The 141,297-nt window shown below is 43.7% G+C and overlaps 6 protein-coding genes and 2 non-coding genes across 12 annotated transcripts; 4 read left to right on the forward strand and 4 right to left on the reverse strand.

Moving 5' to 3' along the window:
• Positions 1 to 963: 963 nt before the first annotated feature.
• Positions 964 to 4,281, reverse strand: LOC146441261 (C-C chemokine receptor type 4-like). The gene is made up of 2 exons (XM_085051310.1): positions 4,058 to 4,281; positions 964 to 2,818 (listed from the first exon to the last, which is right to left on the reverse strand). Exon 2 carries the CDS (start codon positions 2,800 to 2,802, stop codon positions 1,726 to 1,728), a length of 1,077 nt encoding a protein of 358 aa, XP_084907436.1. The 5' UTR covers positions 2,803 to 2,818; positions 4,058 to 4,281; the 3' UTR covers positions 964 to 1,725.
• A 10,732-nt stretch (positions 4,282 to 15,013) lies between these two features.
• On the reverse strand, positions 15,014 to 26,826 carry CX3CR1 (C-X3-C motif chemokine receptor 1). The gene is made up of 3 exons (XM_085051311.1): positions 26,680 to 26,826; positions 25,370 to 25,441; positions 15,014 to 16,658 (listed from the first exon to the last, which is right to left on the reverse strand). Exon 3 carries the CDS (start codon positions 16,642 to 16,644, stop codon positions 15,583 to 15,585), a length of 1,062 nt encoding a protein of 353 aa, XP_084907437.1. The 5' UTR covers positions 16,645 to 16,658; positions 25,370 to 25,441; positions 26,680 to 26,826; the 3' UTR covers positions 15,014 to 15,582.
• A 7,449-nt stretch (positions 26,827 to 34,275) lies between these two features.
• LOC146441263 (C-C chemokine receptor type 8-like) lies at positions 34,276 to 40,022 on the reverse strand. 2 transcript variants are annotated; one of them, XM_085051312.1, is made up of 4 exons: positions 38,497 to 40,022; positions 37,650 to 37,735; positions 37,495 to 37,563; positions 34,276 to 36,620 (listed from the first exon to the last, which is right to left on the reverse strand). In XM_085051312.1, the coding sequence occupies exons 3-4, from the start codon at positions 37,546 to 37,548 to the stop codon at positions 35,541 to 35,543; spliced, it is 1,134 nt and encodes a 377-aa protein (XP_084907438.1). In that variant the 5' UTR covers positions 37,549 to 37,563; positions 37,650 to 37,735; positions 38,497 to 40,022; the 3' UTR covers positions 34,276 to 35,540. The 2 variants fall into 2 exon arrangements, with proteins under 2 accessions (XP_084907438.1, XP_084907439.1); XM_085051313.1 differs by lacking the exon at positions 38,497 to 40,022 and having other exon boundaries at positions 37,650 to 37,921.
• A 44-nt stretch (positions 40,023 to 40,066) lies between these two features.
• Positions 40,067 to 49,357, forward strand: SLC25A38 (solute carrier family 25 member 38). Of its 3 annotated transcripts, none has more exons than XM_085051316.1 (7): positions 40,067 to 40,202; positions 42,008 to 42,129; positions 42,777 to 42,861; positions 43,403 to 43,582; positions 44,034 to 44,202; positions 44,813 to 44,979; positions 45,833 to 49,357. In XM_085051316.1, the coding sequence occupies exons 1-7, from the start codon at positions 40,128 to 40,130 to the stop codon at positions 45,953 to 45,955; spliced, it is 921 nt and encodes a 306-aa protein (XP_084907442.1). In that variant the 5' UTR covers positions 40,067 to 40,127; the 3' UTR covers positions 45,956 to 49,357. The 3 variants fall into 3 exon arrangements, with proteins under 3 accessions (XP_084907442.1, XP_084907441.1, XP_084907443.1); XM_085051315.1 differs by lacking the exon at positions 40,067 to 40,202 and adding an exon at positions 40,950 to 41,074; XM_085051317.1 differs by lacking the exon at positions 40,067 to 40,202 and having other exon boundaries at positions 42,056 to 42,129; positions 42,502 to 42,861.
• A 4,310-nt stretch (positions 49,358 to 53,667) lies between these two features.
• On the forward strand, positions 53,668 to 58,391 carry RPSA (ribosomal protein SA). Of its 2 annotated transcripts, XM_085051319.1 has the most exons (7): positions 53,668 to 53,749; positions 53,986 to 54,153; positions 55,190 to 55,308; positions 56,507 to 56,752; positions 57,630 to 57,758; positions 57,988 to 58,156; positions 58,250 to 58,391. In XM_085051319.1, exons 2-7 carry the CDS (start codon positions 54,021 to 54,023, stop codon positions 58,342 to 58,344), a joined length of 891 nt encoding a protein of 296 aa, XP_084907445.1. In that variant the 5' UTR covers positions 53,668 to 53,749; positions 53,986 to 54,020; the 3' UTR covers positions 58,345 to 58,391. The 2 variants fall into 2 exon arrangements, with proteins under 2 accessions (XP_084907445.1, XP_084907444.1); XM_085051318.1 differs by having other exon boundaries at positions 57,988 to 58,391.
• Positions 55,868 to 56,025, forward strand: LOC146441266 (small nucleolar RNA SNORA62/SNORA6 family). The gene has a single exon (XR_014850485.1). It is a non-coding gene; the product is annotated as a small nucleolar RNA SNORA62/SNORA6 family (small nucleolar RNA).
• On the forward strand, positions 56,917 to 57,075 carry LOC146441267 (small nucleolar RNA SNORA62/SNORA6 family). The gene has a single exon (XR_014850486.1). It is a non-coding gene; the product is annotated as a small nucleolar RNA SNORA62/SNORA6 family (small nucleolar RNA).
• A 12,505-nt stretch (positions 58,392 to 70,896) lies between the features above and the next one.
• TMC2 (transmembrane channel like 2) lies at positions 70,897 to 101,014 on the reverse strand. Its single transcript, XM_085051320.1, has 18 exons — positions 100,518 to 101,014; positions 99,628 to 99,780; positions 98,114 to 98,204; positions 97,152 to 97,233; positions 96,788 to 96,894; positions 94,905 to 95,003; positions 91,454 to 91,596; positions 89,841 to 89,988; positions 89,233 to 89,421; positions 87,568 to 87,747; positions 86,593 to 86,745; positions 85,083 to 85,211; positions 82,851 to 82,918; positions 82,153 to 82,392; positions 80,272 to 80,397; positions 74,909 to 74,987; positions 73,151 to 73,271; positions 70,897 to 72,034 (listed from the first exon to the last, which is right to left on the reverse strand). Exons 1-18 carry the CDS (start codon positions 100,619 to 100,621, stop codon positions 71,772 to 71,774), a joined length of 2,475 nt encoding a protein of 824 aa, XP_084907446.1. The 5' UTR covers positions 100,622 to 101,014; the 3' UTR covers positions 70,897 to 71,771.
• Positions 101,015 to 141,297: the final 40,283 nt, after the last annotated feature.

Genomic DNA, 141,297 nt, shown 5'->3' on the forward strand with positions numbered 1-141,297 from the left:
ATTTGTCTTCCTTTATCTTTTCAAAATATGTGAATATGGTTTAACCCACTCTTTGCATGAGTTTTTCCTAACTGATTTATGCAGTGGCTTCTAAGATTTTGAGTAGTAAGAATTTACAGCCTTTTTTTGGAAATAAAGGCTCTTCCTTACTGCAAGTAATGTCTTCCACAGCTATTCCTATTATTTGCATTGATGCAGATCCTTACTTGTCATCCTCAGCAACTCCTAATGGTAGTGCATTCCCAAAATTAATTATGATGGATACATGTGAGTGTGAGATTTAAGTGTACTGCATTTTATTTTCAGTCTTGTATCTGAGGGAAGTCACATGGAGATGAGTTTCCACTTCTGTCTCATATTTAGAGCAATGAGCACAATGGCACTACAATATTTTTACATTACTTCTTCAGCCCTTTCCTGATGCATTTTAATGCCTTATTTACTCTTTGCAGCCTTGGCTGAATGCTGAGCAGGCACTTTATTATTGACAGTGTAACAAAATTAATCATCTGGCTTATAATAAGTAATCTCAATTATTGTTTTCCTGCAAAAAGACACACCAGAAATGTCTTCTGATACATATTTTTCAACTCTTCACCACATTACTAACTTTTTGCCTCTTTTATAATTATTTCTGTGCCAAAGTCTAAACACTGTTGTGTTGTGTGAGTTTCCTTCCTGTTCCACATCTCTGTTTAGTTAATATCCTGTGAGTGGCTACTGGGGTGTTATACTGTTTGCGTTTTGGTGTTATCAAATGCAAGGATTCTTTTTGTGGTTTCTAAATCAGGACAGACCCTTTCTACACAATCTCTGGTTTTACTTTCTTTTGTTTTGCCCGATACATCTCCAATGAATGAAAATTAAATCTTGGGGTTAAGTAGTTTTGGAACAAAGAGCATTCACTTTAAAATATATTCTTTTAACCAGGATAATTCAAATTTATTAACACATGCTGTAAAATGAGGTTTCTTAGACACCTTTATTCAAAAATATTAAAAATATTTTCTGTTAATGTTAATTAAAATACAGAATTGCTATCCTGAATTACAGTGATAAAGTTATTAAAAATGCCTATACATATGCCTACATAGAGGCATATATGTCAACCTGAGAGAAAACGCTCCTACAATGCAAAGTAATGGATTTACTTTGTGTCTTTGTGCACACAGAGAATATATTTTCTCCTTTTTCTTATTGGCAGAGATAAGATTTTCTCCTTTTTCTTATTGGCATATTATCATGCCCCCTGAAATCAAACATTTAACAGTAGCAGGTACTGCTAATAGCTACCTAAGAGTCACAAGTCCTCCCCAGATCAACTGCAGAACAAAAAAACATGGTAATAACCATGCTTCTTGAATAAATGAATATGTTTTCCAAGTGCATGTGCTGATGACAAGCTGCTGTCTCACCTCTGCCCCTCCATGCAGGCCAATGTCTTGATTCTGGGGAAAAAGAAGCCACACAGTGCAGTGCTTTGCACAGAGCTGAGCAGTGATTTGTAATCACAGCAGAGAAACCTTGCATGTCCATCTCCCATGCTTCACTTTTGGGACACCTTCTGTCATAATACTCAGAAAATCTAGAGGCACAAATAAAGCTGAAGTGAGTAATTATCCGGCGCTAGCTTATTGTTAAATGTATCTGCATTTGCTTAGCTTTTCAAAGTTCCTGCTTTGTCAGTTTCCTTGCTGCTGAGTTCAGTGGCTGCTCTGAAATGCATTACAGAGCATCTTGATCACCTGTAGACTGTGTGTGGAATGAGCTGGTAGATTCAGTGTGGTAAGTGATGTGAGCTCCACACCACTTGCAAAAATATCCAGGTAACTGCCAGTTCTTAAAGAGCATCTTCAGGTACTTCTTAAATTTCTCCCCCATGAAAAAATAGATGATTGGATTGAGGCAACAGTGAAAAAGGCCGAGGATTTCTGTTACCTGAAAAGCATAGTCCAGACTCCTGCTCACTTGACAGTCTCCAATGACTCCCACAGATTCCAGCAGTTGTAAGAAAATAACAATGTTGTAGGGGGTCCAAAAAATGAAAAACACAATCATGACAGCAAAAATCATCTTCACAGCCTTATTCTTTTTGTCATTTCTACAGTGAACTAATGTTTTAATGATCATGGAGTAGCAAAATGTCATAATTATAAAAGGAATTAGGAGCCCTAAAATGTTGATTTCCAAAGTGGAAAAAATTTTCCATGCTGTGTCATTACCTGGATATATTGGCTTGCAGGTGGTATAATTACGTTCATTAAAAGACTCTCTAAATACAAGCTCGGGAACTGAGGCTGAAAGGGCTACTAGCCACACAACAAGACTAGTAATCACACCATGGAAGGCAGTCCTTGCTTTCAAGGAAAACACTGCACGAACAATTGCCAGGTATCTGTCTATGCTCATAAGCATGATAAAAAATATCCCGCTGTAAAACCCAACCAGGTAGATCCATGAAATGATTTTACACCAGGGAGTTCCAAAAACCCATTGGTCTATCGTGAAATAAGACCAGAACGGCAAGGATAAAACGAAGAGCAAATCTGAGATGGCGAGGTTTAGCAGGTACACATCAGTCATGCTCTTCAGCCTCTTGTATTTGAAGAGGACCACGATGACCAGAATGTTTCCAGCGAGCCCGACCAGGAATACCAGGGAATACAGAGCAGGTAGGAAGGAGGCTGCAAACCTCCTGACGGTTTCCTTACTGCATAGTTTTGGAGCATCATTATAAGAATCATAATACTCGTAAAAGGTTGAGAGTTCGACTTCAAGGGACTCCGTACTTGAAGGACTCATGTTTTTTCCCCCGGTTCTGAGAAAGGAATAATAAAAATATCAGTGACTTTCAATGCGTCAAGACCGTGTGGTTACTCCACAAACCTGAATCACTGACTCGCAGCTCAGCACTTGTCTCACTGCAGGTTCTCGGGCGTTATGTAAGCATTACGGGACAGATGCATGTGCACACTTGAACAAGGTGCTGTCCTTAGCATGTAGGTGCTTAGTCCTTGCACCACTGTGCAACTTGCATGTCAAGCACAAATGGATGTTCAAATGGATGAGAGGAAAGCAAATGGGAATGAAAGATGTGGGCCACAGATGTCAAATCAGGGAGGGTTAAGTCCCGTGTAGAGCAAAGTAAAAACCAAAGCCATTGTTCATAGCAGTTCAGAATTTCACTCACCCACCTTTCCCATAAGACAAATGTCACCATAAGATAGTGATAAACATGCATCAGACTTTTCCAATGAAATTACACTTACTGAAAGCTGACATGAGCTTTCAATAAGTGCTATTTTCAGTGACTAATTGAATAACAGGAATTTTTCATCTTCTTCATATGTATGTTCTTTTCTAATAGGCAGATACAGAGTTTTAAGTGATGTACCTTGGGCACAGGGCAAATATATTGCTGACTTATTAGTCTGTATGTTATTCACATCACAGCATCATTCTTTCAGCCTGACATACCAGAAAGTCAAGTCTGAGTTCTGTTCTTACCATGTGTGTTACTCACAAGTGGCATTTTTTTAGCCTAAAATACCAGAACTCTGAGCCTGAGCTACGTTCTTCCCCTTTGTCTTTCTTTATTCTATGAATGGAAAGCAGAAGAGAAGTGAGCTTCATTGCTTTACTTGTCTTTGCCCTGTGTGCTGCTGCTACATAAGAGCAAACATTGACTGTCATTAACCTGAGCCCTACTGTGTGTAGTCCCAAGCACAACACCTTTCCAGCCTATGGTTCTGTTCCATTACACACAGCGAAGTATTTAATCTGACTTACAAGTCACAAGTATAAAACCGTTTGACACCAATGGTCTAGAAATGACAGCTTTGCAGCAGCTGCATCCAGACATACCTGAATCTAATCTAGGTTCAGCATAATATATTTGAATACTTAAAACTTGAACATATTCTCACAGAATACACCCACTTACTTAAAAAATTACCTGAATAGCTATAAAAGGTAAATGAAAAAGCATTACATTCACACAAATAATGAGTGTACATGATACACAAATGTTTAGGCAATTGCATTTTATGAATTTTACCTTTTCTTCTCCTTTCTTCTCAGATGATGTGAAGAAGCTTCTTTGCTCTAAGGGTGCAGAAACACTTGCTTCTCATCAGGTAGCTCTGCCGGGGAGGTGCTACCCACACGGGACAAATATCTACCAGCTGCAAAAAGCAGATGTCACTAGGTAGCTGTGTCTCTTAGCGGAAGCTTCCACTTCCTTAGATTGTAATCACAAGTACTTCTCTCCTCAGTGTTCATAAGGGTCAGTCCCTTTAAGTCAGAAATAGAATTAAACACGTCTTATGATGTTTAAAAAAAAACACCTTAGTTTCCACTGGGGGACTAATTACTTAGTTTAAGCACCTTCATTTTATCCAACAATCATCAAAACAGATGTCACTAAGCATTGACATCACTCAGGTCTCATTACACTGCAACCTCATTCTTCTTAATCTCAGAAAAGAATAATCGAAGAATTATTTGTAGTGAGCAGAGAGGAGGCAGGCACTTGATGGGTGTGGGGGAAGTGTGTTTCTAGTCCTTCTCTGACAGAGAACTAATTTTGCAGGTTGTACTATGTAATTGTAGAAGTAAAAAAGCTGTATCGATTCAGTGTAAGGAAGGCTTCTTTTAATCACTGTTGTTTGACCTTTCTAGCTCCTACCTACCGTACTTAAAAAAAAAGAAATTAAGGCATGTTAATTCTTGCTACCTCTTTGCTTGATGTTTTCCGTCACAGGTTTGTATACAGCAAATCTGCTTCCTACTACTGACCAGCACAAAATGTAACAGCAGTCAAAATATTGAATAAGTAGGAGTGCGCACGCGCCTGTGGTCTAAGGGCAGAATGTGCGAGGTGCTGAGGTTTACCATGGCTCTCTGTCACGGCAGGAAGATCAGCAGCTTCTGTGAATTTCTCTTGAGAGTGAGGTGGGCCTTATTTGTCTTTTGGGGGATCCTGAGAAGGGAGAAGAGAGCACAGAGGACATGTGCTAGTCAAGTGAGATGGTTGTGAGTCCTGCCAGCGGAACAGCTGTGCTGGCAGCTGGCAGGTGCTGGTGTCCTCTGTTTCCCAGAAAAGGCCAGCCAAGCAGAAGTAAAAGCCATTTCTAAACAGGGAAGCTTGCTTTCTTGCAATCAGGAGAAACTGAAGAGACACAATGAGAAGCAGAAAAAAAAAGCTACAGAAGGTGGTTGTGAGGACAGGAAGAATCAGACATCTGTCCACAAGAGAATGTATGTTTTCTTGTTCGCTTTCTGGTGTTATTTCAGACACAGGTATAGCTTTCGTGCAGCCATGTTATTTGCTGCTATCTCACATGTCTCTCATGCTGTTACACTGCCCAATAACTTACATTTGGCTGAAGGGTTTCTTCCAGAAAGGCTTGATGTGAAGATAGCACGACATGTGGAATCTACCGGTTTCAGGTTTTGCCAGAATGAAACAATTGTATGGGAAGGACCTTATCAGTCATCTTTCACAAGCTGCATCTCTGGAGATTTTTAAATTGGTCTCTGGGAGAAGTTTCTCCAGTGCAGGTTATTGCTCTGCAGATCATGTACATTTTCTTTTCATTTTACTAGCAGGCCTTAAAGGATGTGTACATCAGATAAGCAGACAACACTATTGCACCAGCTTCATCAGCCCTGCTCGAAGAAACTAGAAACAGTTCCTCTTACTATTCTTTTGTCTGTGTAAGTGCCTCATTAATCTCTTCTTTGATATGTTATTGCACTTGGGCCACAAATTCAGCTCTTCAGCCACAATACAGAAACATAGAATCTTTAAGTACCTGCTTTTGAGGAAAAAAACACCTCTTGCTCTTGACAATGCTCTCTTAGGCACTGATGTTTCTTGGTTCTTGAAACCAAGAAACTTTTTCCCTTCAATAAACCACCATGTATCTACATGCTTGTCTTGTCCCACTCATTACTTTCAAGAAATAATCCAACTAGGTATTTTCTTTGATTTTTATCAGTGGTGATTTTTCTTGATTTCCAGATGAAGAGGTGAATAGATCTGAATCCACATATTATATCTCTTTGACCCTGTAAGAACCCTGTTTGGTTAAGGAATGATTTCCCATCAGCAGCAACCTTTTGAGATGTGTCAACCATCATCAACAACCTCCCGAGACCTGTCCTTAGCACACAGGCCATAATTCAGATATGCTTCTGATCTTTCAGTCATCCTGTTGGCAGGGAACAAGTCTGCAGCCGTATGAATTCCAGTTCAGTATGACCCATTTGGCACTGGCCTGAAGAAAGCTCCTACCTGGCACAGTGCCTTTTCCCTGGTCCTTCTCCAGAAGGCTTTTCAAGTAGCAAATGGACCTGCCATGATGCCAATGCACTTCATGCTAAATCACCAAATGGGGAGGTCTGTCATTGTAAGGAGACTGAACAAAAGTGTTTCCACAGAAAGAGGAATGCTTAGCCACAAAAAGAGAAGAATGGTTGCGGCTACAGATACTGAAAACTTGTGAAGTGTAAACTCCAGAAAAGGAAGATTTAAAAAATTTATCTGCCAGGTCATGAAAATCAAGAAGATAAGAATGAATCCTGAAATACCCTCTGATGGCTTACCTATGAAGAGAGTCCCTGGGAGAGCCTGCAAGGACAGCTGCAGAGAAAACAGGAAAGCAAAAAGAAATTTCTGAGCACATGAGACAATGCAGAAAACAGAGGAAAGGTGTTGTGAGTGGATGTCCTGCAATAGCTTGGAGAGAAAGAAGTGTGGAAGAGACTGAGTATAACTGCAGTCTCCAGTAGGGGAGCTCTGAGGTCCCCTTCTAATGTGGCAGCATCTCCTTTCTTGGAGAACCTGGCAGAGACTAACTAAAGGAAAATGGCAAGAGTTGGCAAGATAAGGGGAAAGGCGAAAGGGTTCTCAGTGATGTTGCTGTCAAACTAACAGTTTTGCAGGGGCAGAGAAGAGGAAGAAAAGTCATTTTACCTCTTTACAAATAGTATCAGATATGTGGCACTGACCAAATAAATCATGAGTGCACAGAGGTGGACCAAATCTTATTAGCCAGATCTTTTATATGGGATGGTGGTGGTGGGGGCACATTAAATGCAACAGGAAGGAACTTGATAAAAGCAAAATGTAGAACAACCCATACCATAAAAATGTTGCTTCTCACCAAAAGATTATCTCAGCCACTCCCATATTTTATGGGAAGTCAATCATTAATTTGCCATTTTACAGGAGGCATGGGAGTCTTGCCCATGGAAGGATGGAGATAGACATTTGCCTACCCCACTAGCTAGGCTGTGAGATACTCACCAGTGGTACACCATCCATTCACCTGATCTTAGTGCTGGGCAGGGAGAGGCAATTGAGACATGCCCTCATTCGGAAGAGGCTGGCCCAGGAGAAAAGCAGATGGCAGTAAAAAACCAAGCACAACTATTTCAAGAATCAGTATTTTGATTGATTGTGTCGATTGGCGCAGGATCCAGGCTGCCAAAGTCACAGATGGACAGATGACTACCTTTCTTACCAAACCATCCTCTCCATCAGGGGCCAACTCCTTAGTGCGTGGTCAGGCCTTGTGTGGTTCTTCTTTTGCAATTCAGGTGAATTTGAGTCTCAGTTTGCACATCTGTAGCTTTCATCCTTGCTTGTTAGCAAAGTGTTTGTGCTACTTGTTCATTGCACAGTTCATTTCCCTGTAGTTTTCAATGTATTCCAAGTTTCCTGTGCATGACTAAAACTGCAGCATTCTGAGAGAAAACTTAAAAAATGAAGTGAATAATTTCCTGGTTTTAGAGACAAGCACTGTGTACACTGTTTCTCAGGTGATTCACTCATAATTTACTTACATCCTTTTGAATGCAGGGATTCCCTTTGGCTAAGATATCAGTATGTGCTGACAAGCAAACGACTTCAACCAAAATCATCTTTTCTTTGCTCAACACTTAGCTGCAATTCCCCTCATCTTTTTTTCTTTCAGTGGGTCAGTCATATGCATTCTGCCGTCTGTATCCACTGGCAAATGGTGTCAGTGATCCTTTTCCTCAGCCTAATTTGCTTTCTTTTCACATGCTGTGCTTGCAAAACTGCTGTAGACAGAGCTCCTCATTAAAAAGAACTGAAACTTCTCACCTCAAGGATGGCAGAAATAGTAATTTTTTATGCTGAATTTTACTTAAGATAAATCTCACTAATGAAAAAAACATGGGTTTTATTCTTCTTAAATGTGAAATGGCACAGCAGGGAGCTTTCTTTGTCGTGTTCAGTGATCTGTTAAATGTTACCAAGCTATTTCTACAGGTAAGTAAGAAATTTGGGCTGTTTCCACTATGAGGAGAAACTGATATGTGAGATGTAATTTTTTTTTCTAAATGTCCCAGCCATCACCTTATCATCACTATGAGGTCCTCTTAAAACCTGGTCCTTCAGAAGAAAAAAAAAAAAAGACAAGACAGTGGTGAATAGCAGGAGTGCTCTCAGGCCACTTTGTTTGATGTTTATTGTGATGAGTTTAGATACAGAGGAATGATGACAATGTGGTGTAAAGCTTTGGATTCTGTGTGCTTTGTGTTAGTGCCCCCAAGTCTCAAACATTGCAGTTTGCTGGTAGGCTTTAAAAGCTTATTAAATGACTGGCCTTGTCCTAAACCCAGCAAACATCTTCTCACTCTCCTGCCATATTCCTCCCACAGCAGTTGTAATATAAAGGAAGCTAGTCAGAAAATGAAAGTGTTTGCAGAGGAACAAGAGTGAGAAAGAGCTAATACTTGATATTACTGATTCCTAATCTTTTCATTTTTGCTAAGACCCAAACAGTCTGCTATCACATGCAAAAGTTGTTTTACTGCAAGTCTTCTTCAAGACAATCTGTACAGACAACTTATATAATATTCAGTTCACTTTTAATAGCAGGGGAAACCATTCAGGACACCAAAATAAAACTGACAGGCACAGTAGAAGGTTTTCATTGGAACACCTCTTTCGTCTTTGTGATTCACAGGATATGCTGATGTGTTTTGTGCTGGTGAAACTGCCTGTACTTAATTTTACATCCACAGAGTTTCATTTGCTCACAAGCAAATAAAACGAACCTCTGAGAAATTGTTTTTTTTTTTAAAGCCGCAAAATGTAGTGACTAATTTTTTCTTACTTTTCATAAATACATTTTTTACACTCTGTACTTGCTCATCAATGACTCCACTTGCTTGACTGGAGTGTCCTCCTTTAACCATGAATGACTTTCAAGTCCAATGGGGTTTAATAATGCCACCTTCTGGTGGAAATGCAAAGAAAGCCTTGATACTGAGGATGGGCAGAAGGAATGATGGTGCATGCTTAGGACAGAGGGTCCTGCATGAGCAGGGATGATTGCAGGGCTGGTGAGAGGATGTGGTGACTCTGGAAATACTTTGCTCCAGGTGCTGTTAACCTTGTGTAAAAAGATGTATGCCACTGTCTACAGCTGCCCTTTCTGAATCTGACTGGATCTGTTAACCCCGGCCTGTGCATTCTGTGTTGTTTTCATGGTAACTTGTATTTTGTCCATCCCTTCACTGTAGCCTTCTGAAACCTGAAGTACCAGGAGGATCTGGAGAGCTTGGCTCAGCAATGGGACCAAGAAAAAGCAACTGAACAAGAGGCCAAGTGAGGGTGAGCTTTAATGGTTCAAACGAGGGCTCCCTTGGAGGGGAAAAAAAAGCTCTGATCTCTGTATGAGGACACCTATTTCCTAAGAGAGGACCCAGAGGGGAGAGGGACTACAATACAGTAAAGGCTCACTGCAGAAGGGCTCTGAAACCACTTGGAAGTTATGACCTGGTACATCTTATTCACCTCTAATACTGCCATTCACAAAACAGGCCAACCAAGCTTTGAGCCTCCTCAGACATCATTCTTAGAGGGTGAAGAAGATGAGCTGGGGAAGGTCCTTCATCTGTACCAGAAGGCCTAGCAGGATGTCCCTAGGAAGTGCTGGAAAAGCAATTCCTGTGAACACTTAACCCGTTCCCCATCCCTGGCTGGTTGTAGGCCATTAGCACTATTGGTTGAGGTCCATCCAGTGGGAAATGCTCCCCTTTGCCTTGTGCTCCAGCTATGGCCAAACTGGGATCTGTGTTGCTCAGCAATTGCCTGGGGCAAAGGGGGTGGCAAAGGGCTGTGGCCAAAGGTGTTGCAACAACCTGCTCCAGGTGCCTTTCAGACATACCATTTCCTCTGGTTTGCTGCTGTCTGGTTGGAGACTGGAAAAATAATTGAAGCTGCAGCTCAGGGTTTTAAGCAGCTCTTACCTGTAAGGAACCGTCCTGGTCTGGGGCCCAGGAGATTGCACATGGGAACAGTAGCTCCTGAGTGACACCAGGGGGAACTCTCTTGTCGGCCGGGCTGTGCAGCCATCGCCACTCTGCTCACACAGCTTTGTCGGTGTCCTCCAGCGTGCCCTGCAAGCGTGGGCCACTGCAATCTCTGCTGCCATTTCTTTGTCTCTCCGTGCCGCTGACTTTAATTTTAATGTAGCAGATTTATGGGCTAAAGGCAAACTCTTCGTGGGAGAAATGCAGCTTCTCTGTTGCCTGCATTATCCTGGCATATGGACCTTTATGCTGTGGGGCTGTTGCAGTGCAGCTGGATATGGAGCAGCGACAAATGTATGTAATTTATCAGAGACTTAAAATCTGAGTGGGGTGGGAAACAGACTGTTCCAGTGACAGCTGCAGCTGGAAAGTGGATAATATCCCCTCTATGTTGAAACAGCAGTGCAAGAGTCCTTGCTTGGATTCTCTATCCTGTTCACTAACCTCTACCTTCAGTGATATAAAGTCCCTGTGCTCCTTCGTGATGGAAGTATCATGGTTGGAAATTTGGAAAATGTAAACTGTTCTTCACAAGCAAACCATTTTCCCCATGTCCAGTGGGTGTTATTTTATGTATTTTCTTAGGGAGAGGAATGAAAAATATGATATATTAGTATTTTTGTGTTGAATATTAGTGTAACAAACAAAATCAGACAGGAACAGTGGGTGGATTTTTTTGGTATTGAGAACCCTGTGTTAACACTGGCCTTGTAAAATGCAGGTTGTGAAGTTTGGGTGTGTATGGTGTGAACCAATTCACTGAAAAACAGTGGCTACCAAGTAAATTAGGAAGTTCTGCTTAACAGTGGCAGCAGAATTATTGCCAGCTTCAGCAGAAAATGTTTCTGTGGCAAGTGTCAGAAACCAAACTCTAATAGTTAGAAATTGTTCTCAATTTTTGCTTTGATTACTGAATTTGAATTTCAAAATAATCACTCTGGATGACACAAGATTTCAGTAGAGTTTCAGTAGAGTCCTACAGAGTTAAGAAACTGAAGTGCAAACAGTAAAACTTTGAGCAGGACTAGGCAAGTCAATGCAGAAAATATTTCATTCAGTGCTGTTTGAGAAATGGTGTGTCAATGGCCTTTGGCAAAGCATTGCATCATGCTTGGGCAATAACTACAGAGGAAAGGCATTACCAGCTAGGACCTGCAAAAGCAGCTGTGGGTGGAGATAGTGCGACTTCAGGTTTTCTTTGAATAATTCTCATTTGTCTTTTAGTGACAGCAGGACTTGGGACTTGCATGGATTGGACTTGTTCTCTCATTGTCCTTCTAGGACAAGGGTTTTGGATCACCCACAATATTTCACTGAGGGACCTCACAAAGGTTATAGAGACAAAATGGAAATGGCAGAACTTAACCCATGATCCATTAATTAATTAATAATTTCTCTGTGAAGAACATCATTAAAACTTCAGACTACCCTGAGCCAGGACTTCAAATCCACTCCCAGCAAATGTTGAATCCAAAGGAAATGTGTAGGTAGTGACTGCCTCCTTCTGATGCCAGTGTTGAAAATGACATCTTGCAATGCTGAGCAATGTCCTAGGCAAATGTGAGGCTCTGTCTGGCTGCACTTCTAAGATTTTTGTCAAAAAACCCAAGAATTCAGGGTGGCCAAAAAAAAAAAAAAAAAAAAGTAAATCCTATTATTTTGGAACAGTGGTGTAATATTTGAATGAGATGGATTCACAGTGGTACCTAAAAAATACTGATGTCCATGTGTTTCATTGCAAGCAGTTTGGCTGAATATGTGTCTTGTTCATTCTATTTTCAAGTAGAACATGAAATATAGTTGTGAACCTGCCGAGGAAATTTGGATTCAGGTTTTATTAGTTCCTCAAACTGCAACCCGGCTGGGAAAAGATTTATGGTAAGTGTCAGTGTGATTCTCAAACAGGAAGAAGTTGATCATGATGAAAGACTAAGACGCAAAGATAGCTCATCACCCTTCAAAACCCCAAAGCTCAACACCCACCCCCCAAACCCAGAGATTTCCTGACCTCCTTTTTGCACAACCAAATGCTATTCAATGGATAGATACAAGTGTGTGTGCATTTCCATGCGTAAATTGTGACTTGCTAAGTAAACAAAAGTCTGTCCTTAATTTATGGCATATGAAAAGGTTTTATCCGATACTGAGAGACTGATTTACCTTCTCATGAGTAATGGATAGGAATTGGATGTTGCAGGTCCTCACAGATGTGTTGACCCAGTCTAAGAATACGTGTCTCAGTGCTGTGCATAGAAAAGCTTTTCAGGTTGTAAACTAACTAGGCAGTTAGAAAACAGCAGCTTCCTGCTTCAGGGGTTTTGAAACAGAAGTTGTATCTTTAAATAATGGATAAAATTAACTGAAAGTCCAGTTCTTAAAGAGACACCAACAAGCTTTCACTCAGGCTTGAACGGTGCAGTGCAGCAAAGGGCAGCAATGCCTGTCTCAGCTGCAGCTGAACCCAGACCTGGTGAAGTTTGCTTCTTGCTGCTCTCAGAGCACTGGTATGTCTCATGGAGGCCAGCATTTTTAAAGGAACAATTACAAGAATAATCTTCCTGCTAATACAAACAAAATGAAAATGGTGATTTTGGTTTTCACTTGGGTTTTCAAAGCCTTACCACTTCTCCTATGAGGAGGAACCTGCATAAACTAGCAGTTTGTTGCAGAGCCCAATGCCTAGAAACCCCCCTGAAGTTTTTAATTTCCTTGCCTTAATATTGAGCAAGGAAACCATTCAAATAAGTGGAAAATTCTATATAATAACTTGCAAATTCATGTCATAAAACTTGACAGTGTTATGCTGGCAATCCTTGGAAGTATTCCATTGCACAGTGTGGTGAAGACAGGAGTGCAGGTTGTCAGGAGGGGCCCTTGACTTTGAAGTGAAGGATTTCTGCAGCTTGCAGAGGAGCCAGGGCTGTCGAGGCAGTGTGACTCACAGTAGCAAGTCTGCCCTGCCAGAGAAAGATGCATCTGGAAGGAGTGGGATGCACTGTGCCAGTGATGGGTAAGATTGCTGGGGAACCACTGGGGCAAAGCAGCAAAAGGCTCTTCTTTCCCAGAGAGCTTGCATAAAGATCTGGGTTTCCACCTTTCATTGTGGAGACAGTCCATGGATTGTATTTAAAGGTGCCTTTTACAATTCCTGCTCAGTAACTCACCATTGTCTGAAAGATCAAAGGGAAGTTAAATAAACCAAGCACGATTGCATTGCTCAGCTTGGCAATCCAATGTCTTCAGGCTGATTTCATGCCGATAACTTCTTGTTTAGTCTCAGAGCCTTCCTCTTTCTTTCTGCACATCTTGACATTCGTTAAAAAAAAATTGTAAAAATACCATTTCTTAAAATACCACTTTCTTGGGGGTAGGGAAAAACCAAGTTGCCTTGTATCACTTAATTAAGCAGACTAAATTTTGAAAAATAATTTAATTTCAAGTAACACTCATGCTACACTTAATCTTAGAAAGCAAGTCTGGAGTCTGGAAGTCCACTTCTAGCTGAAAATTGTAAAATGGAGCATAGAGAATGTATTTCCACCAAATACTATGAGTTTTATGAAAAGGCAGTTTGTTGGGGGTTTTTTTGTTAGGTTTTTTTTTTTTTTTTAAATGTAGAGTGTGATTAGTTCAGTAGCAAAAAAAATGGAATATTTGTGAAATTATTGCCATTGGAAAATTGCTCAATAGAGACACTCTCCTCCAAGTTTTCTTCAAAACAAGGTGGTACTAAGGTCCATGAAAAAAGGCCCTACTCCTCCGCCTGATACTCTGAAACAACTCTTTTATGTTAGTTCAAAAGTGAGAGTGTTTCTTCAGACTTGATGTATTACCAGTTGCATCAGTGTACAGAATTAGGGTCGCACTGCCATGGACTTGTTTTGTAAGATTGGTCCTTGATTTTTACTTGTAAGGTGAACTCAGTTTCATTATTGGCAACAGTCCTTTTTCCATTCACCTAACTCTAGTCCACAGTGCCAACAAATTCTCCTTTGCTTTTGCAGCAGATGATGGCAGGAGTTTCCCTGGGAGGCCTCTGGTAAAGGACTCTGATTGACATTTTCCACCCCCAGTGCATTGTTACTGCACAAGTGGCAAGGATATTTGGAGGCTGTGGAATGCACGTGGGCAATGTGTCCTCTGGGATGTGTTGTATCTGGGTACAGCTGCAGTTTTCCCTGAGGAAATCAGCTGTGGTGGGGGAGGCCCCAAAGCTTCAGGAAAGCTGGGGTAAGCAGCATGGGCAAGTGGTTATTTTGTCCCCAAAGCCATTGTCTATGACAGTGTAGACACAGTTGGTGTTTCCAACATGCAGCAAGCAGGGCATGGGTGTGAGGCATGGACTTACCATGCTCAGCTTGGTTGTGCTATATTTGGACCAAGCACAGTGATACCCAAACCCACACTCCTAGTTCCCCTTGTTCCAGAAGGTGCTGATGTCCACTGATGAAGCTGGCAGCCACTCATTCAGCAGAGCCCTTGGGAAGTGCAGAGTGAAGGGTTCCACTGAGCTTTGGCATTTGGCTGAGGCCAAGCCCATGGAAATTGGGAGATACGCCTGCTGGCATAACTCTAATCCTTAAGGATGGTCCTTGCTCTGATTGCTAAAAACACAGAGTGTGCACTGTTGACACTAAACACATGTTCAGAAATAACTACATTTATTTTTTTTTAACAGTGTGACTTTATTACACATGAAAGCACAATCAAAACATTTGTTGCAATCAGTAACCACCAAATATCTTCCTTATGGACATATAGCATCAAAAAGACACCCCTTTACAATCAAAAATACTCCCCTTTCCTAATAGCCAGTCACCATTCATTAAAGAGATTTCTCCTCCTTAAAAAATGAGTTTACATCTGTGTACATCAGTACTTCATGCACATACACTGACACATGCACAAGTTGCTTTGGTGGAACTATTCAAAATTTCCCTATTCTTAAATTCTTCTCCTCTTCCTTTTCTAGGCACAGAGCCCTCCCTCCTTTTGTTTCTACTTTGCCATCTTCCTAACTCTTGATTCTATTCCATGTTCAATACTGACATATTGTACTGCTTTTGTTTTTAAAATCTCTACTGGTTTAGAATATTTAATGCTTAACAAAAGGCACGTCAGTAATTCAGTGCAGGCATTAAGGCTTTTCATATGGATAATGGCAACCTCTCAGTGGTTGCTATCCATGCAGGAGACATATAGAGATATATTTCTCCATCCCAGAGCCTTTTAGGCAAAAATAGAGCCATCCTGGTCGCTGGTGTTCAGGGTTATGTTGCTGATCACCATGCTTTCTCCATAACTAATTGAATGGGTGACCTGGTAGCGACTGCAGGGTCCACAGAAACACAGGAATGGACAGTACTTCAAGCAGACATGGTAAAGGTATTTCCTGAATTTTTCCCCAGCAAAGGCATAGATAAGAGGATTGAGACAACAGTGACTGAATGCAATGGTTTCGGTCAGGTGCATTGCATAGTCAATTGATTTAATTTGGTTGCAATTCGTGAATAACTCATAGTGATTTAAAGTATCCAGAAAAATCAGTACGTTGTAGGGAGACCAAAATAGAAAAAACACCACCACCACAATCAAGATCAGTTTTATGGCTCGTGCTTTTTTCTGATTTTTGCAGGACAGGAGGGTTTTGATGATCCCACAGTAGCAATAAAATGTGATACAGACTGGGATTAAAAAACCGATGGTATTCAGCTCCACATTGCAGAACACCGGCCAAATGTTCTCCAGCTTCTGTGGGAAGACAGCAGTGCAGTCATTTTCCACCAGCTGGGAGAACACAAAATGTGGCACTGACACTAGAACTGCTATTGCCCACACTCCACAGGTTACAAAAAAGCCATGTCGTATTGTTCTGGATTTCAGAGAATAAGTTGCCCGGACAATGGCCAAGTACCTGTCGACACTGATAACAGTGATAAAGAACATGCCCCCAAAGAAACCGATGAAATACAGCGAGGAAACAGCTGTACATGCAACAGTCCCAAGGGTCCATCCACGGACTGTGTTGGAAGCCCAGAACGGGAGGGAGATCACAAAGAGAAGGTCAGAGACAGCCAGGTTCAGGAGATAGATGTCAGTGATGCTTTTTTTATTGCCTTTCACAATGGCAAAAACCACCATTAGATTCCCTGTGAGGCCAAGAGCAAACACCGCAACGTAAAATATTGGCAGAAATATTTTCCCAAATTCTTGGATGTCGGTTTTATTGCAGGAGAAAATGTGTTCATCATAAGAGTATTCAGGTGTTGTTTCTGCATATGGCTCCGTCATGCTGAATTTGCTGGCTACAGGCAAAATGAAAAGAGTAAAGAGAATAACATTAGAGTGATCTTGTATCTGCTGTGGTAAAATACTGAGGGACTGCACCAAGCAGCCTTGGGAATTTATCACTATTTGGTTTATAAGCGGGGGTTGTATTACTGTGGAGCTGACCGTAGTTACATTATAACAAAAGCCCAGACTCTGCCATGACTTGCACTCCTCTGAAAATTAACTGTTTAGGATAAGAAGAATATTGATGAGAATTTCAAGGGCTGTAACTTAAGCCCTTGAAGATGGCAGCACTTAAGATGGCAGCACCAGGAGCAATGCAGTGCTGTGCCAGCCTGTGGGGCAGCGCTCGGCAGGAAACGGTATTTTCACAAGTTGTTGTTTATCAGATTCAGTGCCTGTCAACACCCCAACAGCCCCATCTCCCCCACATGTCGACCCTGGGCTGGAAGGGTGGCAAGACACCCAGTCTGGCCAGGCCTGAGCTGATGCTTGCTGACATGGGAGGAGCAAAGTCTGCACTGGGACATCACCTGGGAGCAAGGGTACCTTTGATGAGGCTTTCCTAAAAATCATCCCATGATCAAAAGAAGAGAAATTATATTGACCCTCTTCCTCAAGCAACAAAGCATTTTGTGACTGCTCCTGCTTTGGATGCAAGGTTGGAGCCAGGAATTCACCTTGGCTGAATCCAAAGAGAGTATGAGGTGCAGGCATGTGACCTCTGGGCTCACTGGTCTGCACACCCGAAAACTCAGAGCACCTGTCAACTCCTCTGCACTCCCTTGGGATGCAGTGTTCAAGTCTCCACAAACACTTCTGTTTGCAAGCAGTCAAAAATCCTATAGGAGCGCAGATGTTGCTGTATTCTGTCTGCTCCCTGGCTGAGTAAAGAGCTTGTAAATATCCATTACTTGCTCTCAGTGTAGGAGATAGAAGAAATTGAGTGTGTTACACTGTGCAGAAGCCCAGGAAGATGGCATGATGGAGTTTTGGCATGACCAAACCAGCCTGTTAAAGCCGAGAATGAAAGAAAAGGACAGTAATAACAAACCTGCTACCAATAACTGCCCCGTGGTCACAGTGTCACCATTTTCTTGCAGGAATCTCCCTCTGCCTGTACAGAAGGGACTCAGTTCAGCAACCATAAGCTGTCTCTCTAATAGAGACGTTTGCGTCTCCCATTAGTGGGAGATGTAGTCAGTAAAGCCAACAAAAAAGAGCAGTGCATCTCATTCAATGCAGGTCATGCCAAATCTGCTTAAATACAAGACAGACTGCTTTCCAGACTGTGGACCACACTGATGAAATTTCTTTTCCCAAATACCAGGGGAGCATGATCACATTGCTCTGACTCCTGATGCTTATAGCCAAGTGATTGGAATCCTAGCCTGCATGTCCACATTTCAACGATAGCAGTAGTTTTTATTTCTGTTTAGAAATAAGCCTTGCATGATTAAACATGAAATAAAGATATCATCACGTGTGAGACAGTTTTCTATGACATGTTTTAACTACAGAAATCTTCCCCATGAGTTGCTACTGTGACCATGTAGACATTTTTTCCTAATGCCTCATTGCCAGAGCATTGTAGTGTTGGTTGTGAAGTTCTGGCCTCTCATCTTATAGCTACATCTCAAAGAGGGGTGGGTTTTTTGTGCTAGCTGGAAATGCAGGCTCACCATTTCAAAGTTTCTCTTATTCTGAAAGGTCAAACCCTAATAAGAAGTGCCCGTAGACTCTAGTAAACATCTCTGTGGTTTGCACAGGAAAAGTGGGCTAGAAAGGGCTGTCTCAGCATTGGTAGCTCTGGGGCATGGGCACGGTGTGGGGAAAGCTATTTGTAGCAGGCAGGAACACCCATGGGCAGAGCAGCTCATGCAGCATCTTTCTGCTTGAACTGAGAGCTGAGTCTGCCTTCAGAGTCTAATCAGCCCCTGCTTGCAGCCTAGCTCAATTCTCCAGCCTGTGGAGACTCTGTATCTGACACCAGCGGAATTAAAGGGATACAAACAGGAAAAGCTTAGGTGCTGAGGCAGAAGCTGACGGCAATTGCAAAAAGGATACTTATTGTCTACTGGTGAGATTGCTAAAGTTTTGCCTACAGAGATATTGTCCTCTCTTTATCTGCCCTGTTGGGGGATACAGATATGAGCAGGAGACATCATACATAATCTCAGTAACCCATCATTTTCTGCCTTCCCAACCTGATTTCTTTCTTCTTTTCTGAGACTAACTGCATGCAGCAGAAGCCCCAGGGTACACCAAATGTCCTGTGCTGAATATGTGTCACTCTGTCAGCACACCCAGCTCCTTTGCCACCAGAGCCTCCGCCTTTTTCTGTGGGCTCATGTGCTCCACAGCTGGTTCTTCACTGATGCAGCAGTAGCTGAGGGCTACAAAAGTGACTGACTGGGGCAGGAGCACCTGCTCTGTGAGAAGATGCTGGGTTTGGTCAGCCTCAACAAGAGATGTCTCAAGAGGGATCTAGAGAGAAGGTGTAAAGGTCAAGCAGACAACTTTCCTCAGAGGAATAAATAGCAATAGCCATAGGAAATCACTACTTAATGTATGAAAAATATTTTGCCCTGGCAGTGGTCAAACACCAGGACAGGGCTCCAGGAAGGCTGCAGGATCTAATCCCTGGAGGTACTTGAAACTTAGCCAGCCCTGCTCTGTGCATGGGTTTGGACAAGAGACCTCCAGAATTCCTGTCCTTTCCCTGTGACTCTGTGACAAAGCCAGGCAGAGGTCATGCTGTTTCTGCAGTGTGTCCCAGCTTCTTCTCTGCCATGTAAGCTCCTGTTTCAGACATGTCTTTCCTGGTCTGACAGCCAGAAGTCTCATCAGACAAAGAGGAAAAAAAATATTGAAACCTGCTTGTATCCCTGTAACAACTTTGCTAATTGTGCAGTCATCTAGAGTGGGCTGTTCAGTGGTACTTGCCTTGACTGTCTGTGCTGTGTGAAATCCCTGATCTGGAGAGGGGGAATGTGCATTGCTTTACTCTCCTCTCTAAAAACCTCTGGCTGTGCTGGTTTTTAACATACTTTCTCCCTTAATTCATGTCTAGAAAGTCAGTTTGTCCATCTGGAGAGTTTCCACATGTGTCTGTAGAAGCCGTGGTGCTCTGTTGGACACAGAGGATATCACACATGTAAGGAAATGCAGCTCCCACTGCAGGTTAGCCCTCAGGTCTGGCAGACTTCTGCACTGGCACTGCCTGTAGAGAAAGCTGGGTGTGGGAATGGCCACCTTCTTCACTGGAAAACATTTACACCAATATGCAGGAGGAACTCCTGGCCTTAGTGGAGTAAAGAGAAGCATCGCTTGTGGTGGGATTTTTCCTGAAATACCTCTTCATTGAGTAATCTCCTCTAGCTCACTGATGAGGATCATTTATTTCTAGAGTAGCAAGTTATTTCCTTTACCCTTGGATGGGTGCTTGTGGAGTCTATGGTACCTACAACAACGGGAAGGGCAAGGTTCTGTTTAGCATGTCCAGGGGCAAGCGAGGGTTGCACTTATTAAAATGACATTGGTCTTTGAATCTGCTGGCAGTCTGTGGCTTGTTCACTCTCTAGCTCCAGCAGCCACATACTCATGTCCTTCCACCACAACTCATCCTGCACAGGCAATGCTGCCAGTACTGTTTGAGTATTTAGTTCCTCTGATATCACTTTGCCCAGTTTAAACTGATGATATTCAGTAGGTGGACTGCAAAGTGAAAAGGGCTCCCAAAACACAGCCCATGCCAGATAGACATAATGTGTTGAAATGATATCGCACCTAAAGAGAGAAACTTAGATCTGCCCTTCCTCCATCCTTCCCTGACAGGTGTTCTCTGTCAGCCCCTCAAAGTCCTCCACAGCACATGCTATGGTCTTCTCACCATCAGCTTTAAACTAATTTTCTCTTTTATACTTGCAATAAATGTTCACCTAAAGGATGGAGAGAACTGAACAGTGTAGAGGACACAGACGCAGGACTGCAGACTTTGAGATTTCTCCACCAGACATTTTCCCTTGCTGACTGCATGAAATAGTAGATTCACTTCTGCTTCTTATGGAGCTGCTCAACCACTTTTCTCTCTCTCCAGATTTCCCCAGTGGTTTTACACCCTACTCTTCACAAACACTTCTGCTCTTAATCATGTTTATAGCTATCTCAAAGACCACAGTCTGCAAGACCAAGACCCCTGTTTCTCAACCCAGCTATTCCCAAGCACCATCTGCACCCCATGTAATACATAGGGAAGTGAAATTGTGAGAGGTCTGCAAACTCCTCTAAGGACCAGAAGTTGCATTTCAATCTTAAAACAACACTGGCATCAGGCTGGGTGACACAAGATTTGACAAGAGTCAAATCCTGTTTATGCATTTAGTCTTTCCAGGTGTCATCCCTGGCACTTCAGCCAAGCACCACATTACAGACTTTACTGCCAAAAAGAGGGGGATCTACAAGCAGTTTGCCTCGCTGTGATTTCTCTCCTGCCAGCAAATTAAAAGAAGTGAAAAAACCAACCAAATCCAGATGTCTGCCAGAGGGTCACGCTTCAGATTTGCACAATATGTTAATAAAAGTATTTAAACCTCAGAAAGATTTTCACAGCTTAGTCAGCATTTCTGAGTCATGCTGACTTACATGCTTTTCTCATGTTGGCAAAGCATGTCTTCAGAGCATACTGAACAGGCTGAGAATTCAGCTGGCCCTGGGAAGCTGTAGGCTTTGTGAGAATGCCTGTGAAACCCTACAGGTATATATCCCTTTTTCACCCTTAGATCTGAGCTGCCATCATCCTACCCAAACATAAATGCTTTTTTGCTCTTGCAAATACACCTGCCTGCTTCTTCTCAGCAAGAACACAGGGATGACCTTAGCCACCTTCAAATTAAATATTGTGGCTATGGTGGCACTTCTAACATCCTAAAGAAAGAGACTAAAGGAAAATAACCAGAACTGGGTAGGAACTAGGAGAAGATATATGCCTTAATAGCACTTTGGGTAAAACTTAACCAGTCTGGCACTAAGCAGCTACGACACAATCATCAAACTGCCACGGACACCTGTAACCACAGCTTAGATGATACACAACCCAAAATGTAGACTTATGGGTAACACATTAACCAGAGACTCAGTTGTTACTCAGGGGCTCAGTTGTTACTCAGGGGCTCAGTTGTTAGTCCTACACCCTAAGTTTCCTGTAACTCACTTAACATATCTTTCAGAGCAGGGTGGTTCCATTCATAGGGGATGGCCTCTGGAGTTGCTTGGGATCATGTTAGATAGCCAGAGTCAAAAGCAAGCCCATCCCAGCAGATGCAATTACTTTAAATCTTAAATTTCAGTCTTTTATTCAGTCCCAAATGGGGAGATGTTCTCCCTCTTCCACCTCTGCATGCTGACCTTCGAAAGTGGGCAGCAAGGTGAAATGGCCAATGTAGCCTAACCTTTAACCCAGGCAAAATGAAATATAAACTGTTAAGGGGCAGAGTCCAGCTAAGGCAAGTATGTTTGGTTTTATAGAAGAGGAGCATCAGTTTGGACATCTAATGGGATCACAAGGTCGATAAGGCAGCTGTGTGGGAGAGTTGGAGCTCTGATTTTCACTACCTGCTTATTTGGTTAACACATCTCCAGCCCAAAGCAAACCAAACAAAGCATTGCAATGGGATTTGGACAGGTTAGCCATCAGAGCTCAAAAGACAGACATCTGTGGAGGAAGTCTTGCCGAACTAGGAATATTGCTTATAAAATGTTCGTGGAAATGACAAGTTGAAAGCCAAAAACTCTGGTATTTTCATCATTGCTTTGAAAGCACATTGGCAATGAGAGCTGGCAGGGGCACGTGATAAAAGGGTTACAGAATTGGAGAGTGATTCAGACAATCTGAGTAATCTGAGGCTTCTTGGATGATTCACATTGGCTCTAGTGTAGCCAAATGTAACCAAAGTGACACACTTGGGAGTTAAACAACACGGGCCATGTCTCAAGAGTGGGGGCATATCCGAAAGGAAACTTGACTGCAAGAAAAGCTGATGCAACCCTCAGGTGTTAAAAGAGCTGCCAGATGGGAAGGAACAAAAGAGGGATGATTCTACCATAGCAGATCTTGATACAGGGGCTGTAGGCGTAATTTGTTAACACTTGATTTTGCTTTTGCTTGTGTTAATAATCTTGCTAATTATTTGAGTGGGATTAGACATATCTTACAGTGATTCATGGAAACTCAAACCAGAAAAATGCAAGAAAGAAATAAAATTAGCATTTTTAACAGTGAAAGGTTAATGGCTGGAACAGACTTCAGGTAGAAAAAGGACATTTTTGCATGTCTGAGAGTCTCCACATTGAGAGAAGGTATCAGTCTGGGAGATGGGGTTGGGCCAGACACAGTGAAGAGCCTCAGCAGGAGGGTACTGGGTTAAACCCTACAGACCGTGTTGGGGCAGGCTTCTCTTAACAACCATGACTCTCCTCTGGTAATAAATGACTGAAAAAGCTAAACTGTCCTCTCCCCAGCACTAGCTAGCCCAAATCCTTGGAGGTGACCCCTGGAAGGAAGAAGGCTCCTGTGAAAAGCACGGCCAGCTGCTAGTGTTGGGTTAGCAGTGAGGCTATAATGATGGCAGTGGAAAGAAAGCAGCACAGTTTGGGGATGCTGTTATCAGTCACTGTGTTGAATCCTGTGTGGTTTTCCACCTAACCAGCTCTTTTTTCATTCCTCCCTAACTTCTGAGTGAGTGTGGTGTAATGCCACATGTTCCCTGCCCCTCCAGTTCTTTCTTGATGACTTTAACCTGAAGAAATTCCTTTCTTTGGTGTTTCTTCTTTCTTCTGTCATTTATTCTCAGATCAACTGGACTGTTTCAGTGGCCCATCAGAGTTCTGCAAACCTAATGACTGGTTTTTTGATTTGGGTGATTTAATTAATGGAGACTCCCCCCAGTAATCTGAGGACAGGTTTTTTTAAAAGCAAGTAGTTCTCAGGGATGCTTTGTTATTGAATTTTCCAATTCAAGGTGAAGTTGAAGTTGCAGAAACACAATGCTGAGGCTTTCACAGAATTAGGCTACTTAAGGCATCTTAAGTAAATGACTCAGAAACGGAAGCTGACAAAACCACTGCTGATAGGATAAATATAAGGCTGAATATTGCAGAGGCCTTTGATCCCTTTACAATGGTATTTAGGTCAAAGATATTTAAAAAAAACCAAAAAAACCTCACTTCCCCAATCCAATTATACAGTTTTTACACCAATATCACAAACTAAATTTGGAGCAACCACCACCAGCTGAAGATGAGACGCATGTAAATCTACAAACTTTAACCAATAGTTTTTGGTGAAAGTATATGTTTGAAAAGATCAGACTTTGATCATGGAAGACAGGAGGAGATAATGTATAGTCCAAAATCCATATGGGTCTTTCTCATCTTTGCCTAGGGCATTACAGTTTTGGAAAGTGCTTTCTCAAAGGTGCTCCATGCTCACCTGGAGATAACTGCAGCACATCAAGTAACCAGGGCACAAGTTTTATATTAGCCCATCACATCAAAATTAGGTGTATTCATGATTTATAAAGAAAACACAAAAACATGAACTTACTCCTGTCTCTGCCAGTGGCAAGGGCTTAATCACCTGCATTTCAGAGCAACAACAGAGGTATTATTTTGAACAAGATCTCGCCCTTGCTCCATCAGTGCTCTGGCCAGGCTGGTGGCAATAACTCTGGCCATTTGTGCACAGCAAAGCAGGCACAGGGGACAAAACCGTGATGTCCTGGGCACATCCTGCCCCCAGCAACATCCCTCCACTTTCTGGTTTTGTTGCCCCACCAGGAAGAGTTGCTGTGAGCCAGTTGGGAGAGACAGCTCTACCACAGAAGTGTGTGGTTTGCTGGGACCAGGGCAAGTCCTGCCAAACCTCTGGCAGCTCATCCCTGTGGTTGCTGGTGTATTTATAGCAAAAGCTGAAGTTTTCAGTGGTTTTAGCTCCTTCCCTTGGCATTAGGGGGACAAAGCCCCTCTGAGGCTGACAGGGTGGATATGCAGGAGCCTTGGTGCCTGCACACTTAAAGGAGAAGGGAATAGGTTCAGGTTTCAGGGCATGCCCAAGTGTCTTGAACAAGTGAACCTGTTTCAGAAATGACTAAATGCATTGAAGAAAGATGACCTGACAGTGTAACTCAGACTCAGCATCTCCCCTGCATCTTAAAACTGAGGTTCAAAAATCATTGAAATTATTCTGAAATTTGCATCCCTGTCTCTCATGGTGGTCTTGATCCTATGACCAGGAGCAAGGGTCCTCTGCAGAGCCTCTGCAGCCTGAGATGGTTTCCAGGCAGTGTCCTGCTCCCAGGGACCAGCATGCGGGTGGAAAATTAGGTAAATGGTAAGTATTGTTGCAGAACAATATTTATTTTGGTCATCACAGAGGCTGGGGAGCATTTCAACTCAGCTGCTGGGGAAGAAATAGCAGAGCTGAGGGAGCAGCTGCCCTCCCAAGAGCTGTCTATGGGGAACTGAGTGTTTGGGATTGTCATCTAACGACGGTGACTGGGTAGTGACTGCCATGATCAGGTTTGTCTTGGAAAATTTATTTCATGGGTGTGTCATCTAGCCTGTTAGTTCCCCTAATTGCCCTTTCTGTTTGCACAGTAGCTCAGGAACTCTCTATATATATTTTTTTTCATATGTAGCACTGAGCATTTTGCCGGTGTTCTCTTACCTGCTTTTCCTCAGTATTTCTTTTTCCCAGGTCTTCCCTTCTTAAGCGGCATTCAAATTTCTTTTTTATTTTCTGTTGAAGGAACAGTAAAAACAGATGATTGCTTGTAGCTATGAGCATTGTTTGTACTTGTTTAGGTTACTGTTGGCTCCATCCTCTTGCTGCCTTTATTGTGGCATCTATTTGCTTCCTGCCCCCAACCCCTTTTTATGATTAATAATTTCATATCACCTCAGCATCCCTGAGAAATCTGAGAAGGCTCTCTAGCAGTGGGAGACTTTCTAAATAATCTTCTCCGCCGTTTCAGAGAGCAGAACATATTATCCCTTCTTGACTGTGTATGGGTGAGATTTAAGTTCTGGAGTCGCCAGCTCCTTCCTGGGAATATCAAGTTTTCCATGGGATTTACTCTCAATTTATTATGTGTTGTCTTTTGTCAAATTTTAACGTTTTCTTCTCCCCTTTGGACTTTTTCTGCACTACCCAAACCCTTGTGATTCATTGCATTTGCTGTCTTCTATCCTGTCATCAGCTTCTCTGCCTCGGGCTACACTGCCTGCACACAGGGTTTGCCACAGCTACCAGATTTTGGGAACCACTCTTCTGGATCTATGCTTATATCACACAAGTACTGAAGGGGTTGCCACCACTGTATCACCCAAATATCTCACCCAAAGCAGCAGACACCTTTATATAACATCTTTCCTGTGGAAAGCTGAGTCACAGAAAAGTCAAGTGTGTCATACAAAAAGGTAAGGATTTTCAAATGTCTTGAATTTCCATTGCTCTCTTGCTGGTCTGTCTGTATCAGACGCTTTCTATTGACTCTACTAGATTTTCTGCTTTGGGCTTTATTTCAGTGTCAATGATGTTTTGGATGTTGGTTCACTGAACAAAGCTAGAAGCAAGCAATGTTGGTGAGTTGAGAAATCCCTGCAGACATCAAACAAAAAATTTCTAATGAAGTAGAAGGGCTGTATCTTCTTGGTCTGTCTTTCTGGGTTAATGTTGCACACTAGTCATACATCAGCATTTGTTAACCTTGAGGATTTCTATCCAGGGTGCCTTACCACAAGATGCCACAAATAATTAGTGAGCAAGTAAAATTTATCTGTCCTGGTTCACTTTGTTAACAAAGTGCTTCTCTTTTTACTTTCACAGTTTGTAAACATTAACCACATCATCTTTACTCAAATTAAATATAATTTCGATTCCAAGCACTAAGAAGTGAAGAATTTCCTTAAGTTCATCAGACACCATTTCATCTCATCTTGCTGTCAAGTAAGAGGAAAAATTTAATTGTCACTTACCTTAGTTCATAGCTGCATTGAAAACCAATGCTTTGTTCAAGCTGACCATGTTTGGGCTCATATGTTTCCTCTTCTCTAGTGTTCATGCCTACATGAACTGTTGGTTTCCTGGGCTGAGCTTTGTGGCTGAGCTGAGAAAGCATTAATGTGCTGTGCTTGGGTCCTGCTGGCTCCTTGTGAAATTGTGAAGTAGGATGCAGAGGAAGAGAAGTGCTTACAGGGAAAAGGACTTGCACAGAAGACAGAAATGTCTGAGGTGCTTCATACTTAGCATGTCAAAGCTGTCACCCCCTTATTCTATGCAGAATGAGATATTTTTCACTCAGACATGGTACAGTGTGTAGAAATACAAGTTTGGTGCAATAGCAGGGGTCTTGGGCAGTGATGACACAGGATGCAGCACAGAGGAGTACAGATATAGGATGGTAGAAGATGGGGCATAGCCTGGCACTGAGGAGCCTCACAGCTGTACACAACTCACTGATGATCTGTTAAAAAATGCAGATCTGGAGCTGGAAAAATTGGGTTTAGTGGTAACAGAGAGAACAAAATTAGTGTCTAACCTAATAAGGTGCACTGCATATAGAACATTGTGTATAGACCAATGAAGATAGAAGAAGGTATAGAAGCATGTTGGAAAACATATAAGAAAAGATCCAATGCAGATCCTAGAAAAAGATAGAAGGAAAATCAGGGTGAACATTGCATTCATCTCAGGGAAGGACTGGAGATGCTGTCAGCTCGCTCTGATAGCTCCCTTCACCACAACCACCCAAGTGAAACCACCAGCCTTAGAACCCAAAGGAGCAGGGAAAGGATGAGCATACCACCAGGAAAATGGATAGAAGTTATGTGTGTGCAAAAAATTTAAACTGTGATAGTGTTCTTGTTTTTCTGCAACCAGCAGATCTAAACTGATAACAGTTGGAGCCTTGAGAATGCCATTACACTAACAATACATTCTTGGCTCTACCTATGTTGTGCCTCCTTTTTTCCTGCAAACAAGATACTAAGCATAACTTCTCCCTGAAGCCTAGAACCAGTGGAGTCTGAGGGTTTAAGCATTGAGATGTTCATTTGCCAAGGAGTCTGAGGGCTTAAATCATTGGGATGTTCATTAATCAAGGACCCTTCTTGGCTCCTGACCCAAGCATCCTGCTCAGGGTTGCATTATGAGGGCACCATAACTGGGATGCTGCGAAGCACATTGCCAGGCACCACTGGAGCACAAAAAGCTGTTCATCTGGGATGAAACCAGGCAGGAGGCTGTGCAGTGGGCTGTGTTATGAGAAACAGAGGCACTGTGTCTGGTTGGCAGCTGTATGAATACCAAGGTCCTCTAGCACCAGGAATGCAGCCCCAGGTACTGCCCCTGCCTCAAATGTCAAGGGAAATTAAAGGCAGAGTTGTGCTATCTTCAGGCAGGCTGACCTTAGTGGGATTTTGGGGATGGAGGGTATCTTGCAGACTTCCTGAGCTGTTGCTTGTTGATTGGTGTAGCAAGTTGCCAGGCAAACATCTTCATATAAGTTTAGTTCTGGTATTTCTGCCAATTACATTTTGCAGTTTTTTACTGTGTTGTGCTTTTTCTAGCAAATGTCACATCCCCAACAGCTACAAAGCAATGTAATTCAGGTCAAACCATGGACCTCCAACATTACCCAAATTATGCAAATGAAGTTGGCCAGGTGGGCCAGGATAAGCACCCATGGAAATAATCAGGGAACTAACTCCTGGATAGGTGTTAGCCAGGGACAGCAAAGATATGCTGCTGGAAATAAGGTTCAAAGGTTAGGGAATTATAAAGGGCCAGAGCAGCAGATTTTCAAAGCTCACCTTTTTCTCTGACAAGTGCCAGCAGAGACATCCTATCCATTCTTTAAAAACAGATGTAAAACACTCCAGGTAGAAAGAACTTCTTAGCAACAGGGTTTTCCTGGAGGTAGTCAACCTCTTCCTCCTGTGCTACCCAGAATTTAACTGGAACCGAGCACCGAGAGAGCTATTACCTCAAAAAGAAATGAGGTTTGCCAAAAGGGATACCCACAGTTTTTATCTGGAGAGTTCAATTAAAGAGAAACCAAGTCAGGCTGACTCACACAGGTCCTCATCAGGTATCCCCAGAAGACAGAAAAGACTTTCTGCTGTATTCTGACATGACTGATAACCCTAGATAAGAGTGCTGTTCATTATCATGGTGTGCACTTTCAGTGCAGAATAGACAGGTGTGAAACCAATACCACCTGGAAGACAACTGCCACATCAACAATAGCTCTCCATCTTCAGTCTGTTCAAACTCTGGTATTCAGGGCACAGCTCAGGAATAAGAAAGTCTGAGGAAGCTGCTGAAAAGACTTTCACTCTGGTCCATACATGATGGAGGAAAACATCTTTTGTTTCTCCAAGCTAAAACAAAAAAGACATTGCATCCCTTGTAACCAGAGAGACTTTTCCTGGGAAGGGCTAGGTAGAATGTGCTGCCCTCCCAACTGGGATGCACACAACAGTTTTACAGGAAGAAATTAAGAGTAAAGGATGTATGTGCAGGGACTCAGTGGGCAAAGAGGGGCAAACACCCTGTTCATTTTATTCCATTTTCCTCCAAAAGTTTCCTTCCAAATTTGAAAACTCATTTCTCTCAACATCTGGAGAGACCAGAGGTACTTCAACACCACTGGCATCTCCTCCTGCTCTGTGGTCAGGCTGCCAGATCAGCTTGGGTACGCAGGCTTTTGCACAGCAGCTCTGGCAAGTTCAAGCCCTGTGGACTGGTAAAGCACTTGGTAAAGAAATGTCTGGCCTAAAGAATCAAAATGCTGTTCTCCCCAGCACACTCTGCTTTTGCTGCTATGGGGGAAAGCCTGATGGTGGTGATTTTCTACAGAAAGAGGCTCTCAGCTCTCAAGAGTTTTACTGGAGTCCCCCCTGCAGGGCCAATGGGAAACAGCAATGGTCTGGGGGTACCTGCTCCATCCTCCCAGGATGGAGCTCCTGAGTCCCTCGGGAGCTCTGTGATGCAGAGCTGCACTGCACGGCTCAGCAGCGTGACACGCACCACAGCCGTGACTGCGCTGACCCCTGCTGGACATTTTTCTCCTAATTTCTCCAAAACTCTCTTGTCTTTTCTGCCAGCTGGGTAGAGGCTGAGGTGCATCCCTGCCACACCAGCGTCCTGTTCCTCCCATGCTGTCCTGCAGCAGAGCCCAGCTGGGAGCTTTTGGTGCAGATGTGAGCACCAGCTGTTCACACACAGACACACACAACGCTTCACAGAAATAATTTCTGTGTTTCACTTTTGAGAGAAAACCCAGCAGAGGGCCCTCATCCCTTCATGTCACTGTTTTGTAGAGATACATGAAGACAACAGAGCTCTGGTGCCTTTACAGCCACCAGTGGGAGATGCATTTATTCTTTGTTTAAAAGGTGGCGAGGCAAAATTTACCCAGAGTGAGGAAGAGAGAAGTTATATCTGCAGATGAAAATGTTTCATCCTGATGGCTGGTGAAGGGAAGAGGCATAGAAAGCTGAAAGTTGGCACACTTTCTACAAGCAGGAGTGTGGCTCAAACAGATATCAATAATCAGGAGAAACAACTATTCCCTCATTAGTAATGACACAGAAGGACAATGTCATTGAAACAGTTTAGTGCTTAGGCTCAGTCATGCCTTGCAGACCACATCTGTGTTTCTGAGCTCTAGCTGTCACATGGAGATGGTGTTGTCCTACTCTGGAGAGGGGCCAGAAGCTCAGCCAGGTGTCCTGTAGTGGTGTCCTTCTCCCCTGGGACAGGTGATGTGCCTGTGAGCTGCCGGGATCCGCCTGTTTCAGGGAGTACCTGAGTAACACCAATCACTCAGGGTGCATCTTGAGGCTGCACAGCTTGTGAGGCCAGCTGCAACAATAGCAGTAAGACCCAAGAAAGATGAGAGACAGCCTTTGGGCAATAACATCCCTCCCAGGCTCCTCCAGGCAGGAGGAATGGCTGCACAGCCACACTCCAGCAAGCTGCTGTTAAAAATGCTGAATAAAAAATTGCCTTTTCTCTCTCCTTCCCTCCCTCTTCTCTCCTCTGCTCCCCTTGTGCTGCTTAGGAGAGCTGAAGCTGTTGGGCACATTTGCACCAGCACCACCCATCCCTCTGCAGGGCTGCAGCTGAGCACGTCAGGGCAGTGTGGTGCTGGGGACACCGAGATGTGCAGGGATGGTGGTGCAAGACATGCACAGGTACAGAGACAGACACAGGCTTCGTGAGAGAAGGGAGTGGAAGTGCTGCCTGCCTTGCAGCGAGCATGGACAAAAGACCTAAGGGAACCACCCAGCATTGCTCTTTGCTCTCAGCCTGCTTGAAGAGCTGAGCATTAGGGAACAAGACCCATTTCCTCTACTCCTTGTTTAGGAAAGGCACTGCTTTTTGGCAGCTGTTTTGCAAACATTTCTTGCTAGCAGGTCTCTTTACCTTGCTGAGTGCTGCAGTCAAGGTTGGTGCTGAGTCAAACACCAAGGACAATGAATACTTTTGCAATGTCCTGGCACTCTGTGTTTGGTCAGGGCTGTGCTCTTCTTTCCTTCCTGTCCATCTTTACATTCTGCACACAAATTCACACCTTCTCTAACCTCAAGCATGTGGAGGATTACAAAGACTGCACATCCTCCAAAGGTGCCAGCTGTGGAAAGGGATGAATGTCTTGGTGATGCAGACCCACAAGCACATGTCACACATTCATTAATGTTAGTGGGAAGTCAGTCTGGATATGGAAGCATGGTGAGGAAAAACTGTTTGCTGGAGTGACACAGCAGATGTTGCTGTTTGCTTGGTTGCTCTCTTCTCTTGCATAGAGCTCATGGTAAGTCTGCCCCAGCTGCTGATGCCATCATTACACAGCTGCACTGACTGCTGGAAAGCACAGCACACCTACAGGGACAGCCAACAGCCACTGGACAAGAGCAGTGTGGGGTCAGAATGAGGCCCCAGCAGATGCACACATCAGCAGAGAGTTTGCAGAAACCCAAATCAGTGCTATTCTGAGGTGGGGATTCCTGTGACCCGTCTCTGTACATTTTGGCATTTCAGCCAAGTCAGCAGGAGCACAGATTTACCTGAAACAGAAGCACACTGCTCAGAGGCTGTGCGTCAAAACTGACGCACTATAGTAGCAGCTTTGCTTGGCCCGGTATTACTTGCTGCCTTTAAGGGACATTAACATTTAAGGTACATTAACCAAATATGAATATCTGCCCACACATTACAGTTAAACCCGGCATACTCAGACTAGGGTTATAACTACCTTTCCATTTCCCAAACTATTTTTATATCTGGACAGAACACCTGGGGTTTTTTTCTGCCATGATCCTTTCTGATCTTCTTCCGGCACCTTTAGTAATTTCCATGCTGCTTCATAGCTGGTATACATTTATAATATCAGCGCTTTCAAGAGGCTGAAAACAAAACAGGATTTTCCTGGACATGATACAATTAACTTCAGGATTGGGCTTGGGGGGTTTTGTGCATGCTAATGTAAGGCCCACCCCTGCACAGGAGCATCCTTCCGCTAAGACAAGTGTGGGACACAAACACCCTTCATTAATCTTTCCTTTTTCCTTCCTTAATGTTTTGACTGGTTCTGACCTCCAAGTGTAGCTGAATGTTACCACAGCAGAAAGAGACAGAGTTGTGCTGCTGGCTGGCAGGACTCTTCCAGAAAGCATCATCAGTCCCATTCTCATCCCCAGACTGCATGCAGCGCCCTGAACACGTGACCTGAAGGTCAGAGATTCTGCCAAGGATTCAATAAGTTTATCTCCAGGTTGCCTTGGGCAGGAGACTTCAGCATAATGCCAGAAAAAGCCATATATGGACTAGTTTCTTACTCTGAAATACTGTTTTGAGATAAGAGGCTGAGACTATCATTCCCTGTGCTTTTGTGACAGTCCTGCAGTTCAGAGCTGAGATGAAGAACAATCTGCTAGGTCCCACTTCACACTATTTCCTGAGGGATCTAGCAACACCATAAGCTAACATGTCCTCATACATCCCACTTTCTGCTGGTATAATTCAACAGCATGGTCCTTAAACATACCCATACAACTGCTGCACAGGGTTGCACAGTGTGGAAAGTGATGAGCCCCCCTGATGCCACTGCAATGCTCTAGCTTGCCAAGGCCTTTCCATCCAGACATTCACAGCACCATGAGTGTCATCAGACAAAGTCACCATCTTTCTAACAGACCTTCTGTAGAAAGGACCCTCTGGTGCAAGTAACACCAATAAATCAAAAGAAAACAATCAGGTATTTTAAGTTTAGGCTTGAACGTGGGTAACATTGGTTACTCTAGTCACTGTTTTAAGATGACGTGCTGAAGCCAGAACAAGATTTTATCTGACTTTTTCATGTGTCAACATCATCCTGAATCCTCTTAAGCTGTGTCATCTCAACAAAAACAAAAAGCAAGGATATGAAGGAAAGCAGCAGATATGAGCAGGAACAATATAACAGCTGTAGTAGGTACTTTTTATTCAAGTAGGTGAACAGGCACTGGGGCTGTACAGGATGTTTTAGCCTCAGCGTCTTGTACTCCCTGCTCTTGGGAAAACCCTGAAATTTGGCATTATCCTCAAGCTGTCTGTCAGCTTGCACAGATGCAGAATGATGCCTTCTGTTCTCAATGCCCTCACAGGCACTGGAAGGGCAGCAGACTGCTCCAGGCTTGTCCCTTCAGAAAGCAGAGGAGCTCTTTGACCTACAGGGATGCCTCTGGCCACCCAGAGCAACACAGGGCAGCTCTTGCACGCCAAGCACTCTCCGGATGTGGGTCTCACCTTCTCCCTTCGCACACAAAGGCAGAAATAGCAGCTTGAAGTAGTTGAGTAGTGAGGAGAAGTTTAGGTCAGGTCCAACTCAGAGCTCCTGGTGTTGCTGATAAAACAGAAGCCAGCTGCCTCTGGCAGAACCTCCTTTAAGCTGCAGAAAGCATCTCCTGCCTCCTTGCTAGCAGGGCTTGCAAGTGGTGTTGAGGCAACAGCAGGGTAGGATATCCTCTAGTGAGAGTTAGAGAAGTGAAAGACTTTGCAAAGAAGGCTCTGCACGTTTAAGCTACCCTCATGCTACTGGGTTACAGCCCTTGTGGGGAAGCCCTGGGTCACAGCCTCCCTCCAACAGCTACACAAAGGCAATCAATGAGACCTCTGAGAAGAGGGAGATATCCCCGAGCTGAAATGATTCCCATCTCTTGTGCTTCAGGTGAGTGAATTGTGCTCTAGAAGGCTTATGTTGTGTATCTGCAGGGGAGATAGTTGGTGCCATCTTCTTGCCCACCACCCTTTGGCTTTGTCCTCAATTTTTGTGAATCCCTGTCTAGAGCACCTGAGGATTTGCATATGCAAAAAAAGGTCTGGCTGGTAATAAGGCACATGAAAAGTAGGGACTGTGCTGCTGCACCAGGCTGTGATCCTGCTGCTGGGACCCAGGCAGCAGCTGAACTGAAGAGGAGGCAGAGAAGAGGCAGCTGGAGGGATTATCAGTTTTATAGATCTGTTCAGGAAAGAATAAAATGCAGATGCTGACAAATAATGATGAAACAGGTTCCTTGGGTGTAAACATTGTGCAATTACACTGCACACATTATCTTTATTATAAAACTTAAAATATGGTGATGTCTTGTAGGGACAAATAGAACAGAACAAAAAGCTTCAGAAAACCATTGCATTTATCTAGCAATATTTGTACATATAAAATTATAAATATGTATATATACCAGTATATGTGTGTGTATTTTTGTACGTATATACACACATGTGCAAGTAAAGATATCTATCTATATATAGAGATATATATAGATACAGATAGATAGATAGATTGATAGATAGATACATATAGATATATCTATACGAATGGGTAACCATTTATATATAAAAAGCCACTCATTCCAAGTTGGAACAGTAACTGAAAGGTCAACCCCAGTCACATGCTCAAGAGCAGTGACCACAATGGCACATCAGTTGCCAGTTCAAAAAGTTCAAAAATGTTCAAAAAGTTCACTCATGGAGACGTGTGACACCTGACACCCACTATTTTTTCCACTCTTCAGCCTTTTTCCTGGTAATGATGTCTCCATCCATTCCTACAGCACTTGATCATTCCTGTAGGTGCTGTTTCTTGACATCAACAGTGTCATTTCTAGGCTACAGCTTCCAAACCCTTCCAGACAAGAAGCAGCAGGCCCTGGTAGCAGATGGGGAGTCAGGATCATATCCAGATATTAATTCATATTGATTTCACCCAAACACATGGACAGCATTTATTTTTTTGGTTGCTTACCCAATTACTCACTCACTAAGCTCTTTTAGGGCTGAAATTATTGCTCAGATCTGTCAACTGGGAGCCAAACCCTGGCATGACACCTTAAACTAGGGCACCATTTCCCTCCAAAGAGCAGATTCCCACTCCTGCAGTGAGTCCCATCCCTGCTCACAGAGCCAACACACTCTGCAGAGACAAAGGAAGGAGTGGCCAAGTGCCCAGGGTTTGGAGCCATAAACAGCTCTTTTCAGTACTGAGTCTGAAGGGGGAAGGTATGTTTCTAAGGTACCTCTCCATGCTGCTCAGGCAGTATGAGAGTCTGCCTAGGTAATTTCACAAAATAAGCAGGGCAGGATGTGCCAAGGGAAAGGGAGGACGATGCTAAAAAAATACTCTAAAAGGTGAGAATGCCAAAAGCAACCACAATAAAAGCAAAATCAAGCACCCACTTTCATTTTTTGTGTTCTAACAGGCTGCACAAACAGTCCATGGCAGTGGATGCCCACTTAAGGATTTCTCAAACTGGGGTCACCTGTCCAGGATGATAGTTTTGGACATGCAGGTCTACAAGACAGTACCAACAGAAGACAACTGTGAAGACTTTGTGTGCAGAGAGGAGTGCCTGTCCAGGCTGCGCCCACTGAAAGCCCTGTAGTCTTTGCAGTTTGACAGAAAACATGCAGATTTTTTGAAAGCTTCACGGAGATGCTTCCTGAACTTCACACCCACAAAGGCATAGATAACTGGGTTGAGGCAGCAGTGGACAAAGGAGAGAGCCTCAGTCAGCTCTGTGGCTAGGTCTAGCCTTTGGCTTGTCTCGCAGTCGTTGATGATGGACATGTTCCTCAGAGAGTCCAAAAAAAGTGCAATGTTGACAGGGGTCCAGCAGAGGAAGAACACAATGACTACAATAAAAACCAGTTTTATTGCTTTGTACTTGTTCTTGGTATGGCACTTCTGCAGGTTTTTCAAGATGCTGTAGTAGCAGAAAATGAGGACACCAACAGGGATTAGCCACCCCAGGATGTTGACTACAAAATTACTGAAAGTCTTCCAGCCATTGTTGCCATCAGGATAGTGAGGGAGGCACTTAATCTCGTCATTGTCATTCACTTCCTGGAAAAAAATTAAGTCTGGCATTGCTGCTAAAATGGCAACTGCCCAAACAACCAGACTGGTGATAACCCCATGGATAGCTGTCCGAATCCCTTGAGCATGGAGAGAGTGGACAATGGCCAAGTACCTGTCGATGCTCATGATGGTTATGAAGAAGACATTGCTGTAGAAACCAATGAAGTAAATTGAGCTGATGATTTTACACAGTGCATTTCCAAAAGTCCACTGGCCCATGATGGAGTACTGAACCAAGAAGGGCAGGGAGAATATCAAAAGGAGGTCGGAGACAGCCAGGTTCAGCAGATACACGTCAGTCATGGTCTTGATTTTCACAAAGACTGTCAGAATCCAAACAACCAAAGCGTTTCCTATGAGGCCTGTCACAAACAGCACGGAGTACAGCACTGGAAATAAGGTAGATGCAAATGCTGGGATACTTTCAGGATAACAGATGATGTGTAGCCCTGAGTAGTCGAAGGGATATTCATATGCTTCAGAGGAGTGAGGTGTTGGTGATGTGTAACCCACCTGTTCAAGGACAATGAAGTTAATATGACCCAAATTCCACATTTACTCTCTCAGTAAATATACCAGGCACAAGTCAGTTCACACCATGCTGTGTAAGGATGAAACAGCTGTGCTACAGATGTGGTACAGGATGCCAATGAGGAATGAACATGAGTGACTGACCATCCCCTGCAAGACCTAGGATGACATCCTTGCATCAGAGGGGCAGAGGAGATCAAGGAAAATGCAGATGTGGTGGTAGAGGTTATCAGCATCCTCCTGCTGGCTCCATGCTGGGGCATGCCCCACACCTGAGTCCAGGTGAGGTACTGGGGCCAGAGACAGGGAGCATTCCAGCAACAATATGGGCATGGCCAGGAAGCTGAGAGCCCCTGATATGGGTTTTGGGGTCCTATTTTATGTTTCCTTCTGAATGGAAAAAGGGAGCAGGGCTCAGGGAGAAACAGACATGTTAACACTCATCTCCTAAAAGCTTTCTTTTCAGTTAGCTGAGTGCCAGAAATAGGATGCACCAGCAGTAGTGTCATGCCCCCTTCCTGCTCACCAGCCCAGCAGCAACCACCACATCCCTGGGCAGTACCTGTGAGAGCAAACAATGAAAGATGGATAGCAGCCTCCTAGTCAGGATGTCCTCCATAAGACACTCTTAGGATCACCTCTGCCCTCAAGGACAGGCTTCTTCCACAAGCACAGTCTCATCAGCTGAAGCTGAACCTATGCTTGGTTTCTTTCCAGAGAACAGCAATCACACTGATTTCTTCTAAACCCCCATCATCTCCACCAGTACTATGTGTCCCCATGGGAGAAGCTGGACCCCTAAGATGAGCTCCTGACCTCAGTTTGCAGGGGAGCAACCTGGCAGAGAGTGACTCACCAGGATGTCCTCAGAGCCACCGCTGCCCAGCAGGTATGTCAAATTCTGCTCCATAATCCCACACCGTGTCTGAAAGAGTGCCAAAAAACTGTCTTTATATCACATATTTTTAAGAAGCAGGCATAACTTTGCATATATAGGCTGGCAATATTTACCTCCGCTTGTGCTGCAATGTCAAGGCGCAGGAAAGGTCCTCACTGTGGCAGTGCACAGTCCTAAAATAGTTTTTCCTCTGTGTGACCTGTGGTATATTAATGATGTATGAAACCCCAAGACAGTGAGTTCAGCCTCTTTATCTAACACCTACAGCACGGAAATGTCAGCTTTATCTTCTGAATGATCAAAGTTTTCATTTTGAGCATATTCTTAAGTGGAAGAGATCTGAAATTTCCTCCACTTCTTTGAAGTGCTGCCCTCTCCCACCTCTCCCACCTGCATGCCTTGTTCCACCTGCTGTCCCTGCTCTGCAGTTCCAGTGTCTAGGGAGAGAGAAAGTAGTGCTGTCTCTCTGCTGCTCCAAGGGCTTTTGGTGAAGTTTTCTAAAGGTGCTGTCTCTCCTCTGCTGCCAAGAGCCAGCAATGACAAAGGGCACCATGCTTGCGTTAATATTTTCCCTTGGGGGGCACCTTCCCCTGCACCCACCCAACCACAGACAGGAATACCTAAGGAAAACGATCATAGAATTGTAGTCATTTAGGTTGGAAAAGGCATTTAAGATCATAGAGTCCAACTGTAATCCTAACACTGCCAAGTACATTTGACCCTTTCTTCCCAGAACATGCACACTGCAGGATGCTCTCACAGACTAACACTGAAATAAAGCCCTGAACAGCACTGAATTTCCACTAACTCTGCCACATCCCTACTGTGACCTCATCTGGACCCAACTCAGCTTCCGTCCCACAGCTGTCTCTGATCTTCTCCACAACACAAGATATATGGGAAAGAGCAGCATCACTGAGCAACAGGCAACATTACTGAAATTCAGGCAAGTCACGTCACCTTTTTGTTCGTTTTTGAATAAACAGCACCTCATTGGGCGTCAGACCATAGATGTGCTGCCAGAGATCCCCATGTGGAATGGTTTGTTGTCTCTCTCAGATCTTTTGGATGCCCACCTTCATTCACCATATCTCCAAAGTCAGAGGGATAAATCTCAGTGAACCAAGAAAATCTGTAACTATTGTGTGTGTGGCAGTGGATGGTTTTCCTCAGCTGTGGTGGGCAGCGTGATATTAGGTCAACATTTTATGTGTGAGTCAAGCCATGATAGCCAAGCTCTGTTAGGTATTAATTCTTAAAATACCTGAAACTAGAAATTAAAACCAGAAACACACTCTTTTGTTGCAGGCAGTGTTACTGTCAGTGTTGAAGTTGGATCTCCACTGCCCTTATGCAGGTCTAAAATGGCACTCACAACTCTATTAGTGTTAAAGTGGCAAAGAATACACACAGGAGTTATTCAACGTGGAAAAAGATGTATCCACCAAATGGGAATTTCGCAGTTCTGTGCCTCTCATCTCTCATCTCCTAAATAGAGATGACAGAGCATAAGGAGCATCTCCCCAAGACAGTGACCTGAAGGGATGCGGCTCCCTCTGCTGGGCATTCCTACAGAGATGTGTGTGATCAGCGGCGCTGTTTCTTTCACCTCCTCATTCATCATGAGGCTTATTTCAAGGGACAAAACTCTTCTGTAGCAAGACAATAACCTGGAGACTGCTGTTGCCGCCAGGGTTTCACGCTGGATGAACTCTTTCTTGGAATGCATGCCATTTGGCCAATACTGTTGCAGCTTATTTTGCTTCAGAAAACCACAGAAGTATCTGTTGCTGCCCCACCCAAAGACACGGAGGGAAAGGATCCAGCCACACCAACCCCAGGTCTATACAGAAACATTTCAAATACTGGCCAAAGCTGAGCCCACTGGTGATATTGGTAGTGCCTCTGTGATTCAGAAACTCTGTGCAACAGCAGCTGTGCAAGAGTGAGAATTTGTGAGAAAAACGCCCTGCAGACTCCACAGTCAGTGAAGATGGAAGGGAAGGAGGGACTCCAGGCAGTGGAGCAGAGCTTCCTGTGCAACCTGTAGTGACATGTGTTGTCCCTGTATTGGTCCACAGTAGAGCAAGATGTGAGGTAGGGGAGGAAGCACCAGGAGGGAAGGGGATGAGCTGATCCTCTTTTCTGTGAGTTAGCAGGCAAAGTCAGTTAATGAAATAAAAGGCAGTCACTCACCCAAGGAGGGAACCGCTTACCGAGAGGAGCTTGCCAAGGGGAAGAGGGAGTCCATAATGAAGTGCTTCTGCTAGCCTGTGTGTTGCATTTTCTCGGAGAAGTATATTCTCCCTTTCTTCAGGGGCTGCCACGAGGCAAAAGGAGCACAGGAGAGGAAGTGGTTTGTGCATATGGCTACTGCTGCACCCAAGGTTTTCTTCCTGGGAGCAGCTGGAGCATGAAGTTCTGCATGTGTCATTCCTTACTTGGCAGGCCAGATTCTTAGAAAAGCAGCTTGCTCCTCCCAGCCTCCTCTGGCTTCATTGTTGATAAGCAGTGTCTGGCTCTGCTGGCACAGTGAAGTCACTGTCTCAGGGCCAGCACAGGTCTCGGCATTTCGGCACTTCACTTCCTCAATGCTCTGGAAACCCAGCCTTCCTCTGCTCTGCGCCCAGGATGCGGATGAACAAGTGGAAACACTAGCGGTAGGGGTAAGGAGGTGTCAGTGAGCAACTCAGCTTTCTGAACAACACAGTGTCCACAAGAAGCTGGTTTTGTGGGGAAGTGGGAGGTGTGAACTGAGGGGAGACATGAAAGCTGCCGGTTATGAACTGACCATTCCCACTGCTCACGTCGGACAGAGCATGCTGGGGCTCAGGTGCTGGATACTTCAGAAGGACATGGAACTGTTGGAGCAAGTCCAGATGAGGCCACGAAGTTGGTCAGAGGACTGGAGCCTCCTGCCCTATGAAGACAGGCTGAGAGCATTGGGGCTGCTCAGCCTGGAGAAAAGAAGGTCCTGTGGAAACCACATAGCAACCTCCCAGTATCTGAAGGGGGCCTACAGGGAAGCCAGAGGGGGACTCTTCATCAGGAAGTACAGTGATAGGACAGGAGTAGTGGGCATAAATTGAAAGAGAGGTTAGATACTCAGAAGAATTTTTATTCTGTGAGGGTGACGAGACACTGGAACAGGTTGTCCAGAGAAGCTGTCCTTGCCCCATCCCTGGCAGTGTTTGAGCCAGGGTTGGACAAGGCCTTGAGCAATGTGGTCTAGCGGGAGGCGTCTCTGCCCATAGTAGTGGGGCTGGGCATAGATGGACCTTCAGGTCCATTCCAACCCCTTAACATTCTACGATTCTATGCAGAGCGGCCAAAAGCCGTGACGAGCACGGGGGCAGAGGCGGCTGGGGGCGGAGCGCCGCTGCTCACCCCCGGCTGTCCCGGCGGAGCAGGGCCGCGGCAGGCGAAGGGTTACGGCAGCCGCATGCGCCGGGCGGGGCGGGCTCGGGGCTCGGGGCTGGGCCTGGCGCCGCGCTCCCGGGCTGCGGGCGGCGCTGGGATGCCGGGCCGGGAGCCGGAGGTACGGCCGCGCCGACCGGGCCGCTGCCCGGGGCCTCCTCGCTCTCTCTGCCGAGGGGAGCCCGCGGGCAGCGTCCCTTCGGGAGGCGGGGGGAACTCGCTGCGCCGCTTGCGCTGCTGCGTGGCGCTCCGCGGCCTCGGGGCAGCGCGGGGATGGCGGTGCGGGTCCAGCCCGTGACGGTGCGGCCGGGGGAGCTCGGGGGAACCACTGCTGGCTTGGAGTGTGCCCCGCACGGCTGCTAATCTGTCCGTGTTTCTAATCTGCCGTGATTCTGCTGCGCCGAGGGGCGCAGAAACTCGTCATTCATTAGCAAACACCGTTATATGTGTGTAATATTAAAAAAACCACTCGAAACACCAAAAAATCTTCTCCCTGCCGCGGGCTTAGTGCCTCCTGCTTTAATATTTCCCGAGAAGTGCGGGAGCCGGCCGCCACTGTGGATAAGAAAGGCAGCCTGAGCTGAGCAGGCCGTGCCGTGCTTTGGGTGCATTTGGGCCAGGTTTGGGTCTGGGCAGCTCTCCCTGCCAGTGCCTGTGACACCGAGGGGACCTTGCTGTGCAGGGTGGCAGGGAAGGGCTGGAGGTGTTGCCAGAAGAGGTGGATGGGATTGGGGCAAAGGAAGGGGTGGGTGGTGGGAAGGGGACACCTATTTCCTTTGGCATGGCAAACGATAAACAAAGGCTACTAATACATTTGAGGCTCAGAATACTCTTTCCAACCACTGAATTTCAAGGAGATTCCAGAACAATCTCCCAGGAAAAGCAGAGGGACCAAAACCCACAAATAAGTCTGGAAAAGCTTCCTGTGCCCAAAGCATCTGTTCCTTAACATCTGGGATCAGCTCACCTTCCTTTTCTATAGCATGTGACATATCAGCTGAAATATTTCCTCTTAATTAAACGGCCATTTAAAGCTCTATTCTGCCTCTTCCAGATGCATCCAGTCCTAAAGGCCTTTGTGTGTGGCTCCATCAGTGGCACTTGTTCCACGCTTCTCTTCCAACCCCTAGACCTGCTGAAAACACGCCTGCAAACTCTGCAGCCTGCTGTGAATAGGTGAGAGGGTGGGGATGTGTGTGCATGGAGGGCGTGGGGGTGCTCCACCACAGGCGTCTGGCTTATTTGCTGGCTGGGGCTTGGAGTCCAGGGTTGTAATTTGGGAAAGCAGAGTCTTTATAATAGAGAACGTATGTTTTTATATCATGGAGAAGGATTGATATTTTGCTTCAGAAAAGTGAAAGTGTCTGTGGTTGTGAATGCTGCTAGAATAACTTGTAACCTCAACATTTGTTCTCATCTGAGAGACTGGTGTTTGCTGGAGTGGCTACCATGCAGTTTCATGGGGGATCCTCTGCCTGAAAAGAGTACTACTGTGTGGTTGTCAGATAATTTTTCATGTGTGCAGCTGCTCCCATTTGCTTGGTATAGTCAACCTATAATCTGCTGCTGCTAACAAAGGGAATGAGCAACTAAAAACGCTAATGGGAGAGGCCTCTAATGTGTGTTACAAGTTGTGAGAAACAGAAGGTGGTGGAGAAGCCCTGGAAAGAGCAGCCAAAAAAAGCAGACTGAGATGAGAAAGAGCACTTTGGAGATGCTGGCGTAGTGCACAGAGATACAAATGAAAGGGGTGGTTATGGAATGGATCTACCAAGGAGCAGAAGCAGGTCATTTCTGCAGTTCCTGTCTTGTCTTTCTTTCAGGTCCAATCGTGCTGGGATGGTAACATTGCTCTTTAGGGTTGTTCGTACTGAGAGTATTCTGGGGCTCTGGAAAGGTGTCTCTCCAGTAAGTGGCTGTTTTAACCCTGACTTTTAAAAATAAGTAGATGAATAAACTTACTGTATATTGCTAATTATGTCTGCCTGAATTTAAATATCCAAGTCGTGTGCAATTATTAATGAAATCACATTATTTAGATTACATCCTATTTTAAGGAGTTAATGTGAATTTCACTGATTTGGTTAGGGCAGTCCCTGTGGTTTTACAGTCCTGAGCAGCTGAATACTTGACTGCTTTTGCAAATGTGGGGTGACAACTGCATGAACATCATTTTGGTTTAGAATATCTTGTTCTAGAAAAGTGACATTGAGGAATGCATTAAATCCTGGCATCATTTGAATAATTTGTCTGTCATCATTTGAATCATTTGTGTGTCGTGCCATAAATTATTTCAACCTTATCTTCTCTCCTCAGCATGTTAGCTTTGGTGATATTTTTGTTTTCTACAAAGCTTTCTGTCAAGTTTAACAGCCTCAGAAATGTTCTGTAGTATATTTTGTCTTACGTAAGCTTTTTCTTTCTTCATCTGCTTCTGTTTCTTCTAAAGTCCTTTGCAAGATGTATTCCTGGGGTTGGGATTTACTTCAGCACTTTGTACATGATGAAGCAAAAGTTTCTTGTGGACCGTTCACCCACAGCCCTGGAGTCTGTCTTTCTGGGTGCCACTGCTCGTGCAATTTCTGGGATTTGCATGCTGCCAGTGACTGTAGTGAAGACCCGATATGAGGTATGACTTTCCAAGCAGTCTCCCGTTAATGGTATCACACACCTTCCTTGTGGTGCAAAATAAATCCTTCTGCCTGGAGAAGGTTGTCACCACTTGGGTAGAGCTAGGGATGTAGTCCTGATTTCATCTCAGTTCACACATTGTGAAGGAAATGCTGCACACTGATAATTAGGCAACAAGATGAAATAGAATTCACGCTCAGATTTATAAGATTCAGTTGCGTACAATGTTTTTGTAGCATCTTTCATATTTTACCTTTCTGAAGGATTGTTTTAAAGGCTGAGGTAGGTGAAACCCAATTTTGCCTTGGGTTTTTCCTCTGTGTTGCTGTCTTGAGCATCACATTAAGTTCACACTACCATTTGTTCAGATATTATGCCCTCAGGGTGTGTGTAAGGCTTCTCAACTTGTGCCTGGCACATGGATGACTGACCTTTTTCTGCCCTTGCAGAGTGGAAGATTTGGCTATGGGAGTGTATATGGAGCCCTGAAGAATATCTATCAGACAGAAGGGGCTCGTGGCATGTTCAGTGGGCTCACGGCAACACTGCTGCGGGATGCACCCTTCTCCGGCATCTACCTGATGTTCTACACACAGACCAAAAACCTCACACCTCAGCGTAAGGCTGAATGTTGGAGGCTGGAGTGGAAAAATGTTCCTCTTTTCAGATCTTGCCCTGCAGCTGACAGCCTGCATGCTCTGCTTATTGCCCTTCACTTCAATAGTTAAATTAGTCTCCTGTAGGGCTTTAGGTGAGACACATTTGCCTGTGGAGAACTGTGGACCTGAGGTCAGTGTAGAAATGGAGACTGGCCCTAAACTGATTGATTGTCTTTATGAAGACTGGTGTGTAAGTGGGTTAGTGAACAGGTGAAAGAGAAGGTGTCTTCAGCACTGCTTGCTGCTTCTGCTTGTCTTGCATACTGTTCAGTTTCCACTAAACTGGTGCTTCTGTGATATTAGAACTCACTGGGGCAGCATTTGTACAATTTTTTCTGTTCTGATTTTCTGTCAAATTCAGTTTCCCAGCAAGCAAGGCATTTCAATAGGGTTATCTTTTGACTAGTAACCCCTTTTCTCCTTGAAAGGTTTCTCTAGCTGCATGGATTTTAACTTCTCTTAGACTCTGATGTCAATTTAATCATTTAAGAGCTGTCACTTTGTGACGCAGCACGAGTGTTCCTGGCCTATATGGTGTCTGAGGAGTGTGTTCCTTTGCTCTGTTGCAGACCAGCTGGATCCGGTGCTCGTACCCTTGCTGAATTTTGGCTGTGGGATCTTTGCGGGAATCTTGGCCTCTCTGGCAACACAGCCTGCTGATGTCATCAAAACATATATGCAGCTGTCACCCCAAAAGTACCACAGGACAAGCCAGACCATTGCCTTCATCTACAAGGTGAGGTGAATCCCTTCTAGCATGCCCAATCACACCCTCAGTTCTGATCCCCTTGCTCAAAGCACAGCTATGCTGGGGAAGTTGTTGCCTTTTAAAGGAGGTGAACAAGTGTCAGTGCTTCATCTGCTCTTGCAGTTGGACTATTCAGTGTCAGCATTTTCAAGAGATTGAAGAAGGTAAACAAAGACTATAGTGTGCAGTGTGAAATGCTGGTTTCAGATACAAGCCAACTACAAAATAATTCTTTGCTCTTTGGACACTAGAAGAGAAATAAATGCCAAAATCTTTATCCCAGGAATGGGGTGGAGAAGTACTCAAAGCCCACCTTTCCCTTCCTGCTGTCAGAAGGGCTGATCTTGGCAGGTTTGCTTTGTTTCCATATTGAACTGTATTCCTAAGCAGGAAGCTGTTTATTTGTGTATGCATTTTTATGTACCTTTTTTTTCAAATCAGAGTGGTTTTTTACTTCAGTACTTAGAAATCTCAGTTTTTACAGAATAGCTGAGAGACTTTTGTAAATAATGAAGCTCTCAAACAAAGAGTAGTCATTTTCCTGAAGTGTTTTCACCCCTGCCTTCTCTTTGTTGGACTTGAGTGTGCCTTTCCCTATCTGTTGTCTCCACCTGGCCTTCCTTTTTCCACTTGCTGCTCTTCCTGCTTTCTTGTGTAGCCCTGCAATTGCACAGCGCTACCTGTTCTTCCTAAACACTAAATGCTGTTTAAGCTCAGGTCTTTCAGAGACTGAACTGGGTCTAAGCTGAAGTACATCCTGTGCTCTTCCATGTAATAAACAATGAGCAATTAAAACCCTAGAGGCAGATTGTGATGAATTGCTGTTTATCTCCTGTTGCAGGACTTTGGGTTGGTTGGCTTTTTCCGAGGCGGTGTGCCCCGAGCCCTCAGGCGCACTCTGATGGCAGCAATGGCATGGACGGTGTATGAACAGATGATGGAAAAAATGGGCTTGAAGTCCTGACTGAGTTGCATGAGAAATGACCAGCTTCACTCCTTCTCCTGCTTGCTGTGATCAACTGGCACTGGGAAGTTCCCAGTTCCACAGAGGAATAAGCCTTGCTCAGCCAGGAGGAAGAAAGCCCTTCTGAAACAGGGGATTAGGCCTTTTGGCAAGTAGAGGAAAGGAAGGACCGGACCTTTGCGTTGTTTGCTCAGTGCATTCCAGAAGGACTGCACTTGCAGACTGCCATGGGAAATGGCAGTGTTTTCACAGCCTGGTACTATGCTGAGAAGCCCCCTTTAAAAACAACTCTGTGCTCACCACCTTTATGCAGTGAGACAGTGCTAGAGCAAAAGCGTTTGAGGAGAAAACAGTGATGGCAGAATCTGCCAGCCTGTTCCTTGCTGGTGTGGCCAGAAAGGCCAGAGTGACCACTATCTGATATAGATCCTCCCTCCTCCTAGGCTTTGTTTTCACAGGGGAGCACTTCAGGCCTGGGTGGGAGACTGGATGTGTCTCTTAACACATCTTACTACTGCTTGTATTGCAGTAGTGGGTGGAAGAGAAATGAAGTGCAAAAGAAAAGCTAGAAACATGGTCTCTGCCATCGCTTTTGTGCTGGGTGTGATTGCAGAGAGAGAACTGGAACCTCCTTGCTGTGTTATGTGTTATTATGTGATTGAACATTTTAACACTCTTGAAATATCCTTCTGCCTCCACAGCAGGGTTTGCACAGGAATTAAGAAGCATAAGGCACTTTAGAATTGATTGCTACCAAAGTTGTACTTGTTCTCTGAAAAAAATGCTGCTGGTCTAACTATAGCAGGAACACTCAAATGGATTTGGTTGTGTATTTTTTATGCAGTTGTTATAGAGACCTATTTGCTTCCTATTCCTTATTTGGTAATCCCTGATCAACACCCTCAGTGTGAACTGGTCCTCAGATGTAGCTTTTAGGGCTGTGGCTCATAATGCATAAATGTACAATGGAAACAGATATAGATACTGACACTTCAGATTGCCCTTAAAACAGCTGCTGATTGCATGTGGAGTATGTCTCGGTTTGGAAAGACAAGATTGCTGTTTCTGTAAGCTTACTTCAAAGTTTGAACTCTACGGGTGCTTGGTAATGATCTTTAATTCCCTTAAGGCTCCACACAGACCCTTCGCATTTTCTTTCCTAGCTGATCCATTTCTCTTACCACGTATTCCATGTTTGTGCATCCCTGAGTTTAGGCTCAGAGATAAATACACACTTTTCATCCTCTGTGCCTTCTTACTCTTTCCTACTGTGTTACACAGACCACACAGTGTCCTGGATACAGCCTGCTCCCCTCTTCACTTGTGCCTCTGTGGTGGGATGGGTCCCTTGCAGCTCTGTTAGCATAGCCATGAAGGTGGTGTGGAAGAGTGCATCCTGTTCTGTAGTGTGCCTTGCAGAAAACTTAGCTTTTGCTTTTATTTTCCTAAATGTCTACGGATATTGCAATTCACTTTGGAAGCAGACCACCTGTCTCTATGAAGACGTGACACTGTAGCTGTATGAACAACCAGTGTTACCTACCTGTTGTTTATAAATTTTAGAGTGTATTCTGAGCAATCACAGTGTGCCCTGGCAACTTCCTGAGTGCAAGAGTAGATAGAGAGGATGTGGGTTGTTAAAGGTGTTCTTTACCAGATTTCAACTCCAAGAAGGTCTGATGACTGATGTAAAGGTTGAGTAAAGTGTAAGGGGACAGGCACGAGGCTTGGAAGGTGCTGCCTGTTTTCAGACTCAGCCCATCTGTGAGGGGAGGCTGGTGCTCTGCAGTGCAGGAGGATCCCATGTGCACATGTCTATTGTTAACAATTGAGCCCTGCATTAAATCAGGCATGTGGCACATCATTTGCTCAATCCTAAATATGAACATCTGTTCCTTTCTTTTGCTGATCCTTCTACCCTTAGTGACCTGAACTTGTGAGAGTGCATGAAACCATGGTAACTGCACATCCTGCTTGTTTGTTATCCTGAGCATTACTGTCACTGAGAGCTGGAGAACCAAGTCTAGGGTTGCTGACCTGGCAGAATATGGTGGCAATTAAATGAGTTACCTCATTTTAGTCCCCTATGCATGGGATCAAACCAACATTGTGCTGGGAGCCTGAATTTATATGGGGTTCTCTAAATCTGGCCTGTGAGTTGGATCTGTTCATTATCCTGGGCTGTAGTAGTCAAGTGTGGGTGTGTGGAGTCACCTGCAAGGTGCTGCACACATATTTTGTTCCTGATTTAGCAATGGCAAAGCAATGTGCAACCAGTGCACACAGAAACTTAAGCTCTTAAAGATGAGGCAAGCAAGCAAAGAATGCCAGGTAATACATTCCCCTTTGTGGAGAATGAGGTGGTATTTTGTTGCTGGAGTAGAGTGAAAAACTACATGATTTTTGCCTTGTGGATTAACCTGGGCTCCTCTGAATTTAAGAAACAGAGAACCTAAACTGCACTGTGTTTCGTCTACCATTGGTGCTGCAAATGCAAAAACGTACCTACCTGAGAGCTGGGGAGAATGAATTCTGCACTGCGAGTTTGTTGTTTGTTTTTCTTTGTTATTTCTTTTGTCAGGTGTCATATATGGGGGAGGGTAAAGCCTGAAGTTCTGCTTTACTCTGTTCTGAAAGCTTTATCACATAGGCAAGCACAAGACTTTCTCAGCTCTGATCCTTACTATCCTTCACCCTTTTCCCCTTCAAAAACGTTCTGTTTCTAAAGTGATTAATTTTAATTAATTGAAGTTACTCCTTGATAGCTATTGCAAATCAAGGCAGTCAAGTATGTGGACTTGAAGTTTAGATATATTCCCCTTGAGGTTTAATGCTTCCAGTTAGCAACAAATGGTCACTGTACAGCCTAAATGCAAAGTTAATCAAAATATTTCTACAGAGGTGCTTAGTCACCTACCTGCATCATGCCAGCAATTCAACACTAACAATCTTGTCAGATAATCATTCCCAAAGGCATCTTAGTTTGGATTCCAGAGACAGGGGTGTGATACCTTCAATGCACAGCAGGATAGCAGTTGGATCCATCTTGGACTGACCTCTGTTGCTGGCAGTGCATTGTTAGTGAAGGTGCACTGTCTCTGCTTGCCCCTGCAGCTGTGGCTAGGAGCACAACTGGCTGGCATGTTAAGGTAGGTGGTATTTAAGTGAGTTGTAAGGACATAAGAGAAATAGTCTGATTATTTATGCTTTAGAAACTTCATGTCTCCATTCTTCCTGTGTGATGATTTGTTTGGGTTTTTCTGTTCTTGGTGTTTTAAACAGAACTGGAGCTTTAGAACATTGCATAGCTTTGAGTATTGTGAGTGTTCATGTGTCTATATAAAATATTTATGTGAGAAAGTGTATTATATATTTCTATTAAAAACTGGTTGCTAAAATGAAGGATGTAATGTCTTCAGTGTTTCTTTACAAAAGCAAACAAACAAGTCCCAAACCAATCAATTGCACAAGGGGTGGGATGGAATAGAGGCTTAAGAAGGCAAAAGAAGTTTCCCAAGGGAACAGGACTGTTGCATGTGTTCAGAGCTCATACAAGCCAGTGAATACTCTCTTTTTCTGTGGTGTATAATATGCACAGACTGTGCTAGTACAACCTAAATCAACTTCACTTAAATGGAAAAAACCACATAGCAGTGGGAAATCTTGTGTTTTGCACAGCTTCCTCTGCCTGCCTGCTGTGTGTAAAAACAGATGGAAATTGAATCCCTGCACTAGCTGGTGAAATACCTGCCTTCAGGACAGTGGGGTTTTAAGCTCTTTGGGGAGAAACAATTTTTAATCTGCTGATCAGGTCTTTGCTGCTCGGGCAGTCTGATCCCAGGAGGGGACCAGAAATTGTGTCTGGGACACAATCATCACCTGCAATGCATAATGCAAGGGGATGCTGGATTGCTGGGGTCTCCTCTTGCTATCATAGTATTGTCCTGGGATTCAGTAGCAGGCAGGTTGTGCTAAGCAAAAAGTTGTTGATACTGAGATATATACACATCCAGATGTGAAGATCCCAAACCTTTTCTTGCTTAGACAATACATTCTCACATGGAGCAATTTTCATGGAGGGTTATCTGTGTGCAACAGACCTACCAGACAGTCCTGAGGTGCAGCCTTGTGCCAGCTGAACCTGAATTGCTTGTGCAGGTTCCTGATAGTAAGTTAGGCCTGGGATAGTGCCTGCTCCTGCACACAGGGCTCCCCAGAACTCTCCTGCTGCTTTGGAGAACCACCTGCTGAGTAGAGGGTGTTGCTGTCCATGCTGCTGACAGCTGCCCCAGCTGTGAGAAGAGATAGCAGACAAGCTCCCTAACCCTTCTGGGTGGTAGAAGGTGGGGAAGATGAAAAATTTAAAGGCACTGTGCTTGTAACAAAACCATTGAGTTACAGATCTCCCTTTCACGTTAAAAATGGGCAAACACTTTGCTTGTGTTTTAAATTTTTTATGTTATGTGCCATTCATAAGCACTGACACCAGAACTGAGCAGAAAGAATTCCTCATCCCACACAGACACATACATGTGTCTACTTTTGGAAACTCCATGTGGAACTATTGAATATGCCTATCCCTTGTAGCTCGGGTGCTCATTTCAAAATAGCAAGCTGGTTTTCCACATTGCGCTGTTTCTTAATTTGCAATTTTGTCACTCTGAAATGTTTTAGGAGTTTTCATCATACTGCATTAAGGAGTTTTAGTAAAAATGACACAGTCCCAGTAAGAGGTTGAAATGAGACCTCTGCAAGTTTTGTAACAGGTTTTAGGCAATTCTACCTTTGTAGAACAAGAAATAAGAAGAGAAGAGATTTTACAAAGTATGTTTTACCAAAACATGTTAAGAAGTAACAACAAACCTTTGAAACACAAACCAAAATGGAGTTTACAGGGAAGCACCGTAACATTAGTGCAGTTTCACTGAATGTGGGTTGATCTCTGTAGGTCTTCTCTAGGGGTGCCTCACCACCTCTTGGGTGGTGCCCACCGTCATGTTTAGTAGGAAGAAACTGCCCAAATAGCTTTTTGCTTGAGCCTATTCCCCAGACACACAAATCAACCCCTTCATCACAGGAGCTGTTGTGGCAGCACAGAATGTTTCCTCTGCAGCCTTGTGAGGAGCCCTCTCTCCCAGCACTGGGGCTCCTGGTGGAGCCCCCAACTCAGAGGCTTCTGGCAAGGACAGCTACACTTCCCTTGCCACCCGGGCTGGCTCTCTGGGAGATGCTTTTTCAGGGGCTTTGTGACCACCCCAGGCACCTGCTCAAGGTTCTCAGTGCACCACCCAAAGGCTGGTGGTAGCCACATGATGCTTCTCTCTGCACCTGTGGGCCCCAAGTCTCCTCGGTACTGCAGGAGGACCAGTGGCTCAAACCCCTTTCCTTGGGTTTGCTTGCTGCAGAGGAAGGCTGTTCCCAGGGCCTGCCCTCAGCTCTGTCTGTAATTGTGTAACAGATTTCAGTGTGAACTTTAGACCAGGGAAACCTTGTCTGAAACATGTGATAAGATAGATACACTTTCACCTGATGGACATGGCCATTAATAACAGATTTATTTTAAACTGTCTCAGAACATAGATAAAAAATAAAGCAAGCTTTTAGGTTACTTAAGGAAATAATTGGAAATACTTCACTGTCAAGCTTTAGCATGACTTTTCCAAGGCATCTCATGGGCTGTAGGCCTCATGGTCTACCAGAAAGGGCCCAAAGTGTAACAAGAAATAAGTATTAGAGATGCCAGAGGAGTCTGGAATGCTTACCAGTGGCACTGTTTTGGTAACACCATATTACTGCAATATTCATTACTTGATTTCCAACCATTATGTTCAAAGACACTTTTAATACAGTTGGGTTTCAACTGTGTGCAAAATAGCTCTCCAGACTAAATCCATTGCACAGACCATGGTAACATCACCACCACCCTCCCTCTTCCCTCTCAAACTAATTCTCACACTGCTCCTGTTAGGAGAGACACAGGCTGTACATAGCCCATCGGGTCAGCTCTCACTCTCCACAGTGCACTTATCAAAGTGCCACAGATGTCTATAATCTCTCAGGCAATAATAGTTCATGCTCTTGCTGAGAGCTCTAGCCTGTTGGTGAGTTTCATTTTACCTACTTTGTCACCACCATGTGACAAAAGTTTGAATTACTCTTACTGAATATTCTAAAGGTGATCTGGTAATCTTGCTAAATAACACCATCTAATTAGCATGCAGAAAAGAAGAATAGAGAGCCATTTTCCAGGAGACAAAGAAGATACATGAGATGATGATGTAACCTGCTACTTAAGCAATCGTCCCCCAGAGTAATTCAGGGCTCAGACATCAAAAAGGGGCTGTCAGGAGAGTCCAGGCCCAGTCACACTGCTGTGGTTATATGAGGTTAAAATAGAGGAGAGAAAACTAAAGGAGCACTGTTGTTAGAAAGATGTGAAGATGAATTATTACTTGCAGAAGGCACTGGCAATAGTGTTTGCACAGTCCAGAATTGTATCCAGATCTTGATGATAGTAGGCATAGTAAAGTAAGTATCACTACTTTTTTTCCCAAGAAAATCCATTCTCAGGCCTGTGTCTGCTTCTAGAATAGGACAAGGAAGATGAGAAAGATGGTGAAGACTCTTAAATCTTGTCACTTTCTGTTGTTTCTTAAAAGCAAACAATAACAAAAAAACCTAAACCCCAAACCCAGCAACACACACAAAAAAGGGGCAGGTACCACACAAATTTCTACTGCAGAACAAGGATGTGTAAGTTCAGTATCAATTTCATGTGCTTTTAATGTCATTTCTGCAAAGGACAGGGACAGTCTTGGCTGCCCAAGCTCTCCCATGTGGTGCCAGAGTAGTGTCCCTGCAGGGAGGGGGAATGTGGGTGCAGGGAAGATGCTACAGCTCCTTAGAAGCTTCCCCCCACAGCAGGCAGTGTAGAGCTAGATATAATTAATCAAATAATTATCAGCCCCCTGAGAGCATATATTTCACTTTCAACAGGAAAATGGAACTGTAAAATGTTGAAAATAAATCTTTGCTTTCTTTTTGCTTCAGGACCTCAAAACCAGCCTTGATGTTGCTTGGAGCACAAGCCACAGGATGCTCTGGAACAGCCCCAAAATGACGGAACCACAGGATGAGTTTGGTTGGAAAAGACCTCTGAGATCATGGAGTCCAACCCATGACTGAACACCAGCACGTCAAGCAGACCATGGCACTGAGTGCCACATCCAGTGTTTCCTTAGACACCTCCAGGGATGGTGACTCCACCACCTGCCTGGGCAGCCCATTCCAATGTGTAATCACCCGTTCTGTGAATAAATTCCTCCTGACGTCCAACCTAAAACGCCTCTGGTATAACATGAGGCCATGTCCTCTAGTCCTGTCGCTTGTTTCCTGGGAGAAGACACTGACCCTCACCTGGCTACACCCTCATTGCAGGAAGCTGTAGAGAGCGATAAGGTCACCCCTGAGCCTCCTTTTCTCCAGGCTAATCACCCCAGCTCCTCATAGGATTTACACTGCAGACCTTTCACCAGCTCGGTTGCCCATCCCTGGATTCGTGATCCCACAAATCCCACAAACGCTACAGATTTCTCCCAGCCCGCCCTCAGGGCGCGGGGCAGGCTCAGGCCCGAGCCGGCGCACGCGGCGTGGGGATCCCGGGGAGGAGCCGCTGGAGCGCGGCCCCGCCCCCCGCGGCTCCCCATTGGCTGGCGAGGCTATATATAGGTGTCAGGCGAGATTGGGCTCTCTTTCGGCTCCGCGCCGCCCGGGCCTCCACACGGCGTTGTCAGCGTGAGTCGGGGCCGCCGGGCGGGGGGCGCGGGGGCGGTGGGGGCCACGTCCCCCATCCTGTGATAACACCGGGGGGTTCTGTGCGTCCCTCCGTGCGGCCGGGCCGGGCCTGGCCAAGCCGCGGGGAAAGCCGAGGCCTGCCGGGTGTAGCGCGGGAGGAGGCCCAAGATGGCGGCTGGGCGGCTGGGCCTCGTGGCGCGTCCCCGCCGGGCTGAGCCGGGTCTGTCTGCCCGCAGGTTCCCTGTCGTTGCTTCCAAAGGGAAACCCCACAATGTCCGGAGGCCTCGATGTCCTGCAGATGAAGGAGGAGGATGTCCTCAAATTCCTCGCTGCCGGGACCCACCTGGGAGGTACCAACCTCGACTTCCAGATGGAGCAGTACATCTACAAAAGGAAGAGCGATGGTAAACCGGCGGGATGGGTGTCCCGGGTTGGGCAGCTGGGATCTTGTGGGCAGAGCTGGGAGAAGCTGGAAAGTGCTAGTGCTTGACCTCTTTAGCATGGTTTCTCCGTGGCTTTAAAGGAGCAGATGCCCTTGCTGACAACACAGCGTTAACTCAAAGAAGCAGAATGAAATACAGATTTTGTAACAATTCTGCTGGTTCTTGACTATTTTGGTTTTGGAATTTGGTAAATCAATCACAGCTGGTTTGGGCAATTGTGCTAGTTTTTGTCTATATTGATAAAATGGTTTTAATATCTCAATAGCGACTTCTGCTTGTTTTTATTGCTCTTCAGCCTAAGCTGCCTTCTGTTAAATTATTGAAGCTCATACCAGGCCTAGATTCTTGATGATAGGTACTGGAAGTGTGCTACATTAAAAACACGGGGGTGATTTTCATTGGAATAGCTTTCTGTTAACTAGAATTAGACTAGAATGTCTTCAGTTTGAAAAGGACATTAAGATGCTGGAGCATGTACAGAGAGGGGCAGCACAGCTTCTGAAAGGCCTAGAAAATGTTATGAGGGATGGCTGAAGAAGATGGGTTTGTTTAGTCTTGAGAAGAATAGGCTCAGGGGGGACCTCACTGCTCTCTACAACTACCTAAAAGGAGGGGCCAGCCTCTTATACCTGCCAGCAGAGGACAAGAGGAAATGGCCTTAAGATGAGACAGGAGAGCTTCAGATTAGATAATGGAAGAAAAAAGTTTTCACTGCTTGGGTGGTCAGACAGTGGAATAGGTTGCCCAGTCACCATCCCTGGAGGTGTTTTAAGAGGGACCTGGATATGGTGCTGGGTGTTAATGGTTTAGTGGTTACACTGGCAGTGCTGGGTGAACAGTTGGATGGAATGATGTTAGAGGTCTCTTCCCACTTTGATGATGTTTTTATGAATTTTGGAGTAACCACAGCCATGTGACAGGTTTAATGGCAGAGGAGTGCTATCCTGTTTTAGATCTTGTGTTTGCTGGCTGCTCTAAAGCCTTTTGTTGCCTATAGGTATTTACATCATCAATCTGAAGAGGACCTGGGAAAAGCTGCTCCTGGCAGCTCGTGCCATTGTTGCCATTGAGAATCCAGCTGATGTGAGCGTCATTTCTTCCAGGAACACTGGACAGGTACAGACATCAGGAAGCCTGCAGTCTTGAAGCGGGACTCCCTTGCTGGACAGTGTCAGCTTGGTGATAAAATGCAATAAAACTGTAGGACTGCTTTCTGTAAATGTGTTGATTGTGTTGCAGTTGGCAGCTTAAAACAGATTAGTTAAAACCTACTCCCCATATGAGGGTGTTTGATAACTTGGTTTTCTTCCATATCCTCCTTCTTGCTGGATTTCTGTCATATTAGTGGCCAGTCCCCTGGTGGCCTTTTCCCCTCAGAAGTACTGTGGGTCATTTGCACTGATTTTTTGGAGACAGTAAGCATCTGATACAAAAGTTGTCAAAAAAGAAATGTTCTCTATTATTGAGCAAGGTGTAGTAACTGGTATATTTGTAATTTTGACTCTAAATTTTTAGCAAAATCATTCTGTTGTAGAAGGTGATAACCTTTAAATCTATTTAGTCACTGGAGTTTGTGAGCTTAATTTCTTAAGGTAACTGCAGGTGGGACCATATATGTTTAGGGAGATTTAGGGGTGGATTTCTGAAGGAAAAGCTTGGTTTCCTGTGGGTTTGACTTGCACACTATTAAAGCTTGATGCTGAGGTCAGTTTCTGGCCAATGAGCTCTCAAGTGTCGGAAGTGTGCGACAGCAAAGGATGGCAGGGTTTTCGCTAACGCCAGGAGAGGGGCTCCCTCTAGGATTGGAGTTTGATAGTAGGCCCTGCCACATGCCTCACAGGTTGGAAGCTGCTGCAATTGAGTAAGAACTGCCAATTGCTGTTTTAATGGACACAGCTACAATTTGGGTGTATTTACTACTAAGCTTTTCCTGTACTTCCTTAAAGTTCCTGCATAAGGAAAGTATGTAGAAATAATGGAAGAAAATTTACTTTGCCTTTTCCACAAGGTTTTTGTTTTATTACCTCTTTTATGATTTGATTATGAGAATTCGGAGTAGAGCTTGCCAATAACGTGAGGGGAAGAAAAGGGTTTTTTCCTGTATCCTGACTTCCAGCTTTGCTGGTGGATATGATCTTTTAAACTATTTGTAGAAACATTTTGGTTTTTCTCCATTTGAGGTGGTGAGCCTTGATTTCACAGGAATTGAAACAGATAGTTCAGTTAAAATTTTGTGCATGTTCGCTGACAATGCCTGGGTGACCTGGCTGAAATGCATGTTTCCTGCTTCATCTTCTCTGTGTCCCTTTTGCAGCGTGCGGTTCTGAAGTTTGCTGCTGCCACTGGGGCTACTCCTATTGCTGGGCGTTTCACCCCTGGCACCTTCACAAACCAGATCCAAGCGGCTTTCCGTGAGCCACGACTCCTGGTGGTTACAGACCCCCGGGCTGATCACCAGCCGCTGACAGAGGCGTCCTACGTCAACATCCCCACCATCGCCCTGTGCAACACGGACTCCCCGCTGCGCTACGTGGATATCGCTATTCCCTGCAATAACAAGGTAACGCTGCCTTGTGGCATTCCAGGCAGCTTCTTCCAGGCCATGTCCTCGGCTTCCAAGGTGGATGCTTTCTGCAAGGGAGGGTTGCTTGTATCTCACGTGTCTCCTGGGGAACGAGCTAATTAATGACTCTCGCAAACTGGCAGGTGGGGAGGAGGAAATAAACTGCACACAGTTGGAGCTTGGAGCTGAGGCTGGTTTCTGGCCAAGGAACTCTCAAGTGTAGGACGTGTGCTATAGTAAACTGGCAGGACTTTTCGCTGACGCCATGAGGGTCTTGGTGGCCCAATGAGTGGAGTTTGATAGTCATTCTTGCCACAGATCATGAATATGAATGAAGGATAAAGGGAACTGATGGAGAAACTGCTCTGAAACATTATCTTACCAGAAATCACCTGAAAGATAAAGTCTAGGAAGATGAGAAGCTATCTTTGATCTCTATCTAGATGTCAGTCATCAAAAGAGTGTAAGACACATCTGAGCATGTGTGTAAGCTTCGTTTATTTAGTCAAGTTTTCAATTTCTTTATTCTAACCTATGTGGTGAGTGTAATCCTTGTGTTTTGGATGAGATTGACATGGTGGGGGTGAGCAGTGTGAAACTCTGTAGCAGCAGAGTAACTTCAGGCCCTGTTGCATACAGCAAATTCAGATGCTGGTGACTGAAGAGCACCATGATTTCTGCAGAGACCTGAAAATGTGACTGGGAACTTGTAAAGCTGCCCTTTTTTTGAGTCCAAGTACATACGTTTAGGCATTGGCAAGTGGTGTCTTTCTCTCTCCAAGCACAAACCTTGGACTGGGTATTAATAAGTCCTCTGCTCTTTCTGCAAAGGTTTAGCTTTACAGCAACTCTTACCTACTTTCATCTGTTCCAGGGAGCCCACTCAGTGGGTCTGATGTGGTGGATGCTGGCTCGGGAGGTCCTGCGCATGCGTGGCACCATCTCCCGTGAGCACCCTTGGGAAGTCATGCCTGACTTGTACTTCTACAGGGATCCTGAGGAGGTAGGAGCTTCACGGTGGGAAGTGTGTCTCTCTCAGATGTTTTGCTTGTGCTCCCATCCCGTGGTCTTTTGTGTCTGCTGTTGAGGACAGGTTTTGCCAATTTAAGGATTGTACTTCACGCTTTATTGTGGTGGTTGGTTAATTATATTGCCAGCTGGTGCCTGTTGTCCGATATGTGATAGTAAGGGTTGTGTTCCTGGGAGACTCAGGCTGGGCTCTTCCATTGCAGATTGAAAAGGAGGAACAGGCAGCTGCTGAGAAAGCAGTCACGAAGGAGGAATTCCAGACCGAATGGACGGCCCCAGCACCTGAATTCACTGCTCCTCCTCAGCCTGAGGTTGCAGATTGGTCTGAGGGAGTGCAGGTCCCATCTGTGCCCATCCAGCAGTTCCCCACAGGTCAGTCTGGGGAGGTGTCTGGAAAGGGGGTGAGGGGTATTGTGGGTGGAAGGAACTGGGGAGCACTAAGTGTTGTTGTCTTTGTGGTTGCAGAGGACTGGAGTGCCCAGCCTGCCACTGAGGACTGGTCAGCAGCTCCCACAGCCCAGGCTACCGAGTGGGTTGGCACTGCCACAGAATGGTCTTAACTTCAGCCCTGCTGTACTGTGAGAGAAATAAAGGCTGGTTTAGTACACACTGCTGGTACTGCTTTTGTAAACTGGTTGGCTAGTGACACGTGTGGGAAGTGTCCTCTGTAGGGCACAGTCCTCAGCCAGGGGTGGGGTGTCTGTTACATCCTGTTGAGTGGAGGTGGGGGCTGTGGATTCTGTCCCTGCCTGCAGCAGCTCGCTGGGCTGCCCCTCCTGTCTGCATCAGTGTCCAGCGCTGGTTTCACATTTCCCACCTTTCCTGGCTCCACCCCGGTGAGGAGGCAGCTGTGTGTGTGCTCTCCAGAGAGGAGGTGGTGACATGGGGCAGAGTGGTCTGCTTTTGGGTGGGTTTTTTTTTTAGCAGCCTGGCTGTGTCCACCCAAATGGGGTGGCATTTGTTGCTCTGCCTGGGGTTTCACAAGTTTGCAGGGTGAGGAAAGTTCTGGTGACCAGGTGTGGGAGTTGGCCTGACCTGCCCAGTGTGGAGAACAGAGCCCTTGGAGTGGGAGCTGGTCCTCTGATGGAATACCAGCTTTAGCATTGGTATTGCCAGTTCCTTCCTCAAAAATACTCAGTAATCTTCAGGAAAAAACACGGTATTAATTCATTTGCTTTAGCTCTTTTGAGGATTATACTGCTGTGATTATTAGCAATAATGGGAGGTAGGTTCTTCACCAAGAGAAACGGGATTTTGTTTGTTGGAGGTGAAGATTGTTCAGATTGGATCCTTTTTTCCATATTGCTTTTGTCACAGACTCTCCTTATTGTACCTTCAGCACTGCCAAGCAACCTGTAAAGAATGTTTTCTCTTGGCACATGTGCTCGTTGTCATTTTACTGTAATATTAGCAGTAAAAAAAACTAAAGCAAGCTATTAATATTATTGCACAATATCTGTCCAAAGGAGGCTGATCTTTCTTGCTTTTGTCTTTACAAGACAAAGTGATCAAAGGTTTTGTTAATACTGAGCAGCTTTCAGCTGAGAGGCATGGGAGCACTTCACCATTTGTTCCTCAAAGAGCCCTCCGTTCTGTTGGTGCACTGTGTGATGTGTGCTTGTGGCACATCCTCAAGTGCTTTACTTTCCAGCACCCAGCAGGGGGAGGCTCCTTCCTGCCCCCTGAGGTCTGTCACTTGTGTGTCAGGGTGGGTTGAGGGCCTTGTAATTTTGGGACTATGAGTGGGCATTGTAGCTAGAGTGGAAACAGCCTGTACATCACCTGCTCATTGACTCCCCAGATCTGACATTGCACCGAAAAATTTGTTGGCCTGGACTTTCTTTTCACTCTGCCAAATTAAAAATTTCCAATCTCAGAGCTTAGTCTTACCCTTCCATACACTGAATCTTGCTATTACTGCTACTGTGTCACCATTGTCCCTTTTCTTCATCTGTTGTGTAACTTCCTTCGTGCGAATGTGTTCCAGTTAACGAGTATGTAGAAGTCATCAGACAGCTCCTGTGTGGGTGATGGTGGTGTTTTAAATCAATCAGTTCTCAGTACTTGCTACTGAAATATTTCTTGCATGTTACTGGAATGTGGTTGTTTTCATTGAAGTATTTCCTAAAGTATTCTTTTGACTTTCATGATTCTGTCATTCTCAGAACCAAGCACTGCCAGTGACAGGTGGATCTGCACAGCCTGGTCAGGAGACAGATCTCTTCATGTGGATTCAGATTCACCTTGGTGGGGTAACTGGGGTAGAGTGGGAGAGCTCGTTTGCTTGCAGCATTGCAGAGGGGATGAGTATTCGTTGCAGGAAGGCTATGATCCTCAGCATGCCGGAGGCACAGGGAAGGAGAGGTCTTGGCACAGGAGTGGAGATGGCAGCAGAGATGTAGCAGAAGATCCTACGTCTGCCAGAGCTTCCCCTGTGGCAAATACCTAGCAGATGTAATCTCTTGAGGTAGTGTAGAGGAATAGGAAGAGGAGGTAGGAGTAAATCCTAGAGACACTGGCTTGTTTATTGTATTTTTTTTCTGACAGGTGCAGTGTTGGTGTTGAATTAGGACAGCAGAGAACTTGTAACTGTGCTGTTCTGGATTGATCGGATTTGACCCAAAATGGCTTAGGTGGAGGTGTCTATATAGTGACAGTTTCCATTGAGGGTCATAGTGTTTCCTTTCTCTGTGACCATCTCTTTGTGTTTGATTTGGGTTGATGGAACTGGGTTGAATGGGACCAGGGGGCTTCTTAGGACAGCCTTCTTCCACAGTTGGTCTCAACAGGAACTGGCTGGTGTTGCTGAGAATTGTAGAACTCCTTTGAAGAAATGAGCTTTTGAACAGTCCTTGCAGTGTGGTCCATGAATCTGTCATACACACATGCTGTCTAATTCCCTCCCTAATTTATATGTCACCATTCACAGATGTTCCTTTTCCTCTCCAGTCATTTCTTTGCCCAAATAATCATGATATTTTTAGTGTCCACATACTGTAGGATCACACCAAGGCTTTTCTTTTGCAGGAAGCAAAGGGTGTTATGCACGGTTGAAGAGATTAATCTCTTTACTTAAATCTAGGCTGCAAAATGTTCCACTCTTTGCATCTGTAGTCTGTTTTGCTTTGTGAAACTGTGGCTAGGATGTTTGATGCTGACTTCTGGGAGTATGATATTAGCCACATTGTGAGCCTATTTACTAAAATCAGTGCACCATGTAAATAAGCATGCAAAGGAAACATGCTTGAGGTGTGTGGGATTGATGGATTCACCTCACTGCACCTCCTAGGAGGCTTCCTCCCCACCCAGGACTATGAGCATGCAGTTGGAGTGGATCTTGTAATATGATTTTTTTTATTCCTTGGGTTAATTGCATTTTGGTGCGGATATACTCTACATGGAGTAAAGTACATGGTAAATCTGCAATTGTCATGAATGCAGCATTCTCCAAAGCTGTGTATCTTGAACCTTAGGACAGATGAAGCCTGTCATCCTGAATGCAAGTGTCCTGGCAGAGGAAATAAAAGCATTCCAGATTTACTTCATTATTGCTGTAGGACCCCAGTGTTGCTGGAGCATCCCCCCATTACCTGCAGCTGCCAAAGAGACAGCCAGCATTTCAGGCAAAGTTTATTCACTAGCCAATGCTTGGCACTACCAGCTCAGATCTTGCAGCCTCGAGCTTGTGGAAACCACAAAACTTCAGTGAAAACCTCATCTGCATTAAGACTGCTTGACAGATGAAGGTAGAACAGTGTTATATGTTGCACTGGGAATGAAGAATATCATTGATTATCAGCCCTGCAAATAGGCAGACTGTGATAAACACCTTGGGCATGGGTACAGTCTTGCTATGTTACAGCACTGGTTTTCTGAATTTCTTGCTTCGTGAGGCCCTAATTTATGAACCTGTTTTTATTTGCTCTCTTAATACTTGTGCTTTTAGGAATACTCGCTGCCATTTTCCTGCTGTGCAGCTTTGAAAGCATTTAATTTTTTTTATACATTATTCATTTATATGCTCAGGAGTCACTGATGCGGAAAACTACGTACTGAAGATACCTTTGTAGAATGTGTCTTTTCTGAGCTGCTGCTTAAACTCTCCATTTATAAAGCTAATAAAGACTGAGTTTAACTAATGTGTCTTCCATGTGACAGAGTCCTAAATATTTCTGTCAGTGGCTACATGATTGCTTTTACTAGTACTGTTCAAGCATTAATAAAATAAATTCTAAAGGGACACAGGATGTGTCCTTTAAAGTTATGGCTCCCAACCATGCTCTGAAGGCCAGAGAAACCTGCTTTAGTAGAAAACCTTAGTCTTCATGCTAAATGCCATTGTACCACGTGCAGAGGGGTTCCTTGGTTTGAGTCACACAGCTCACTTCATTTTGGTACAGTCTTGCTGGTGACTTGGCAGGACAAGGGGTACCACAGCACACAGACCCCCTTTCAGGGACAGCTTAAGTCCACTACCCTTAGTATGGGGCTTGGGTTTTAGCAGGTCAGAGGAGGGGAACAGGGTCTGTTGTATGGGCCAGAGTTGGATGCTGAGAACTGAAACAACGTTATGGTGCTCGGAGGGACAATACTTTCTCCCGCTACGTATGTGGGTCGGGGTCAGGTTTACGATTTCGCGAAGGGAGCTCAGCGTGACAAGTGCGGCACATTGCAAAGCTCAGAGCTGCTCTGCCACGGGGACAGTTGTGCCAGACTGGGGCAAGCTTTCGCCACAGCAGGGCGTGCTGGCACTGCTCATTGCCGTGCTGCATGGCTCCCGGCCGGCAGGTGGGTTGCACAGCTGCACAATCCGAGTGTGCGCATCGCTTCCCAGGCTCCAGCAGATGGGGCTGTCATTCCTGGTTTGCCCGCGTTCCGGCCGCTGCAGGCAGCGCGGCAGGAGAGCTGGACAGAGCGGGCACTCGGGAGGGAATGTGCAGAGCTATCCCTGACCGGGACTTCCCTGTAGCAGAATGGTGCCTTCTCACAGGGACCGTGAGATGCTTCAAAAAAACCCCGTACAACCAAAACCCTACTATTTTTATGTGAGTGTTAAACTTGTTGCCTTCCTGCTCAGCTGCAGACCTTGATCTTGCATTTAATATCTGTAAGGCAGCAAGTGTTGGGATTCTGCTGGCTGTGAGTGCTCCTAGTTGAAGAAACACTGTTGGAAACTTTCTAAATCATCTTTTCTGTTTGGCTTATTGCTTCCAGCATTTTCTAGAGTGACTAGTCTTCTCCCTAGTACTCCCAGGTATATAATTCACTGCACCTCTTGGCTTTGTTTATATAGGAAAACATTAGGCAGCACATGCAGAGAGGAAATCAGGTGTGTGCCCTTTCCCTTACTTGTTCTTTTGCTGTTAGAGGCTCTAATTTGAGAGGAAATATTTAAAGAAAAAGGCACCACCACTTATTTCCCTCTCTGCAGTATCTTTTCTGAAGGCTCCTTTAAGCCACGTGCCTGCTTGCAGCTGGGTAAGGTTTTACGAGCCCCAGGTGCCATGGGCTGAAGTGTCTCCTACCCTTTTCTCAAAAGGACTGGTGTGGGGTAGGAGTGAGTGTGCTGTTGGCTTTTCTTCTCTGCTTTGTGAGGCAGCTCCACTTTGTTGGCTTGCTAGTGGTAGCCAGTGGTTCTCCACCAGTTGTCTCAGAAGGGCTGAGAAGCCTAGCAACTAGTTTTTCTGATTTCACTGGTTCAGCCCTTTGAAAAGTTTTGAGATAAATTTTAAGTCATAGTTTTTTTGTCTAAGGCTGTCTCGGATTTCTTCTTGACTTCTGTGCTGTCCCTGCTCCTTGTTTTGTATTTTATTTTTGTTCTCTGAAAGCTACATGTTTGTGTTTATTGTTTCAAAATGAGGACTGGGATTTCTCAAGCTGTACCTTGAATATAGAAGCAGGAACTTCATTAAAATGTCAAATCTAAGGCTTGTGATTTAAAATATGCCAAGTTATTAACTCTGTGTGGTGCTCCATTGGGATAAGTGCTCTGTGAAGCCATTCTTTTGTGGCCTGTGCTGTCTCTGCTCCCCTGGGACCTGAGGGATGAAGCTTGCTCCATTAAGGTAAGCATCAAGCTTCTGCACTTCTTCAAATTTTATTTTAAAGGTTCTACTGTTACAAGAATAGTGGATTGACCTTCCCTTCTAGTGTCCATTGGGTAGGCAATGCTCTTCTGCTGCTAAGATAATTGCAACACAAAATACAGAGGGGAGCAATGAGTGCCTCCCATGGGGCAGTGTAAGCCGAGGGGAGCAGTGTGGGCAGCGGGCACAGAGCAGCTGCCTCCCTGCTCATCGAGGCTGGAGTGAGCTCAGCAGTTGTGGTCGCTGCTCAGACAATATGCTGCTGGTACTGGAGGGACCCCTGTGACAAATGTGTGTTTGGCACGTGTTCCTGGTTAGGTGAGATTTAAGAGATGCTGTTGAGGATGCGTCTGGGTGTTGTGAAGCCCCCAAAACTGCCTGGAGGCTGCCTTCTCACCTGTGGCCAGGTGGAGCAGTAGTCTCACAAGTAGTTTAAACAGATGTTACTTTCAGAGGCTCTGCCTTGCCTTCCATATTCTTTCCTCTGAATTCAAGGTCTGTTTGTGCCAGCAAAGGGGAAACCCTTTATGTTAGGTGGAGATTTGTTTTTTCTCCTGGTCTTTGGGTTGGAGGAGTACTGTGAGCATTATGCTCACCAACAGTGTGGTGTTTTTGGCTGTTTGGTGGATAACCAGTTCAGATATGCTACCTGGCTTCAGTGGCACTGTGGTAGTGTTGCATACCCAGGTGGTGACTTGTCTTGTTACAACACAATTAGTTCAGCTCCTCAGAGCCAGCCAAAGGTCTTTGAAAGCTACTTACCCTCTGTGTCACTGGAATTGGTGTTTGGGAGGACATAAAGTGCTGAAAGGGCATGTATGTGACACTGGACTTTCCCTGGAGATGGGTTACAACAGATTTCCACCACTTCTGCACAAGAGAATTGCTTTTGTCCATGGGTTAAATGCTCAAGGCAGTGCTAAGGGAGATGCTTCCCCACTGCTGGCTCTCTGCTGCTGTGGCACAGCCCCATCCCATGCGGGGATGATGACAGAGGTGCAGAAAGCTGAGCAGAAGCTGCAGAGAGTTTCCCAGGCAGAACTGCAGCTGCTTGTGAAGAAAACCTTGCCAGTGGCTCATTTGTTATATTTATAGATGCAGTATCAAAATGCTTCTGCAGCCTTTTCCTCCAAAAACAGCTGGGCTTCTTGAGGAGCAGAAGCTGAGTTTGCCAGGGCTGTCTGCAAAAGCTCTGCAGCCCTGGCCTTGGAGCTGTATCCATCCTGCAGAGCTGCTGATGGAGCTGGGAGACCTGCAAGCTGCAGCAGTGCTGGTGTGGTGGCAGTGAAGCTCCATTTGTGTTCAGGCAGTGTTTGTACTACTCTGTCCAAGCTGCTGTAGCAAGGTGCTCTGGCTAATAAAGAAGGCATGATTTTCATTATGGTGGTGCGGCTTTTTCCTCTCTTCCTGGCCCTGAGCCCTCCAGGTACCTTATTAAAATAAATCTGATAATAGATCTCATATTTTGAAGACCCTAAACATCTGCCAAAGCACTGAATTATTTACTGCTGCTGCTATCAAAAAAAAACCCCAGAAGTCCCATATGTGTGAAATGTTTCTTAATTAGAAGAAGGTTTGGATATGCAGGCTTTTGTAGGAAAAGCCTTGGCTCCCCCAAACAAATTCTTAAACTGCAGCAGGAATTTGCTTTGAGGGAGGGAGAATGGAGGAAGGAGGAGGACACAGCTGCTTGGGTGTTTCTGCAGCTGCTCTTCCCTGGGAAAATGAGTTAGTAAAGCCATTAAAATAATGTTCCACCTCCTACTAACCTGATCTGTACACTTGATCACTGTGATGTCTTGTCTGTCCTCAAGCAGTCCAGGTAACAGTACTGTGCTGCTATGGTTGTTTTCATTTTATTTTCAACTGAGCTGAAATTATTTTTTCTCCCTCCCACATTGCCAGGAGAGGGATGACATTGGCAGCTTCTGCAAGCATTGCTCGGTTCCTAAAGGAGAAGCTCTCCTGCTTTTATATCCTGCAGCTGTTTCCTTGCAAAGCTTTTTCACTGCCTTATGTAGCAGTGGTGGGTGCAGTCTGTCCTTACCCCTACGCTGGCCCTAAGGCAGGTGTAGGGCTGTTGAATTTCTTACCCTCCTGATTTCCCAGCACTGTGAGCTGGGTTAAAGGATGATAAATCCCACTCTGGCTGCCTTGGGCATGAGCTGCCGAGGAGCAGAGCTGAGCTCAGCACTGGGAATTCTTGCGTCCCACTGTTGCTCTGCTGCCTGGGTTTGGTCCCCAGGAGGTGGAGAAGTCTCTCAGTGGTTGTCCCTCTCCATCCCTTGGCTTCTCTGCCACCTTCAGGTGGCTTTTGTCCATTGGGTCTTTTCATGGGAGTTTGGTGCTGATGCATATAAAGTTTTTGCCTGCTGGGAAATGGCATCTCTCCATCCATCCCTAGGTGCCTGCCTGTTCTCCTCCCTCCACCTGCGTGCTTGGAGCACCAGCTGCAGAGGAAACTCTGTGCTTCAGTGCTTTCTAGTTTTGCTGTCAATCATGAAGGAGTGGTGCAGAAAATAATATCAATTCTGAAACATTAAAAATCCACTCATCTTGATCTCAGCGCCTGTGTGGATCCATGCACACGCAGACTCTCCTGACATTTGGGAGCTGAGTGGCCTCTGTTTGCTGAGGTCATGGAGGACATGGGTATTCCCTGAGTAGCACCATGCAGTACTAATTCAAGATTTAGAGACAATGCTCATGGCTGGGTTTGGATGTTTGTACATGTCTGAATGGAAGGGGACCCCAGGGAATTGGGTCCTGTGACTGCAGCAAAGCCAAGCCTCCTTGTGTTAGCTTAACACAGCATAGCATTACGTTGGTATAGTCCATTAAAAGCACAAGGCTGAGTTCTGATTCAGCGTCGATGAGTACATTGTGTGAGAAATGGGCCAGACCTAGAAATCCTGGGGTTTCAGAGTTGCTTTTTTCCCCAGGGAAAGACTGTATCTGAGCATTTGGGAGTGATAAAGCCTTGGCTGCAGATGAAGCTGGGCTGCCACCTGCCAAAGGACAAGCTGCTGCCTCAGGGCTCAGGCAAATGGCAAGAAAACCATGACAGAGAGGAAAAAAATCCCCACGGCTGTCAGGCTGGAGAGCTGATAGCATTGCATGCAGTATGAATCAAAATGGGGGGAATCAGTCTTTTAAAGTCTTTTGGCAAGCACTTAACTCTTTTTTTTTACCAGCACATTGGTGCTTTGAAGTGATGTTTAGAGGGGCAGTGGGGTCAGGATTCAAAGGTCCCTGTCTGACCTGCTTGGGTGGCAGCAAAAGCACTGATATATGGTTGCAGAGAGGGATCTGAACATGCTGGGGTGCAGGAAGGTGGGAGACCTGCTGTACCCACTGCCTGCTGGGGTCAAGTCAAGGGCCCACAGGACATTACATTGATTCTTAGAGCATCTTTACTAGTGTAGAAGTCACTCTGGTGACTGCCTCACTGGGTTTCTGCCAGTGCCAGTCTGTAAGTGTCCACCTTTGAGTGGTGCAGCTATTTCTAGAAATCAGCCATTGGCTTTTCTGTATTTGAGAGCAAAATGGAATCACCTCATTTTTGGCGAATTTCTGAAGTCTCCTTCTATCTGTTTCTCCCTTGTATTTCTTGTGATTTTTCTTTAAGATTCAAGAAAAGAGCTAGGTCTCCACAAATAAGCACAACACAGTATTTAAGCTCCTAATTCATCTGAGGAATCAGATACTTAAATGATTTGTTGGGTTAGACCTTTAAAGAAGAATCTTTTTCCAATCTGCCTCATGTTTGACCTAACCAGACTCCTTTGCTCCGTTCCTTGAAGGTGAACATTCCCAGACTGGCACTGGCAGAGGTCCTGCCCAGCCAGGCAGGAGCTCGTGGGGCTCCTCAATCTTGTGTGGCATGATAAACTGAAAAAATAGGAGTCTCTATCATCAGAAATTTTCTCTGGATGTGGGGAAGTGGCTTTTGGCTGCATTCCTCACCTGGATTTGTCAGTGGAATTTTCTCTAGGTAGGTCTCAGCACGTTCTGGTGCCAGTGCAGCTTGGGGCCCTTGTCCCTACAATGGCTCTTGTGGTGTCTGGAGCCTGTTTGTAGGTGAGAGGTTCCATTAGCTTAGATGTGCAGATGACAACCCTCCTCAGCACCCTGAAAAAAAATAAAAATCCATTCTCAGAGCTCTGGTTTTTAGCTGGTATGAGGAAATCCTCTCCCTAGTCCATGAGCAGAATAAGATTCCAGTGAAGAAAAGAGGTGGATTACACACAAGACCTCTGCAGCTCACATTTTCAAGCAAGGTGACAATTCTATTTCTGTGGAAGTTCAGAATGTGTGATAAATGGCTTTGTCATAATGCAGGGTTAGCTATAGGAGGAGAGGATAAAAGCTCAAGATGATCTTGACTGCTTGTTTGGAATAAGTGAGGTTATTGGGAAAAAGAATTCTGTCGGTAGTGGTGGCATCCAGTGCTTCGTGGATGCTTACCCTACTTACTGTCCTTCTGCAACAAAAAGCTGATGTTTCTGCTTTGGAGAAGAAAAGAAAATTTTATATTCAGTGCCTTGGTACCGAATATAAAATCAGTGTGTTCTTTGCATTCTTTTCTGGGTTTATGAGCAAACCTGTTTAATGGTGGCTATTATTTTCTGTTCATTGAGAGTACAGAAAGCAGTTTGTCTTCTATACAGCTGAGCACATTATGACAGAAATGTCTGAATTATGTTTTTGATCCTAAGAGAAGGGTGTACATTGTCATACCCTTCACAGCTCATGTTTAGCCACATGCTTTGCAAAATTGTCCTTTATTTTGCTGAGATTCCTGTTCATCAGTAACGCTGAGCAGATGCTCTGCCTGGCCATGCAAACTAAAAACTGATGCCCATGAGAGCTGCCTGTTTACAACCAAACCTAAAATAATTAAGCTTAGATATTTCCTTGTTTTTTTAACAAAACCTCTTGGATGCAGAATTTGAGCTAGTGGCAATACGAGATGTGAAAAATTTACAATGCAGAGGGCTCTTCTAGTCATCTATGAATGCAAGCTGTGAGCTGTGTGAGATGTTACTAGGAGACTCCCTGTACTCACCACTGAGCTTTTCTCTAATTTTTTTTCTTTTCCCTTGAAGTTAGACTGAGCCCTGGAGGAAGATTGAGATGGATATAGTCTTTCAACAAATGTTAGGGGCTTGGAAATCAATGCTCAGCCAAGGGCTTTTTGCTATTTCTAACAATAGAAAAATACAGATGAAACCAAACACTACTGAATATTCCAGTGAGTTTGTGGAGTTTAACCTTCAGCTGAATGTGAATAACTGGTAAATGGACTCAAAACTCCAAGAGACAAATAATCATTTCACTCAATATGAGGGCTGTGGGTTGGCATTTTTACACCTTTCACAACTGTTGTGCTCTGACAGAGGACCCCAATGTGGATTGGAGTCAGGGAAGAGAGCTGCCACTGGTCTGCAGGAATTGTCTGGCTGATACTATCACCCTTGTATCCTGAAGTCTCTGAGCTTGCAAAAGACATTGGTCAATGGGTGAACCTAATGTGTTATAATTACAGATAAGCAAGCCTTGAAGGATTAATTAGCTAATGGGCAGTTGTGTGCTCCAGAGATGACGAAGTGCTTTGGAATGCTCCATATTATTGCAGGTTGGATTCAGGGGCCTGATTCAGAGAGTATCCAAGTCCTGTAATAGTTACTCATCTGGTCTATGTTTGCCTCTGCATCTCTGGTTTTCAAAACCTGTCTGGAGTTCTTTATGCCTTCTTCATAATGTTTTTTGTTGCCTTTATATTTCTTTTGCACTTTTCTTCTGCGTGTGCACGCATGTATGCACACACACATTTCCAGCCTCTGTTTTCTAGCAGAGGGGAGTGAGACCTAAAGCCACATTCCCCCCTTTCCCAGTAGTGTTTCCGTGTGAGCTGAGGAGTGAAGAGAAGGAAAGTCCTCTTCTTTGATATTTCCTAAGGTACCAGAGTCTGCAGGGCACATGGGCTGGGCTGAAATCTGGGCACTGTGTTGTTTCTGTGACATCCTTCTGGATTAGCAGACTGGCAGCACCTTCTCCCAGCACTTTCTGGCCAATTTGGACACCTCCAAGGAAGGATGTCTCCTGGAAAAGGCCTGCTCTTGTCTGACTTCTCTCCAGTCCAGTGACTGGGTATCTCTGCAAATAGGTCAGCAGAGCCATGTTACACCAGCAACTCTCATGGCAAAGGGGCAAGACAAGACTTTACCTGGGACCCATCTCAGAGAAATGTCTTTCCAAGACCAGGAATAAATGTGATGAGAGGCTTCTCACATGGAGGCTCCCTGGGAAAATGACCAACCCTGACCATAGCAGTGTGCCTGAGAACACAACTGATTTTGAGCTGTGCACCAGGAACAGCTATTTCTAGAAACAATCCATAGGCTTTTCTGTATTTGAAAACAAAATGCAATGATTTAATTTTTAAGAAATTCTGAAGTCTGCTTTTATTTGTCTTTTGCTTGCATCTCCTGGAAATACTTCTCTAGGGGCTGTGGTGTCTGTTATAAAGCACAGACATCAACAAACAAGCTAGGTCTCTATCTATAAATAAGCACAGCACAATATTTAAGCTCATAATTTCTGTGAAAAAGCAGCTGTATAGAACATTTTGTTGATTAGACCTGAAAGACTGAATGCTTTATCCAGTCTGCCTCATGTCTGAAGTAACTGGACCCCTTTTTCCAGCTCCTTGAAGGTAGACATTCCCAGGCTGAAGGTCAAATGCTCTGTGCTCTGGCATGCCATAGAGAAGAGACAAGCTACTGGGTTTCCTGTTCTGCGCATAATATACACCACAAGATTTGTGGCATTTAGTGGAAAAAACTTGAAGTGAGAACCTTTTAAAGTTCAAATATCCCATCTTAACAGAACTGTTACTGGCTATTATTATGGATTTGGTTAAATTTTATATAGAAAAACTATTTTATAATTTTTTTATTATAAAATTTTATGAAGAACAACACACATGTGAGCACCAGATCTAAGCTGGCCAGGATGGGTTTATGTCAACAACAGGAAGAAACTGTAGGTGTGAAAGAGCAAGTCAACCCAGAGAAGATCTGCCACAGAGTCCTGGGAAGTCCTGTAGATCTGGATGAAATTGTTCTTAAACTGCAGCAGGAATTTCTAACTGGTTATAATCAGAAACTAGGCCAAGGCACTGTTAGTCTCTCAGTTGTGCTGGGTGGTGTTGCTAGACTAGGAATCATATCCGGGGATTGAAATGGTGCAAGCTGCTCTTAAACAGACTGTGAAAAGAGCAGCAGAGTGGGAATCCAGAGAAAGTGGTGGTGAGATTGAAACAAAAGGATGACAATCTGGAAGAGGTAGACTGGAGGAAAGCTATGACAAAGGACAAAATGCAACTGACAAAATCCCTTCTGGTAGGAATCCTCTACTCCTAGAAGCAACTGTCTTGCAGCTCAGCAGGGACACTCTTTATTTTTTTAAGAATACTAAATTCTTTAGGCAGAGGAACAACAAAAAAAACCCCACAACAAACCTTTGTTTAAATGATAGGTAAGCTCACACCATGTTTAACAATCAATGAAACCTTTGAAAGGACTGGCAAGCACTTGCTCCACAGAACAGTCACTGCTGTTAGTGGCCACAGGGCTGTGTCCTGTGTGAAGCAATTCAGCAATGTCACAGCTGATTTTCATTCTGACCACCTCCCATTTCCCTTGTGACCAAAATCAGAGCCGCCTTTGGGGGTTACAACTCCAGAGTACTACTAAGTGTCTAAACAAATCTGTGTTACAGGGTGTTGGATGGATACAGACCACCAGGAGTGGATGTCCAGCATGCAGCAATCATTTCCTACCAAAACTACAGCAGTTCATGCAGCACCTCTATTTTAGTGTCAAACAGGAGAAACTTCACTGAGGGTATCGAGCAGCCTGTGGGTAGCGTGGCAGCCCTCTCCCTCTTCCAGGGACTGCTCCTAGGGGATGTCCCCATGGCCTGGGTGGGCCAGGGTAGGGTGCCCTAATGCCCAGTGTCCGTGGTTGTGTCACAAACGCTTGCGATGGAGGGGTGAATGCTGCTCCTCTCCTGCTGGCCATGGGGCTGCCATCCAGGGCTGCTCCTCTGCCTGCTGTCCTGGCAGGGCTGGTTCCGTTAGGAGACTCCATTTTCTTTTCTAGAGCAAAGATTATGAATGTTATTTCCTTGGGAGTAAACACTGCCTTTTGTCTTCTCCCCAGTGGCTGCTGTTTCCTCTCTGTGCAACAACCAGAGTGTCTGGGAATTTGTATTTGAGCATCTGAGTGAAGAAACCATTAATAAGACCATCCACCCCCAGACAGCAGCCAGTGCATGTCTCTGCTGTTCAAGCCCTCTTTTCAGGTTCTTACTGATGTTTTTATAACACCTGATAATCCTACCAGCCATGCTGGTACACTTCTAGCCATGGGGTGGTCATGTGTAATTGCTGATTTTAGTCTTTATTTTCAGTGCACCCAAAATGCTGCCAGCACTATTTCCATTTAAATGAATGCCTGGGGTCTGCTTTGGAGGGAATATGTATTGGGTTACTCTGAACCTTCCAGTTTGTCTCAGCCCATCTAAATTTAAGGGGGTTATGGTGGCACCAGTCTGCTTTTCTCATCTGTGTCAAGATAAAATCAAAATCTTCGAGATGATTCTCACAAATGAGAGCAGGAGGCTCTGGCAGTCAGGAAGTGGCTGGTTGAGATCAAGTCTGGAGGATCCATTTTTTTTGAAAATACCCAGATCTTGGTGCTAATGCCTCCTCCTGGTTCTTTCTGCCCAGCCATGGACCCCCACAGCAGAGCTCACAGCATGCATTTATTTACCCTAAGACCTAACCCAATCCTGTGAAAAGTTTCTGCCTCATTCACAACAAATTTTCCAATGAAAAGCTCAACTCAGGAAGAAAAGGTCTGTGCCTGACTCAACTCATCAGCCCAGAAACAACACTGGAGTTCAAACATTGTTCCCAGAATAAATTGCTGGTTTCATGACTGGCATGGTTAATAGCTGGGATGTGAATCATAAATTTGGATTACAATTCCCATGGTGACAAGCCTGTGTGAGATATAATCCAGTCTAAAAATGTGCCCTTCCTGGGTGTCCATTGGCAGGTGAACTTCTTTGATTAGACAAAATCTGTGCTGTGGCACTCATCCAGTCCCTTACTAAGGTGTATCCCTCCAGTTTCTCAATCCTACCCAGTCACTTTGGTGGCTAAATGAGCCTTTTCAGAAGTGTTATGGGGATATTGTTTAATTTTTACCCTCTGGTTCTTTGGGGGGACTTTCAGTCTTCGTACTTGGCGTAAGTAAATCCTCCAAATCTTGCAGCATAGGGTTGGTACCGGCTTTGTTGTTTCTCTTGTTTTTCTCCTCTTCACGTTGCTGCATCAATGAAAACCATTTGGTTTAGTTAAAGACTGCAAATGCAATCTAGGAAATGGTGGCCTGGTGTTGTGTTGGCCTGGCTAAGTGTTTGTTTGCATGAATGCCACCTCTTAGCCAAGTTCAAGGTGAATCTTGGTCTGGTGACCAAGTGTTTCCAGGAAAGAAGGTACATCCCAGGCAGGACTGGGAAACAACAGCTCTGCTCCTGTTGGGGCAAAGCACTTGCTAATAACATGGTTTAGGTCTGTCAGGCAGTCTGTGTGTTTCTGCAGCTGCCAATCTGCCCTCTCTGGTGTATTGGTTTGTTTTAAATGTGGGCCTCTTCTGAGAGAGGGTGTCAGGGATAAATGGCAGAGGAAGAAGGTATGACAGCATTGGGATGGGCTGTAGGGCTGTCTTTGGCTTTATTTAGGGCTCTTGGCATATATTTAGGGCTGCAAAAGATTTTCTTCTGGATGGTGGAGGTAATCTGTACTTTTGGATAGTGCTGGATCCTGCTTTGTGACCCTGTTGGCCATGTTCACAGCCAGGTTGGGCAGCATGAAACAGATCAAATGCCCCAAAACCCGGGCATGCTGTAGCACATGTTCAACTCTTACAATACTCGAGGATGCCCCTTGCACCAGGACTCTTCCTTTAAGCCATGTGCAAGAGTGATTCATTCTGAATTTGAGCATTTGAATGTAATTTATGGAGTTCCATTTCTCAATGCTCACATCCTCACTTTTAATGTTGCAGCAGTCTCTGCTTTATGTGATGTTTTGCTTTCTGTGACATTGCCTCCTTAGCTTGGAACCCATCCTGTGCCAGTGAAATGGCTGATACCAGTCCTTTGACAGTATCACATCCTCTCCTGATGGAAAGCTTGATATTTTGGGCACATCTGTGTCATACAAAACAACACCAGGATAGAGACCCACCAGAAAATCTCTGGATGAAACAGATGTTGCCAGAGCAGCACAAGCCCTGGCACCAGGACACCTTTGCTGTGTCTCATTGAGACTCATTCTCTGAGCAGAGCCATGCTTTTTCAGGTATTCTGCTGCCAGACCTAATTCATATTAGTTCATGGATCCATATATTATGGTCCTCTACATGTTGCAACCTCTCCCAGTTCTGGGTATCATGAGGTCCAAATCCTACCCTGCTAGTTCAAGTCATTGCATCTGTCTATATCTTGTTTTTTCCATCTGCACAGCAGGGAGAGCCTCCTTTGTAAAGTGTTTTGAGAATCACTGGTAAAAAAACATGTTATTGCCATATTATTATTTATGGCTCTTTTCTCTTCAACTTGTACAAAATCTGGCTGTGTTTTTTGATGAGCTTATCATTGTTTCTGGGAAATCTCAGACACCAAAGTATTGCCTGAACTTCGAGGTAACTTACTTTTGTAGATGGAAAGCACAGTTTATGGGAAAACTACCTGTAGTTCTGATGTATGAAATAGCAGGCTATTATGGGATGTGACCACTCTTTGCAGCTAGACATTAAATACCATCAGAGGGGACTGAACAAGCATAAAATATGTTTTCTTGTCTCACCAGTGTGTTCAAAAGTGGTTTAAAAGCATATGCTATGCATAAAAATTGAAGTACAAAATATTTCAAAGGTGGCTTTGCCAGACCAATACCTACCATCTGCATTTTCTTCTTCAGCTCTGCATTGGCTCGCTGATAGGCTTTGGACACAGCATTCAGGTAATAGATGGCAAGGCTAGAACACAAAACATGTTGCTGTAGTGATACAATCGGGGGAGAGAGAAAGTTTCCCAAGGAAGGAATATTTAATTTTTTGCCTGCCTTCTAATACCTAGTTTTCCCACCAGCTCTCTCCAAACTGCTCGTGGAGGCTCAAGGCTTAAAAAAAATTTGGGCTGCCTGTGGCGTGGATAGCCGAGATGGGCTGAGCCCATCCAGTAGCTCACTTCTGCTCAAACAGAAGAAAAATGACCAACCTGTTCTTCTGCCCTTGCCTTGGCTGGCCATGGACTCCCTGTGCTTCCTTTGCACCAACAGTGGTGAAACCAGTCACCAGCCTGGAGATGAAACTGCCTCCAGGTAACCCAGGGACCTTTGGGAAAACTAGGAAACCAGGGAAACAGTGGTAGAAGAGGGCTTTGACGCCTCTCCTGAAAAGCAGTGCTCAAGGTACAGTCCTGCTTCCCCTTTTTCCAGGACCAGCTGCATCCTGTATCCCTGGATGGGGTCCCTGAGAGTGAGCAGAGACAGAGACTGAGAGCAAGCAGAAGCCAGGTTGGAGCAGAGCCACCAGCTTTTGTTTTGATTCCATCTTCTTCAAAAAGGGCATGCCAAAGCCAGGGGAAAACTGAGCCAAGCAGGAGGGAACTGAAAGGCAAACGGGGATGGGAGAGGGCATGCTGGCTGCCAGCCTCTGGCAAACAGGGAGGCTTGGGCTTTAAAACATGCCCAAGTGTCTGGGTCTGTCTTGCCACCTCTGACACTCACCAGCCAGTAATGTTTTGGTAGTGAAAAAATGTCTCCTCCTGCTCCTGTGGAGTGCTTTTATTTTTCTAAATTATAAACATCATCTGCTCAGTGACTCCAAGCCATTCCCAGGAAAAGTACCAGCGTTCAGTTCACTACCATAGTTGTTTGGGTTTTTTTTTAAAATAAAGTAGAAAATTCTCTTATAAAAGAAAAAAAAAAAAGATAGGGAAAAAAAAAGGTTTCCTTACAGTTCATAACCTGCTTTTGTGGTTCCAGCCCAGGTTCAGCAACCTCAAACCAGACTCAAGGATTTCATCAACTGACTCTAAGCCCAGCAAAGCACTGTGTACTGGCATATTGATTTCCAGATGAAAGATCAGGAAATGGTACTTAGGATTGTCTTTCTTGAGGCTTTTTCCTGTCTAGAGGAAACATATTTGCTTTCTTTTGCCTAACATTAACCCAAAACTCAGTCTTGGTGATCTGGGCTCTCTGTCTGCAAATCCTCTTGGAATTGTTTTTTCTTTTTATTCTTCTGTAAAGATATGATAGTTTTATTTCTTCTATGTTATCATGCTCATTGCCTAGAAAATATTACTCTGTAATCATGGCTTTCTGGCTGCTTTGCCATTTTTCATTGTGATCAGGCAGGATGTAAACTGCCAGAAGCACCCCTGTTTTCATAAAGATAACTACAGCTGGCTATTCAAAGCTGCCTGGGATGCTATATACTGTGTTTCTGAGCTGCTTTCTTCTGTTCATTGAGTAACTGAGCACATCCATTTCCAGTCCTTTTGCAATTCTTTCTCACCCTCTGCATTAGTGACCAGTATCTCCTCTAACCACCAGAGCTTCCTCCCCTGCAGATTCCTGGAGCATTTAATAGAGCATTGATGGGAAGCATGTGAGCTCAACAGGTCCCTCCCTCACTCTGTCTCAAGGCTAAGCCTGAATTTCCTCTTCCTTGGTTTATTGCAGGTTTATTGCATAAGGGAGGTTGAGATTAGCCAGGACTAAACTGCCCTGAAGGGATCTTGGGAGGGAGAGGGAAAAGGGACAATGATTTCACAGAAAGGTGATTTGGGGAGAATGCTTTTGGTGGAGTCAAATCTGCAGGGAGTCAGGCATGTTTGGACTGGGTTGTCAAAGCAATGCTGAGGCAGCCTGTGTGATCCTCCAGGGAGGACACCACTGTCCTGGGCAGGTCCTACAGGTGTGCTGGACTTATTACTGAAGTTCTGCTTCACACTGCTGATGCTGGCTCCCAGAAAAGGCAGAGCAAAACCAAGTTCTCCTCTGAAAGCCAAGTCCTGTATGCTGCAACATGAGGAGCTGTAAACTTTGCTGGGGAATGGAGTAAGCATTAATAAATGGAGTTTATCCCCTTTCAGTGGGGTTCTTTAGATCTATTTGCCTCTAAAATGAGTCTGGGGATGCACCCTGGTGTTTGAGCTGTTTAGCATGGATGTTGCATGGCCCTGTATCCTGCTTTCAGCTGGGATAGAGTAAATTTATTCTCAGTAGATGTTACAGTGCTGTATTTTGGATTCAGAACCAGAATGGTGTTGATAACACACTGATGCTTTGCATTTTGCTAAGTCTTGTTTATTCTAAGTCAAGGACCTTTTGTTTCATGCTCTGCCAGTGAGGAGGTACACAAAACAAACTGGGAGGGGGCATAGCTGGGACAGGTGACCTGAACTGACCAAAGGGGTATTCCACACCATAGAACATCATGCCCAGTATAGGAACAGGGGAGTTTCCTGAAATGGGGGCCAATCTGGTTTTGGGAAGGTGGGTCTGGCATCAGTCAGTGGCTGGTAAGCAACTATATTGTGTGTCACCTGTTTTCCCCTTTTTATTATTATTGTAATTTACCATTATTACTGTACTTTACTTTGGTTTTGATTATTAGACTCTTCTTATCTCAACCTACAAGTTTTGCTCTGATTCTCCTCCCCATTCCACCAGGGTTGGGGAGAGAGAGAGGAGGTTGTGCAAGCAGCTGGATAGTGCCTAATTTCCAGCTGGGCTTAAACCATGACACCCTGGTACTCCTCTTCTCTGATTTACTGCTTCCCCAGTTCTGGGGAGAGTGTGGGTCACTGTCCTTTCCTAGCCTGCATAGAAATTTTAATTTTCCCCCCTTCTTTATGCAGCAAAATGCTTCTGTTTTCTGCTGGGAAGCTCTACAGGCCACATCTTGAAATCCCACTCTCAACCTGAATGGGATTATGTTATGTGCCCATGGGCACAATATCTCTGATTCTTCTTTCTCTTTAGTTCCTATTTCCTTTGTCCTTGGGCAATTAGAAGCAGGACAGTAAGTTTGACACCCATGTTACTCACTGGACCCCATCATTGTTTGGGACCAGGAGCTAAGAACTGAAATAAGTAGAAGATGTATTTTGGGTTGCAGCTAGAAAAAAGAGAAGGTGTTATCATGGCTAGAGAAAATTACTTAATTCAGTCTGCAGAAGAGGAAAACACATTTTTGAGAGGCTGCAATCAAAATCAACAGACTGTCCATTTATGATCCACCTGTTGCTCCTTGTAGAAGCTATTTTTATTTAGGCTGGATTGTAGCTTGCCTTGCCAGCTGGTTTGAGAGCTTCTGGCTCTCTACTCACCAGGACTTAATGAAGCTGGTTTCAGTCTTTTGGAAAACTGGATGGGGCTCATCATAAGAACTAGCTGCAGCTTGACCCTGTCTGCCTGTCAACACCACAGCAGAAGTTGAAGATTTTCAGAGACAAGGCAAGAAACTGGGCACTTGACCGCAAAGGAGAGGAGAAAAGGGCCATTGCCTTAAGAAACAACTTCGTTTGGTCACTGGGATTTTGTCTGGGATTATCACAGGCAAGGTGAGCTGACAAGCAGTGCTTCTGCAAGGCTCCTGATGCTTTCAGGGCATGCAAGAGCTGCTGCCAAGGGGCTTTAAGTCCAGGCACCATGGGGGAAGCCACTTTTTTAGGGCTGTGACTCTCTTGGGAGCTGAACAGCTGGAACTCACAAATGTGTAATACATACAGGCCACACAGGCAATGTTTCTGGATGGGAAATGAAGACACTTCATATCCATGTTACCTAAAATGTCTCTCAGTTTTCAGAAGGGAATCAGAGGCAGAATGGTATCTCTGGGAGAGATGGGCTAATGGTAAGGCTGTGGTGTGATAATAGCCAAGACTAGGATGGTGTGACAAAAGGCATCTCTTCAACAAATAAACTGGATTTGTGCTGTTACTTGTCCCAGCTGTCAGTAGAGGAAAGGGCAGGAGATTGTCACTGGAAAAAAACTCCATTATTTTCAAAGGTATTCCTCTCACCCATCAGTTTTTTTGGGGGTTGCATCAAAGCCTCATAAACCTGGCCTGCAGCCCTTTTGTAAAGGTGGCCCATTTGGGGGTGTGCTAGTTCTGTAGTCTTCATTTTGTGTTTGCAGTAGCATCTGCCAGTGCTGCTGTGAAGCCCACAGGAATAGAGTCCATAATATCCTTGGCCATACTAAGGATGTCGTGTGAGACTTCTTGTCTCCTGCACATACCTTATCTGATTCATACAAGTATTGGGTCTGTCTGCACTAGTCACAGGATCTGATCATCCTTTTAAGGTTAAAATGAATAAGTAGTTTGAGTAGAGGTAGAGGGGTAACCTGTAATTTTCTGTTTAATTAGGGTTTTTATCAGGTTGTTTGTATAAGAAACTTAATTAAATGGCATTACCTTCAGTGTAACTATTCAGAAAGAAGCATCAGGGTGCCCAAGGGCAGCTGTACTGGATCAGCCCAGAGGCTCATCTCCAATGTGTGTGGATACTCCAGGAAGAGTCAGAACAGAAAGCTCTGTAAGTAATAAGCTCCCCAGATCTCCTCCTATCACCCATTGATTAGTCTGAAGTCTTCAGAACTGCCTACAGAATTTGACCACAGCTCTCCTACTCATTTTGATAGCTATGGAAAACCTCAAGAATGGTGCAAAAATAGCTTTTCTGAAACAAAAAAAAGAGAACTAATCCTAGTCCTGCTGAAGGTGCTAGGGATTTAAGTCTGATTTCAAAGCTGAAATGATCAAACCACACTAAAACAAATACCAGATGTATTATTTGGAAAATGAAAAAGTAAACCCCCCCAAACCCAAACAAAGCTCGCAGCTCTTCATATTTTTGGAACGTAATTTTTGAATGCCCTGTCTTGGCTGTGCTCTAAATACCACCAGCTGGGACAGAAATTGCTTCTCCAAAAGGCACCAGGCTGAGACTGTCCATTTATTTCCTGCTGGCTACAGAAAATTTTTCGTATGGAAGCTCTGACAGCATTCATATCTACAAGGCCTCTGTCAGCAGTGCATTTCATCTACAAAGTTGTGTTTAATTGGGTCAGGTAATTAAATTTTGGGAAACTGGGTTAAGCAAAGGTGGGGGGGGGGTAGGAAACATAATAATCCATGCTGTTATCTCAGCAGAAGCTGAATTTAGACCTCACTAATACCCCAGAATTTTTGTTTCAACCTTCTGCCCCAAGACAGGCATGTAATATTGCAAGGAAAACTTACACCATGAGCAGAATTGCAGGTATGATCAGTCCTGGATTTGCCACATAGCTGAAGATCTTGGCAACAAAAAGTGGGAAATCAAGCTCAATAGTCTCTTGAATGACTTCATACATTCTTTTCTTTCCACTGGAAAGACAAACAGACAATTAAGGAGTGTAGGTATCTCCTGGAGAGACATAATGGCTCATAGTCTGATGATGCTAAGAAACATGTTCCACCTCTCTTTCAATGAGCATCAGCTTGCTGGTGGCCACCAAAGAGTTTAAAACACTTTTAATTTAAATTATCTGTTGGTCCATTCATTCGCTCCCTTCCCTCCCCTCCCTGCCTCCCCCCATTTATTATACAAATAATCTTTGCTAGACCAGCTTGCTCCTGGAGTCAATATGTTTATTTCCACACTTGTCTCCTTTTTGAGTCCTAACTATTTACCCCTCTGAAATAGATAAAAACCTACAGACTGCAGGAACCATATATTTCTGGTGAATATCTTGTTAAATATGGCCTTTTCATGGTAGAGATGACTTTCCATATGCAAATTCTGGCTTTCTGAAATAATGAGCCAACTTGAAGAGCTGCTAAGTAATGACAAAAATAGCAAGCTGTGATTATTGCTTAATAGGAAACTCAGTGAAAGAGTAATTTCAAACTGGACTGATAAAACAGATGAGAGTATTCTGTATGAAAGGAGAACAAATCTGCAAAGGGTTGGATTATGTAATTGACCTTCTTCTCTCCCCAGCATCTCTGGGTCTAGCAATTCAACCCTATCAGTGCTATTCCTCCTCTTTAGGCTTGATGCCTCCTGGGAGCTTGAAGGATTCCAGTCAGGAGGGTGTTGGACTCTCTGTTCTGATGATGAGAGTCAGTAAAGAAAAGTTGGATAAACAGTATCCCAACTTCATCAACTGCCAGGAGCTCAGGAGAGCTGAGCTTTCAGTCGAGCTGCCAAGGGTCTGAATCAGGCTGAGTGGCTTTTGAAGGGTTGATTGGGAATTGAAATAGCTCTTTCACATTGCAGATTAGTCATCTCCAAATGATAGTGTGCATGCAACAAGTTACTTGTCAGATCTTCTGACATTACGCGTTGACACCTGTCCTTGTTATAGAATTGAGGGTATTTTGGTCTCTTGCCTTTCCCCTGAGTCTTTTAGCTTTCTGATGTCATTCTCCGTCAGCAAGCAGATAACCTAAAACTGTGCATCTACAAGAACAATTTGTTCCAAGCTGACTCCTTGCTGAGTCAGATTCAGCAAGCACAGGAAATGGCATTATTCAATCAAATTAGACTTTATTGGCATGTTAATCCAGTTGACTGAATGCTTTGTGCAGTGCTGATTCTGTCCTAATTAAAAGAAAAAAAAAGCTCCACAACATAAAAAAAAGAAAAAGAAAAAAAATTAAAAGAAGCAGCAGCTCTACAAACTCACCCCTATCAATTTCCTGCTACTTGCCAACCAAAGTCATCATGTAAAATGCATCTCTTCTTGTGGGAACTCTTGTCTCTGTGGAGGAGACTTTGGACTCATTTTGTTCCCACAAAGTTAAAGGAAGCCTTAGGGATGCTCCTGTTTTGGTTTTGTTTTTTTTTTTTAACTGGGGGCTGGCTGCTCCTTGCTGTCCCACCCCTGCTGTCCTCTGGTGCTTTCATCAATGTGTGTTGGCAAAATAGTGGGAATCATGAGGAGAGGAGAGCAGCAGAGCAGGTTCAGTGCTCCCAGCTGACTGTTTACACCCCACAGCTGGACATGACCCTTTGCCTCACATTGCTAAGGATTTAAACATTTCACCATCTCTGCTGGAGTCCAGTCCTTCTGACTTCATGAAAATAATCCCATGTACCAGAGAACTAAACTGTCCTTTTTGGTGTTTTGGTAGTACCTGAAAGGCCCACAGTCAAAGGAGGGAGGCAGGGACATGATGGTGTAAGCCACAGGCAGGAGGCTGAGGAAGAGGATCAGCAGCAGCAGTCCCATGTAAAAATTGTTAGACTTGGATGCTTTGAAGACTCTTGCATGAGGGACATTGCTGCTCATAACAGCCCAGCACTGAAAATACATGGAGGTTAATAAGCGCAGCACATTTATACCCACGAGCCCTGGGGCGTAAAAGGATCCCATCCTGAAAATGAAAAGAGGACAGGTGCTGTTTTTTGACAGACTGGAAGGTTTGCTGTTTTCAAGAACAGAAAATCAGGTGTTCATGTGGTGGCAAGTTTGTCCACAAATGAAGTCTGAGCAGGCTGATTGGTGCTACCCCTCTGTTCCCACAGTAGAAGCCACTTGCATCCATGTTAGGGTATTTCCCCCCTCACTGAGGACCAGCAAGACCTCAGACTTCTCAGGGATTGCAAAGAAGGTTTTTCAGTTTGTGCCAAAAATTTCTTAGAGATGGCTTGGAAAATGTCAGGTGAATGTAACCAGCAGAGAGAGACCCATTTTTATAGCTAAGAACGGAAAGCCAAACAGCCAGAAAAAACAGAACCCAAAGATTTATTTAATTGGCTTGGAAGCCTTCTAATTCCACTAACAGGTTTTCTTAATAAGGGAAAAAAACCCCAAAAAAACCAAATATCTTACCAAATCATTCCCTGGTTGAAAACCAAACCCAAAACATTGCCGCTAATGTCAAACTCCGCATAGGATGGCTGCATGGGGAAAGAAAGCAAAGTGTGCTGTTGCCAGAGGTACCTGCTATTGTTTTCTGCTGGGTGTGTGATCCTTATTTAAATCTGGCAAGCAGGGATTCCTGGGAGGGCTCCTGCTGCATGCACACTGCTTGAATGACCAGCAGCAGTGTGGGGAAATCAGAACTGGAGCTGTGGGCTGCTGCTTCTCTCTTGGCTTGCTGAAAATTGGGAAGATATATGGAGGTGCTTAGAGCTGCTCTATGCTTCTCTCTCCCTGCTAATATAACACCAGCTGTGAGCATGGCACAGGACCATGTTTAAACTCCAGCTGGTGCCTGGCTATGGACTTACAGTTCCATCCTGGTAAAATATTGAATTTTCAAGTGGTGATAATTATGAGCTGGAGGGCAAATTCTGTGCTGGATATATCCATGTCCCTGGGTCCAAGCTGTTCAAGAACAGAGATAGAGGGCAAAGGGAGAGAAATATGTGGGAATATATGACCTGATGGGAATTTGGTGACATTTTACTCTGTGCTAGCTGGTAGGTTGCTCCATGTAAAGCAGTATTTTGACAATCAGATGTGGATGCTAATGGTGGCAGGTCCAGAAAAGGCCAGTCTGATCTACTGGCAGTATTTGTTGTGTTATAAATTATTATTTTGTTAATAATATTAATACTGTTAATAATAACAGTGGCCTATGATGAAGCCACTGTTTCTTCTACATATATATGTACTTTTGTGCACACAAAACTCAGATGATACTTGGCAGACGAAAGTATGTGTAAAGATTATCTTGTTATGTTTTCTTGAAAAAACCCTACTTCCTTATTTTTAACTGCAATGTAGAAAACAGAATTCTAAGAAATGATGACTGATTCTCTTACATTTTTGGAATATTCTATGTGGTATGTCTTTCATGCCATCTGCCTTTACTTAATACTGTCAGAAATTCATAAAGTTTAAGATATTTGTGTTTTGTGATAAAAACTCAAGGGAAGCCTGGTCAGAGTCTTGCTTAGCTGACTGCTCACAGCTTTGGGAAGGGATGGGTGTAAACATTGTTTTCTTTGTTCTCTTGATTCTGGTCCATTTCTACTTTAAATCTTTAGCTAGAGGTTAATATTTGCTTCTTTTTCCCATGAAAATAAAGACAGCTTTCATTGTCTGCTATTCTCTGCCTGGAGCATTCCTGTGTGAGGAGGCTGGATTAAACAGGAAACTTATTCACTGTCTGCATTAGATAAACACATATAAAATTGTGCTGGTGCCCATGGCTAGGTTGGGTTTGGTGGCTGTTTCCAAACCATCTTTGCAGGAGCAGTGGAAGTAATTCATGCTGCTTGGCTGCTGGGAGGACCTCCCTTGGCCGCCCTGGGAAATGTAACCCTCTGCCTCCCTCAGAAGAAACACAGAGTTTCACAAGCAGCAAAATGCCTGTTGTGCCTCTCCTGCTTTTCCTTGACCAAAGCCCTCCTCTTTGCTCTTCTCCAGAGCACTCCTGGAAACCCTTCCAGTATGACAGCTAGGCAGGGGGTGCACTGATCTACTTGTAATCTTGCAAAGTATTTTCATCTCTGCCTTAATCCACCTGGTTTTGTCTCCTCTCACGTGAATCAATGGGCTTCCCTCCACCTCTCCATTATTTTCTTCTGTGTTTTGTGCAGCTCTAGTACTGACTGTTTTGGTAATGTAGCCTTTATGAATACAGAGTCCAGTGCTGTTGTGTGTTACACACACACACGAGAGGAGAAGGAAATGCTCCTTTGTTCCACTAAAGCATAAACATCAGTTCCCAGCATTTATCAGAAAACAGTGCTGTGAGTAAAGCAGGTTCCTGCCTGCAGGGTGGGTAATGAACAGGAAGTTCTGGGGCTTTGCAAAGGGATACAGAAGGGCCCGAGGTTTTGGGGTTGTAACAACTGAATGAACACCAGATTATCTTTTTAAAGTCAGCTGCATGTTTTAAAGTTCTCAGGTGGGGAGGAGAACTGAATTTTTGTAGAGTTCTTACTGGGATGGAACTGATTGACCCAGAAAAGTGATGCATAGATTATGTACAACAATTATGTTATCAGGCAAGACCAGATGACCGCTGGAATCATTCAAAGAAAATTCATTTGTAGCATTTGACCAAATGGCCCTAAATTACTTTTATCTTCTCAGCTATAAGATACTTACAAATCCAGCCTCTAGGTCCCAGCACCAACAGTAATTCACAAATCTGACAAAGCAAGCTCGGATGAAATCTCCCACCAGAATGGTTATGTAGGTCACCAGGATATCGGAAACAGTGAGCCTCATGAACTCCTGCAATTTAAAAGATGGAAAAAGCTGCATTTAACTCCTGTAATTTCAGTAGCGCATTCAGGACTGTATTTTTTATTGAGCCATTTGTCTTTATATGACAGTAACTTTCAGAAAAGCATGCCATGAGCAAACTCCCTGCCTGTTTTCAAACACTGGGCAGGGCCTAAGCTTTACCCCTGTGCTTGGGAGCTACGAGCTCTGTTACAGCTGTTAAACCTAATAGCTGCTGCTGCTGGCATTATTGACTGCACTGCATGCTGTGGCAGCACAGAAAGTGGGAGCAGAATGCTAATGCTGCAGCAATGCTGGTGTAAAATATACATATGCCCACAGTCATTTTGATTGTGTCGTAGCTCTGGTATGGCTCAGCTCTGTAACTTTTTTGTGGACTCCTAAGAAAATTGTTCAGTTGTAAATGAGAGATCTGTGTAAGTGTAGAGCAAGGAGATGTGCAAGACAAGGAAGATAAAATTGCAGGCAGAAGGAAGACTCAAAGGATGGAAATAACTGGTGTCCCAAGGATTCAGAAGGAAAAACACAAGAAAGGTTTTAAAAGTCTGAGGTGGGGAGGAACAAGGATCTGCTGAATGACAGCTCAGCTGCACTGAGGATCAGCACCTTTTAAGGAATGACAGTGGCTGGTCTTTTCCCATGTGGCTGAGAACCACTCGTCGTGTGAAAACCCCTTGGGAGTGCACAGGAGTGCACAGCCACGTAGTTTGGCAAGTCCTAACGATCTGTCAGCCAGTAAATAATTGCTTTTACTTTTTAAGTTGTGCACAGTCTGGCTGTAGATCTTCTTGGTGCAAGGTAAATGTTGCAGGGTGGATGTGTGCGGTGAAACTCTGAGGACTTGAAGGTCACCCTGCATGCCTTCCAAGGGGGTTACTTTTGCCTAATTCTGCTTTCATTCCATTTTGCTTTCTTTCATTCCTCACAATGTATTATGGATTGGGACATGTCAGGAGTTCCCTTGAGGCATGTCCTCTGGTTGGGTTTTATTCCTGCACAAAAGCCTCTCTGGAATAAGTGCAGCAATAAATGGAGAAGAGAGGTTTGTTTCAAAGGCAGAGTCATGATCTGAACAATAGCATGGTGCAGGCATGGCTGCAGACTGCCTGGCCTTTTGTGCTCCTGACAGCCAATGCCTCAGAGCTGTGCATGCCCTGGTTGCTTCCAGCTGAGGATTTCACCACCATGACTTGAGAACCATGGCCAAGGATTTGTATTGTCTTGGTGATGCTGCATGGGAGTGGGAGAAAGAGCTGTTGTTTGTGAAGAAAACTTCAAGCCTGGAAATATTAAAGACATCAACGAGAAAAACAGAAAAAGAAACCATCCCAAACCAACACAGAGACTTGCTACATAATGGATTTCTTACGATGCCGACGGTTGTCTCCCAGCAGGGTCCCCTGGGCACATCTGCTGGGTCAAGGGGAGGTGGGGTGACAGTGCTGTCATTCCCTGCAGACGAGTTGTGGTGGCCAAGCAGAGTCCAGTGCGTGATGTTTTTTACCACATCCTCTTCTGCCAGCTGAAATGAAGAGACCCCCCAGCCAAAACCATCAGTAATTAGAAGTCCCACTGGATATGTTTGAAGAAATCCAAGACACTGAGTTCCTCCCTCCTCCTTACCAGTTACCACCACCCCTTGTATAAACATCTGTTTAAAACAGTGTTACAGTGCTGGCAGTAGCACAAAAACTCCTTCCCTTTTGCCAGGATCAGGGGAGCAGCAGCCAATAGTGGGTTGAGACTCCATGAATTTTGGGGAGCAAGCAACATGCTCTCTGCACATGGAGGAGTCAGACCTCCTTCAAGACCACTGTAGGAGAGGGAGCCTCCGCCCAGTCCTCCTTCTTCTCATTATTCATTATTTTTCAGGGCAGAGCAAACCTCCTCGATTCCTCTAATTCTTCTCAGCTTAAAACTGAGTAATTTTTTCTGTGGATCAGTTAGACATTTATCCTTTCCAGCAGTTATCTGCCCACAACACCGTACCAGGATAATGTTAAAGAAGGGAGGCAGGGGAAGAGGATTATAAACTGTATCCTCCGGGTCTGCAGTAATAGAAATTGCAAACTGTGTCAGATGGAGAAAAAAATATAATTACCCTAACATGCTGTGATTATAGGAAGACAATAACTATGCTCTTTTCAGGGCTGTAAAGAGAAGCCAGATATTCTGCTAGGTGAGTGTCCCTGGGGCACTGCAGCCAATGCTCAGGAGGACTGGCAACAGAGAAAACACCTGCTGCCAAGGGGATGCTTGCCCCTGCCAGCTGTGGGGACAGGGTGTGTCCACCCTTGACTCTGGGAAATGCTAATTGACTGTGGCTTTTTCACTCAGTTCTTACTTTTTCATTGACGTCATCCATCAAGGCCAACAGAAACGTGTAGAGGTTCCCCAGGAACAGCGCGAAGATCCGCCCCAGCTGCCATTTCAGCCCAATGCGGGGATGGTAATTTTCTAGTGCAGCAATGGTTTCAAACAGTGGAGGGCAAAACATGCCCAGCAAGGACATCACAATTTCCACCTGGCACATGAGGAAAACGAGATAACTGCTAATAGTAACAACAGTGACTATCTTACTTTGAGCAGAGCGGGAGCTGCCGGCAACTGGTTGGATATTTCTGAAGGATTTATAAAGGGGAGGGAGTCAAAGCAAACTCAGCTTCTGGCTTTGCTTAGTGTGCAGGCAGCACAGCGTCAGACTTCAGGGCCAGGTTGCACGACTTGCTCTTGCAGGAGCACTTTTGCTCTTATCTCAAAGGGATGAGCTCCAAAGAATTTGTTCCCTGTCAGTCTGGACTCATGAATATTTAGGTTCCTCAAGTACTGCTTGCATCAGCTCCAAGGTTCTTATTTTAGTTTCAGAGGAAGTGTAAGACTTGGCTTGTGTGCATAAAGATAATTAGTCGATGCTAATGTTTATTTTCCACGTTCAGCACCTTTGCTTTTGCAGTAGGCATTTACAGACTTGAATGAAAGCATGTCAAGAACTCAGTTTTGCAGCTCAAGAGAATATGTCCTAGTGGAATCTTTGTCCCTCTTTATCATGACAGATACTAAGTTATACTGTGGTCAGTGAGGTCATTGGCCAGTCAGGGTCAGCTCAGGCTTGACTTACAGGCTCTACATTTTGTTACAGCCCTACGGGTCCCACTGGCCTGCAGAGGACTGTGACTGTACAGGTGCAGGCACTCTCTGACTCACAGGTCTCTTCTTTGTGCTTTTCTGTCCACGAGAAGTAACGGTATCCAGGACTGTATTTATTCAGATCTCATGTTATCACCAGGAAAGGGTCAGATGGTAATTTTTTTTAAATAATCTCTTTTTTCTTTGGGAAAAGTCCATTGTAAAAATTCAAAGAATTTTGTGAGTAAGTGCTGTCTTGTTAAAGTTTTCTGAAGGAATTGTTAGAATGCATGGCTTTGAATTTCATTTGGCTTTGATATATAAATACATGATAATGTAGTAGACATTTAAATTAAACCTTTCCATAGGTTGAAATTCTTTTGTGTGTGTGAAGTGCTTAAAGATTTGAACTTCTCATTTCAAAGTCAGACCAGAAAACTTCAACAATTGAGATTTTTTTTGCAGGTTCTAAAATTTTATTCCTGTAGTTCAAGGTGTATGATTTGATTTTAAAGTTATGCCTGATTATGGACAATTCTAATATTTCTAGAGCTTTCTAGTACAACAGAGTTTTTAAGTGTTAATATGCAACTTGTTTCTTAAGATGGTGGTGTGTTGAAAGTGCTGAAGAGCCATTGACTTTTATTGTGATTTATTATAAGAGTAGTTTCCCTTCTCTGCAGGGGTTGTTAATTTGCCCTAGGAGCTTTCAGTGGGACCATGTGCTTCCCAGCTACAACAAGTGCAAAGGTACTGAAGGGGACTCCTGGGCCCTGGTAGGCAATCCCTCTGCCTTGGATGCTGTCCTCAACCCATGGCAATGATTATGCTGATATCCAAAGAAAATTATCCCGGAAAAAAACTGGAAGTAAAGTTTCCTTACCTCATTTCTTTCATACCACCCAACATTTTGCATTTTGGAAAATGTCTGGGAGCGTTTCACCACAAAATAAATGAGGTAGCCACTCCCACACAAGCAGCATATGATGAGGACATTGGCCAAAACCCGTAGGAACCTCCTCAGGTGGATATTCTCATCCTTGTTGCTTTCTTGCTCATCTACAATAGACTCCTAAAAAAAACAGGGCTGTCCAAGAAATTTGAATGGATATTTTGCAGCACCAAGCATAAGGCAACATCACAAGGTTTTTCACCCTATGAAATGCAATCCCTACACATTGGATTCTGGCTATATCCAACTTGGTAGTTGAATACACTTCACAGAGACATCCTGATCTGACTAAAAGACATCAAATGGCAAAGAGCCATATCCCAGGGGAACTGCACTCTAAATTATTACAAATTCTTTTAAAACTCAAAAACAAGGAGTTAGGGAAACTGGATCACAGAAGCTGGAGCTGCCATCGGTCAGCACCATGCTCTGCTCATATGGAGAGATGCTGAGCAGGTATCCAGATTTCCCCTTAAATCTCTGCCATTGGTAGGTGGTGGGAGCATCCCTGGGAGCAGACAGAGGAAAGTTAGGTTTACCTTGAAGCTGGTGGTGATGGATGCAAACTTGTTGTCTGCTGTCTCTGGGTTGCCAATGAGGTAGTCCCAGCTGGTGAACATTTTCCAGCTGAAAATGAAGTTTTCATCGTCCCCGTCTGCTGTGCTTTCGTTGGCATTGCGTGCCATCCTGTGTAAGGATGTGTGCAGTGACGTGGTCAGTCACTGTCCCACAGAGCCACCACGTACCCTTCAGCTTTGCAAATCTTGAGTAAGATGGAGTGGGGTGACCATTCTTGGGGTTTGGGAATGATTAACGTGTGCCATTGGGCTTTAGGTATATGGAAGCCAAATTGTGTCTTCAGGGCTTCACATGTCTTGTATTAAAAATAGTAATATAGAGAAAAACTGGCATAGGTGATTAAGGAGGTTAAAGATTGCTTCTTCCAGCTGGTGCATGAAGAAAGTCTATTTAAGGTGCTTTTGGCCCCTAGGCTACAGTATGTGATTATGGCTGCCTTTAGTTAGCTAAATTTAGTCAAAACCCCCTGGCACTGCCCAATAAACCCACTGCAGCACTTTTAGTGAGACTTCACTTGCTGCCCAGTGCTGGAGCCAAAGAGCTCGCAGCAAGTCATGCAGGGAGAGAAAAAGGATTATTCTTGTTAATCAGCATAGGAGCAGATATGGCTTCTGCTGTTTCCTCTCTATTATTTGATCCCTGAAATCCTTCTGTGAGTCCCACTGGAGTTCCTAGCACCAGTCCCTGAAGGAAGGCAAGAAAACAGATGCTACAATTTCATGGCAAATGTACAGCAAATCCCCGTGTCCCACTCCAGCCAAAGGCTCAAGAGGCTCTTTCTGCTGCACAGCAATGTGGCCTTTTTCAGCAAGCAATACAAATCCATGGGCTTATTCTTTCTTTCAAAGAAAGGAAGACCTTTTCATGGTGTGTCCTTCAGACAGAGATAGAGGGGCATTTTTTTATTTTTAACTTTACAGAGACCTTTACAGCACTGATAAGTGCTTTGGCTGCATCCTCAGTCCCTTGAGGATGCTGTGGGAGCCTCACTGGTGTCTGGGGACAGACAGTGCACATGGGGCACAGAAATTGTGGCCACTTTTAAACTCCACTGATTGGTTTAGGGACTCATCAAATACAGTCTGGTAGCATTTGGCTCTTTTCTACAACCATTGCACCATCTGTGGGACCCATGTTGGCTTTCAGGAATGTTTACTTTGCAATGAAAGGATGCAAAAGGAACCTTTGAAATTTACCACAAGTAAAATCCTCCCTCATGTACAAAATCTACTTGTTTGATGGCCCTGTGGTAATGGTGGAGGAAGGGTTAAAGAGATCTGGAGAGGAGGAGAAGGAAGAAGATGGCTGGAGTAGGAAGGGCTCAAAAGAGTGTGCATGAGCACCTGGATGAGGCAGGGAAGTGCCCAGATCCCCCCAGCCCACCAGAGCTAGGGTGGTGGAGGGGGAGGCTGAGTCCATGAAAAAATCAGGCACACAGCCCCCTTTCCCCATGTTCCTCCAGCCATCCAGCCAAGGCTAGGACCAAGCTGATAGTCATGCCCATGGAGGGGAACCCAGCTGTGAGACACATCTGGGTGGATTTTGCAGCAAGGGCAGTGTCAGCTGCACTTACGATCTGATAACAACCATCAGGCTGTAGCCGAATACGCTGATCCCAACCATGAAATACGCCATTGGCAGCCTGTATTTCAACCAGCCGATTGTCCTCTGGTTGTTGTAGTAGCCATAAAAGAGTGCTGAGTACTTGATGTAGCCCTGGAAGTAAAGCAAAAGCACTCCTGTGTAAGTTGTGCAGCTTTTCTTCTGCAGGAAAGCAGAAGAGAAGTCTCGTGAAAACTGAAGATTTAAAATAAGGAAAATCAACTTGTAAAAATTATTAGGGTGTCATTCTTCTCTGTTTGCTACCCTGGCACCTTTGAAAGCTATCTTCTTAAGAGTTTATCTTCCTAAGAGAGGGAATATGAGGGAGAGCATGTCAGAATATAGTGGCTCGAAACTAAAATGTAGTTTTGATCCATCACTCTTTCATTCCTCCCAGAAAAACATCCTCACTGCTCTTTGTAGCTGTAGCCCACCTGCTTCTCTAAGCCAATAATCAAACACTCAGATCTTGTACAAATGCTGTAGCAAAGGACTTTCCCATCATGATATGAAACTTTTCCATTCAGGTAGGAGGCAGCTGTTGCTCAGTACCTTGCAGATTTATTTCCTTTTACTGGCTGCCACCTGCAGAGCAAATATAGCTAAAGAGTAAAATCAAAGCATTCCTTTCCTGTGGAAAACAGAACTCAGACACAATATCAACCATGTTGTCTCAAGTAAGTCTATTTTTTGCTGTACAATCTGTTAGGCATTCAACAAGCATGTACATCACCTAATCTACATTAGCAATCTCTCCCTGTTTTTCTGTCATATCTCATCCAAGTTGATGTGTATCATTGCACATTGTACTTCTCTGGTTTTTTGCCCCTTGTCTTTCAGATCCTAAGTTAACTGTATTTAATCAGTCTGGCCATGATAGCTGAGCAAGCTCCCCTCTGATCAAGCCTTTGGAAAGAGATAACTTGAAACTTGTATCAGAGCCTGTGTAATGGATTTTGTTTAGAGACATGGATTGGTTTACATGGGAAGGAGCCTCTGGAGGCTGCCTAGTCAAGCCCCCTGCCAAAGCAGAGCCAAAAAGCAAGTGCAAAAGCAAGTGTTGTGGCTTGGGTCTGTGTCCAGCTGAGCTTTGAAAATCTCCAAGGACGGGGATCCCATGACCTTTCTGGGCCTTTCTTCCAGACCACCTTCACTTACTCAATTATACTAAGCTCCCCTGAAACTCTAGGTTGTTAATTCCTAACCTAATAAAAAACCTTGGTACCCCCAGGTGCCCTGGTAGCTGCATTTTTGCCCTGCACAAAGTGCAGTGCCGCAGGTACAGGACCACTCTGTGTGTTTCTGTCAGTGCTGCTGAGCTACTGGGGAAAACACAGTGAGACTGTGGCTGGCACACCCCAGCCCAGCTGCTTGGGGCTTGCAGCCTGTTACAAACAATGTCTGCTGGGGAGGTGCAGTGGAAAAAAGCATCGTAAAATATAATGTCCCTGGAAGGTACTACTGAAGTTTGTTACCCAGGTTGTAATTCCAAACCTTTGTCTTTGTGATTCATCAGATGCCAGGGACTGAAAAATGAGTTTCTCTGCTCACATCATCCAGTAAGTTCTTTTAACTCCGTTTGTCAGACATGGTGTTTGGTGTCCAAGTGAGATTTATTCCTTTCTACCCCTCTGGAAATCTGTGATGTGACCTCCTTCCTGCCAAAGCATACATTTCCCTAGCTCCTCTCCCTTGAAAGGTATTTTTCAGGATAATGGTATTGACTCTTCATTTATGCCTACTCTGATATATATTTCCCTCCCTGCACCTCTCCTGTGGAGCATCCTGGAATAAGCTTCTATTCATTTTCAGAGGGCAAACCTCTGTGAAGGGCTTCATTTGACATCTCCTGGCTGCAGAGGGTATTGGTGTACAGTGTTACCCCGTAGCTGGAGATGCTTCTCCAACTTGAATGATTCCTCCCTGCTGTCAGACAGCAAGGGAATGGCTACTGGATGGGGACCTGTATGGCAGAGGGCTTCAGAGGATCGACACCTCAGTGACAGCAGGGGAATGTAGATGTGTGCACCAAGCCAGAGGCAGGCCACTGGCAGGTCATGGGAGCAAACCTTTCCTGCAAATGTGCAGCCTCATCCAGAGGCAAGTTTCCTTACTGCAATGTCTTTTACTCATGGTCCGCCAGAGAAAATCAGCAGCCGCATTTCATCAACAATCCTTCAGATTTTTTGTTTGTTTGTCTGTTTGTTTTCACATTTGATTTTGCTCTTTTTTTCTTCTGGCTTAATGAGTTTAAATGCTGCCTCTTGTATTTTTACAGTGTGCTTCTCAAATGAGTTTTTCGTTCGGTGCACTGCCATTAAAAATGTCCCTATTTCACCCCTGAATTTTGGATTTTGTCAAGCGGGGGAAAGTGCTGGGAGGGGAAGAGTTAAAAGTATCCTCAGCAGAAAATGGGGGGTAAATGAAGGCCTGGCCCTGGCAGGTTCCTGGACCAGTATTTGAAGACTTATTAATACATTAATTTAAATAACCTGGTTTACAATAAAGTAGCTTTTTGTTTGGTTTGTTGTTTTTTATTTGGTTGGTCAGGTTTCTTTTCTTTTAGCTTTTTCTTTCTTTTAGTTGGGGTTTTTTTTTGGGGGTTTTTTAGCTAAGGAAATTGCAATGGGGTTTATTACAGAAGGACTAGGTCACGTGATTTTAGCATGTGGGCAGGTGCTGACAAGCATTAAAAAAAAATATTTCCAGAAGTAACAACTTTGAAAGTCAGATCCCAAGGTATCGGTTACATCAGAAACTCTTCACCCCCTACACATACCTTTTCTCGGGCTGTCACCTAAAAACACTTCATCCCTTTGGTTTAAATCTTCAAAGTAACTGGGGTGGGAGGTGAGTTGGTGATGTAGCCAAGCACTCAGAGATGTCTGGGAACTCAGGATTTCCTTTTGGGTGCAACCTTTGTTTCATAAACTTTGGTTCCTGTGCCAGGCTCATACAAATATTTCAGGAGAACAGGGAGGGCAGGGACATGGGGAACTTTCCCCTTCCCAATTACTGTCAGTGCTCTGGCAAGGTGCTCCTTGGCTGTGAAGGGGGTCTGCAGCCTGAAGTCACTTTCTGCCTGGTTTGGAGCAGCTCCAGCCTTTCACCTGGATGCTGGCTGCCTTTCCAGCTGGAAGCAAAATGGCTGTTGTGTCTACACACACGTGTGACATATGCTAGGCAGCACATTTGTATATGGAAGTGGTTCAAATCCATATGCAGGTGTCTGCATGTGTACATGCTGGTTTGGCCATAAATCTCAGCATACACAAAGGTTTTGTTGAAACAAAAGACTTTCTAGACTTCTTCTGGAGGCAATAGGTGCTTGGAACAAATTAATCTTTGTAGCACCACTAACTTATGAAGGGTTTTAGGCGGTATTCAACTGATCTTTTATGATTAACACTCAAAATGGTTACCTCAAAATCCCAAAGAACTGAAAAATCCATAGCTGTTGCTTGTTCAGCCCGGGGTACAGTTTTCCTTGGCATACTCCCATAAGGCATTCCCATCAGGACCTGGAGAACATTAATAACAGTGATGCATCTATAGTATAAAATACTGAAGATTTTTAAGGTTTTTTTCTTAAGGAGCCTCTTTTGGTTTGTTTTTGGTTAGTCTTCCTTTTTTGTTGGTTTTTATATATATTTTATTTCTTAATGCTAAATCCATTTTTAAAAACTGATGTTTAGTATTAATTTCATTTATTATTACTTAATATTAATTATAGTTATCAATATTTAGTAATAAAATTATTATTTATATTTAATATTAATTTCTCCCAAATAACCAGACAACTTCCCTTTTCCTGGCCACATCCATTGCACAGGAAATCTTTTGTGGAGGAACTGTGTCCTTCAATGAACAGCTCAATTTGAAATGTCCTTAGTTTAGCAAGGAGTTCTTTGCTTGAACTTCATGGGTCTAATGCAGTAAAGGGATTAGCTTCATCTCTTTATACAGAGCTCCTCCTCTGAGAGAAGTCAAGAGCACTGGGTCAAGCTTGCAATATAGTTTGTATTTTTCAGTCTTGAATTGAAAGATGTTCTCAAGGTGATGTAAAAGGCAATTAGGTTTGGGGGAAAAATATATGACTAAAAGATGCAAAGACCAGTTTTCATGGCACCATGCAAAGCAGGTCTTGCAGCTGGAGCAGCAGTTGAAGCCCAGACAGAGAATGCCAAGGGCTATGGAGAGTTAGTATATTTACAAGCAGACTCTGACTTGTGCCTGTACCAAAATATCTCATTTGCATTCATTGCCTAGAAAGGCTCTAGCATATAATCTATCACTTAGTTTTTAGGGCTATCTAATTACATTCAAAATAATTTATGATTAAATGTTTATTGCCCAGCTACTCTGCGTATCGTAACAGCTCAGTGGGCAATGAGTAACAGTGTGCACACTTCAGAGATGAAAGCTCCTGCCATATGCATCATTCCTAACCAAACACATTTGTATTGTTCAGTGCTAATGGTTATGTCTCCTCGTCCTGGGAGGAAACTGAGCTTTCCCTTTCCATAGTGTGAGCAAGCACATTAAGGAGAACAAAAGCATGGTCCTCAGGAGAGATTCTGCACTGCATTTTTGCTCCATAAAATTCTGCATTGAACAGAACAGATGCCACTGTCTGTGGATTGCACAGCCTTTAAATACTGCACTGAGTAATTTAGCCAGAGCTGTAATGGCTACATTAAAAAATTCTTCAATAAACGATCATATAAAGCTGGCTATGAGATCCTTTTCGTTCTCCAAGAAGAGTGAGAAATAGAAAAACTAAAAATAAAACTATAGCTTGTGAATCATATGAATTGGAAGGACAAAAAAGGGTTCTTTCCCAAGCGAATGTTAGTTGGCAAAGTGCTGGGAAATTGTCTGTTCCCTGCAGGGCTGTGCCATGACTGCTGCCCCACAGTCATGTCCCTCAGAGGGCCCAAAAGTGAGGGTATTTAATTATTTTCAGAGCACAATCTCTTTCTTGTGGCTCTTGCAGACCGGATCTTGTTCCTAGCTCTGGAGTGCCATGTTCTTCACTTAAGTCAAAATGTAAAACTAGCCTTGAATTAGATTGTTGAGCTCCTATTTCAGCTGCTGGATGGGCAGGATCTCTGATAACATTTTAGGTCTCCTGATATCAATACGACTTCTGCTCCTGTGTCAGTAAGTCTTTGTATATAATTGTCCTCAGGCATTCCATTTTTCTAAAGTAATGCCTGTTACAAGACATTTGCTTGTCCTGTCAATGTCATGTTTCTGTCAAGCAATGGGAAAGTTATTGCTGAAAGGAGAACTAAGCACTTACCTCTGGAATTATAACCAGTCCAAATATTAAACCAAAAAGGACAAGATTTACTCCGTACATCCACCGCAGAAATATGAAGTAGGAAGCAACTGAGGAGCCAAAGTGACCTTAAAGCAGAAGACATTTAATGGTTAGGAGTTTAGGAGGGTTAAACTGTGCTCAGCATCCCTTTACCCTCAGGTCTCCCCAACACATTTTGCATAAGCCTCCCACAACTGGAGCTGCCAGAGGTGTGTGCTCCTTGTTTGGCACTGATGCCCAGGGCAAATGGAGACTGTGAACCAGCAAGCTGGAACATTAGTGGATGAAGACAAAGCTATCTTACAAATTGTCTCGCTGCCACCACACAGCAACTTCAACTTACTCTCCACTTCCTTTATCTTCATCTCCCAGGGTATGCACTGTGTCTTAAAATTTTCAAAGTCTCTCTTAAATTTCACCCATTTCTGAAAGAAGACAACATTGCAGTGAGGAGAGAGGTGGGAAGAGCAGTCTGCTTTGTCTGCAGGGCTTTCTAATACCAGAGTTTGGTAGCATGGCTAGGCGTGGGTATGAAGTCCAAAGCAGGAACTCTGGTCTGGATCTTACCTTTTGGACTATTTCAGAAACTCCCTTCAATCCAAAATCCCCCCACTCCCAAGTGTTCACATTTGTGATCTGAGTTTTAACCTTTCCAGGCTTTTGGAAAGCTGCACTTGTGCTATGCATTGATCAGATTATATAGGGGTGGAAAATTCAGACCTGGCTCTGGATTGAAAGAATTGGTTCAGAACAAACTCTACTTAAACCAAAAATTAGTTTGATAAAACACTGAGCTTGAATCTTTCCTCACCAGGCCAGCAGCTAAATTCCCATTGATTTCATCATCTCAAGCCTGGCTCTGTTCTGCACTTCTCAATGTAATCTCCATGACAACATGCAACTTGGCTACCAACTTCAGTCTTGAAACACAGCCATCATTCTCCCTGTTATCTCCTCATCACTGGAGAAGATAAAATTTTGCAGGACTAGGGGTAGTACAAGAGTTTAGCATGGTCTCTTTCCCCTTTCGGGATAACTTTTCTCACAGATCAAGGTTTTGGAGATTGCAACCAGAAAGCCATGGTTTTCCCTGATCCTGCAAACCCTCCCTTGCTTCAGGAAAGGTCACAATGAGGTTCAGGTTCTTTCTGCAATACTGCAGAAGTATTCTTTTGAATGCAGGCAGAAAGTTTTATTCTGACTTCCTTGTGCCTCTTCTGCCAAATAGAGGTCAATAAACCTAAAAATGTGCTGAATACATAACTGAGTATCCAAACCTTTCCCTGATATCTCCGAAGCACTTACCTTCGCCATCATCATCTTGTATGCATAAAACTTTTTGCCCTTTCCTTTTCCCAGAGCTCCTTCAAACTTCTCTACAAAATCCTGTGCCTCCCTAATTGGAAAATAAACAAGCAGGTTATTAAAACAGCAAAGGGGTCTTTAGCTTTTCATCTCTGCCTGCACCAGTGGGATAAGCAGCTGTGCTGGTACAAAGGTGGGGCTTGGTGTCTCTCCACACCTGCTCTCTGCTGATGCTGTTGCTGTGCCACATAGAGCTCAGAAAACCACCCAGGACTAGCTAGCATCTCCCCAAAGCACTTATGTTCATGTAGAGATGTGCCCCAAATCTTGCTCCACACTTCTCCCTGAGAGCAAACCAAAAGCCTGCCCATTTTTCTCCCTGCAGAGCTCTCCCAGCCTGAAAACCTGTTATAATTTCTCTCTTCTGATGCATTGGTCAAGGAGAAAATAACATTGCCTAGTGAAATAAACTCCAAGAGGATGCAGAATTTCCCTCCATGAACACCTCCCAGGATAAATATCACAGATGTGCAAACAGCTCAAGGGAATAATCTTAGTGCCAGAGAAATGAATGTACACTAGTCAGGAGTAAAATCAAACTGCAAAATGAAATCAGTTTTAGAGTAGGATTTCTAAGGGAAATACACAGAAAATAGTTTAGGTAGATGCTGTTATGCTGAGTACGCTGAGCTTATGAGTAAAATTTTATTGTATATTGGTGTTGCCAATGAGAAGAGATTAAATTTCAGGAGCTGGGAGGTTCTTTGCCATCCTACGCCTGTGGGAAAGATGGACTTCCACTTGGTTCAGGCTAGTTCAGCCTGTAACCTTGGGAAAATCACCTGTGACTTCATTTGCAAACCTAAAGTGAGATTTCTAACTCTTGAATGTATTGTTTTGCTCTTTATGTTTTACACCTCTCATCTGTGCAATGGGGCTAATATTTTCTTGTCTCAGGGTTGAGTTTATGCAACTAAAAATAAATAACGAATGTACAGCATGTTGAGAGCCTTTCTGGAGACCCATGCACAAGCAATACAACATTTTTTTTAAGGTTCATTAGTAGGTAGTGATGATTGCTATAGTTCAGAAATAAGATGAAGGTATGGAGTCCCATCTCAGGGCTGTGCAGTAACAGGGCACTGTGCTGCTCTGATTTCTGTCTGACAAAAGACATGAATAAGCAAACCAGGGCACAGAGTTTGCTTTAACAAGTAGCCCGACTGTAGTGAGTCATTTGGTTTTAAATACGAGGGTAGAATGACCTGGCCATGGGTATCAGTTGAACAGATTTGCACTTTGCCTGTTCTTTGGTTACAGAGGCTGAAAATCAGATTCCACATTTTAACTCTGATCATTTGAACCCAGACAGGCTGGCCAGGTTCTGCCAGTCACTTTTTTTGATACTGCAGTATTACAGCAGCAGCAAACACGTAATTTCAAGGCAAGGCAAAGTGCATCTGACAACAGTCAACAAAGAGCCCAGGAGTGGGGCTTCCCATTTTGATGGGTACCTGAGCACCGAGAGCTTCTTCACCATCCTCCAGGGCTTGTTCCTCATGGTGGAAATCAGTTTTTTCTTTTGCTCCACCTGCTCCATCAGCATGGCGAGCTCTTCCTCTGACAGTGACTCCTCATCAGATGAGTGGGAGGAAGCAGAAGAAGTACTGGAAGGACAAAAAATAAAGGACACAGAACAGAAAAACTCACAGGGGTTAGAGGGAAGGCCTTGCCTGGGGTAGGCACAGTGATGCTGGCCCTGGGGATCCCACTCTGATGTGGGCACAGCACCTCGCCATCCCCTGGCTCAGTGGGATGCCAGTGCCACTCAGAGCAGGGTTGTTTCCAGACAGGATAATGAGGAGGTGACTGTGCTCCACCACAATTTACCCAAAGTCATGCTTTGGACCACACTTCAGCGATAGAAGCATTGCCTACAGCTACCAGGGCTACAGCTCGGTCTACAGGTCATGGTTTTCATGCCTTCAGAACAAAATGGAAGATATGGGAGAAGACAAAGTTTGGGACAAGCAAGATTTGGAAGAGGAAGAGACTTGAAAACATGAGGGATTCATTGTAACTGAAATGTTTCCACAGACCAACCTAAAAAATGTGACCAGATCTGAATTTCTCAAGCTGCCTTCTTTAGGGGTGCTTTTCTAGCCCTGCTGTAGGTGCTAGGACTCCACTACGTGCATAGATCTGATCCTGGCTGAGAAAGTATAATGACTTAGAAACAGTTTGACCATGTGGCATTTTACACTGTTTTCCACTCTTCTGTCTCATTTAGGAGAGCAGTAACTTACTTGCAGTCGATTGGTTTTGCCATTCTGATCTATATGCCACTGGCATGTCAATATCACTGCCAGTCTGAACAAGGCATAGTCAGGGATTCTTTAATTACCTGGTTTTCCTGTCTTTCTTCTGTTTGTTCTCCCCCTCCTTCCCTTTCTTGGTTGTTTTCTTTTCTTTGTTTTCTGATTCCTTTTGATCTTTGGTAGGAGACATTTTGCCTCTATCTTTCTCCTGGCTTCCTTCCTCTCCTGCCTTTCTTCCATCTCTGTTTTTCCTTTGGTAATTTTTTCTCCTAGAAGCTCTGTTTTGTTGGCTGCCATTGTCTTCCTCTTTGCTCTCATCTCCTTCTTTGTCTTCTTTTTCTGCTTTGTCTTTCTCTTGCTTTTTGCTTTGAAGTCTGCTTGCTCTGCCAGTTTCCCTGATGGGCTGTTTGTTAATAGTCTTGTCCTTTGCTTCATCTTCTGCTAGTGATAAAAAACAATTACATTGGGTAATTTGTGCTGGCAAAATAAAGATTCATCAGAAAAGCATGGGCAGCCAGGACACCTGATGCAAACCCTGGCAAATTCAAAGAGCAGGTGCCTGTTGATCTCGATGGCCTTTGTGTTATGCCCTGTCCAAAAACCATGTGTAACTCTTTGGTTGTGTGACTCCTATTTAAGACAGAGCAATTTAGCACATCAGTGACTTATATGTGACCTCAACAAAATTGGAAATTAGTTACAAATGTAAAAGCCCATCCATCAAATAGCACAGGCAGTTATCTCTCCGACCTGCAAACACACCAGAACAAAGGAAACAGAGATTGCAGTCTGTTACACAATGTGTAGTTTGCTTGTTGATGAGATGCCCTTGAAAGATGTTTACTTTCCAAGGCTGGGAATGGAGTTCTTCTATTTATAGAGAGAAAAGGTACAGCACAGGCAGTATCTGGTTTTGTTTCTCTGAGTTTTCTTTTGTATTGAATAGTCTATATTCAGAGAAGCAAGAGACCAGATAGTCTCTGAGGCACATTTCATTCTTACTGGCATTGCAAACTAAAAACCTCCTCTTTTCAGAAGTCAGAAGTGCTTCCAGCTTAAAGGATTGAAATGGAGCATGATTTAATTGCAGAATATTATGGAAAGGGGGGAAAAACATTCAAAAACTCCCAAGTCTCTCCATCTCTTTCACTACCAAGTCTATTAAAACCAATAGTAAATTTTCCAGAGTATTCTGGCTTCTAATCTTCCAAGATCTCTGGCTGATGAAAGCAAAGAGTTGGAGATACTGGAACAGAAGAAGAAAATTGTGCTGGAATGGGATCCAGAGTGTAAAAGAAGGAACCTAAAAGGTGAGAAAAATAAAAGCAAAAAGAATTTGAGTATTTGCATTTTTGGTTTGGTGAAAATTTAGAAATTAATGACAAGTAAATAGTTTCTGCTTGTTAGCGGTAAAAAATTAGTAGCCAGTCGTTGTCACATTTGACACTGGGAATGAGAAGGATCTTTCCATTAATTTCTCAGGACCCATTTGGCAGATCCATCTCAGCTGAATTTTGGCCAACAATCTCAGTCAAAGGACCTCCTGCTCTCTTTGGGAAGATGTTCATTTTGGGCAGTCAATGATCTAGGATTTTTATATTTGCAACCTATCAAATATCAGGTTAAATGTGAAGTATTAATTTGTTGCCTTTATCTTACTGCCTCTTTCACCTATATAGAAAAGAAGACATGATTTAAAAAAAAATTAAATCCCAGTAGTTTGCTGTTTAGTTTCTCATATTCTATCAATAACACAGACACAGTTGTGAACCATTTTTTGCAGTAACAGCTACGCTTGTATCACCTATCCAGTGCTGTTATGATCTTAGCTCTTAGCTCTCTCTCTTTAGTTACTCTATACATGCAGAGTTAAAGGTGTTTTTAATCCTGTCATGGGCTTTTCCTGATTTCCCTCACAGCCATAAGTCTCCCTTCAACCTATTTTCATTTTTATCTCCTTGTGGCCACAATTAATCAAGGTCCCAGTGTATTATGGTCTAAGCAAGCATTTCAGGGAGGGCAAGCAGTACCTCACTATAGTCCAAAGCAGACCCAGCTGTCCACAGAGTTGTGCTTTACTGCACATGCCTGATTTACTAGGGGTGACTCCCAAGGGATGTGTGTTCCAACAGCTTCCAACTGTGAGAATGTGGATAAAAGAGGACAGACTGCTCAAGAATGGCAGTTTACCTATCTCTATTATAAGTCAAACCTCAAGGGAAAAATCTGCTTTCTTGCAAGTAGCTCAGGAAAGAGTTCGTGTTGTAGAGCAAGTCACAAGTCAGAGAGAAAAAGAAAAGGTATCACTTCTTGTATTTTAAACAAGACCACATTTGTTAATCTCTACATTACCTTCACTCTCTGTGTCAGTTTCGACTTGTCCATCAAACTCTATTCCGGCTGCAAGACAAAGAACAAAGAGTAATTGCATTTGTGGGGCTGGAATTTACACATGTGATGCTTTCCACAGCTAACCCATGAGTTCCAGCTGAGCTTGGCAGAACATCCCTTATTGATTATACATTATATTCTTTTCCTGCAGCGATGCTCTTAGTATTTACTTTAGTCTGGCAGGCTGACAAAAGTTCCCTGCCCAAGCAAACTGAAATTGTATGATCTTTGAGAGATGCAAAATTATGTGTTTGGGAAGCCCCAAGAGGTTTAGTTAAATATTTGGCAGCATGCAAACTGAAATGATCTCGCAGTGATACCAACCATCTTCCAGGATGACCTGTAAAGCACTTTTCTTTTTCTTCCCCATGGCAGCCTCCTGGCTGTCGCACAGACACCGTAGCTGCTACGCTGCACACACACACCCCAGTCATACACAGGTTACTCTCTCTTCCAGTGCTTCCAGTGCCCTAGTCTCCTTGGCATTGCAGACAGATGGGCACGTCCAGCCGTCGGTGACCTCTTGCTCATGAGCCATGAGGACAGGGAGGGGTGGGAGAGGCAAGGAAAACCTGGGCTCTGCCTCAGCGCACCCAAACACTTTCCCTTCTTCTCCCTTCTCCCTCTGAAAAAAGCACCTGTTGGCATTACATTGCATTTCATTATTTAAACATGAAGGAAAGCCCTTTGGTGGGTACTTGGTGGTGTCATATGAAACACAGACACAAGTCACGTCTGGTTCTGACATAAGCATGTGGCTGGAGGCTTGCAAAGGATCAATTTTCTTAATGCCATATTCTTTCCTGACCTGTGTCAATCTGTGTAACCCCGTTAGTCATTCTCCTGCATCTTATTAAATCTCTCAGCCAGTGCCTCTCGGGACACAGCTGTGGGTCACCTTTTGTCCTCCATACGTGTCCCTTGGAGGGGATTCATGAGCTAATAGATGCAGCAAGGAGTCAGGAGTCAGGATATCAGGATCTCTCTTTCCTTTGCTCCTCTATTCTGTATGACCTTAGCATACTCATTGCCCTTGCTGGTAAAATAGGATAGATTTTCCTTCTAGGTGCTCTGAGGCTTAATTAATTAATGTGAGACCCTCATTTGGAAGGTCCTTTAGTACCACAAAGTATTGTATTGCATTCTGCAGCTTGCTGTTTTTCAGTGGGCCAAGAATAGGTTTGTGTGAGCAATCTCGAGAGTAAAACCTGCACCATCTGCCCCAGCTGTAGCTTTAAGAAAGAGCGACTGAGGGTGCATCCAAGTGCAGGTTTGGTTTTCCAAAAGGAGAGCTTACCCTCACACCTTCTACAAAACATGCTGCAGACCCCTGGCTTCCACAGGTGTCCCTTGGGGACCTGGCATAATGACTTTTTTCCAAGGATTAACAGGGAGTGTTAATTCTTTCCTTCCCTCCCAAAAGAGAGGAATGTTGCAGAGATCAGCTTGAGGCTGCTGCCACCACTGACACGTGCTGATGACTCCTGCTCTGGATCAAGGGTAGTGACTGAGGAAGTGCCAGTCTGAACCTCTCTCTGCTACTTTTTGCTCACTGAATTTGGGTCCAAGGGCACCTTTCAAGTACTTTAAGTCCAGTCCCATAGATTGTTTGATCTATGTTTGACTTTAGCTCAGCTCTTCTGAGCTTAATACATAATGTATGGTATATGCCCATACATTATTAACAGCTCTAACCCTACAAGTTCATTGCACAGGGCATTTTCATTGTGCTCCCCACACCAGTGGGCCTGACTGGGCTTGGAGACAGTGATAGTGTCTTGAAGGTCTTCCCAGTGAAAGAGTTTCACTTGTAACTCTATATGTTGATGTGGTTTGTTTCCAATGTGATCGCTAGGTCATTGAATTAATACCGCTCCAGGAAAAAAGGAGAAATTCCCAGCTGCTGGAGGCTAATGGAACAGATTTTCTGCAAGAAACTTCAGTTGCCTCAGCCCCAAGCATCTCTTTCCCAAACAGAGATTCTAGGGACAAATCTTTTCTAGTTAAATGAAGATCGAGTTTCTGAAGAATCGTGTGGCAGGAGGCAACAGGGGTGTGGATGCTCATCATACCCCACCCTCCACCCCCTAATACTGTACCAATGATAGCATTGCTTCTGCCTTGTGGAATTACAGAATGGTTTGGGCAAGAAGTGACCTTTAAAGGCCATCTGCTCCAACTCCACTGCAGTGAGCAGGGACATCTTCAACTAGACAAGGTTGCTCATGGCCCTGTCCAACCTGACCTTGAATGTTTCCATGGATGAGGCATTCTCCATCTCTCTGGGCAACCTGTGCCAGTGCTTTACCACCCTCATTGTGAAAAACTTCTTTTTGTACTTAATCTAAACAGACCCTCTTTTAGCTCAAAACCATTACTCTTTGTCCTTTCACGGACCTCGCCCCTTCCTTCCCACCAAGGCATGCCCAGATGCTTTTTGCATGCTCAAGGAATGTTCATACGAGCATCTCATTGGCAGAGTTGAGTGTCCTGGTTTCTACTCCACCACAGAGTCAGTGATTCACTCATAATCTGCACTGGAGCTGGGACAGCTGCAGGCTCCAAGCCTGCTTGGGCCACTTGGCATATCCGTAGGTACCAACTACATGATTTTGAAAAATGATGGAGACTGCAAGTTCATTTTACTACCAAAATGTGTGGCCAGGTAACCGCTCTGTCTCTTGCCCTGAGCTGAAATGCCTGCTCTTTGATTTTACAATCTGTTCACAGCAGTGAGGGCAAGGTGTGGTGTTTCCACAGCAGTCAGAGAGGCCCTGGGCACCCCTTTCCCCATGGGGGGGATAAGATTGCCCTGCACTCCCCTCACAGTGTGGGTGACAGCTGAGGGGTGCCAGCATTTGGGACAGAGCAGGAATGGGGGCTGTTTTACACAGTTCCCTGAAGCAGCACATCAGTATGGATGAAGATAATTGCAATAAGCTCTGCTTGGATGTTGCTTTGCTCCCCCCATACCTACACTGCCAAAGGCAGTAGGACTGACCATGATAAAACTGCACTGTTACAGGCTGGGTGGCAGCATGTCACTCTTGCATATGTAGGGAGCTTTATCTTTCATGCTTCCAACTCATGAGTTGAGAGGAGGGAGTTGCATAATGCCTGGCAATTATTTCCTAATGAAGAGTGATATTAAAGTGTCTGCCCAAGGACTTACCCTTAAGGAGAAATCCCTACATTACATTTCCAACTCAGCCTGTGGTGCAACAGACCCTTTGCATATGATATGCTGCTCCCTTTGCCTTAGAGTCTCAAGGAAAATAAATAACTTACCCCATCTGACGCTGTCTGACTCCTCTGGAAGTGATGGTCCCCCTGAGGCTGATGTGCAGCCACACAAACATGATGAGAAACCTTGGAATCTTGATTCTGTGTGGTACATGTCCTTGGGGGAGCATGTGGCAGACTTGCAGAGCCATCATCACTTTTGGGGTGGAGCAAGCAGTGCTGGAGGGTGTAATGCAGAGGAAGGCTGAGCAGCACAGCCAGGGGAGGAGAGGAATGGGATTCAGTGCAACAAAGTGGTGTCATGTAAGCTGAGACCACGAAAAAGTGCAAAATGGTTAGGTTGTCTTGCCAGCCTGGTTTGCCTTTTCGTAAGTGCTTAGACACCTGTAATTTCCCCCCAGAATTAGGCAGATAGAGATCTTGCTGCACTTCCATGCTGGTTTTGCCTGTGTGATACTCTGCTTATAGTTTATGGACACTGAATAGCATTGGTCAAAGAAAGAAGATATTGCAATACGGAATTGTTCATGAGGAAAAAACAGAAGGCAGGGTATTCTACAAAAAGCCGTATGTGAAGTAAGAAAAAGGCACTTCATTTCACATCCTTCTGACACTCGTCTTTGATGGTAGAAGGAGCTCCATCAAAGGAAAAATATACAAAAAAATGCTACAAGACCCCAGTATGGCAGGCCTGGGAGAGCAGTAAGATCTTGTGGGCTGCGAGAGAGGTGGCACACGAGGACTTTCCATGTCTATGTGTGTGCATCTCACAGGTGACAGATCCATGCAGGGCTCACCAGAGCTTGCATAGCCACACAATGGGGAGCTCATCAGCAATTCTCCAGCACCAAGCACACTACCATTTCTCAGCTTATGAGCCTGATTTTCCTAAGAGGATAAAGTGTCTTGCAGGGCTTAGGATTTCTTAGGATTATAGACTGGGGGGAGGAGATTAATGGATGAGTCTTTTACCTCTTGAGTTCTTCCACACAAGGTGTGAATAAGTAATGCACAGCCACGAAGCCAACTATTACTTATGTAAATGTCATGTGTATGCAATTTATGGAGTTGTAGCACTAATATTTTGTCCTATACTATTTAGCATTTTTCTCCTCACACTGGTGATGACTAACACTATATGATTTGACCGTTCTGAGTTCTAGCATACGAAGAGAGTGAGTGTCTCAGACACATCCAAGTGTTAAATAGAAAACAGTTGTGTTATGGAGAAAGGGTAACTGAATCCTGGAAGCACATACAACATACTTGTAAATGCTTAATGAGCTAGTGTTTCTCCCATTCTTGCTTTCTGATTAACATAGGGCTTTAGCTAATTAATCCATGGATTACATTTATTCAATATTCATCTCATCTATAAGTAATCTTTACTTGAGAGGGTTTTCGAGCAATAATAATAATACCTGACCTGTGTGTGGATATTTCGATGAGGACCTAAAACCTGTGAATTGTCAGAGACAACTTTAATGATATATCTGAGAGAGACATTTAAAAGTTAGAGATCACTTCCAAACACTTGCTTGGTTCTGTTGAACTGTTAAAGAAAATTAGGTGTTTTAAAAAAGCCAAACCAACCCTATTTATATTTTCCAGGATGTCTCAGGCATCCTTCATAAAACTGGGTTCAGCTCAGCTGTGATCCAGCCTGACTTTTGAGTATATCTGAGTTTAAACAAATTTCCTACAAAGCCATAAAAATCCACCACAGGGGCTACATGTTAACCTGAGTATATATGTATGCAGAGGTCATCCTTGCCCTCAAGTAATCTCTGCAATACTGTAGTTTTATTGTGTACTTTTGCACCAGGATCTGGAGTGAACTCTGACAGAGCAGCATGGAAATGCTCAGCAAGTAAGGACTCACCTGCAGCATTGACTGCAAACACGAGGAAAGAGAGTCTCATTATCTTAACATTATCTGGGAAAAAAATTCTCTGCTCTTTGCAGACTTTAAAAATAACTCTCTGGCTCCCGTGGAGAAGGGTAGGTCTGGACTATGACTAAAGGCAGTAAAATGGTGCCAAATACATGTCCTATGCTGTTTGTTCAGGGTGGGCATTAGTTACTTGCAAGGATGATGAAGTCTCACTGGAAGAAGTTGTGTGAGACTAATACTGTGCTGCTGGAGATGCTCAAGTCAGTGCCTTGCCAGTAAAAATGACCTTTATCTGTGCATTCCCAACCCAGGGTGGGGGGCACAAGGTCCTCAGAGAAATAACTATTGCTTTTTTATTACTCTCCTGTTGCTATTTCATAACCTCAAGACACAGCTGGGAATTTGCTCTGAAGGAACACAACAAGATCTGTACATGCTGTTAGTCTGTTTTAGCTGAAGGATTGCCACAGAACTCCTAATTCAGGTGCCCTGCCAGGAAGAATTAAACCAAATCAGGGGGAGGATGTGCATTGGCAGGTTCTGGAGGTGTGCTGGCTCAGAAACCTCAGATCAATCATAGGACAGAGCCCCTCACTCTTTCACAGTCTTCCACTGGTTCTTGTCATGTAGGAACCAGTAGATTTTTTTTTTAAAGGCGTACATATCGCCCAGCTGTGTCAGCATAGAGCACCCCATTTGCAGCAGCCTTGTGGGAAATACTGCAGTTATTAACACCCCAGATTAATGCAAAACACAAGCCAACATCTGCCAGCTCACTGCCATCTTCACCAACTCCATGTCTCAGGCTAAGCACATGCTTGGAGTCATTCTGGATCCAGGTGAGCTTGTCAGTGTTCTCCAAACACAAGATAAAGGTGTTTAGCAGTAGTGCTTCTCAGATAGTGCATGTTGCTCTGGTATCATCCCTCCTCATTGCTGACATCTCTGGGGACAGGCTTTGAGGAGACCAGGCTCTTGTTCCTCCAAAAAATGGTGTGCATCATGGTCCTTTGAACCCTGCACTGCATGAGTAGCTAAGTGGCACTGGAAAAACTGCTTTGATTTCTTACCAGATATAGACATGCCTACCCATCTCCCATGCACCTTTTAGGGAATGGAGGCAGCACAACATTTTTGCCAACGCATTACTCCATTTATGCAGAGTAAATGAAATCCAAAAATGAAGTTCTTGTGAAGTTTCCAAGGACAAGAAGAAAAATTATTAAAACAACAAACTCCTGGACTAATCTAAAGCATGAAATGAATCAACACATTCATGCAAGACTTAAACGGAGAATGATTTTGTTGTAAAGGGTTTATATGAAAAGACCTGTGGTTTAGAGGATGTATGTGCAAAACCAAGAAGAGCACATGTGTTTTGTACAGATTCTGAGGTAGGAGGTTTTTTTTGGAGGAACATTTTTCCTGGGCTCCTTTCCTGCCTTATACTCCTGCTATCCCAGAAGGAAAATTTCAGCATGGTCCCTTCAGCTTTGTAGGAGGTGCCTGAAAGTACTTAAATGAAGGTCACAGCATGAGATCAGGAGAAGAACACTCTTCACAGGAGTTGAGACTCTTTTACTGACTCCTGTCCAGCCTCCCCAGACAACAGAGGGTTTGCTGCTGCTGGATTTCCCCTTCTTCTGGGTCTGAGAGGATTTCTGTAGGAAAAAAAAATCACCTTTTTTTTCCCTAGGATCTCTTTGCCTGAAAAGCAACTGTTTTCTTTTTCTTTTATTTAGAAACGAGAGGGAAAGCTGCCTGACAATCCAGTCATAGCAGGAGGACCTTGAGGATCTTGCACACTTTAACCTCTTCCTAAAAGCTCCCAGAGAAGCTCTGCTTTCATTTGCATGAGCCAGACCCTCTGCTGTAACATACTCTTAAAGCTTCAGTGAATTCCATGAGGATTTGACAAATCACACCAGCCGTGGATTTGTGCCAAATGGCCCTAGGGCTTCTGCTGGATCATGGGCTCAGAGATGCACAGGATTTTGAGGGGTATCCCTGTAATGCTTTTGCAGAATCAGATGGTCCCTGTGAAGGTTCCTGTTTGTGTCAGAAAAGGAGAGGTAACAGAGTGTCTGGAAGTCAGAACTAGTATCTCTGTTTAAAATGATATCAAGGCCCCATACATGGTTGATTTATACTGGACAAAAAATTCCAAGCCCACAAGGTCTCGTGCCATTGTTGGAAATGTAAAGCCACATTAATGAAACACTTTTTATTACTTTTTAAATTAGGTTTTCCAGATAAGCTTTTAAAAATAATGAAATACATCATCATGGCAGAGGAGAGAACTCATATAATATGAGAGCTAGATAAGACAAGAGGAGACCAATTTGTTTGGGGAAGAGGACCACAATGATTTGGCATCCTAAGGGATTCTTTTAGTACATTTATATCATGCTACAGTAACTTGCTTCCTCCTTTGCCTCGGTGTCACTGTGATGAATAGTTGTGATGAACAGATACTACTTCAAGAACTGTAACCCTTTTCTGCCCCTGTGAAAGCAGGATTGCTTGTCTGTAACATATTCCCCGCGTATTCCCAGCTAGCTGAGACCTGGACCAGCTCAGGAGTGATGTGCAACCAAAATGAGTTTCAGCCCACGGATGGCTGCTGCCCAGGCAGGGAAAGGTGAGATGAAGTTCCAAGGGCACGGAGAACATTCCAGGTCGATGGCATCTGCCTTGTGCAAGATGGGCTCGAGAGCAGCAGGGGAGGAGAGGCGGGTGGCTCGCAGCTCTCACGGCAGGGGGATGGACTGGTGATGGCTGAGTGATGCTCCGGGCAGCTGAGGTGAGCGAGCCCAGCTGGGTGCAATGGGACCTCCCTCTTGTGGCAGCCCCTCTGCACAGCAAATTCTTCATTTCAGCCCATTAACATCTCTTCTGGCAGAGGCAACACACTCGATAAACGAATGGGGGCTTGCCCTGTTTGAAACTGGTACTTCTTTTTTTTCCTAACATGCTAATGAGCCAAAAGCCAAAGGATTTCCCACGTCAGCTTCATCTGTATTAAAACCTGAAATTGCTATCTTCTGCTCTCTTAAGCAGAATTGGAGCTACAGGCCCAAAAAGCAGAAAAGAAGTGAAGAAAGCAAGAGAGTGATTTGAGGACTTAACCTTTATTATATCCTAAATGACTGACATGCCAGGTAATTTGTAATATTAATTTCATATTGTATAAGTCCTTAATAGAAAACTTTTTACATTATATGCATATATTTCTTTTAAAGACTATTATTAAACATCTTGTTATTGGAGGATCTGGTTTCTTTCTTTTTTCTATTTTTTGTTCTTTTTAATTTTGGTTTCCTGTACTTAACAGAATAGAGATGGAGTTGGAATTCCCACTTTGTTAACAAAAGCAGATCAGAAAAATCTCTTAGGACTATTAACCTGAAGAGTTTTCAAAATATTTCACAAATACCTTTAGGAAGAGCCCCAAACTACTGGGGGAGGGGCTGGAAGAAAACAGACTTGTTATTTCCCAGCAGGGTGGATTGATGAGGCATCCCTTACAGCTGAGATCAGCAAGTCAGCCAGTCTGCACAGGGGGGCTGAGCCTGGTATCTGAGGTCAGTAATTCAGCGTAATAATAAACAAGTATTTAGAAATGGGGTAAGGTTATGCAAGTGTGTAGGGTTTTATTTTCAAGCTAAGTAATTCAACTGACTCCAGCTTTGCCAGGTAAATACTATGGATTAGGCATGGCTCAGAAACTTGGTCAGTCTAAGTCTCTGATAGCCCACAAGGCCAGAAATGATACCCTGTTGATTTCAGGTGTAATTCTACTGATGCTGGAAAGATCTATTTTAGAGGTACCTGAAGCCCTTGTTGAAGAAAAATTACAAGTTGTCTCTCTAAATTATTCCAATTTGCTTTTATGATGTCTCATTTTGAGATGTACTACCAATGCACATCAGTATCAGATCTGAAGGCAACAGGTCAGCATGTCTTCAGAAAAATTCTGTTAGATATTCGTTCATAGAAAAATGTTCCTTAAATTCAGTGGAAACATTTTGTTTTATGGTCTCATGAACAAATTAAATTTCTAGTAAATATCAAAGGAAGAAAATCACCAACAAGTTACATGCTTTCAAAGTGTTAATTATTTTCATGCCTATCAAAAATGACCGTGTATTATTAAATAATGACTAAGAAAAATACAATGATAAAGGTCTGTCTTTTACTAGCCCAGAGAATGTTGCAGATATAATTGGCTTAGAGAAGTTATTGTTTTTATCTGGGGTTTATTTAAAGTCACTGTGCATCTGCTGGTGCATTTATTCCCTGTAGATGGTTTGTAAGAAAGCTCCCTTTGTTTAGAGAAGCAAGAAGAGGGTAATTTGTTCCTCCTATTAATAATATGTGTGTGTATCTATAAATTTGTGATCATGTGTTTGTGTGTGTGTTTATGTCCTGAAACCTCATGGCCAGCATTAATACAGTGTATATTGTAATTAAAGTAAAGTATAATGTGAAACATAACTGCCTGTCTCTCCTAATGCATGGTGATCTATGGCTTCATGTTCATGTTCTTTTGAGCTTACAAATATATACATTAGCTTCATCTTCTGGAGGATTCAGGTTTTGAGTTGGGTGAACCAAGTGTTAAAACTAAAACTGAGCTGGTATGGATGAGGCTTCCAGTACTGCAATGAAACTGGATTTTTGGAAACTTTAAAATAAATATTGAATGCGGGTGTGTGCAAGCAATCTTTTCCATCATCTTGTTCTGTGCTACTATTTGGGACAATTCATGATCTTCTGGACTGGCTTTAGGTTGGGAAAACCATTTCTGGAAAACACCTAAGAAATGTTGTGGTGTTCGCTGGGCAGATAAGCCTGAATGTTGTTGCTGAACCACCTCTGCTAAACTTGGCTCATGCAGTAGTGTAACAAGGGGAAATTTAGCCTGCTGCTTTAAATTTTATCAAGTACATAGTCACTGGCTCTGTTTTTTGGGTACTTCTCTGAGCAGAGGCTTTTATTACAGAATTTAAGTCTTCCTTGAGCGAGTTTGAGATCAGGTGAACTACACTGCCATGAAAATCCAAATAAGAGGGTTTGAAAGGTTATTTAAACAAGACAAAAACCTGCTAATTAAAATATTCATCTTGTGTGTGGACTGCAGAATGGATTCTGGTTTTTGTTTTAACTGTCTTGACTTTTCCCTGAGACAATTTGTTAGCAAGTACTCATTTACAGTGTCACTACACAGTCATGCTTTTGGCTTAACAAACTGCCTTCTGGTTTGTAGTTGCTTGCTATGACTGCAGGACTCTTGTCAAAATCAGCATTAACTTGTTTTAGCCATTGAAGAGAGAGCAAATGATTTGTATCTCAAGACTGAATGGACAAAGTCCTAAGAAAGCTAGTGTGAACTCCTTTTGGGTCTTGTCTTGAGCAAGGGGTCAAACTCGAGACATCCTGAGGTATCCTTTCAGCCTGAACAATTTTACTTTAAAATATCATGCACTTATGAGCTAATGGGAACTGTTCTGTAGGGCATGAAGGAGGGGCTGCTAATCTAGGCTATATAAACCAAGCCTTTAATTTGGGCTAAAGTTCTTAATCCTTCCTTTTCTTTACAAAAAGGATGCTAGGGTTCTGTCTGTGTGACAGAGAGAAATGGTGATTACACCTGCTGTTTCCTGCCTGAACCCCATTCCTGTTTCCCCAGAGCACCAGACTGTTCGTTTTCTTTGGCTTTATAGGAATTTGAAGAGCTTTCGCTAAACCTCATGCCTTTATGCATAAGAAAAAGATGTGAAAGGCCTTCATTTTGACCTGCTAAACTTGGAATCCTTCTGGGGTTTGCCTAAGACTCGAATTTTTATCCAGTTAAGTTATGCTAAAATGATTTTTAGTGTGTGGCATTTCAAATTACCAGAATACTGCTGCTCATATATTTTGTATTTCTATAGAGAGATATCCACAAAATTTGCCCCAGAAGAAATCTACCTTTATTCTTGTTTTGCTACAGGGAAACTGAGCCTGAAGGGTGTTAAACTAGGAGTTCAAGAAGGTTAATGAAGGTCTTCAACTCTGGTCTTCTAATTCCCAGTTTTGTGCTTTACCCACATTTACTGCAGGTTGTACATTTCACCTTTGGTTTCATGAACATGTGTTCCTCCTAATGGAGATTTCTAAGTAGGACCAAATTCCTGTTTTTATTATATTGCAATCCCTAAACCTATTATTAAGACATTCCCCTGATGAATAGGCTGGGATGAGAATGCAGACTGGGCAGAGCAAAACCTTAATTTGGAAACACCAATATTATCAGTCTCTGGCCATGGCCAAAGTGCTATCTGGAGAAGTGAATGTGGAAGCATCATCTCAGGGCCAGGAGCTCCACTGACTCCCAGCACCTTTTTGAGGGGCAGTATCTTCAGTGAGAACAGTGCTGACCAAAAGGAGATGTTGTGGTGGAGTGAACTAAAAACAGTTCATAACATGAACTAAAAACAGTGAGTAACAGCCAATGGATCCCTCATTCTCCTTGGGTAGATGAGGTATTTGAAGATTCCTACAGCTCAAACAGTGATCCAGAAGGGCAAGCTACTGCCTTCTCAGCCAAGACAGACCTAGTCAAAACAAAAACTAATTCTATGTGCTTATTTGAGCCAATCTATTCTGGAGTAGTTAAGATGATATTGACTATGATGCATGGATCTGAGAAATATTTATCATAGATCCCTTAATGCTTGACACATTGATGGCAGTGTACCATTTCAGTGGGGCGTCACTTTTGAACCCTGCCTCCCCCAAATGCTGCAAATTGGTGCTGTCTCAAGAATTTATATATGACTTCTTCACACCATGCTGGTTTTGTGACATTGGGAGGTAGGGGGAGGATTCTTGCTGCTTTCTCAGAGAAATAGTGTTGAGCTATATTGCTGCACTCACTGAAAACAACTTGGTAATTTACTGGGAATGAAATGTTGCTATTATAATAAAATATATAAATTATAAAAATTAGGTTGCTCTGTCAAGAAATTCAGAGATTCAAGTGCCTATTTGAATATATAAATGCAAATCTAATGGATGCAAGGCTATAAATGCAGAGGAGAGGGAATGGTTACAGCAGTAGGTTTATGTAGTGATCAATCTATTAAAGTCAAACAGCCAAGGCATTTTTAAGGGAAAATTAAGATATCATTAACAGACAAGTAAGTTTTGAGACAAGATAAAAGGAAGATAAACTGTGATATTTGCCAGATAAAAGGAGGATATTTGTGTTCAAATCTTCAGGTCTCGCCAAAGTTGCTTGACTAGATTTATACCTTGAAAAGCATCTCTGTCTGTCAGAAGTGCTCTCCCAGGTCCCCACAGATAAAATCCAGCCTTTTCTTGACATAGCAAACTTCATTGCTGGGTTTATCACCAGCAGCAGCTGTCAGGATGGAGTTGAGGCTGCTCTTCTTCCCTCCCTTGAGTTTCTTATTAGCTTGGGTTGCTGGATTCTTTTTTTTTTTCTTTTTTGTTACTTATCTCAATTTTGAGGCACACAAGCAGAGACAGCTATTCCAAAGGACACTAAAAATTCTTCTTTTTGATATTTTTCTTCATGCCTGCTTTTAGCAGAGTGATTTCACAAACAAAAATTGCAGGAGTGAAAACTGGTAGCAGAGGTTGAAAGTACAATGGAGATCCTGTGTGAAATCAGAACAAGCTCTTCTGGATGATCTGTAACAGGAAATTTTGAAAAGAATCTATTTCTAAATGTCAGTTTTGTGAAAGATGCAGGGCAGGATGAAGAGAAGATTGCTTTGAGGAAATAGAACACTTGACTTTAAGAATCTGTAAGCCATCATATTTTAGTAAAAGGTACCTGGAATATGTGTATATTCTTATACGGACTAACACAAGCCAGAGTTTTAATTTATGTAAGACTGAAGCAGAAGAAGGCCAGTGTATGCTAAGTTATAGAAGATGAATCGAAGAACAACCCCCGGCAGTCAATGACACTTTTGATCACAAGCAACTCCATCAATAACCAATTACAATTTACTATCCCCATGCCAAAAAGTAATGTGTGCCACAAAATTCCATGCATCATATTGCTGTACTGGAGTGCAGGCAAGAGCATGCTGGGGCACCTGCTGGCTTCTCAGTACTACTTGGAGCAAATAAGCATGTTATGGAGTATTATTTTGTTAATTTACTCTCAATAAAAGTGTCATGCTAGAGAGAAAGCAGTCAGGGGAAGTGCACCATCACAAGTGCTGCAGTGAACTTCACAGTCAGCATAAAGCACTTGGCAATTCACAGTGTAAAGCATGAACACTAACAGGGACATGTACAATAGCAGGGGTGCAAGCATGTCCTGTGAGGTGGCCAGAAACCTCTGGGAATTTTAAATTTTGGTTTTCATAGCGGTGGGACACACTATCCTTTTATCTGAATTTATTTCTTTCTGAGCTTCTTATCACCTGTTCTGGTACATGTACAACCAACTTGCTGTGAAGTGAAATGCTTTGGAAATTATTCCCACGAATCATAGAAATGCAAAACAGAAAGGTTATTCTTCTGAGTTCTTGAAGATTCCTTGCTCTGTGAATATATACATATATATGTGTGTGTCTGTGTGTATATATATCTCTATTTCATTCATGTGGAAATAATGTTGTGATTCATATATAAGGATGAGGACTTCAATGATGCCTAAAGGTTCAGAAAGTATAAGTTATCTTCTGAACAGCAGAAGATCATTACCATTCCTATTCAGTGTTAGAAACCTGGTCAGAACTGCATCCAAAGGTATCTTTTGGCCTCCCTTTGTTAGTTTTGCATTTCCCCAGACAACTGTATTTTAGAAATGCTTGCCAAAGCAGGGTTAGAATAAATGTTTGTTTGAGTGCAGTCAGCGTTTTTAAGAGATATCATTAATAAATCTCTGTCATAAGTTCAAGTCCATAGTTCAGCTAGGCCATTTTGTTAGCATTAGGGAAAATTATGGTCAAGCTTCCAAGCCTGAATTTAACACAAAATTGTGGAGTAACACAAAAAGAACCAGCTTTGGATATGGTCTGGAAAAGTGGAGGTATTAGTTCTCTCATTAAACACTGTAATACTACCGCAATATTTGCACACTTAAAAGTATCAACAAATTAACTTCCCTGCATATATGAAGAGGGGAAGTCCCTTCATTCCCCAGAGCAAAGGAAAGCTGATGATATGTTTGCTGCATTAAATGCATTGTGGTACAGGACAAGGTGCAAGCTGGCTTGGCCACAGCAGAGAGGATGTGGAATTCTGCAAGCTGGCTGGGCAGAATTCACTCTGGGTCATTGCTGTCACCTCTGATGTGGCCTGTGTCTGACTCCTGTCTCCTTTCAAGACAGTTAGCAGAAACACACACAGACTTTTCTCTCTGGCTGCACTTTTTCTGGCTGATGTGTTGAATTTTAAACAAGCTATCTGGCTCTCCCTTCAGTTTACTGTGGAGGGAGTATTTGCTGCTTGACTGTTGATGTGTTATTCTTAAAATGGAATAGAAATAATTACAGTATCCAGTATTTCAAAATACATGCTGTCTAGCATGGCCTGTGAGGTGCTTCCTTATTCTCAATAGAGACAAAGCAAGCCTCTGATCATAGTTGAGTGCATTTAATGCAGGCACATCTCTTTCCCACGAGAAGTTTCTATATGGCGCTTGAAGGTTAGAGAAGGAAAAAAAGAAATTATTGGAAAGATTCCTGCTGCATCCTAGTTTTCTTTCTTTCCCTCCCCACATGTTCGAAAAATTAGTATCATGGTTAATGGCCAGGCCCTCTGATCTCTAATTAGAGAGACTGGTCAAAATGAGATGCAAGATTTCCTATAAAACAAAACTAACCTAAGTCAAGACTTCTTTCAGCCACCAGTTGTTTTTCTGTACCAGGTACCTTGGTTCATCACTACACCTTGGAAAGACTAGATTTCTTGAAAGTCCCACTTCTTCCTTCTTATCCCAGCCATAGTGACAGTATAATCTGACCTAAACTGCTCTGTGAGGCCTCCATTGCAGCCGTCAGTTGAGGCTGAGTTGCACTAGGGCAGAATCTGCCCCATGGATGAAGGGATGTAGAACAAAGACTGCAGGCTGTTCTTCTGCAATACACAGAATTACCATGGGCACAACCTGTATCCTGGTCTTTTGTCTGGATGCTGAGCTCAGGGCTGATAGGCACCACTTGTGATGAAACATCCAAAGTCATGCACAGCAAAGCAAGCAGTGCAGGTTTTGAAATGCAACGTTGACCATGCAGAGGGACAAAACTGCCAAGGAAAACAATAGCATGAATTAAGAATTAGCTCCTGATGTTGGAGAGTGATGGTCTGTGGGGAGCTCACCCAGTTTAGAGGGCTGGGCATGTGATGCTGCTTGTACAGGACTGGGGGATTTTCCCACAGGGAATGAGGCAGTACAGAAGTCCCTCTGTAATTTTTTTCCTCCCAAACAGAACCTCCTCTGGTTCTGTTTGCATTTAAGCAGGTGAGAGCCATAATTATTCTCTTGCATAAATACTCATGGAGTGGCAATATCCCTCATATGTGGAGTGGTATTGGCTGTGCCTACAACTGGTCAGCTGGGTGGAAAATAAACAAAATCAGCATCAGGTGGAAATGGATGGAAACTGAGAATTAGGAAAAAAGCCTCTGAAAGCTTGGAAAAGTGTTTGAGAAGTGCTGGTGTGTTTGGCATTACCCAGCACTGGCCATACCAATGCTCTGTGTGCAGTCCTTGCTTGTGATAGCTCAACTTTCTTGGGGTTTTCCATAGTCCCATAAAGGATATAGGCTTCTTGTTAGCTAACAAAACATGCTGTGTAGTTTAATTAGCTCCCTGGGAAGGGAAAATCCCCGTGGATTTAAATTATGATAAGACTTTTGGATTTAAAGAAACTCTGCAAACACAAACCACATTTTTGGCTGGTCTCCTGACTTCCAGTTGCAGAGGATTTTTTTTCACTCCTCTTACTGGCACTCTGTCCTGTCTCCCTGTGTTTTGCAATGAAAAGGAAACAATGGTTTTACTTAATGCGAGTTTTTTTCCACTTTTTAATCAGCATTCTTGACTGCAGTTAGCAGAAGGCTCCACCTTTCTGCCCCACTGCCTTCGATCTGTGTGTCCCAGGAGGAGGCTGCTACCCTGCTAACTGGCACATCACTCACAAAGCCGTGTGCTGATCTTCCTCCACGGGAACCCCTTCCTGAGAATCCCACTCAATTCTTAAACATCTGGCAACAGATTATGGTTAACTGCTTTTTCAGCATTTAAATCCAAAGTTGCATGCCCCAAGGGACTCAGGAAAAGGGGAGACCATCTGTTAATTTGTCTTGGGCTGTATTCCTGCACCTTTATGGCAATCTGTTTCTTAATTATGAAGTGCAGTATCAAATATCCTCACACACAGCATAGGAACCAAAGAGCCCAAAGAGGTGTGTCCATCCCAGCCATCCTCTTCCTCTAGCTGTTTGTGTCAGAAACCACTTTTCAGTCTTGGATTTTCTGTGTTGCTCCTCATAATCTGACTTCCACCTTAGGGAAAGCATCAGAAGGTGTCTTATTTTTCCATCAATGGTTAAAAGTTGATTTCTTGGGGTATTCACTAGTACGGACACCTGGCTTCAATTTCATATTGCTTGTCTTTGAAATGGTTAATATCTATTAACCAGATAGTATCTGGTTGCCTACTTTTTGCTGCCTTCATTAGTGCATTATTTCCCACCTTCTTCACAACTTTGCTGGCCGCTTCAAGTCAGGTGTTGTGTGATGGCAAGGAGCATGGGAGTCTTCCCTTGTACAAAGTGCAGTGCAGGGAAGGTTCTGTGGCACTGGCAGCCTGAGCTGGGCTTTGAGGCAATGAAACAGCCTGGGGAAGGCACAGCATGAGAGCACTTTATGGCTGCACAGTTCCCAGCTCCTTGCAAGCACCTGTGCATTCAGCCTTGGGTTTACCTTTGAACACAAACCCTGTGGTGTTTTTGCTAATCATGACCTGGTTTAAGTGGGCACCTCTAGGTGACCAAACTGCCCACCACATGAATTGTAACATCCCCACAGGACAGTGATGCTTGGGGCTGCTGTAAAACAATAGGTTAAACTCAGAGCAGATTTGGAGAAGAACAAAACTTTCAAATTTTAACCTCCTGCCATGCTCACTTCCTCTCTGATCTTTCTTTCCCTCTTAGTCTCTCACTTAATACAGGAGACAATCATGTTCTTTTTGAGCTTGTGCTATGGAAAAAGCAGTCAAGTTTTCCCTCACAGGGGGAAAGAGACAAACAATGCTGTCACGTCCTCAATGCCACCTCACCAAGGCAAACTCTGTCCTTTAATCTAGGACTAAGTGGTAAATTGAAGCAGAGGGCCATGAAGCAAGCTCGCAAATTAGTCTACTTAAAAGGCTGTGCTTTACATATTTGAACATAATTGAGCCATCATGACTAATTCATGAAATGATTTTATGTTGACAGAAAAAGAGCCATCCATTCTCCTAATATTAAATAGCAGGAAAGTCTACATTTTATCCCCTTCTTTCTATCCTAATGGATGTGATCATTAAATAGATGTATTTATTCCTTTTTTACATAAAGGAGTCTTTCTCAATTCTGCACTATAAAGGCATGAATGAGGCAATGGACATCAAGAAGAGGCTTATTGTTGTTTATATGTCTCTGTATGAGATGTGAAGGTCATCTTTCCTATTGTATCCCAGCCTTGTTCAGCAATGAAGGAAAAAAACCCTCATGCCAAGCTTTTTCTGCTGTGAGTAGCGCAGCAATCATATTTGCAGGGAGAAGCCTTCTGTTATTCATACACTGGCTGCATCAAATTGATGGCAACTCTCTTGTAGATGGATATCTGTCTTGCACAGCTCCCTTTCCATTACAGTTGGCAGCAGATGGCTGTGCTGCGATGGGGGTGTGTCTGGAATACCTTGATGCCCATAGTTATTCCAAGAGAATTTCTTTCAGATTCCCTATTAGCCATTCTGTGCAGGTGCAAAAATAAATACTGAAAAAGATTTGATAATTCCTATAAAAGCATCCTGCTGTAAAAAAAGCATTAATTTTCATATCCCTCTTTAGTGCCTCTCTATAGGCTGATCCTTAGATGCGATACAGTGCCTTCAATACCATGAAAATCAGTGGAGAATTGGAAAGAGGAAAGGAAGCAAAATAGCAAGAACCTCAAGCTTCTATGCCTTGAGGGTAAACAAGCAGTTTATATTAGTTTAGTAATCAGTGGCATTAGATGAGCAGTGCATGATATAAGAAATCAGTGACTTTCTTTTCTGTCTTATTTTAATCATTCTGTCATGTCTTAAGACTGTATGTTCTGCTATATTAACTGACTGAAATGCACAGTTATAGTGGAAAACCAGTTTTGTCTTTGTTTGCTGAATTATTGGGCTGATAAGGTACAGGTCCAACCTTCTCTCTTCTCTTGGTTTACTTCACACTTGCTAATGCACTTGAACCAGTTGTATCTGTGAAATATATGTTCCCTTGTATTGAGTGGAATTTTACAGACCTGGGCACTACCAAGGGAAAGCAAAAAAGCCAGAAAATTCCTCACATAATCTTTTCCTGTATCCAGTATCTCTAGGGGACCTTTTTTTTCGGTGTTTTTTTTTTTTTTAATCCATAAATGTATCATCAATCTTTGTTGCATCTCTCAAGGCTCTGCACTGTAATATGTCTGATGTTCCATACCTTTTCACTTCCAGCTATTCCAATTGATCTGTTTTCTTCAGCTGTTGCTTTTAATATTTATTCTTCTCCTCAGTCTAGCCACTGTTTTTTCAGCTTTAACACCTTTACTTCTTCCAAGCCAAGGCTTGTCTGACCTCCCTCACTGTAGTTCTCGCCATGATTTCCTCTATCATCTTCCAAAGCAGGTATCTTTATCCTTCCTCTGTGCCTGGTTTGAGGTCCTCCATCCATGCTCCTGGCACCTCCTGCAATGCCACCCCACTGTCTGTAGCTCAGATGAGTGGCTGGGCTTGTGCACACCCTGCTTCTCTTTGATATCCAAAGCCACCAAGGCATCTCGCTGCAAATCCCTCGGGTACCACAACCTGGAAATGCAGCCAGGCCCTGCATCCTCCTCACACAGGCACCAGCAGCCAGGATGCACAAGGCTGTGGTTAAAGGACCTGGAGCTGTGTGAGAAAAGAGTTATGGAATAGCTTATGTTTCATGAAATTTTGCCAGGAGACTGAACTTCATCGGAAAGTGCTGCTCACGAGTGCCTGGTTTATGGGTCTGTATGAGCATTTTCCTCCCATGTGGCCAGAGGCAAAGCAAGCTGCCTCTGCATCCCAGCCACATGTTTTCTCAGCGCTGTCAGGCTGATCCCCACTTCCTCTCTTTCAATGGCTAATTTTTAGAAAGCAGGTCTTGCATCTGGGCTAGATTTTGCTTTGGACTTTCCAGGTGAACCAGTGCCACTGCAGCTTCTCACATTTCTTGTTGGAGCCCTAACATTTTCCCTGGTGGCTGTGTTGGGTGCTGCCCAGCTGTGGTGCTGCTCACAGGTGCATCCCATGTGGGACCTTTCCCTCCCATTTCCCAGCTTGGAGAGGACTACATTATGAACAGTAAAGCCCTACAGTGAGCCAGGGATTGTGGTGTGACCTGATTTCCCCAAGTGCTGCCCTGCCAACCACTCCAAGAGGACCTGCTGTCTCCTCCTTTCCTGAGCAGTGTTTCTCTTTCTTTGATGGTGGAGCCTACTCATCAGTCTGTGCAACTTGTCTGCTATTAAAACTGCAGGTAGCTGTGCTGATTTACACCTCCCAAGGAGCCAGCCTGTCCTGCTGGTGCATTATTTTAAGTGATGAAAACATCACAAGTGCTTGACTTTTCCTAATCAGAACTGCCATAATTTTCTGTGGTGATGTGATATCACTTTTAATTAAATAATTAATTAACTTATTTACTTGCTTTATTTTGTTGAAGAAATACTGTGAAGGTAAAGTTTCTTCTCACCAATGCCAGTTTCAATGTGAAAGGGGGTGCTCCATGACACCGCTCACTTGGAAGTGCCTTGGAGCAGCATTAGCCCCAGCACCACTGGGTGGTCACCCCTTGGGGCAGACAGGTGACCACCCTATATTGAAACCATTGCTCTTCCTGTGGAAACTGTGGAACGTGGGAAAAGCTGGCAGTGTGGTTCCAAGCAGCCAGATGCAGAGTGGTTCATCACTTATGCCAGGGTGAAATGAAAGGAAATCAGTCTCCGAGGGGCAGCTCTGTGAAACATACATATTTCTTTAAAGAAAGAGCTTGTGTTACAAGCGCAAGCGATGCCATAGGTAGGGAGTGATGGGCCCGTTGCCATGGGAACTGCTCTTTCTACTTGAATAACAAAATCAATAATTGCCTAAAATCTCCACTGTGTGTTTGGAGTTTGGTCCCCTTCTGTCATGTAGGTTTTATAAGAGGGGACATGAAGGATTCTCCAAGAAGACAAAATCTCTGTGGATGCTCTGTGCTGTTTCCTGCCTATCTTGGGCCCTGTGATAAATTAATTCCATACCTTAATTTAAATAGCTGGAGGTTTTATTCTGCCATGCTGAAGGCCTAATTCTTGCCTTTATTTGAGGAGAGCAAAGCCTGTGCTCCTAGGAATGGTAACCAAAATACCAGTAAGGCTACCAATATTGCTCAAGATCACTGGCATCAGTAAAGACCATGGAGACTGACCTCAAGTGAGGATTGAAGGGTTTGAACCAGGTGGTCACAGTAATTACCTATAGCTTTGAGTCCTTCCCTAAGGAGAAAGGGAATTCTCTTTGGGAATAGGTGAGCCAGGCTTTTCTCTGACACAACCCCTCAGAGCTGTGCTCATGGCTCCCTTCTGTCCTGGGGAGCACCTGGGAGCTGGCACTTCTCCATCACTGTGGTGCCAAAGTAGGATGTTGTTCCAAGTACGTCAGGAATTTTCTTTTCTCTGCTCCCACCCATTGCTCACTTTGGTCAGCAGTGAAATAATTCCCAGTGTCAATGTGTTAGATTCTCATTACTGGGAGTGACGCTAATGTCCCACTGAGATGAACAGAGGTGATTCATGCTGCTCTCAGCTGCTGGGTTTGCTTGTTTACAAACTCAAGCTGCTGGTGTGACTGCTCAGTTACATCCCAGGTTATGAGTTAGCTTTTTCTCTTGAATTTCCTTTTGGATTGTTTTTTGGGGGGGAAAGCCTTGGAGGGACTTATTTAATTTCTGAATATGTTTTGTGTATTTGTGCTAGCAACATGAATAGATAGATGAATTGATTTACATGTAAATATTTGTGTTTAGCATTTTGATGTATTCAGCAAAATGATTTAATGATGACAGGATATAGTTTGTGAACATTCCCTCCCTCAGCTACTTTCAGTACTGCTGATCTTTCACACCTGGGAGCCCCAGGGAGCTATTTAATCTCTGCAGTTTACAAAATATATCAACAACCTGAGAATAAACACCACAATACTCAGAAAAAAAAGTGATTTCTTTCCCTTCCCATCATGATCAAATTGTTTATACTGCTTTTTAAAAAAATTTTGTCAGATTGCAATATCACATACAGGGGGCATTTACACTCTCTATATATTTTTTTCAAAGAGAGAATAGATTTTATTGTTTATATATTATTTTGTCCACAGGGAGTTTGAGAAAGGCAGATGTCAAGGCCTGTAGTCCCATTAAAGACAGCAGACATGAACTGACCATTGCACCAGTGCAGATGTAGGTGTTAAGATAAGGAGACCACTGGAAATGGCAGCATATGGGATCATCACACATTTTCCAGTTGGTTGTTTTCCCAAGGCATTGCCTGGACATGCATACACACCTGATATGAGCTGTCGCTCAATGTCTTTGTGCATAATGTTCCCAGTTTTACTTTAAAATTTACTGCAGATTGGTCTGACTGCTTCTTTGGCATCTCCAATTGTAGGATGCTGGCAGTGAATCTATCAGGAGATAGTTTCCAACTTGTGAAATTTGTTAAGCTTGGTCAGCTTTGTACATTTGACATTTGTTATATTCAAAACATTAAGGTCATAAAAATGGCCTTGGACTGAGCAGGTAATAGAGGTATTGAGTATAGTACCACCTATGCTGCTCTCCATTTATTTTACAGGGTTGGGAGAATTTACTAGGTTCATGAACTGGCAAGAAGCCTGCAAATTGGAGTTTAATTTCAAGCTGACTTTTTTAGTCATAGTTTTAAATAACACGTGTGACTCACAGAAAGTTGGGTCTCCTCATCTGCTACACAAACTACTGAAGGCTCACTGAACTCTGTGAGAGAGGGTTTCACATGGCATGAGCCAACAATACCTGAGCTCCTGCAAGTCTGTGTCAGGAGAATCTTTAGAAGCCTTATAAATTCAGCAATAACTTTACATTATTTCTCTTACCTTGAGTTGGCAAAACTCCAGAAATTTGTTTTTTCCATGAGTGACTAGAAGCCCTTTTATGGGAGGTCATATTTTGGGGGGTTTTTAGCTTACTGGGTTTATTAATGGGATTATTTCATAAGGAATATGAATATTTCCATTGATTTGTCCTTCCAGTCTCACTGGATGGAAATGCTGTATCCTGCCTCCATTTTCTTTCTCCTCTGGTGTCCCCTCCAACATCTGGTTTCATATTCAGGAGTCCACATTCATTATTTACTTTTGTCTAACAGGACTGCCAGCTGAAATACATCTTGCTGCTCTTAGTGATTTAGACTGTTTCTCAACGACTACTTAAATTTCCAGAAGGAGACAGTTGAGGAGTTTCCAATGTGTGGGAGATTAATTGATTAAAAAAAAAATCTTTTTTTTTTTGAGAATAAAATGGTAACTTTCCATCTAAGATGTAATTCAGTGTAATGAACACACGAAACAAACAGGCATCTGTAATTAGGATGCACCAGCCATGAAAATGGTGAGTCACAATAAGTATTGTTATTTTAGAAAAGACAACACCACCAGTCTGGAAGAAGATGGAGCTCTTCACGTGCAGATCTCCACATTCTTCCAGTTCCCTATGTCTACCTGGACTCAGGACCTCCTGGATCCAGGAGATCTTGGCACTCTCTTTCTGGGGAACGGGACCAGGACAAATACCACATTGAAGAGATTATAGCAGGACCCAAGGTTCAGTGTGATCCCATCTCACAGCTGACTGATTCACTGTGTACCAAGTTCTTCTTGTGCTTATCCCCCTCTAGGGATCCCTCAACACCATTGGCAGAGATATCTTCCTGTGGGGCAAAGCAAGAAGGGAGAGGGGGGAGAGATTTAAAAATTCCCCCCTCCCCCAGTTTTGAAAGCAGAATATTTTCTTTTCAGATTTATTTATCTACTTTTCCAGCAAAAGTAGCTTTCCTTTTTTGATTGTTTAGGGACATGTTCTTGTTTCTGGCTTCCTCAGAGCCTCCCCAGGTCTTCCTGATGTGCTGACCTCAGCTCCGGCCACAGAAGAGCCTCACTGACACATCCCCCCATTCAAACTTTTTGTAGAGCATCTTTTTTGCTGTTAACAGGAGCTGTCAAGGTTGCCAGAAAAACAAACCCTCTGACACTGAAGGCGTAAAGCTGACGCGAAGCAAGCACTGGTCTGTGCTTAAACCATACCCCCTCACAGATAACTGGGAGTAATTTGGGCTTTGATGGATGAACTGTTACTCCAGTCATTCACTGATGAACCTTTGAACCTACTTGAAATTCATAGAAATTCCTGTTATTGAGCCTGTTTGCTGTGTACATGATGAATATGGGCCTGGGTTGCTCTAATACACTTTTGCAGTTTCCCTTTTACTTTATTTTACTGAAGATCTCTCCTCTCCTTTGTCTTGATGGTTGGCAAAGAGCCAGTTGGTGGAGCAGACATCATTCCTGGGGGCCATCAGCTTTGATTTTCCTCTTACACACTGAATTTCTGCTGCCTGCACCCTGGAAAGCTATGTCATAAATCTAAAATCTGTGTCAAAACCAATATGATTACTATCCCTACTACTGACAGGAGTTGCTACCAAGCTTGCCAGTACATTGCTGTGAATTAGAGGAACTGCCATCTAAATTTCTTCAGGGAATGGTGCAAAGATAACAAGAGATCCAGGTAGGACAGTCAAGGAAATTGGGGGTGTATTGGCCTAGGGAAGTCAGTAGTTCAAAAAATTCCCTTTATTATAGAACAGCACCAACACGCTCTATCAATACCTGGCAGAATAATAGCATTGGATATATGCTTCACATTTGCATAGTGCAGCATTTATCACTATGGAAATGGAATTGTGCGTTTTCAGAATGGTCTGCAGTAGTTTGCTCCACTGCAGTCTTACAGTGGGACAGAAAAAAGCTTGGGCTGCTGAGGGCTCTTTACTTCATATCTTTTTATTGATATATAAAAGCCTATATATAAATAATATATATAAAATCATATATAAATATATTACTTCATATCATATAAGATGCATGGCATCTTAATTTGGAACTACATGAATTTGTTTTTGTGGTGGGTTGATCCTGGCTGGATGCCAGGTGCACATCAGTCTGCAATCTGCTCTATTGCTCCCCTTCTCAACTGGACAGGGGACTGGAAATGTAACAAAAGGCTTGAGGGTTGAGATAAGGGCAGTGGCATGTCCATCTTGCAGACATCCAGCACTGGCTCTATTGGCTATGGAGAAATTTCTAGCAGCTTCTCACAGAAGTCATTCAAAAGCCCGCCACTACCAAAGCTTGCTGCTCAAACCCAATACAATTACATGTTTAGGACTGTGAACTCTAAACTGCCTTTGCATATTTGACAAAATCAGGGGTCAGGCAAAGCTGATAGTATCCTATCAATGAGGTCAACTTGTTTTCAATTACTCATATTTTTCTTACCGAAATAATAAAGTGAAATTCCAGTGACTATATACCTTGTAGTAGCATGGGTTTGGGGTAGGAGTTTCCCTAATTTCTACTAACAGCATGTGTGAGAAAAAGCCTCAGGACAGGAGAAATAAATTATGTGGGAAGTCACAGTGCAGCATCCTGTGACTATAAGTCAGAAAGGTATTTGCTCTTCTCTAACACATAGGCTGTGCTCAATGGCATTTTTTCAGCTCAGTTGATAGACAAGGCAGTGACTCCAGTGAGGGCAGGATATTATCACCTTCTATAAAGTGCTAATCTTTCATCTCTTCTCACCTTTATAGATTGCCTCAGTCCCTGCTTCCCAGGGGAGCGTGCAGTGAAGTATTTCCATGGACTTGCCCTGTTTTTGCTGTCTGCCTTGGGCACTAGTTACAGAAAACACCCTCTGGGAGGAGCTGGGTCACCTTTGGTCCCACACAGTACAGCCACTCCTGTTTCTCTCCTTTCATTTCCTGCCCTAGAGATGTGGAGACAACTGCTTGCAGTCTGAGTTAGCACGTAAAACAGGTCTCTGCAGCCACAGGCCTGAGCCTTTACTGCTGCAAACTACCACATGGAATAATTCCCACTATCAATGAATCAAGATCCACTTTAGAGTAGAAGTATTCTTCAGGCAGTTTGGATTATATGTGCAAAGATACTGTAATTCCAGAGGAACACTCCAACAACTCAAAGGGGAAATCACAGGCTGGAGATGACTACAGTACACTTCATCTCCAATGAGCTGTGCATTGTTGCGGCCCTCACAGTTGCTGATTTATAGAATATTTATAGATCATATAAAGGCTGTAAATTCAAAAATACAGCAGTTCAAATAATTTGGCCTATCTTCTTTATTTTGGATGCTGCTTTGACACCAGAGTGCTCTAGGCCCCAAGTTACATTTATTCCTGACCAGTTTATACTCCTGTTTTGTTCTACTAAGGGCAGCTCTGTGCTTCTGTCCCCTTTTTACCGAGGACAGCTGTGTGTCCCCTCAGTCCTGTCACACAGGTAGAATAGAACAAACTAAGCTCTTAGATGGCAATTGTAAACCAGCTCCCTCTTCCCTACTCTTCTTAGCATCCAGCTGAGAAGGATCTGATTCACTATGGCATTTAAGTGCACAATCTAGTAGTTTTTATAATTAAATTTCCATTGTTACCCCCTTCAGGGTTCTCTAGTTTTTCTTAGACTATTTTCATATTGTCGTCTTTACTAACTGTGAATTCTCACTTGGAAATCTTGGTAGGAAATGTGCTGATTGCACAAGGTAAGCAATGAACACACTAATGAAAATGAATAGAAAAAAATTGAAAAGATTGATCAGTAATGAATTCTGCTAATAATCTTCCTTTGGCCTGATGAAACCTTTCTTCAGCCCAGCTGGTTGCAGTCACTTTAATCACTTGAAATTTCCTGTATTAATTCTCAGTTTATGTCATAATACTCCATAGCGGTTTAACAAAGTTCCAGTGAATTTTATTTATCACATTTTCCTTCATCTAGAAAATTAGTTTTTCCATCAAAGAAAGACAGAAATCTAGTCTGACATAACTGGAATTGCTAAATATATGCTAAATGTTGTCCCCTTTTATATCTTTAATGACACTTTTCTTTCCTGCTTTCTTCAGAACACTTGCTGGTGAGGCCAGACTGTTATAACAAGTATGTTCTCAATGCTCTGCTAATCTCTTTCTTAAAGAAAATAACTGTGTTTGCTCTTCTTCCATGGAGTGCTGCACAAAACCCAGTGATGGAGGTCACTGTGCTGTCTTTGCCTCTCTGACATGATTGTCTTATCTGGAAAAGGGAAAAACCATCTCAACTTAGATTTTGGATGGAATCTAGATATTCCTTCATGTTTTCAGCCTCTAAATCCCATCCTATCCCATTCTTGGTTTTAGCAGGCCAAATGATCTGACCTTTTGCCCTCTGGGAAAGCTTTCCCATAGGCTTCTTCCCTGGCTTCAGGTGGAAACTTCAAAGAACACTGCTTTTTCCCTTGGATATATGGAAATATCAAGCCTTTAGCATTCCAAAGACTCTGAGCTCTTCAGTTCAGCAGACTTGCATTTCCAGATCTCCTTATTTTTCCACATGTGCCTTTTTAAGAGATTCCCATTTCTCTCTTTGATTCTTTAAAGAGAAACAGCTCAGGATTTCTCCATCCCAGACTATTTTCTTCGGGTGGTTCCTTCATAATCCCTTCATCAGGTGCCAAACCCAACTTTAACGGAGAATCAACTCTTGTTGGCTCAATGACAATGTCTTCTGCTGTCTGTCAGCTCTCACATTCAGACTCCCACCTCTGAGAGGAAGCGTGCACAAAGCAGAGTCTTCACCATCATGCCCAGCCTAACAGTGAGGCTTGATCTTCACAGACACTCCGGTTCCTTGACAGGAGAGTGTCACTCTAACTACCTGGCAATTATGTCAGCCAAAATTATCGTAAAGCACTGCATGTGGCTGGTTGTTTTCCATGCCAGGTGTCAGAGGGTACAGTACAGAGGCAAACATTTCAGGCTGAGGACAGGAAATGAGACCAATGCAGTGATGACATCAATCGTGTCAGTAGTGATGAGTAAACAAAAGGTCACAGCTTCTTGGCAAGGCTCCTGGAGCTCAGTAACAGCTGTGGTTAAACTAACTTGAGGCTTCTGGAGTTGTGAAATATCATTATGCTAATTTTGTAGAGGCAATAGCATTAACTGAAGCCTAGATGACTCGTTGAATTTGTCAGATTAGGGCAATTTGCTGATGTGATTCTATTTTGATTCACATAGTTTTGTCTTGGAACATTTCACTTCATGTGTTTATTTAATCCTGTATTGCAATTGAATCTCTTATCTTGCATATACCTAGCCTAGATTCATAGGCCTTTAGAGAAAAGAGGCTGCTATTTTCACACCTGATTTGAAAATTTTGATATGCTGGCTGCATTTTCAAAGTGTTTCCATGGTCAGGGATAAAAAGTCCTACTCACAGGACTTTTATTGGGGTGAGTGATTGCTGAGAACTCATGAAAAATCCTCTGTTCTACTCTTAGTGGCATTAATACTTGTCAAACGCCTGGCCCTCTAGTCATGGGGATATGCCCATGTGCGAACTGCTAAAATCAAATTATACTGACCCTGAGCTCCTAAACTCACAGATAGACTGCTAATTTGACTCTGGTCCTCTGGGGCTGTTCAGCCGAGATCCCTTGGGATTTGGATGGGGTATGTTGACTATGTCTAGAGACTGGCTCCTGCCCCATTTCTCACTCTCACTTTTGTTCAGACAGAACCATTTTTGGGTTACTCTTGACAGCAACTTTGGTACCCATTGCATTTAAAATTCCTCATGATGCTGACAGAGATGGACCTGCTTCAGGGAAAGCATCCTTATTGTAGAGCAGTTCTCACTGCCTTTTGGGAAACAGATTCCTTCTTGATCTCAGCATTTTGGGCTGCTGGAGGAAGGGAGGGATAGGCCAGAATATGTACTGTCTGCACTGTGCAGAGGACTGGGCATGCTGCAAGAGCAAGAGCCAGTGCCTTGTCATCAGTGATGCTGTGTCAAAGGGAAATGTAATGCATAAAAGAGGGCTGGATAATGTGAAATGGAAGGCTTAAAAGCTTTTTCCCCCTCTTTTTTTTTCCCCTCTGAAGCCTCCTGAAAACAAAGCCAATGCCCCTTGGCTTAAAAGGGTGTAATGACTGCAGGATGCTATAAAGCAAAAGAATTGTGTTCCCTTGAAATAAAATTTTGCACAAAGGCAGCTTGCATTACATCCCTGTTTGAATGCTTTTTAGAACTACTCCAGATCAGAAATCTCTTGTAATTGCTTTAAGTCTGTTTTTCCACTACTCCAGGTCTAATCTTTGCTTTCAGTGTAGTGACAGTGGTTGCTCAAAGCTGCGTGCAATCTTCAGACAAAAACTTGGTCATTCTGGCATCTGTTGGTCCCTAAAATCTTTGGGTTTGGCTCAGGATATCCCCAGTTCCACCTCTGTAGGCAGAGCTTGTCATCAGTTCAGTCATGGAAAAGTCATCCATGTATTTGCTGGAGCCTGCATGTAACCAGGGTTACAGCCCTAGATCTAGTCCTTTTGTCTGCAGGACAGAGTTTTTGTTACATCAGTGAAGCTGAATATCCAGAAGTTTGAACAAAAAAATTAGCTTTTCCCCTGAGGTTTTCTTTGACTGAAGCTGCAGTTTCTAAGACTTGCTAGTTGAGTCCATTCCTCACAAAGATTACATTAGAAGTAAGATTTTAAAGAAATTTGAATGATTTTTTGTTTCTTTTTTTCATAACCTGTGAAGAAATCTGATTTCTAGAAAGGCCATACTAAAGCAGTTTCTTATAATCATTCGTATTCCTTTTAAGGTATTTCAGACTTTGGTACCTGAAAATTGGAGGCATGCAAAATCATTAATTACTTCTGGCATTCTATTCTGTGTCCTATTTACCTTTCTTCATAGGATGAAATTTGCTGCACAGAACTCACGTAGAAAAAAAAAAGCAAATATAAGAATTTTATAATGAACACTTACAATCTGGGCTCATTTCAACACTGAGCAATTGGGATCGAAATTGATGCCTCTGGGTTGCAATTTCTCTTAGGAGTATTTTTATACTCATACAAAAGAAGACGTTTCTGCTGGAAATGGAGATCAAATAACCCTAAATCCTAGTTTCAGAATATTTCAAGTCTGTGTCAGATATTTGCCAGATGCGCCCTTCTTGCAGCATCTGCAATGATTTTGCTGCATAGCCCTGGAAAAGGAGAGCCTGGTGCCTTCACACGTGTCCTTCCTGCCCCTGCCACTTCCTCAGCAAGGTGCTCCCTGCCAAGCTGTGTCCCAGCAACTGCTAAATCCTTTGACTGAAATGCCATCTCCCCTCACGCTCCTGCCTGGTGCGTTACAAGTTCACTAAAAGGCTGACAATTTAAGCAGATGTTATTCTGTCTCCTGGAGAGCAGCTCCTGTCTGGAGTGCTGTGAGGCAGCAGTGATGGGAATCCAGCCCTGTGAGAGAGTGGGCACAGACTCCTCTGCTGTGAAATTGTGTGAACGCTTATGTAGGATAGCAACAGGCAGCTTCATCTCCTCCATTGCTCTGATGTCCCCCAGTGCTCTTCCCCAGGAATGGGGGAAGTACATGGCTGTGTTTGATTTGAGACCATGCATCCCTCTCTTCTGGCACAGCTGTTGCCAGCAGTATTAGCTCTCAACTTACTGCAATCTCCCCATTTCATAGGTGACCATGGGAGACGTAAGAACTGTTTCAAGTCACCACTCCCCAGCAGGTCCCCTACTATGTCTGTGCCCCTGGGTGGCAACTCCTTGTCCACACTCCCTTAACAGAGATTGCTCATACAAGTGCATTCCCATGACTTTCCTGGCTTTTCTGTCCTCTGAAAGGTGCATGTTGGTGTCGCATTTTATTGCTTTTTATCTCCTTCCAGAAGAGTCACTAAGAGGCACCAGAACACTGGGTGTTTGTGTTGTCTGTCTTACAAAGTCATTTACCAAGAGAGGAAGTGTTTCAGTGTCTCCTTAACACATATGCAGACATATATTACCTTCCATTATCAATGGGCCGAGGCCAATTGCATGAGGCTCAAAAAGGGCAAGTGCCAGGTCCTGTACTTGGGTGACAACAATCCCATGCGGTGCTACAGACTGGGAAAAGTGGCTGGAAAGCTGCCTGGCAGAAAAGGACCTGGTGGTGCTGGTCAAGAGCCACTGAACATGAGCCATCATGTGCCCAGGTGGCCAAGAAGGCCAAGGGCATCCTGGCCTGTGTCAGCAATAGTGTGGCCAGCAGGACCAGGGCAGGGATATTCCCCCCATACTTGGCACTGGTGAGGCCACACCTCAGGTGCTGTGTCCAGTTCTTGGCGTCTCACAACAGGAAAGACTTTGAGGTGCTGGAGTGAGTCCAGAGAAGGCAACAGAGCTAGTGAAGAGTCTGGAGAGTAAGTCTCATGAGGAGTAACTGAGGGAGCTGGGGTTCCTTAGCCTGGAGAAAAGGAGGCTCAGGGGTGACCTTATCACTCTCTAAAACCACCTGAAGAGAGGGTGTAGCCACCTGGGAGTTTGCCTCTTCTCCAGGAAACCAAAGACAGGACAAGAGGATGTAGCCTCAAGCTGTGCTGGGGAAGGTTCAGGTTGGACATCAGGAGGAATTTCTTCACTGAAAGAGTGGTCAGGCATTGGAATGGACTGTCCAGGGAGGTGGTGGAATCACAGTCCCTGAAAGTGTTCCAGAAATAACTGGATGTGGCACTTAATGAGGTGGTCCAGTTGACAAGATGGTGATTAAAGGTTGGCCTCGGTGATCTTGAGGGTCTTTTCTAACCTTAATGATTCTGTGATCAAGCAAACCTCTTACCAGCTTTCAGTTGTGCTTTGCTGTAAAGGCTTATCCCTACCCTAACCCTTGCTTGGCAGCTCTTGCCTTTCCTCAAAGATTGCCAAATATTTCCTCCCAGCTTCCTGGAGTATTTTTCCATGTTTACAGATTTAATTTTGGTTTGTTTGTTTCTCCTTATATCATGCCTTATGAGACCACAGAAGCATTTTGGAGGTTGTTCAAGCATCACTTTTTGACATATCTCCAAGCTACTCTTGGAGAGCCAGTCTTTATTTGCTTTGCACTTTTTGATCAGGCTATTCATCATGAAGTTATTAGTTTTAAATTATCTTCCTTCCTGCTTTCCAGGTCCTCTTATTGTTCTGTTCAGAGTTCTCCACTTCTTATTTTTGCCTGCAGATACAATGCTTTATTGAATCTCTGAGCTCTGAGTTCTCAGTTTTATTCCCACTTGTCAAATTTATGCTCTGAAATTTCAGCTACTGACACCACTTCACTTGGCAGAACCTAGCACTGCTTCTTGAAGGCTTCTGTATCTGTAAGGGTTTTTTAGCTATTTAACCTCTGTGAGGAAGAGCTTAGAAAAAGTAGCTGCATTCTTAATGACAAAATTTTCTAGTTGATGATGCATACATTTTTGATATGACACTGAAGTTTTATGTGCTTAATAGTCAAATGGAATCTCTAGACATTAGGAATTAGTTAACCTACCCCTCCAATGACTGAGTGAGTCATGAGCAGGTGAGTCAGTTTACTTCAGTGTGTGACAGGTACCGCAAGGCAATTGCAGAATGTTATGGATAGAGTTTGTATCCTCTGAGTTTATCTACCTACAGCGTTGATACATCTGTCTGAACTTGTTGTCTTTGTTTCCATTTCTGGACTTTGATAAGAGTCATGGCAGTAAAAGAGCATTCTTCAGAGGGTGAATCAGTGTACTACAGACCAGCCTCTAGCCCTTTTACGAAGCAGCAGAGTTCAAATACAGTTACTCTTTTTTGAGAAAAGTATTTATCAGTCTTAGCAACAAACTTACAGATCACACTGGTTTCACCTTGACATTAGAGATCCAAACTAAGGTCATAGCAAAATACATTGACAACACAGAACCAATAGAGTGAGCCAGAGACTTCCTAGAAGCTTGGACAGCTGAATGAGCCTGATTGCAAATAACCTAACAGATACCTTTGCTTTATATGTGGTAGGGTAGCTTTACTTTAGGACCTGTCACAGTTTAAGCCCAGCCATCAGCCAAGCCCCACACAGCCACTCACTCACTCTCCCACCAGCAGGATTGGGCAGACTATCTGGAGAGCAAAACCCAAAAAATGCATGGGTTGAGATAAAAGGAGTTTAATAGAGAAAGCAAAAGCAGTACAAACAAGCAAAGTGAAACAAAGGATTAATTCACCACTTCCCCCGGGCAGGCAGGTGTTCAGCCATCCCCAGGAGAGCAGGGTCCCATCACACACATCAGCTACTTGGGGGGACAACCATCATCACTCCAAAATGTATCCCCCATTCCCCCTTCTTCCCCCACTTTTATACACTGAGCATGATGTCACATGATCTGGAATATCCCATTGGTCACTTTGGGTCACCTGTCCTGGCTGTGTTTCCTCCCAGCTTCCCATGCACCCCCAAATTCTGGGCCAGCATGGCAGTATGGAAAGCAGAAAGGGTCTCACCTCTGTGTAAGTCCTGCTCAGCAACAGCAAAAGCATCTCCGTATTATCAACCTTGTGTTCAGCACAAATCCAAAACACAGCTTCATACAAGACACTGTGAAGAAAATTAACTCTACCCCAGCCAAAACCAGCACAGGAACACAGATAATAAAAGAACAGCCCCACTACTGGGTGAAGCTTTCATTCTTTTTTCATTGCTGCACATGCAGGCTCTCCCCTGTACACAACCCCAGGCTTCCATGGAAAGTTGAGGCTTCTGACTTCATTGCATTTAATTTCTTATTCAACAATTATATAATTTGTCTCATTGTGCATTACATATATTGTATTTATTGTTTCTTGACCCCTTATGATGAGTAGTTCTAGGTTTCTAATCAAGTACACTGGTTGCTTTCCTTTTCTTCTTTTAAATATTGTGAAAAATGTTTTTCTCCTAATAGGAGGTGCATTCCTTGGAAGTCTCTTGAAATTGTACATGAATGTCAACAGAAGGAACTGACCCCATTTTGGAAAGGAGCTCCTCTTCCTTCACTGACTGTGACAAAGAGTTCCTCCCCTTGAAATAATAAAGGTTACTATTAACCTTGCCAATTTTTGTGGGTATGCCCAGGCAGATGGAATAACTCCTCATACGTTTACTCACAGTTTAGCCTAGGACAAGAGTAGCTAGGCAGCAGGTTTGTCTGCTGGTTGTGTCAGGTATGGCAGCCTGGGTAGGGGGACAGTCCCAAGGGAGGCACTGCGCCTTTCTGTCAGCAGTGATGCTTCCCTGTGTCCTGGCAGGTGTCAGCTGTGGCACAGAGGAGTTGACAGTGGTACCTGCTGGAATCTGCTGCTGGAGTGGGATGCTGGATGTACTCTCCTCATTCTCTCTGGTGTGTGGTGGCTCCTCAGTGGCTGGGGCTCCACAGGCATTCCCGTTTGCACAGTGGGACACCTTTCCTCTCCCACCCATGCTCCTCACATTTCTGCCAGTCCTGTCCAAAGCCAAGGCACAGCTCAGAGGAGAGATTTTTTAAAATTTATGTTATTATTTAAATACCAGACTAAGGTTTATTTAGTGTGGCATTTTAAGACTATTTCAATACCCCACTGCCTTGATCTAGTCAGTATTAATGACCAGAATTTATTAATGATTTCACAACACATGGCAAGAAAACAGGCTTCAGTGGCATATTTTCTTTTCCACATGACAGAATAACAAGTCCCTTCAGGAGCATATCAATGGCTTTATCTTGGCTAATCAGTGCAAGTCTTCCATCTGTCCTGTTAACACTGCATAAAGGAAACAAGCAAATTAAAATAGTTTATATACACTGTATTATTCTTTCATGCCTCTGGCCTGGAGAGACTACATATCATTTCACTAAAACAATATTTTTGGCAATATCCAGAATTGAAATAGCTGATTTCATTGCTTGCTTCAAAGTGCACCCAACAAGCTACATGTTCTTAATCGCTTAGTTCCGTAAATGTGACGCATATGCTCCAGACCTTCACTAACAATCATGTTTACTGCAAACGAGTCAAATGTTCACCAGCAACATGTAAATAGGAGCAGTAGCAGCAGATGTCCAAATAAAACTAGTGCTGTGCTATCCAAGTTTCAGCTTGGTGCCCATCTTAGACAAGCTCTTCACAGGAAAAGGTTATTCGATCTACAAAAGCTATGTTAAAACAGTGAAATAAATCTGTACAGCTCAGCTTTTTCCGTCTTAGAAGCTGCTGCTCTAACTTTATTGTAATTCTTCTAAAATTTGTCATCCTTAAATGTAGATTTTTATACATTAGCTGATCTTGCATAATTTTTTGCATCACATTTCTTATATTGTAATTCATTTTGTTGTTCAGCTGTTTCCACATGATCTTATCAGTTACAGAATCCCACAGCATGTCTTACTGAAGTTGTCTTGGCTTACTGGAGGCTTCCCCTTCAGAGAACAGTGAACAAAGAGAATTTAGAAGAAGCTTCAAGATAAGAGACAGTGGAAAAAAAATGTAAACTGCTTGGAGAAAGTGTTTGACATGCAAGTAAAATATATATCTGGACCATCCTGTCAGAATCTGATTTGGGCACCTGTCTTTGCACTAGATACATGTTAGTGACAGTACAGGGCAAGTATTCACTCAGCTCTTCTGGTCTTCACATTTCTGTGTGATGTCTTCATAGGATATGATTTATGATCATCTCTTCTGGGCAAGTGGGGTGACCCAAGACACTCCTCACTAAAACAGGTTTCAAGCAAGAAGGCGGAGAGGACTGCCGGGAGAAAATGCAGAGAGATTTGGGAAAAAGAAAATTCTTAAGTCAAATATTTGAGAGCTAAGTTGAGAGAATCTTCAACTGAAATTTCACTAGTATTTTAGACTGAGTTAATAATAAAATCAAGGTTGACACTCAGCTGTTGTTAAAGTAGCACAAGCAGGCTTGGCTGCAGGACTTACAGTATTGTTAGACTGATTTAACTGGAGAATAAGATTTTATTTCACAGTTTCTGTACTATATTGAAGGCTGTATAGTAACTATTTATTTGCAGTGTATTTCTTGGTGTAGTGCATACAAGGAGCAGTTTTTCAGATGGCTCATTGGTTTTCTTTCCCAGCTATTTCACCAAATACTGTTCAAAGCTCCTCTTAAAGACACAAGAAGATCTTGATATCCCTTTGGTAGTGTTACTCCCATGGTATTCCTCTGAAACCCTTGGCGAAGCCTTCAGCAGGATTTTTTGTTTGTTTTAAAATAGGAACACACTGAATGTGTGAAACAGCCTGATTCCAGCTGTGTTTTTATAGCATGGGTTAATTCTTCTGACAGTAGCTATGTTCTTGATTTTGACTCATGTCATTGGAGTAAGGTAAAAAGATGACATAAGCTTAAAATCAGATCCAAAATCTTAGTTCTTCTGTTGCATATCCTTACAGAATTTTCTGCAATCGTGTTCTTAGAAACAGTCATAAAGACTGATCATCTATTTGGTTGATTTTTATTCAGCTTTAAAATTTTCCTTAGAAAAGTAGTATGAAATGTAATTTTACCTTTTCAAACACAACTGAATGTCTACTCCAGGCTATAACTGTTTGACAAGAAAGACCCTGGATGAGGGTTGGTGAAAACAGTCTAATTGTTGCTTTAGGTCACTGGCAGAGAAGGTGTCTAGAAAAAGATGCAGAGAAGGAACATGGTCTGCCTATGACTTTACTGCGACCATAACTCACACCTGTTCAATGCATTATTCTTGATTCTGGAAACATTGCTGCCCCAATGGTGCTGCACTGCTGGCAAAGGCACGACTTGGGGAAAATGCACACCCTGGATTTAGCAGGAAATAAACCCTAGGTCCGACTCGGACCTGTCTGTAGCCTAGAGAGAAAAGTGTCTTCCCCACTGCATTTAACCCAATCATCTCTCCAGTATCAGAGAAAGGCCTGTGTGTAAATCCCTGTTTGCTTTGAAGAAATTGGCACTGATGGGGATTCACTGTTTCAGTGTAGAGCTCCATTCCCTTCTCTCCCCCACTGGTTAGCTTCTAAAACATAAGAAAAACTATGATAGATACATGCTGTGCAGAATACAGAAGGTAGCAATAAGCTCTCTCTTGCAGAGTACCTTGAGAAAGTTTCCCCTGCAATAATTTTCTATGCATGTACTGCATGTATTTACTCACCTCCCTCTGCCTCTGGCTGTTTTTTTTTTTTAACGATTGCAGCTTCTGGTTCCGTTGTCTCAGTTTTTATTGTTTAAAGCTATAACAGATGGTGTTATGTCTATTAAATACTAAACTGTGTCATGCAGGAATCATTATCTCAGCTGAATTGGCTCCTTGTAAGAGTGGTTTTATCCTTTAGAATAGATTAAAGGACTCGGAAGAAATTCACTGCACTGCTGGATGCCAGTGATGGGCTGAATGGATGACACTCCACTCTTGGCCAAAAATGCAGTGTGGGTGGACAATCAGTATTCTTTCCTACAGGATCAGATTTACCACAGGTTTCTGCATTCTTGGGTGCAATGCAGAGTTGCAGCACTGAGAGGGGAGATGAGCTGGAGAGCTTCCCCTGGGACATGGGATAAAAGCCCTGCCAGGTACTGATCTGCTTCCTTGCTTGTTTTGCATGGACCAATTGATCTGGGTAGCATGACAATTCTGCTGCAGGGACCATATTTTCTTCTATTTAACACAATTTCCCAGGAGTCCCTCTGCATAAGTTTGCAGAGCTTTGAGGTATTTGGGGCAAGAATTATTTCCTCTTTTAAATTTGAAATACACAGTGGCTGGGTCAGTGTGCCCCAGTTTATTCTCTCTTGATCTCTCATCGCTGCAATGCAAATAATTAATAAAAGGACTGGTCATAAAAAGCCACAGGAACTGCAATCCTCTGAGTGATATATTACGAAACAGGATTCATTGGGTCTGGGTTTGACTCCCTGATGTATAATAGTCTTGCAATTCAGCATCTCTGGTACAATGGATCAAAATATTCTTTACAATGAAATGAAGACATTTCCAAAGTACAGGACTGTACTTTAATAAATGTTGCGAGAAGGAATCTCATTTCTTCTACATCCTCTATTTCTTTTCTTTCCTCAATAAAATCCAGTTTGCTCTTGAGATATTTAAAATGTCCTTTCCACGCTTATCAAGTGACACCATACAGTGCCATGAATACAGCTGGAGAGCTTCACATCAACACACTGTGTGAAAACATATTTCTCTGGAGTTTCTGTCTCTGAGGGGGTCAAGATGGCATGTAAGACAAGGGCTCTTCTTGTATCACAATCCAGTACCTCCCAATTCATATAGCTCCAAAATAGTTTTTCAGACATGGACTTCACTGAGGCCTCATTTCAGTTCTCTTATTCTTATGATCATCTATGCTGAAGCACCAGCCAAGTTGTGCTACATACCTTGTGTATACTTGGAAGTATTCCTATTTGGCCTGAAGCAGAAGTATTTTGCTGCATGGCTGTTTCAGAACTCTCCAGCACAATGGGGCACTGGCTGTTTCATCTTTCCCTCCACTGCTGACTATTTTTTAAAAGTGGTTTTTGAAAGCTCTGTTGAATTTTTGTGAGTTTGAGAATCAGAAATGAAATTACATTTCATTTGATCACTGACTCAGTTGGCTCCCAAAACAATCCTGCACTCTATCAAGCACTTCTGTTAGCCACGTTCTTGTAAAACAATGGAAAGGGAATGAAAAAGCTCTTAAGGCCCAGCTTTACAAATCATATGCATGTGTGTGTATTTTATAGAGATTTATACTTCATAGAAAAGAAAGTGGTACTAGTTAGACCACAAAGCTATCACAGAAGTATGTGTTTTTTCCTCTGCTCATTATTTTAATTGCCCTACTACTTTGCACATCAAAGGGACCAGATCAACTTCCAGTCATG

Source organism: Lichenostomus cassidix, chromosome 2, assembly GCF_008360975.1.
Source record: "Lichenostomus cassidix isolate B80296 chromosome 2, HeHo_3.0, whole genome shotgun sequence".
NCBI lineage: Eukaryota > Metazoa > Chordata > Aves > Passeriformes > Meliphagidae > Lichenostomus > Lichenostomus cassidix.

Bases quoted from the DNA above. Each gene is read 5' to 3' on its own strand.
- LOC146441261 (XM_085051310.1), bottom strand. From the start codon at position 2,802: ATGAGTCCTTCAAGTACGGAGTCCCTTGAAGTCGAACTCTCAACCTTT.
- CX3CR1 (XM_085051311.1), bottom strand. From the start codon at position 16,644: ATGACGGAGCCATATGCAGAAACAACACCTGAATACTCTTATGATGAA.
- LOC146441263 (XM_085051312.1), bottom strand. From the start codon at position 37,548: ATGGAGCAGAATTTGACATACCTGCTGGGCAGCGGTGGCTCTGAGGAC. The intron at 36,621-37,494 runs GTGAGTCACTCT...GTCCTTGAACAG, and splicing joins GTGGCTCTGAGGACATCCTG to GTGGGTTACACATCACCAAC.
- SLC25A38 (XM_085051315.1), top strand. From the start codon at position 40,979: ATGCGCCGGGCGGGGCGGGCTCGGGGCTCGGGGCTGGGCCTGGCGCCG. The intron at 41,075-42,007 runs GTACGGCCGCGC...TGCCTCTTCCAG, and splicing joins TGCCGGGCCGGGAGCCGGAG to ATGCATCCAGTCCTAAAGGC. The intron at 44,980-45,832 runs GTGAGGTGAATC...CTCCTGTTGCAG, and splicing joins CCATTGCCTTCATCTACAAG to GACTTTGGGTTGGTTGGCTT.
- RPSA (XM_085051318.1), top strand. From the start codon at position 54,021: ATGTCCGGAGGCCTCGATGTCCTGCAGATGAAGGAGGAGGATGTCCTC. The intron at 54,154-55,189 runs GTAAACCGGCGG...TGTTGCCTATAG, and splicing joins CTACAAAAGGAAGAGCGATG to GTATTTACATCATCAATCTG. The intron at 56,753-57,629 runs GTAACGCTGCCT...CATCTGTTCCAG, and splicing joins CTATTCCCTGCAATAACAAG to GGAGCCCACTCAGTGGGTCT.
- TMC2 (XM_085051320.1), bottom strand. From the start codon at position 100,621: ATGTCTCCTACCAAAGATCAAAAGGAATCAGAAAACAAAGAAAAGAAA. The intron at 96,895-97,151 runs GTAAGTTGAAGT...TTCTGCTTTAAG, and splicing joins GAAGATAAAGGAAGTGGAGA to GTCACTTTGGCTCCTCAGTT. The intron at 80,398-82,152 runs GTACTACCAAAA...TTGTCTTTCCAG, and splicing joins TTTGACTGTGGGCCTTTCAG to TGGAAAGAAAAGAATGTATG.